The 139,000-nt window shown below is 37.6% G+C and overlaps 14 protein-coding genes, 5 long non-coding RNA genes and 1 pseudogene across 46 annotated transcripts in view; 7 read left to right on the top strand and 13 right to left on the bottom strand.

The window, feature by feature from the left end:
- The window catches only part of LOC112183460, a 3,938-nt gene extending 1,902 nt beyond the window's left edge, over positions 1-2,036 (bottom strand). Inside the window, exons 1-4 of one of the 4 annotated variants that reach the window (XR_005805889.1) lie at positions 1,677-2,001; positions 1,019-1,120; positions 637-854; positions 1-66 (exon numbers count right to left, since the gene is read on the bottom strand). The exon at positions 1-66 is cut by the window's left edge and continues 7 nt beyond it. This is a non-coding gene — a long non-coding RNA (uncharacterized LOC112183460). Of the gene's footprint in view, positions 67-636; positions 1,121-1,676 lie in introns of all 4 variants that reach the window. The other 3 variants (XR_005805891.1, XR_005805890.1, XR_005805888.1) reach the window with 3 other exon arrangements.
- Positions 2,037-6,817: 4,781 nt separating this feature from the next.
- LOC121051768 lies at positions 6,818-8,775 on the bottom strand. Its single transcript, XR_005806866.1, has 2 exons — positions 8,613-8,775; positions 6,818-8,176 (listed from the first exon to the last, which is right to left on the bottom strand). It is a non-coding gene; the product is annotated as an uncharacterized LOC121051768 (long non-coding RNA).
- A 3,283-nt stretch (positions 8,776-12,058) lies between these two features.
- Positions 12,059-17,122, bottom strand: LOC112188173 (O-fucosyltransferase 27). Its single transcript, XM_024327233.2, has 10 exons — positions 16,374-17,122; positions 15,849-15,933; positions 15,349-15,419; positions 15,171-15,259; positions 14,833-15,076; positions 14,572-14,684; positions 14,400-14,490; positions 14,176-14,304; positions 13,491-14,041; positions 12,059-12,927 (listed from the first exon to the last, which is right to left on the bottom strand). The coding sequence occupies exons 1-10, from the start codon at positions 16,569-16,571 to the stop codon at positions 12,465-12,467; spliced, it is 2,034 nt and encodes a 677-aa protein (XP_024183001.1). The 5' UTR covers positions 16,572-17,122; the 3' UTR covers positions 12,059-12,464.
- A 1,867-nt stretch (positions 17,123-18,989) lies between these two features.
- LOC112188174 (phosphatidylinositol 4-kinase gamma 5) lies at positions 18,990-22,190 on the top strand. The gene is made up of 2 exons (XM_024327234.2): positions 18,990-19,210; positions 19,740-22,190. The coding sequence occupies exon 2, from the start codon at positions 19,992-19,994 to the stop codon at positions 21,909-21,911; it is 1,920 nt and encodes a 639-aa protein (XP_024183002.1). The 5' UTR covers positions 18,990-19,210; positions 19,740-19,991; the 3' UTR covers positions 21,912-22,190.
- A 190-nt stretch (positions 22,191-22,380) lies between these two features.
- On the bottom strand, positions 22,381-26,356 carry LOC112188175 (calcium/calmodulin-regulated receptor-like kinase 2). Of its 2 annotated transcripts, none has more exons than XM_024327237.2 (8): positions 26,048-26,356; positions 24,870-25,260; positions 24,533-24,686; positions 23,995-24,121; positions 23,597-23,682; positions 23,446-23,517; positions 23,132-23,335; positions 22,381-23,043 (listed from the first exon to the last, which is right to left on the bottom strand). In XM_024327237.2, exons 2-8 carry the CDS (start codon positions 25,193-25,195, stop codon positions 22,753-22,755), a joined length of 1,260 nt encoding a protein of 419 aa, XP_024183005.1. In that variant the 5' UTR covers positions 25,196-25,260; positions 26,048-26,356; the 3' UTR covers positions 22,381-22,752. The 2 variants fall into 2 exon arrangements, with proteins under 2 accessions (XP_024183005.1, XP_040371240.1); XM_040515306.1 differs by lacking the exon at positions 26,048-26,356 and adding an exon at positions 25,692-25,934.
- Positions 26,357-28,115: 1,759 nt separating this feature from the next.
- Positions 28,116-29,814, top strand: LOC112185129 (GDSL esterase/lipase 7). Its single transcript, XM_024323342.1, has 5 exons — positions 28,116-28,365; positions 28,581-28,702; positions 28,831-29,079; positions 29,198-29,450; positions 29,600-29,814. Exons 1-5 carry the CDS (start codon positions 28,116-28,118, stop codon positions 29,812-29,814), a joined length of 1,089 nt encoding a protein of 362 aa, XP_024179110.1.
- A 2,085-nt stretch (positions 29,815-31,899) lies between these two features.
- Positions 31,900-34,374, top strand: LOC112185128 (annotated as a pseudogene).
- A 434-nt stretch (positions 34,375-34,808) lies between these two features.
- Positions 34,809-36,750, bottom strand: LOC112183357. The gene is made up of 5 exons (XM_024321711.2): positions 36,613-36,750; positions 36,441-36,496; positions 36,085-36,217; positions 35,550-35,617; positions 34,809-35,308 (listed from the first exon to the last, which is right to left on the bottom strand). Exons 1-5 carry the CDS (start codon positions 36,698-36,700, stop codon positions 35,084-35,086), a joined length of 570 nt encoding a protein of 189 aa, XP_024177479.1. The 5' UTR covers positions 36,701-36,750; the 3' UTR covers positions 34,809-35,083.
- Positions 36,751-38,975: 2,225 nt separating this feature from the next.
- Positions 38,976-43,005, bottom strand: LOC112188886 (F-box/kelch-repeat protein At5g15710). Its single transcript, XM_040514686.1, has 2 exons — positions 40,884-43,005; positions 38,976-39,818 (listed from the first exon to the last, which is right to left on the bottom strand). The coding sequence occupies exon 1, from the start codon at positions 42,506-42,508 to the stop codon at positions 41,192-41,194; it is 1,317 nt and encodes a 438-aa protein (XP_040370620.1). The 5' UTR covers positions 42,509-43,005; the 3' UTR covers positions 38,976-39,818; positions 40,884-41,191.
- A 1,396-nt stretch (positions 43,006-44,401) lies between these two features.
- LOC112189230 lies at positions 44,402-46,500 on the bottom strand. The gene is made up of 2 exons (XR_002931787.2): positions 45,725-46,500; positions 44,402-44,655 (listed from the first exon to the last, which is right to left on the bottom strand). It is a non-coding gene; the product is annotated as an uncharacterized LOC112189230 (long non-coding RNA).
- Positions 46,501-58,756: 12,256 nt separating this feature from the next.
- Positions 58,757-62,524, top strand: LOC112187417 (alpha/beta hydrolase domain-containing protein 17C). 3 transcript variants are annotated; one of them, XM_040515339.1, is made up of 6 exons: positions 58,757-59,666; positions 59,787-59,823; positions 60,119-60,355; positions 60,456-60,503; positions 61,598-62,100; positions 62,244-62,524. In XM_040515339.1, exons 1-6 carry the CDS (start codon positions 59,365-59,367, stop codon positions 62,314-62,316), a joined length of 1,200 nt encoding a protein of 399 aa, XP_040371273.1. In that variant the 5' UTR covers positions 58,757-59,364; the 3' UTR covers positions 62,317-62,524. The 3 variants fall into 3 exon arrangements, with proteins under 3 accessions (XP_040371273.1, XP_024181954.1, XP_024181953.1); XM_024326185.2 differs by having other exon boundaries at positions 58,776-59,666; positions 61,631-62,100; XM_024326186.2 differs by lacking the exon at positions 60,456-60,503 and having other exon boundaries at positions 58,758-59,666; positions 61,631-62,100.
- A 568-nt stretch (positions 62,525-63,092) lies between these two features.
- LOC112188538 (DNA-directed RNA polymerase 2B, chloroplastic/mitochondrial) lies at positions 63,093-71,707 on the top strand. 2 transcript variants are annotated; one of them, XM_024327671.2, is made up of 19 exons: positions 63,094-64,220; positions 64,511-64,720; positions 64,805-64,938; positions 65,026-65,092; positions 65,441-65,499; positions 66,093-66,210; positions 66,313-66,426; positions 66,618-66,749; positions 66,825-67,241; positions 67,908-67,958; positions 68,501-68,571; positions 68,732-68,816; positions 69,063-69,215; positions 69,336-69,410; positions 69,541-69,630; positions 69,740-69,787; positions 70,537-70,651; positions 70,744-70,847; positions 70,985-71,707. In XM_024327671.2, exons 1-19 carry the CDS (start codon positions 63,327-63,329, stop codon positions 71,093-71,095), a joined length of 3,048 nt encoding a protein of 1,015 aa, XP_024183439.1. In that variant the 5' UTR covers positions 63,094-63,326; the 3' UTR covers positions 71,096-71,707. The 2 variants fall into 2 exon arrangements, with proteins under 2 accessions (XP_040371272.1, XP_024183439.1); XM_040515338.1 differs by lacking the exons at positions 69,740-69,787; positions 70,537-70,651; positions 70,744-70,847; positions 70,985-71,707 and having other exon boundaries at positions 63,093-64,220; positions 69,063-69,237; positions 69,541-69,635.
- Positions 71,708-82,171: 10,464 nt separating this feature from the next.
- LOC112187926 (disease resistance protein RGA2) lies at positions 82,172-89,557 on the bottom strand. Of its 11 annotated transcripts, none has more exons than XM_040515670.1 (13): positions 86,407-89,557; positions 86,247-86,288; positions 85,953-86,114; positions 85,728-85,808; positions 85,390-85,587; positions 85,210-85,268; positions 84,880-84,966; positions 84,674-84,746; positions 84,516-84,596; positions 83,961-84,058; positions 83,166-83,264; positions 82,867-83,004; positions 82,172-82,609 (listed from the first exon to the last, which is right to left on the bottom strand). In XM_040515670.1, exon 1 carries the CDS (start codon positions 89,366-89,368, stop codon positions 86,456-86,458), a length of 2,913 nt encoding a protein of 970 aa, XP_040371604.1. In that variant the 5' UTR covers positions 89,369-89,557; the 3' UTR covers positions 82,172-82,609; positions 82,867-83,004; positions 83,166-83,264; positions 83,961-84,058; positions 84,516-84,596; positions 84,674-84,746; positions 84,880-84,966; positions 85,210-85,268; positions 85,390-85,587; positions 85,728-85,808; positions 85,953-86,114; positions 86,247-86,288; positions 86,407-86,455. The 11 variants fall into 11 exon arrangements, with proteins under 11 accessions (XP_040371604.1, XP_040371605.1, XP_040371607.1 ...); XM_040515671.1 differs by having other exon boundaries at positions 84,880-84,918; XM_040515673.1 differs by lacking the exon at positions 85,210-85,268 and having other exon boundaries at positions 83,935-84,058.
- Positions 89,558-93,975: 4,418 nt separating this feature from the next.
- LOC112187931 lies at positions 93,976-95,815 on the bottom strand. Of its 3 annotated transcripts, none has more exons than XR_005807628.1 (4): positions 95,745-95,815; positions 95,101-95,306; positions 94,360-94,477; positions 93,976-94,207 (listed from the first exon to the last, which is right to left on the bottom strand). It is a non-coding gene; the product is annotated as an uncharacterized LOC112187931 (long non-coding RNA). The 3 variants fall into 3 exon arrangements; XR_002931255.2 differs by having other exon boundaries at positions 95,101-95,301; XR_002931256.2 differs by having other exon boundaries at positions 95,101-95,284.
- Positions 95,816-95,985: 170 nt separating this feature from the next.
- LOC121051962 lies at positions 95,986-108,147 on the bottom strand. Of its 5 annotated transcripts, none has more exons than XR_005807627.1 (6): positions 107,767-108,147; positions 107,323-107,407; positions 107,018-107,192; positions 106,035-106,119; positions 105,846-105,894; positions 95,986-96,172 (listed from the first exon to the last, which is right to left on the bottom strand). It is a non-coding gene; the product is annotated as an uncharacterized LOC121051962 (long non-coding RNA). The 5 variants fall into 5 exon arrangements; XR_005807624.1 differs by lacking the exon at positions 95,986-96,172 and having other exon boundaries at positions 105,454-105,894; positions 107,767-107,894; positions 108,005-108,147; XR_005807626.1 differs by lacking the exon at positions 95,986-96,172 and having other exon boundaries at positions 105,454-105,894; positions 107,771-107,894; positions 108,005-108,147.
- Positions 108,148-108,495: 348 nt separating this feature from the next.
- On the bottom strand, positions 108,496-111,482 carry LOC112187928 (disease resistance protein RGA2). Its single transcript, XM_024326905.2, has one exon. The coding sequence runs from the start codon at positions 111,406-111,408 to the stop codon at positions 108,496-108,498; it is 2,913 nt and encodes a 970-aa protein (XP_024182673.1). The 5' UTR covers positions 111,409-111,482.
- Positions 111,483-111,945: 463 nt separating this feature from the next.
- LOC112185127 lies at positions 111,946-114,379 on the top strand. The gene is made up of 2 exons (XM_024323341.2): positions 111,946-112,834; positions 113,174-114,379. Exon 2 carries the CDS (start codon positions 113,175-113,177, stop codon positions 114,312-114,314), a length of 1,140 nt encoding a protein of 379 aa, XP_024179109.2. The 5' UTR covers positions 111,946-112,834; position 113,174; the 3' UTR covers positions 114,315-114,379.
- An 8,815-nt stretch (positions 114,380-123,194) lies between these two features.
- LOC112187930 (kanadaptin) lies at positions 123,195-129,383 on the bottom strand. Of its 2 annotated transcripts, none has more exons than XM_040514231.1 (12): positions 128,961-129,383; positions 128,762-128,847; positions 128,497-128,576; positions 127,734-127,789; positions 127,144-127,192; positions 126,429-126,578; positions 126,203-126,331; positions 125,397-125,510; positions 125,120-125,250; positions 124,601-124,839; positions 123,692-124,495; positions 123,195-123,567 (listed from the first exon to the last, which is right to left on the bottom strand). In XM_040514231.1, the coding sequence occupies exons 1-12, from the start codon at positions 129,311-129,313 to the stop codon at positions 123,518-123,520; spliced, it is 2,241 nt and encodes a 746-aa protein (XP_040370165.1). In that variant the 5' UTR covers positions 129,314-129,383; the 3' UTR covers positions 123,195-123,517. The 2 variants fall into 2 exon arrangements, with proteins under 2 accessions (XP_040370165.1, XP_024182674.1); XM_024326906.2 differs by having other exon boundaries at positions 126,203-126,298; positions 128,961-129,382.
- A 1,540-nt stretch (positions 129,384-130,923) lies between these two features.
- LOC112185304 (methyltransferase-like protein 17, mitochondrial) lies at positions 130,924-138,669 on the top strand. 4 transcript variants are annotated; one of them, XM_024323544.2, is made up of 16 exons: positions 130,924-131,183; positions 131,313-131,388; positions 131,537-131,596; positions 131,944-131,989; positions 134,719-135,076; positions 135,168-135,433; positions 135,606-135,679; positions 135,786-135,880; positions 136,047-136,144; positions 136,248-136,331; positions 136,652-136,732; positions 136,830-136,916; positions 137,042-137,137; positions 137,576-137,658; positions 137,937-138,025; positions 138,176-138,669. In XM_024323544.2, the coding sequence occupies exons 5-16, from the start codon at positions 134,941-134,943 to the stop codon at positions 138,523-138,525; spliced, it is 1,539 nt and encodes a 512-aa protein (XP_024179312.1). In that variant the 5' UTR covers positions 130,924-131,183; positions 131,313-131,388; positions 131,537-131,596; positions 131,944-131,989; positions 134,719-134,940; the 3' UTR covers positions 138,526-138,669. The 4 variants fall into 4 exon arrangements, with proteins under 4 accessions (XP_024179312.1, XP_040370167.1, XP_024179311.1 ...); XM_040514233.1 differs by lacking the exon at positions 131,944-131,989 and having other exon boundaries at positions 134,725-135,076; XM_024323543.2 differs by lacking the exon at positions 131,944-131,989.
- Positions 132,147-133,642, bottom strand: LOC112185306 (rsm22-cox11 tandem protein 2, mitochondrial-like). The gene is made up of 7 exons (XM_040514235.1): positions 133,557-133,642; positions 133,356-133,450; positions 133,092-133,189; positions 132,905-132,988; positions 132,502-132,582; positions 132,317-132,403; positions 132,147-132,191 (listed from the first exon to the last, which is right to left on the bottom strand). The coding sequence occupies exons 2-7, from the start codon at positions 133,384-133,386 to the stop codon at positions 132,162-132,164; spliced, it is 411 nt and encodes a 136-aa protein (XP_040370169.1). The 5' UTR covers positions 133,387-133,450; positions 133,557-133,642; the 3' UTR covers positions 132,147-132,161.
- Positions 138,670-139,000: the final 331 nt, after the last annotated feature.

Raw genomic sequence — 139,000 nt, 5'->3', positions numbered from 1 at the left:
ATTTGCTCAAAAAGATCACTTAAGCTTTTGGAACTCCAAATCTGATTCTTGAATGAGGGAGCGGTCCTGAAATTAACCAAACTCAGATTATCAAAATGAGAAATTGCTAAAGATAGATAATGGTACGGGAGTGAAAACTATAGAGTATATTCTTGTACCATATCATATTATACTAAAGATGGTCACTTTTAATAAAGCAAAATGAAAGGTGATCTGCTCCAGCAGATGTACACAATGCATCAAACCTAGCTTGCTATGAAATTATTGGTTGGAAATCAAAAGCAACCATTTAAATTTATCTCTAATATATAATTAAGATCCTTTCTTAAAGGATGACATGCTTTTCCAATTAATCAAAGCATCTATATATCTTAATCAAAGCATCTATATATCTACCAATTCATACATATATACCAATTCAACAAATGGACAGGCATATATAAATGTCAGCAAATGTACACAATGAGCTCAGTGGAATTCAAATCTCTGAAATCATAAACTGTCAGCAGATGTACACAATCTACTCCACTATTGTTGTTGAGAAAGGCATTGCATTGATCTTTGACAGACAGTGACCCATGTGTAAGATATAATCAAAGAGTAAAAAAAAAAAACTCGAGTAGTAAAAAAAAATACCCAGATGAGAATTGATGGTGTTGTTGACGCCGCAAATGAGACAGTGTTCTGTTGTTCTCAAAGTAGCAGGCAGCTAGCTAGCTCCCAATATACAACCAACGGCCATTTTAGAGATGGATCGAAAGTTCAATTACCTAGTACTCCCACCACCAAAGCTACATGTCACGCCCCGATCCCAAATTCATAGAGATCATTGAGTCTTTGACAACCATTTACAACTCAAGAGACAGTAAAAGAAGGTAAAAGAATAAGCACTTCTTAGTGGAAAAAAAAAACATGGCATTTTATATAAACGTACTACTCCAAAGAAACATATTACATATATACAATAGTACATATGTACAAGAGTTGAATTATATAGAAACATAATCAAAACACTTACAGCAAGGGATAATGCCCAGTGGCACCAAAACATCAAAACTAAAAAAGGAAGACAGAACTCTTAACACTCAGGCACTCTTTCACAACCCTGCTACCCAAATATCTGCAAAGAAAAAAAAAATAGAGGCATGAGCAACTAAAGCTCAATGAGTAGCTAAACAAAAAAAAATGAAAATGTAAAGACTAACAATCAGTACTCCAAATGAAAAGTAAACAACACCAGAATTTATCACCCAAGCCATGATCAACCCACTGGTCACAGAAAAAATCTGAACTCCAACAAAACCAGTTGCCACAGCAAACTCAGACATGAAAATAATCAGGCTTCCAAAGCCCCCGAGCTACCACAGCTCAATGACCGTGCCACTAATCATGGTCACATCATATGTAATGTGCACATTGCCAACACCACTCTCTTGTTGACTAGAGGATTCGAAAACACAATTAATTTTAAGGTAATTCTCAAATCATGATCCATAAAAATTGCAGCACAATAAAACTAACCAATTCACAATTCAAAACACAAACTGAGTTGATGACTAACAGCATATAATCAAAATCCAAAACCCAATACTCCAAAGTAAAAATTCAATAAGGAGATTAACAAAGTAAAGAAAACAGATAAAGGATACCATAAAGTAGAAACATGAAACCCTCACCCTTGACTTAGTACCCGAGCTTCTTAATACCCAAACCAGAAACAAGCTTAGTTTGTACTCTCTTTCAAAACCAAGGTCTAAATTCTTCTCTCTTCAATCCCCCGTCTCAAAGCAAAGAAATCTGGAACTATGTAGTACCCTCCCCAAATCAGTTTCTCGACGGGAACCCAAAAGCCAAAAAGAAAATGAGTCAAAGGCAAAATGGTGGAAGGGATAGAATTTAGGTTAGGTGATAGGTTTCAAACACATCATCTCAACACCCACTGATGCTGAGCAAACAAACATAAAGTTAATTTAATTAACAATCTCTATCAATAACAATGAATAAAGAGAACAAGATAAAGTTACCCAACTGACAAGATAAAAGAACTCATTCTAAAAATAACCTAAGGTAAAGAAAAAAAATGAAATAAAAGAAGATAAAAAATGAAGGAAAAAAAAATCAGTTTCAAGATTTCACACTACACACACACAATCATCATCTGCATCAACAAATTAATCATTCGTCAGTGCGTGTTATATTCACTGTTTTGTCTCAACCATGGAACTGAATTTCTCCGCCTCCTTTTTAATTCACAAATGTGGAAGATAAACACAAACAAACAAAAAACCAAAGTGGCCACGGTATTATAATGCAAATCTTGGATTTTTCTAAGATGGTACTACTCCAAACACAGACTGTCAAAACTCTTATTCTAATCCAATTAAAAAAACACCTTTCACAGTTTCACACTTTAACAGAAACAAAGATTGAAGATGCAGAAAGAGAAACGTTTTTTTTTTTTTCAACCTTGGGGTTGAGAATTCACAATTATTCAAGAAATGTTTGCTGGCCTTACAGAGTTAATGATGGCTTTATTGATTTTGGATGTTACCATCTTTCTAAATTTAGCTCTATATAACCAAATCCAGACAAGCACGACCCCACCCTATTAACCTAAAATAGACTCACTCACAATCCTAAATATCACTTCCAGTTTATCTTCACAAATCACAACAAATGCCAACATTAATATTTGACCCAAAAGCACAAAAATTATGACGAACCCAAAAAACCCAAATTAGTAAAATTTTCACAAAATCAAACCTAGAGAACTCTCACACAAAACTGAAACCAAATCACACAGAAACCTTACCGCTACATTCTACAATTGAGCGACAACAACAACAAACTCTGAACTGTGCTAAAGGGTGAAAAAGGCACCTGAACGGACCTGTTCACTAACCTCGCCGATTCGTACACCAAGCTTCCTGAAATTCCAGAAATTAGAAAGAAACTGAAAAATGGACAAATTAAAACCTAGCGAAGATTTGTAGAGGAAAACAAGAATCGAACATTTTCTTTGTTGCTTCTCTTCCAATCGGAGAATTGAATTAGATTCGATCGGTAACTCAAACGCTCAAACCCATAACAATCTGAATTAGATTCTCACCGTTTCCAGCTAAAGGAAGCTTTGATGGCGGAAGGGAGAGGGAGATGGAGCGGGTGGCGGAGAAAGACCAAGGTTTTGAGGACATGCAGTGACAGCGAGAGAGAAGAGGGTGAAGGTGAGGAAGCAGAAGGAAGAGATGGGTAGTACTGAGAGATGGGTTTGTTAATTAAGAGATGGCTTTCGTAAGGGATATGCAGTCAAGAGAGAGCTGAGTGTCGAGTGACTATTTTTTTTTAGAGAGCTGAGTGTCGAGTGCCTATTTTTTTTTTTTTTTTTGTTCTTTCTTTCTTTTGGAGACGATGTGGCAATCAAAACCTAGCTAAAAATTCTTGAAATTATTCACACAACAGAAATCTCTCTCACTGTCGTCTGAGTGCATCACTAAAAATTAAATTCTGAAATCATGGAGGGAAACATGGCGCCTTCAGCATTTTTGGTTAAAATGTTGCCGAACTTGCCTCCCACAGATCCATGCTCACACAACAGAAAATCTTAAATCTGTTGCACAATTACCATAGCTTGCACTAGGCCTATCTAGGGGAAGACATTCAAGCAAGCATCCTCCAACTTTGGTGCTTAGTTTTTCAATCACACAACGGCAAAGGTAAAACCCGTTGTCCTAGTAACCCAAATTTCAGTTTTTCAAGATCCAACCAAGACTCCAAAGTGGAGAGAAATCTGCCGCTAAATTTTTTAAGGCTCAGACGACGGACAATACTTAATTCCGTTGTGCAATGCAGTTTTGATAAAAAAAAGTTATCACTTTATTGGCATTCACACAACATAATGTAACTAGCACCGTTGTATAATAAAGCTTACTTAAACACACAACAGATGATTTGTGTTTCGTTGTGTGATTAACTTTTTGTAGTAGTGTCTCTTTGATAAGAACTACCACTATCCAAAGGATTGTTCCAGTACATGAGAAAGTAATTCCCATGGAGCCGATTTGTTGAAATAAGGACTTATATGGAGAGTTGGAGATGGTAAGAAAATTAAATTCTGGGCTGATATTTGGTTATCTTCTCTACCACTAATACATTATGCTCTTCTTGGTGCTTTATTGATATTAATATTACTCTATGCTCTTTTTGGGATGCCAATGGTTGGAACATTGATCTGCTATCCTTGCTCCTTCCCTATGATATTGTTAACCAAATTGTTCACATTCCTCCTGGGTTTGATGGTTGTGGAGAAGACATTCGAATTTGGGGTTGCAGTTCTAATGGTTTTTTCTATGTAAAGTCTGCCTAAGGTATCTTCTTTAATGATTATACTCAGAATAACTCTCCTTGGAAATTCATATGGAGACTGCAGATTCCCACCAAGCACAAGACTTTTTATGGGTGCTCTGTCATAGGAAGCTTTTGACTAATGTGCAGAGAGCTAGAAGACATCTTACTCATGATGACTCTTGTCCTATTTGTCACACTGCCAGTGAGTCATTAACTCATCTCTTTAAAGATTGTCCTGTTGTTCATCATATATGCATGAAACTCCTTCTCTTCCTTTACCTGAATTTGTTGGTAACACCTTTAACATGAATTGGGAAGGTGGTTAAATGCTCATCTCCACTGCACTACTATAACAAGCACTGGATATCAATGGTGCTCAACCTTTGTCTTTATTTGCTGGTATATCTGGAAGTGGAGAAACAAGTTTGTTTTCGATGCTCAATTTCAAATTCCTACAAATCCTGGTATGTTGATCTCCTCTGCTGTTACTGAATGGATTAATGCTCAGACTAAGGTGGATTTAAATAAAGCTTATAATCTCAACTTACTCAATTGGTTAAAACCTCCCATTGGTAGACGGCTAGACGGCTAGACCCTAGGTAGAAGTATTGTAGTCCTCGACAAAGGTTGTACTTAGGGCATCTCCAACCCTAATGTCAAGAGTCATTTTGGCTTCCCCAATTCAAATCCAGCATCTCCAACTCAATAGAAAAGGTAGTCAAAATGACCCCTGAGTCAAAAAAATTAGTCATTTTGACTAAGTTTTGTAGAACGAAAGCCAAAATGGAGAAAAAAGGAGATCGGTGGGCCCCATAGTTCATTGAGATTATGCTATGACTTTTGACTAAATGGGGTTGAAGATGTAAAATCTGAATGAATAGTAATGACACTAAGAGTGATAAATTCATAAAATGGCTATGACTTTTGACTAAAGGGTTGGAGATGCTCTTAGTATTGTAAATTAGATAAGACTTGAGACCAAAGCATACTCGAATGACCTATTTTGCTTCATGGTAAAGGAATGAAGCAAAATGTTGTCCTATACATATCCTTACAAGACTAATTACAACCCCTAATCCAAATTATCTTTTGGGGCCGTGACCACTTACCTAATTTTAGCCTAAAAATTGTCCACTTACTCCACTAAGAGTTTTTTAACCCTATTTACCCAATCCAACAGTGTTTGACAGTATTGCTCTCTCTCTCTCTCTCTCTCTCTCTCTCTCTCTCTCTCTCTCTCTCTCTCTCTCTCTCTCTCTCTCTCTCTCTCTCTCTCTCTCTCTCTCTCTCTCTCTTCCAGATCTAAAACCACCATAACCACACGCCCCCGCCCCCACGACAACCAGCTCACCTACACCGGCGGCAAGACCAAGATCCTCGCCGTCGAACACACCATCAAGTTCCCTGCCCTCTCTGACAACAACGTGTCGTTCAAGTACCAGCTCCCCGGGGAAGACCTCGACGCCTTGATCTCCATCACCAACGACAACGATATGGTAGTCTAGGCACTGGTGTTGGCCACCATGGGAGCGCTAATGGAAAGAAGAGGTTTAACACAGTCAATCTGACTCTTTGATCTTGCTTCGTTCGGTACTCATTTTTATCAAATCCACAGAGGCAGAAACTCCGAGTCTCCGAGAGAGAAGCTGAGATGTCGAATTGCTTAGTTTGTTGTTGAATCCGTTATTTATCTTTTGCTTTATATATAGCTCTTCTTTCTTGGTGTTCAAGTTTGTATTGGAAAACCAAAGATTTCAGCAGACATGATTTGAACTTTGTAGTTTTGACCATGTCAGCCTTGTTGACTGGAGTCTGCAGTCTGCTTCCCCCATTGTTTCTTCTTAATTAAGCCAAGTTTTTTTGCTGCCCTTACTAGGAAACTAAGCTTTTCTTGGCGGCAAACAAGTAAAACAACTACATTACAATCCACAATGCCCCAATCAGATTTTAGGAAAAACTTTTGGCCAAACTGTGGAATTCATGCTTGAATATGAAACTACAAAACAGAGATTCTAGATTTCCTATTTTGAAGTTTTCCAATGGAATTTCGTCCCCAGAATTCTTAATAATGATGCAAGTAAAGACAATTAAGAAAGCAACCCATCACATTGATAATTAGCAAATGTACTTAATTCGAACAAAGCAAATGTACCAGACGCTAGCTACAAACTGAATGTACCGATTTCAAATTTCAGACAAAACAAATCAAACTGTGCCAACACAGTATCGACCTGACTAGTAACAGAACCAAACCCAAAAGCTAACCACCTTTCTGTGTCATCAGCTTTCTCACAGCTGCGAGCAGACTCAACATCCTCGTCAATGGAACTACACAACACTCACCCCATTGCCTTCCATCCAACCTCCTTTTTTACCCATATTCCACACTACAATGTCAAGTTCCATACAGAGATCAGAGCTTTATTCCCACAGATTGGGCATGTGGCGGTAGTCTAGGAACTGGTGTTGGCCACCAAGTGAGCACAATTGGAAAGAGAAAAGAATTCCCATAGGGAATGTTTTCAACCAGCTTTAACCAATCTCTTGTTCGAATGTTGTACCTGACAATGTCTTTACGAATGTACATATATAAAATATCCTCGTTATTGGGGTCTAAAAATTGTAAATAAACAATATCATAACCCGGAACCATTTTTATGTCCGGTGAATAATCCTTCATCATGCCTTCCAAACATAATTTGCCAGCTCCTCCGTGCATTTCTTCTTCTTTCAACTCCCGGAAAAAAAACGTACAGGTATGATCATGATAGTCGCACATGTGCAGACACCCTCTGTATTCACCAAGATACCGAAGTAGAAAAGAGTCTGGATCATCAAATCGAATGAAACGACATTTATAGCCATCAATGATATCATCACCATTAGTACTATTACGGCTAGTACTAGATAAACTAAGAGCACTGTTACTATTGTTGATCATGAATGGATCCAACCCCAAAAGAAAATTTTGATCACCAGGTTCATCACCCACAAAATACAGCATGCCATTGTAACTGAAGCTCCTCTCTAGAGGGACGGTGTCAGAAATAAAACCTGATGGAATTGATATAGTTGACGTTTTCCATTCACCGGTATCAGAGGAGAAGATTTGCACTTTGAGTTTGCAGACAGATCTCTTACGAAGAATTAATCTCACTATCCTGCACCTATACTCAGCATTGACCTGAATGAAACTTCCTCCCTGATCATCTTTTGTACAGTTATAGTAGGGAAGATCGCATATGAATCCCACTGGTGTATACGGTAAACACGAGGAGGGGGAGGAACAGGAACCCACTGAACTGTGCACGGATTGCAGATGTAGTAATCACGTTGATAATAGCCCCACGTTGTACAGCACAAAACTAAGTCATTATACGTAGCTACCACTACCGGCTCTTGTTCCAAATGGTGGGAACTCATGAGTCTTTCAAACAACAGAGCTAGCGGCTTGGTGGACGATGACATTCTAGTAAGGAACTCCTCCCGTTTGTTGGTTATCAGAGTACGAATTATTGGTGTTTGCTCACGATCACTCTGGAGACGTAGAAAGCGGGCAAGAAAATAAGGACCGGACATGACATTGCACCAACGCTTGGACACGGACTTGCATTTTGAAACAAACTTATAGCATGGAAGCCGACAAAGAATTTTAACCAACACAACATCCGGGAGATCATCAATTTCAATATTCATCAGTTCAGAGGCCGGTACTGCTCCCAAGGTCGACTAGGATTTTCTAGAGTAGACTCTTTTGGTACTGTCACCACCTCTCATGGCAGCCGGAACCGAATAATCAAAGTTAGGTGGGCTAAGATATACTTATCCCAAACTGCAGAACATATACACAAGTTATAACATCTAGCATTATATCTATACACATTCAGATGTCTGTCACAAAATTTTGAATTGGCAAAAGTACCTGTTGCTCAATCACATTTCTTATAAACAGATAAGCAACACTAATAAAAACAGGGCAAAATATAAATGACTAAAATTGCTAAATACATAAATATGAAGATATTCCTACACATTAAGCAAGTCTTGTACAGAATACACTTTAACGAAAATGAAATGAATTTAGAAAATGAGATGCATACACACACGAAAGATCAAAACTTGAAGAGCATTTCTTTTCAGCCAATCAGAATTCAAAGGATCGTGACAATTGGGTGGACATGCAGCAAACTGAAATTGAACTATAACAAGGAAAATTGAGAGATTTGAACAGATAACTGATACTCCGAAAGAAGGGAAAAGTTGGGCACCTTTGTGGGTATATAGGGTTTATAGTTGCAGAAGGAGATTGGGGAGTTTTCTTGTGGAAATCGGACTCGTTGAAGAGATCGGAGATCGACCGAGCGAACGCCGATTTGAACTGCATTGTGAGTGAGGGTGTATTTCTGTTTCAGATGGGGAAGGGAATGGGGTTTATATGGGGGTTGGTTTGATTGAGCACCTGTCCGAGAATTGATTTCGTTTTGTTTTGGACCTTTGGTAAATCCCAAAATGTTACACGTTTTTTTTTTTTTTCAAGGAATTGAGGTAGCAATTCACTTCAGTTACATTAATAAGTGAGTAGTGGTCAGTATTCAGACCGAAGTCTACGAGAGTATCCAAACAAAGTCAGACCAATCCCCTGTCGCAGGTGCAAGAACCCCAAGGCCCCAGTCAGTATTCCAATCAAGGTCTATGAGGATATCTGAGCAAAGTCAGACTAATCCCTCGTTGCAGGCAAAAGAACCCCAAGTTTCTAGTCAATATTTCAACCAAGGTCCACGAGGGTATCATAGCAAAGTCAGATTAAGCTCCCACCCCATCCGCAAGAATTCCAAGGCCCCTCAAACGGTCAAACCTACAGGTCACAAACCGGTGAGAGTTTGGACTCGAACGCTAGACACTCAACCAACATTAGCACACCAAGTGGTAAAAATGTTACAAGTATTAAAAATATTAAACTTCAAAATGTTACAAGAATAGTTTTTTTTCTTCCCCCAAATTAGTTAATCTACAAAATTTTACGTACTGAAATCGTAAACTTATACGTACTACATAGTAAGCTTACACTTGATGGTCAACAAAGCCAAATAATCAAGTACTACGAACCAATACAATAGAATAACAATTAGAAGATAGCAGACCAAAACAAATCTTTGGTTGTCGGTTTATGAAAACTGTAAACTGAGAAATCCCAGATAAAGAGGGGCTCAGGTCGGAGATCACCCTAAAGAAACTCAAAACAAGTATATACCAGATTTCCGGTCATGTCGTGGTAGTCTAGGAACTGGCCGGTGTTGGCCACCATGGTACAAGAAATGGGCAGTTATTGTAACAAGAAAATGGTCCTCTTTGAACTATTGACCACACTTTTGTACGAATGTAGCACATCACAGTGTCGTTTTGTTGGTATCTTTTAAGAAGCAAGACATCGTTATCATTCGGGTCGAAACCTACTAGAGTAATACCCATGTCGTCGTCATCCGGAATCATTTCTTTGTCTAGTGAATAAACCTTCATCTTTTTGGGAAGACAACCCGCTAGCTCCTCGCTAGACTTCGTCATCATTCAAATCAAGAACAGATAAAGAGTACGATTAGCATCGTCGTGGTTCTCAAATATTCGTAAACCGTCTCTGCACACATCTGACCACCAAAATTTAAAATGGTCATTCCGTTCTAATTTTATGACACGACATTTATACTGATCAATGATATGATCACCATTAGTACTGCTACTGTTGATCATGAACGGATCCAATCCAATTAGAAAACCATCTTCTTCATCATCATCATCATCATGAAAATCAATATTCCAATATAGCATGTTAATTGTTGCAAGCAAGGCCAATATCTTTGAATACACTAATGTTGTTAAACGCAAATACTAATGGAGATGATACAACTGACTCTCTCCATTTACCAGTCTCAGAAGAGAAGATCTGCACTCTCAAATCGTGTGAAAGAATCGAATTCTGATTATCAGGACAAACTAATCTCACAACCCTGCACCTATAGTCGGGGTTAAGCTGGATGACATGTCCTCCCTGATTGTCTTTCTTAAATATATAGTAGGGAAGATCACAGGTGAATCCCACTATTGCATACCGGTAGACTTGAGGAGGTGGAAGAAGAGGAACACATTGGAGCGTGCATGGATTGCAGATGTAGTAGCAATCAGGTTTATCATACTTGCTTACACTGCACAAAACCAAGTCATTATATGTAGCTACCATAACTGGTACTACTTTCAAACGGGGGTGGAAACTCATGAGTCTTGTGAATATAGGAGTTAGTGGCTTGGTGGATGAGGACATTCTATGAAGGAAGTCCTCTCCTGTTCTGTTTATCAGAGTACGTGTTATTGGCGTATGCTTATCACTTTTCTGAGTAGCGGTTAATAAAATAAGGACCGGACACGAGAGTGCACCAACGCTTGGAGACGCGCTTACATCGAGGAATGAATTTATAGGAAGGAAGTCAACAAAAGATTTCAACGAACATATCGTTGGGAAGATCATCAAGATTAATATTCATCAATTTTAGTGCTGCTGATCTCACATCCACAGCAGCTCCTTCCTGTTCTGTAGCAGAAGGGAGGTTAAGATCAAAATCATGCCGTCTTCTAAACCGTTCTGGTGATGATGATGATCTTTTCGAGTGTTGACTATGATCAGAGGCCCTTGGTGCTCCAAGGACACTCTACTGTAGCTTATTGTTCTTGTGTAAAACTAAACTCATCGATATCTAATATATAAACATGTTTATTTAGGTAACACGGCTAACATAGTAATCCAACAGTATATAGGACCCTATACTAGCTAGGGTTTACAGAATAAACCCGAAATCTTGTGTTAACTTCGATTTATACTACTTTTTAAATCCGAGTGTATATAGGTAAGTTATTAGATAAGAACCTTTGTCAAACTTTTGATATTGGTGTCTGATTCATCTTGTAAGTTTATACCTGTATTTGTGATTCTTAAATTACTTTCTACTACAGGGGCTTTATTGTGCCACCTGTGATCGGTGGTGATGTGGAGGCACCAAACAATTACTCGCGTAGGAGTAGACCAGAGCTGTTGGAAAAAATTGTGCTTGAAAATCTAACACTGGCACCTCAACAGCCTCAAGAGTCCCTTCTGAAAGATGATCAATACTCATTTACTGTGTATTGGGTAACTTTGTTGCACGTAAGAAACTATATACGTGACCCTTCCGAAGCCCTTTCTTCGATTCTTTCGGTGTTGATCAACCTGACATATGCTTGATCAGTGACTCAGTGTCCACGTTTAGTTCAGGTTTGTTCCCCGGGGAGGCTTCATTCTGATCTTCCTCCATGTGCAATGGTTGGCTTCTCAGTCCAGGCTTTTGTTAATGGGGCATTTCACTGGCTGGCTCCTCCATCATGTAGATGACGAATTTAACTATTTCGTTTTGAACATTTAACTATCCATCATTTAAACATATGTTATTCAGATTCACTTGGATAAGCTTCTATGACTAGTGCTTTCCTAACCTCCAAAATCGTAGTAAAACAATGAAACAAAAGCAGTAGTCAATGTTTAGCTGGTTTTATCGGAATTCTCGTGAGCATATAGTCGACTCCAAAACAAACACAGTCCAGTGTTCTTGCCCAAATCACATTTGAGAGATAAAGATAATTGATCAACAGTGCAAGTTCTGTTTGAAAGGAGTAGTTAGTGTAGACACACTTCTGAGTAGGAGTAAAGAATTAATTCAATCAGAAACTCTAACAAAGGCATTTACCATACTGCTGTTGGCATTGTTGTGACTTGTGTCAGTTTGAAGCGAAAGTGAAAACCCTGTCTAGGAAAAGATTGGCAAAAGCTACAATTCACGAACACATTAGGTAACATCAAAATTGGATATTGGGAATATATAATGACACTATATTGCCTGAAAAGGAGTCAACCAACCCAATAGAAATGGGTAAGTGCTTCGATGGAGTAGCAAAATTGGCGGGTAGTCACTTGTGTTCTTGAACAGTTGCTGGATCTGAATATTAGTTCCCATCTAGCTGGATTAGACAAATGAAGACTATCTTTTATGTACAAAAGTGCGGTCGAGGATGTTCAGAATTACTGGGACTCAATTAGTTCACTACCTATCTCCACCCTCAACCTCGTCTTGATCCTCCAACTGAGTCTCTTCTTTGTTGCTTAAATCTTCATGATCTCCATTATTTTTCCGGAAAAATAATCCAGATGAGGTGGAGTCATCCTCGTCTAAAGCTTCCTCATTCTCCTTGTCTTTTGTCTGCAATGTCAAATCATTCTCCATCCAAGCTGGACAAAAGTGCACAATTCCAAGAGCAGCAATAACTTGGGAGTGACTAGGAGTTGACGTTGAAGCATTGATGGATTTTCCAGCATAATCACGCCTCAAGCAAGAACATTCAGGGACTGGATGAGAGATAAAAGACTTTGATTTGGGTATTGTGGAGGCTTCTAATAACCCATCAACCAATCTCTTTCTCAAATGCTTGCGCACAGACATCAGCCAAGTATGGTTTGCATGGTAAAGGTGGTCACTGATTTCTTCCAAGAGCCTGACGACTTCTTTTCTGTTCACAAAAACAATGAAAGAATTTAGCAAAAATAAAACAAATCATCATCTTCATATGTGCATATCTCTTTTAGACTTTGCTGTGAACTAATCACAAATGTTAAAGAAAAGTATATCTTCATCAAGCAAGCAACCTGAGATAATTTTCTTTTCCACCTAAATCTTATGTATCCAGAAATTTTTTTGTGTTAGTTAATGATTACAGATTCAGGTTATCCCAACTCCCAGCTATCAAAAAATAAGGAAAAAAATAGCACCAAGTATATATTGTGCCACAAGATAAGATTTGCTGTCTAGGAGCTAAAAGGCCCCCTCACCCCCAAAGGACATCAAAATAATTTGTTTCCATTAGCATATCAAGCTTTCAAAGATTAAGTAACAAGAAACTGCAATGCATTTGATTTGAAGACCTTCACCACAAATAGGCTAACAGCAGTTAACAAATCTCAAATTCTACCTGTTCAATCTGATTCAAGAAGAAAAAATTTGTATGATAATATTTACATAGTTTACTGATTGTGTGCGTGTACATGCAACCATATTCAGACATGGAAAAGTTACCTGTCTGGCCTGTATGTTTTTGATGCAGCTGACTGATAGAGTCTATGTCCCATTACTAAGCTTGCAAAATTTGGATGTCCCTTACCATCACGATCAAATCCAGGGATAAATACATCAGCTTCAACGCATATCACGTAATCAATTGCTTCCCAAAGTAGTTTATGAGCGTTTGTCCTCAATTCCATAACTGTACTATCAGGCTCATTATCACTCTCAGCTACCCAGCCCCACCAACCTTCAATGTTATATGATTTAGGCCTGGCTGGAGGTGGTGGAAGTGGGCGAGGACGTGGCCCTGCAGTTTTCCATGCTTCAAACTTCATCTCTTCCTCGACTGTAGGTGGACTCCTGGGATTACTTTCGAACAGGTTAGCCTCACGACCATAAATCCTACTGAGCTCCCAGAGAATGCTGAGGGAGGTCCTATCAACAACATTTTCAAACATCGCACGAAGAGGGATCAATGTCCTTTGGCCACCAAAGATTTCTCCACCAGACACATATATTATTGTATCCCAAAAGTATCCATATGCACGAAGAATAATACCAATCTGTAACAAAGGATAGCGGTAAATTTCTTTGCTACTTATACTAGTAAAGTATAGGATCAACTTAACAAAGTTCACTTCATCCCTAGGATGAGTGATGAACGTCTCTGTGGTTTTGTGCCTAATTAGTATCTTACCTCTTCCGGCATTAGTGGGCAAGAACCTTTAAGTCGTTGTTTTGCAGAATTCACCGAAAGATTCCCCTTGACAATCCCACGTTTTATCATCCACTGTCTTTTGTGCTGAATGAGTTCAGTGTGTACATCCTTGGAAAAAGAATCAAGACACCCAAGCAAATCAAATGCTGTGAAGCGTACCACAGATTTAAAGTAATTGTGTGGTCAAGGATTGAAGTAAATACCTGAAAGAGTTCGGCACAACCATGATATGCCAAAGCATCTCTAGTCATTCCAGGGTCAAATGCTACAAATGGCTGTCCAGGGGCCCGTAATCTAAAGCAGCAATAAATAGACGTTGAGAGAGAGAGAGAGAGAGAGAGAGAGAGAGAGAGAGAATGACAACTAGTAACTGACCTGTGTAAAATTTTGGTAGCAAGCTCCTGGACCTCCTGCCGGAACCGAAGTGCATGAAAAGCAACCCTACATCTCAGCCTCTGGTACTCTTCAAGATCTGGTGGCAGGATAGCCTGCATTGCACCAACAAAAGGTAGTAAAACATCAAAATGAAAAGAGTTATTACTAGTAGCAACTATAGTGAAGACCACAAACACAGAAGACTCAAGGTGGCAAACTCAAGTTATGGTACAGTACAAAAGAAAGAACAGTCATAGTTACCTGCAAGCATCCACCGTCAGACACAACTAGTTCAACTACTGAATGCTTCTTTAAAACTGGAAGAACGCGGTGCTTATAGTAGTATGGTGAAGCAGAGTAAGGCACTTTAAACGAGGGAATATTCTTTTTCTTCCTTTGCCCTTTGAGATTTTTAGGGAGGGTTTTCACAACTTTGATGTCTTTTGATAATGCTGCCATGAATTGGTCCTCATTGTAGAGATAGGCAAAACTCTTAAACTGAGAGCTACATAAGAACATAAGATATAATAAATCAACAGAGAACAGTCACTGAAGAAATCTGAGGTAATGAATAATTAAAGATTGTAATGAAAGGCAACCTGATGCCCTTGCTGCTTGTGGTTGACTGGAGCTCAGGAATAACTAATGTTGCATTAAGAAACCGAGAAATCACAACTACATCACATATCTGAAAAATCAATAAAACGCTGCAGCTGTAAACTCATAAAACATTTGAATATTATGGCACATAAGCTATTCAAACATTACCACCCTTACCGAATTCCTGATCTCATGAAACCCGCCTTGTATCCTCACAAAGATAAAACCATTGGTATCTGAATTGGGATCTGTAAAATACAAACTACATTAATAATTTTTGATTATGCAGGTAATCAAACTGTAGAAAATGTGTTAGGTATCTTCAATCCCTACCCAAGGTCAAAATGTTACGTTGGCTACAAAGATAAACAAACATTTTGAGCTCAAATTTTGAGGTTTCAATAACTAAATTTTAGATTTTAGGGATGTAGTTAAAAGAACTGTTAGAATATCACCGGTCAGGTTAGACCGAGGATCCCAATAATTCTAGCAAACCTACAATCCCATAACACTCTCTGAAAGTAAGATCAAAAGAAAAAGAAAACCAATGTCACCATCAACTTTCCAGTAGATAAATTTTACAAAAGAAATCCTTTTTGACCAAGCATAAACTAAATTAACCTCTACAGCATTGAACCAATACAGAAATTACAAGGAAGATGAAATTGTGGCCTAACCGGAATAATATCCTCTGGGATTTGCATCAGGATGCAATGATTCGAGAGGCCTTACCGGACCCCATAGCCTTCTATACATTGCACTCTGCACTCCATAGAAGTAGGATAAGCAGTTATAATTAGTACACAGCAAATAGATAGAGTGAAACTATACAGACCACAAGCCACATAGTATCCAAAAGCTTCCAAATTAACTGGGAAAATTAATGGATAAAAAACCACAAAAGGGATCCAAACTAATTCACAAACTCAAACTCAGCTCATTACACAAAACCAACAAAATAATTCAATGCATTCTGTCTGAGTTTTCCCCAACAACCAAAAAAGACCAACATTGCACCCAAAACCAATGATGATTGCTTCACTGTTAAACCCCGTAGCACTTGAAACCCAGAAAGAGAAAGCACTTTGGGCCAATAAAGCAAATCAATTATGGACAAAAACACAATCTTTATAAGAAAATTCAAGTACAAGACACATGAACACACAGCAAAGATGAGATCTTTATGGGAATAGAGTAATTACAGTCTTGGAAAAATTCAAGCTTTCACCAATGGTTCGCCTTGGGAAGATTGTGATTGAAGAGTGGAACTCTGAAACGCCCTCCTCAGTAAATCTAGCCAGTAAAAAGTGAACAAACAGAGAAATAGCTGAGAGAACCAGACCAAAAAGACCAACCCATTTCATTTTTGACTTCAACACCATCTTCCCTTCTGCTTTCATTGCAAATTTCTCTCCCCACCCAGATTCCTAGTTCTTCCCCAAGAACCAAACTCCCACAAGATTGCAGAAGCAGAGAAGTGAAGAGGTTTTTGAGTCCAAAGGACTACAAACACAGATTCAGGACACTTTAACGTTTGAGTGTTCGAGTTGAATCGACCAGACAAGGTCTTTTCTATTTTATTATCCCATCACAACAAGCCCCACTCTCAATGTTAGAGCGTGGGGGACACGGCCCAATGAGGAGTGAAAAAATACTTCCCTAACTTAGTAAGGTTGACTGATTGAGTACTATGGAGGAACTTGGTTGGCTGCCATGTTGGGTTGTAGTGATGAGGTTTTGGGCTGTGGGGGGTTTTGTATTAGTTGTCTCTGTGACTCTGTCTACACCAAAGGGGTTCTGGTAATATCAATATGGGAGAGAAAGGATGAGAATCTCTCATTGGGGAAGGAAAGGGTTTTGGATTCAATTTGGAGATAAAAGAAAAACTTTTGGGGGAGCAAAGATGAGGTATGGTTTAAAGAGGTGCACTGTTTTGGGGCAGGGGAGGATCCATGGAAAGTAAATGCGATTAGGTGAACACAGAGTTTTTGCTTGACTTTGAATATGAAAAGAGGAAGGGTACTGAAACTGGCTTCTGCAGAGGAGTGTAAATGTTTTTACCTAAAATAAAAGTGAAATAAATGGACCTGGAAATTATGGGCAAAAATCACATTCTTCTTTGGTTTTCTTGTTGCATAAAATAGTACCAAGATACACAAAAATTAATTATTTAGTTTTACTCTACAATGATTGAGATCATGAGAAGTATAGATCAACCAACTATCATTTTATTCGAAAGTCATATAATGTTATGGAGAAAAACAGCACTTAAACCTAATTGTTGTAGCCCTGTAGGATCATGAAAAAGAGTCTTCATGAAAAATAGTGCTAATCAATAATGCAAAACTTTCAATAGATGGAAGGTAGCTTGTTTAAAGTTGAAACTAAGAAAAAGAAAATATAGATTATTGCTAGACTACCTTTTCATTATGCCATAAAAAGGAGGTAATCTTTTAATTAGTACTAATCTTCCTTTTAAAAGGAGGTAATCTTTTAATTAGTGCTAATCTTCCTTTTGAGTTGGATGTTAGCACAAGGCTGTGAGCCAAGGCAAAAAGGCAAAGGAAACAAAGTGCCACTGGGCAAATCACAAGCATACTAGACTTTTGCCTAAATTTGACAAATTAAAAGAATTTAGCTTAGTTTTGCCATCAACAATTTCTTGGTTTGCCAAATAAATTGGATCATAAGTCCTGATATATAGATGTTCATTGTTTTTTGAAGTATAAAGAAAGAAATAATCAGCTTACCAAGATCACCGGCCATCACAGCATCACTCCTCTCTAAGCTGCTACGCATGTGATGGACAGTCATACCTCGAATATATACCTTTTCCCCATATGATTATACTTTCTACTTCTGTATATAATTGTGTTCTTCTACTCCCATCACGTGCTTTTGCAACATGATCACAAAAATATACACATGTAGCTACGAACAACAGGGGTATAAAACACCTGGCAAAACATGTATAAGTAATGAACAACATGCGTAAATTAAATCCTCAATATTGACACCTAAATTACCGTAAATTGACTAAAATGGCATTTGTAAGACTTTGTCATCGGCTTAATTGGGACTCAAAATAAGAACATGTGATCAATGCGTCGTACTTTTTTTAGTTTTTGGGTTCAATTTTAGAAAAAAAAAACGTTTGTTTCTATTTTAAATGAGTATAACCTATAATATTAAACGATTCGAACGTATCAGACTTTCCTCAAAACACAACCATTGAGTATAGTACAAGAACAACAACTCTTAACGGCATTGTCTAGAAGATGATATAAAGTCATTTTATTAACAGTAGACGACGCGATACATATAATCCTCTATGAGGATTTAGCTCTCCCCAGACTTTTCTCGTTCCCCCCAACATATAAGCTTGAACATATATTTTCTTATCTTTCGATTTCACACATTATCGTCACATATTACATCTCTCTCAACAGCACCCTCATCATCACTATGAATCCGATCAAAATCATCGACCAACTTCTCAGCCGCCACTCCTCGACGGTGCTGCTCAACGCCACACTATCGATCCTCGGGCGAATAGTTTGGGACCAGTAAGCCCCAAAGTGTCCTCGCCACCCCTCCCTAATCCATCCATTGTCCTATTCTCCGTCCGTTCTCTCTCCCGTAAAATCCCCAAAATACCCACAAAACTCCGTCATCCGTCTTCCCCACCTCCGCAAAAAGACGAAAACCTCCACACGAACCGCCTCGCGGCACGTGGCACAATCAGCGCGCGCCACTTTTTTTTTTTAATTTTTTTTTTCGAATTTAGAAAAACGAGTCCCGTACTTTGCTTTTTTGGGTATAAACCCCCCATTTTTCCAGGTGAAAAAAATTGGCGAGAGTAATTAGAGCCCGCTGGAACAACTGACTGTGTCCGACGACGACGATCGAGTCTCCGTTCCCGGCGATATAACTCCGATCCAATCTCCGCTGTCAGTCTCTGATCGCCTTTCGTCTCTACGGCGGTGGCTCCACGCAAGGCTCCGCCGTCCCGTTCCCAACCTCCTTCTCGCGCTCTCCGGTGAGTCTCGCCTCTCTTTCTGATTTGTTTGATTATGAGCGATGCCGAAAACTTTATTCAGCGAACATATTTGATTTTGTAGAGCGCGATTGAATTTGAATTTGAAATTCGTGATCAGTTCATACTGGTAGCGACGTAGTGTTGAGATTTTGGGCTTGATTTATGATTTTGTAGGTATATTGTTTAATTAGCAAGAAATTTTGTTGATTAATGTGTTTAAATTTTTTTTTTTTTTTCACCAGAAAAATTGGTGAAGAAATTTTGGAGGGTAAATTTTGAACAAAAATAAAGGAAAAAATGGATTAAGAAATTTTAATTTGGATTGCATTTTTAAGATGCAGATTGCTTTTGGTGATAGTAATATTAAGAGCGGATTTTTTTTATTTTTTTATTTTTTTAAATAACTCGTTAGGTGTGATTGAGATAGGAAAAGGAAATGTAGAAAGAAATTTATTTTAGACCTGTGTGTTGGTGTGAATTTGTGGCTATAGTGGATTAATGTAAGGAATGTGGTTGTTTGGAATACCAGTTTTTTTATCAGGTGGTCTGTCGGATGTAGCTAAATTTCAAAGCTGGTGGCATCTTCGATGTAGCGACTTTTATCAAGTGTTTCTAGCCAGCGTATTGTCCACTACTCGTATGATTATGATTGGTTTCGGTGCAAACAACTTTGTTAAATCAGTGCCGGCATTTGAGATTGGCGTCTGCTTGAGAGAGAAGCTCTCTGCTGCAGCTGCCTCTACTGCCGGCATTGGAAGCTGGCGCTTCTCCGCTTCATTTCATGTCTCCTGAGGTGGATAAACGTGTACATTACCAGATGGCAGTTGCAACCTGTAGAGGACCTCTTAGTGGTGAGTACTATGGGAATAAGAGATTGGAAAAGAAACATTGTGCAAAGAGACGTGTATTTGTGCAGACTGAAACTGGTTCTGTTTTGGGCATAGAGCTCGATAGGAGTGACAATGCGCACACACTGAAGAGGAAATTAAGGCTTGCACTTAATGTCCCAACTGATGAGAGTTCACTGGTATGTGGTGACATGGTTTTGAAGAATGATCTCAGCATTGTTAGAAATGATTCGCCGCTTCTTCTCACCAGGAACTTGATGCACAGAAGTTCATCTACCCCCTGTCTCGCACCTATTGGGAGGGATTTTCAGCAGAGGGATCAGAGTGGCCCGATTGAGGTACTGGGATACTCGGATAAATTTGCTAGAACAAAACAACTGGTTGTCGATATTGTGAAGGCAATAAGAAATGACATTGATCCAGTTCCTGTTCATGGTGGGCTTGGAGGTGCATATTATTTCAGAAATTGTCGTGGTGAAAACAGTGCCATTGTAAAACCAACAGATGAGGAACCTTATGCCCCAAATAACCCAAAAGGTTTTGTAGGGAAAGTTCTTGGACAACCAGGTCTCAAACGTTCAGTACGGGTTGGGGAGACGGGTTTTAGAGAAGTCGCAGCCTTCCTTCTTGATCACAATAATTTTGCTAATGTGCCTGATACTGCTCTTGTGAAGGTCACACATTCAGTTTTTAATGTCAATGATGGGGTGAAGGGTAATGTGCATCAAAACAAAAAGCAAGCAAGTAAGATTGCATCACTGCAGCAGTTCATTCCTCATGATTTTGATGCCAGTGATTATGGGACTTCTAGCTTCCCTGTTGCTGCCGTGCATAGAATAGGGATTCTAGATGTCCGGATTCTAAACACAGACAGGCATGGTGGCAACCTTCTGGTTCGGAAGCTTGATGATGCTGGGAGATTTGGTCAGGTGGAGCTTGTACCCATTGATCATGGCCTTTGTCTCCCAGAAAGTTTGGAGGATCCATACTTTGAGTGGATGCATTGGCCTCAGGCATCAATTCCTTTCTCTGATGATGAGCTTGCGTATATAAGTAAGCTCGACCCTTTCCGGGACTCTGATATGCTTAGAATGGAGCTGCCCATGTTTCGAGAGGCGTGCCTTCGAGTATTGGTTATTTGCACAATTTTCCTCAAGGGAGCTGCAGAATTTGGTCTCTGTCTTTCCGAGATTGGTGAGATGATGAGTAGAGAGTTTCGTGGCCATGAGGAGGAGCCAAGTGAACTTGAGCTTATGTGCCTTGAAGCGAAGAAACTGTTCCAGGAGGAAATATCATATTGTGAGCCAAACGCAGGAGGCCAGGAGGAGTTTCAATTTCACCTAGACTGTGTGGAGGAGCTGGATTTCACTCGAAGTACCGAAGAGAAAATGGAAATTTCAAGGACTCCTCGTTGCGGATCAAAGAGTGAAAACAGAAGATGCTTACTCTCTAAACTAGAGGAGACTGCGGAGGAGGACATAGAAGATATTGAGAGTAATGATTTATCTCTAAGCTCTGATGAATGCACTAACCTAGTAGAGGATTGTGTTTTAAATGTTTCACAATTGTCAACATCGATGAAAAATGTCAGCATTGGCGAGAAGAGTTGGCATCATGTAGGTTTGATGCAGAAGAGCGGCTATGTGGCTGGCGCATCATCTGGAAACAGGAGTGCGAATGAGCAGCTGCCTATGAGCAGCAGTTTTGTGAAGCTGGCAGATATGAATGAAGAGGAATGGATGCAGTTTCTGGAAAATTTCCAGAAATTGCTTCGCCCTGCTTTTGCTAATCGCAAAGCGGGGAATGTGGGTCAGAGGCAGAGACAGAGGCTAGGGGCTTCCTGCCAGTTTTGACGCAGTATTTTTATATAAATAAGACCAAGACGGCGGGACTCTGCTTTGCAGTCCGGAGTCTCACCTACCCTCGGGAATTCTACTACTATGAAACAATATAAGCTTTTTTCCATGCTAATGGAGGTGAGAACCTTTATTTCATATGTTTTCCTAGTGTTTTTCCTTCCACGTTGTGTTGACAGCGTAGAGAAGTTGAATAAATCATACAATGCTATGTATCTTAGTTTGTTTGAGTTTTTAAACTCTTTTATATGGAGTCTCCTCTTGTGCTTTCTCCGACCCGCTTTCTCCTATGTTATCATACCTAAGTTGCAAATCTTCTTATTGGTACCCAGCAATTTTCATAATTTGTTACCAGCAAACCAGCAGTAGTAAAGTGAAAGGCAATACTTGTGAGTTGTGAGTCATATTTACCTGTTTGCTACTAGCTTGAAACAAAAGTAAACGCAGAGAAGAAAAGAGACAAAAGCATAGAAAGCCACTTTTCTTCGCTGGCATGAAGTTTAACTGCTGAAACAATGTCCATACCAGATTACCAGGTGGCTTCCTCATTAGCCATTCCATTAGCACTAAGCTAGTTTGTCTTGGTTCTTCTCTAAGTTATGGCAATCGGATATGAAAAACCCATACAACCTACTTCGGCCGAAGAAAAAAAGGCAATACTTTGTTACCGACCATAAAATCAGCTAATGCTCATAGCTCATAAATTCTCTGGCCGGCATCTTCTATATTATATGCTATGAACAAGAATTTTCGAAGGCAAGCTTGAAAGGAAGAGATGCAAGCCCAAAAAGAAAAGAAAAAAAGGTTGACAAAAATTTGGTGATCCATTGTCAATTAGCTACTCTTTTGTGCTGGCCAGCCTAACCAGCTCCACCTGTTGAACCTCTATTCTGCTTACTGCCCGTGAAAATTCTTCACCTGCAAAAGACATGGTATCCCTTTTATCAAGACGCATCTGTTTAATCTTCAATATGGCCTGTGAAATCTCTCCGATGGAAGGCCGCTTTCTCGGTAATTTCAGTAAGCATCTGTGAGCAATTTTAGCCAGCCTCCTCACTTCTTCAAGGTTGCATTCCCCAACTAGCTTGTTATCAAGTATTTCGTCAACACCATCTGGAGCCATAGAAGCCTTGGAGAAAAAAGGAAGGAAGAAAAAGATAAGGGGGATTGGCAGAAGACGCAATGGAAGCATTATATTCTGAGGGCAAGAAACTCACAAGATTAACATATTCCATTAGGTTTTGGTGAGGGTGGATGGCTGTTATGAGTTCAAAGATGATGACCCCAAAACTGTAAATGTCACTCTTCATTGTGAACTTGTTTGTAGACATGTATTCCGGATCTATGTAGCCATAGGTACCCTTGAGGCCTGAATTCCGACCATCAAACACCTCTTCCTTAGACAGTCCAAAATCAGCAACCTATTATTCAAACACTAGTAAGGTGAGGACATACTGAAATGAAGACGCAAAGAACAGAACTCCATAAAGGGTTGAGCAAACATAAGTTCATAACTTTATTACCAACTTACCTTAGCTCTCATTGATTGGTCTAACAATATATTAGCGGACTTTAAATCACGATGTATGACTGGTGGGGCTGCCTGTTCAAAGAAACCTTGTATGAAAAAAGATGACCAATAGTGGTTCACTAGCAAAACAATGAAATACTAAATAACTTACCCCTTCGTGAAGGTACTCTATTCCATGCGAAATATCAAGAGCAATTTGCAGCCTTTCATCCCAGCTCAAAACCTGTTGTTCTTCACCTACATAAAATGTAAAGCGAGATGATTCTTGAATGAACCCAAAAAACCTTTCCAACAGAAATTCTAGCCTATTCTCATGTATGGGCACGAAACAAAGAAAGGAAGATGTCCAAAGAACAATTTTGAAACTAGCGAGCAACATACAAGGATCATTTATATTCTCTTTATTAAACTTAATAGGCTTTTGGCATCCCATCAAATTTGATATGTATATGTTTATAACTTTTCACCTACCATTTGAATTATATGTCACCAAGCATATAGTTACAACAATCTCAAGATGCATTATGGATACAGGGACTCTGAACTTACTGTACAGAAGGTTTGATAAGCTGCCATTACTCATGAACTCATAGATTAACATACGCTGTCCTTTATCTACACAGTAACCTACGAGGTTCACTAGATTTCGATGATGCAGTCTTCCTAACAGGGATACCTGCAGCAAGACCATACAAATTAAGCAAAACTCAACCAGCTTCTTAGGACATAAACACTAAGAGAGACGCACACAGTTCATACGATAAGCTTTACAAAAGCAGGCAGTGATAATTAATTGGCAGGTTGGCAATGTGGATTCCAGAACACGGCATTCCTCCTTTGAACTATGTTGGACTCATGTCCAGCCACATAATCATTCTGATTAGTTTTCCAAACTCTTACACAAGATTTTGAAGATTATAAATACACTTTTTTGTATTATTTAAACCAAAAGGAAAAATGAATTTCTTTATACAAATTGTGAGTTTTAGGATATATGCTAGATTACTTTTATAGTAATTTTATGGGTATGAAGGAATTTATTTTTCTTGACAGGACCTATATGAAATGTAGCTGATATAGTCTTTACCTCTGTTTGGAACTCTTTCTCTCCCTGCTTGGAATCTGAAGCAAGCACCTTCACAGCTACTACCTCTCCAGCAGGCATTGTTGCTTTATATACTGGACCAAAAGCCCCTTGTCCTAAAATTGTTGTGAAATTCTGTGTAGCTTTCTGCACATCCCTGAAAATAGTAACATGCATTAGATACACTCAAACAGCCCATATCATAGCATAAACTCCATGCTTTGTAGTGCCAAGTGTACAACCGATTGTGAAATGGTATCCAAGAAAATAAAGAAATAAGAATTACAAAAGCATTATGTGTGCTTGCTATAGGTAAAAGATACAAGTATTTAATGCATACTTGTAAGAGTATCTAAGTACGCCTGATGCAGAAGGAAATCGTTCTTTGTTGTGATTATTCCACCAGGAGAGTGGAGAACTTTTTTTAACCTTCTCGGATCCTTGAATAGGTATGTTAGTTGAAAGAGATACACTAAGGTCGATGCTTGTGCCTAAGCCATTTGTGCGTATAGGAAGAGTTGTTAAACTACGCTCATTAGCACATCGTCGAAGATTGGCATGCTTTTGGTACCACCTTATTCCGAAAAATATGAGTGCAGCTATCAAAATTCCAAGGGCTACACCAGCAGAGATGCCAATGATAACCAGATCACCTCTATTAACCATTCTTTGGCGTCTTCTGATATTCAAGCAATGAGAACATCTTGCAGGCCAAAAACACCGCAGATTATCTGTCATAAGATGGCAAAATACATTAAGGAAAACTTGTCAATCTTTCTCCGGAACTACTGAACTAACATGACAAGTTGAACTATCTGCTTCATGCTAATTGATAATGGAGTGGAGAAATTGCAGCAATCAATTAACCATAAAAAAAAACGACAATACTTCCTATCAACATGTGGTTGAAAGATTAGCTTCCGCTATAGAAATGACTTTGGAATGTATGTTCTATCAATACTAAAGCAATGTGATTGACAATGTACTTTTGTTACATTGACTGATTAGTAAAGCACTTAGTTCATTTGCTCGACTTTAAACATACAAATTTAGGAGGATTAGCATGTCCACCATTTCATATTCATAACAAATGTCACAAGCGATACAACCATAAGATACACGCAATCATTAACTTCATTACTACTTGGAAAAAAAAAAAAACCTCAAAATGCTCTGATTCTTCCTACGTACAGAGCCAACCACAAGTCAGGCATAATCTTATTTGCATCAGAAACGGCAATTCAGCACATATCTTCATATCATCATCAACATTTTCAACAATCCAAAATCCTATGCTATGCTATGCTCCATCATCAAAACCAGAACAGTGAGTCAGTAATTAGGACAACCACCAAAAATACCCACATGGGTTTCCCAAAAGCTCATAAAGATAACACCTTTATCAACATCTAAAACCTCCAAAGCCATCAAAAACCAGAACCAACCAAAAAGACTCAAACTTTAGCAGAATTCCACAAAACCAAGGTAAGACCCATGATTGATCAAGTACACGCATACCTTACAACCCAAAAAGAAAAGCTGATCGATCAGTTTGTGTGAACTCTGATTACCAGAAATGGGTCAAGTCCGACGACTGAAAGAGCAGTGACCCAGTTCAAGAAAGAAACTGTAAAACTGGAAAAGAGAAACCGCAAAGCAAACCAAGAATGAGTTGGACTTGGAATAAAGGTAACCAAATTGCTTTGTTGACGCCTTAAAAGGTAAAAATAACGCTTTCATAAATTGATATGGAAGCCTGACACATAAAAATAGAATAGAATGGAAGAGCCGGTAAACTGTGGTCTCATTCAGCCGTACGTGCCTGCCTGCCTTGGTTTTACTTAGTTGCATCCGCCATATGCAATTCTTTGCTAAATTGGTCACTTGTGTTTGAGTCCTTTTGAGACTTTTCAAAAGCCAAGAAAGACCAAAACCAACTAGAGAAAGACTTGCGTGGGGCACCCGCACCGCCATGTGGTGTGGCAGATCAATTACTGTTCAGCAATTGAGTCTTTTAGGTATTGTACATTTAAAAAGCAGGGACAATCTGGAAAAAAAGAAAAAAAATCTAGTTTTTGATTGGAGGGCCGCACCGCCACGTAGTGCGGCAGCCCCTACGCAATAATTTCTCAACCAACAAACATTTTTACAATGCTTCATGGTGTTTAATGACAATTTAATCTCTTATTGGGCAGAAAATGAAAGAAAGACATTGGGGTCCAAGCCATGCCAATCCCCTTGCTCTGAGATTAAGACACTATTTGTTAGACTTATTATCATGCCAAGAAAGAGCGATGTGACGTGTCTAATTACTGATAATCTTCTCATAAAGGAGTTGGGAGATAATATTTTGATATATCAACAAAAATTCTGAATATCTAGATAAACGCATCACGTGATACAATTGCACTATTTATAAATTCTTCTACTTTACACATTAAAATTTTAACATACTTTTTCAAATTTATTACCGAAATTTAAATTTATAGTCTCTTAGCATCCACTTGAGCTAATTTATACATTTGTTTGTTATTATTAATTTATTCCACAAAGCAATGCTGATGACAATAAATGAATTGAGTAGGTCTCTATTGAGGGAGCCTACATTGACCCGCTGCCATTAGACAGGTTTAAAGAATATTGGTTGACAACTTGGGCACCAAGGCTAGAATTAATGTCAAAAGCAGTTCATAACTTGGCATGTTGTCCCAACCATCCAATCATTCAAGATTCACATTCATGCATGCAATGTATCTTTGGCAGGGTTTGGTGGATAGAAAGAGGAGTTGTTCTAAAAGACCCCTAACCCACTTCATCATTTCACAACATTGCCAAATGTGTTGGGAGTGAGTAGACAAGTAGTTCATACTCCAATGTAATTGGTATGGTTAAAGTCTTTGGAGGTGACTGCTCGGATGTATGTTTTTTTTTTTTTTTTTTATGAAGAAATTTATACTCTTTATTTTATAATTCACATTTTATGTTTTTTTTTAGTAACTTAAGTTTCATCTTTTTTTTTTTAAGAATTTCAACCAAAAAACTTGAGTGTGGTTTACAAATTAAGAAGTGTAAATTTAATTATTCCTTTCCTTTAAATCATCTTAATCCCCAATTATAACTCTAGCAACCATTTAAGGCACTAGCCAGTTGAAAAGGACAGAATCACAAAAAGTTAAAAATAGAAATTTTATTTTTGTTTTTATTAAAAGTGACGACTTTAATTCGTCATTGGCCCAACAAGATTACTGAAACGGCAAAACCCACATGTTTTGTAGTCTGATGGTTTTGGAGCTGAATCTAAGCTGTGGTCACATGAGATGTGAGTTGAAAAACTTGGAACCCTCCGGTTCATAAGAGATGGTTCACTTTCCTGAAGAAGTTGACATAATCTGCACATCATCGGTTGCATTTCTACATGTTAATCAAAAGCTAACCCTCTCTTCTTTCATAGCTAATATATATTCAGACCTCCCTCATTGATCTTCCACGTGATATCACCTAGCATTCCTCATTTCATAATTCCTTCTTTTGAAACAACAACCGTATATAACCTCATTGTCTTTCTTTCACTCTGTGCATGAAAATCATGGGAATCAAACAATCAATTTCATCACTTATTTTTCTGTTCTTGAGTTTTGCAAATTTTGGCTCAGTTTTAATTGATGGATCGCCGATTGCACCAGCATTATACGTGTTTGGGGATTCTTTGTTTGATAGTGGTAACAATAATTTCTTGCCAACTTTAGCAAAGGCAGATTTCCTGCCCTATGGCGTCAATTTTGCGAAGGGTGTCACCGGAAGATTTACCAACGGTAAAACAGTAGCGGATTTTATAGGTAAAACAGTACTATAATATTAGCTAGATAACTAATTGTTGAAACTCTTGCAATTAGACCGGGGAGGTCTTGGGTTTAGGATGAGATTGGAGCTATGTAATTTTGTTAGCTTAATGTAAATTTTTGATATATTTGATGACGACTTAACTTGAGCATTTTGCTGTATTATAATCTAATAATTAACGTATAGATCTCTCCTTTCGTGATTTGCTTAGCTGAGTTTCTTGGGCTACCATACGCTCCACCATGCTTGAGCATACACAAATCGACAATACTTACCGGCCTGAATTATGCATCTGGGTCTTGTGGCATCCTCCCGGAAACCGGAAGCCAATTGGTAAGAATTAGTTAGTACCAGTTTATTCGATTAGATCTTTCGAGTCTCAGGATAGTTATACACAGTAGAGGGTTTGCTAGTCTATATCGATCATTTAGACATTCATATATGGTGGTTTTTCTTTGCAGGGGAAGTGCTTGAATCTGAAAGAGCAGATGGATTTGTTTGAAAAAACGGTGAGGTCAGACTTGTCACGACATTTCAAAAATCCCAATGATCTTGCGGAGTACTTGTCCAAGTCCATATTTATAGTTTCTGTAGGCAACAATGATTTTCTTAATAATTACCTTCAACCTAAACTCTATAACACAAGCAAACGCTACCCTTCTCCACAGTTTGCACAACTCTTGATGGATCATCTTTCTCACCATTTTGAGGTATATACTCTGATCATTATCTCTGTATGTAGTTAGTTCTTGAACCACCATGATACCATATAGTAATAATTTGCTGTTAATTAATTCATCTCGATGATTTTAAATTAATTATGTCCAGAGATTATATAACTTAGGAGCCAGGAAAATAGTTATGTTTGAAATTGGTCCCCTTGGTTGCACCCCATCCATTGCAAAGACACAAAGCCATAGTGGAAACTGTGCGGAAGGAACAAACAAGCTCGCCTCGATTTTTAACGACAAACTTCGTGCAACTCTCGCAAATTTAACTTTCACTTTTCAAGGATCTTTATTTGTTCTCGGTCGAGCTAACGGGATCGGCTATGATGCAATTACAAGTCCCCTCAAATATGGTAATTAAATTTCAACATATTAAGAACAAACTTTATTTTGTTGCATATATTGCGTCATACAGTCTCACAATATAACTTGTCATTGTGTCATATGTAATAAAAACAATATAACATTATCCATCGATCACTCAAATTTGTGTTTTCTACAGGCCTCGAGGACGGAAGCAATCCATGCTGCACAACTTGGAACAATGGGACATCGGCATGTATTCCATGGGCTAAACCATGCTTTCAACCAAATAGTCACTTCTTCTGGGACGCTTTTCATCTGACTGAATCTGCTAGTTCAGTCATAGCAACTGGCTGTTTCAATGATACAACTGTTTGCACTCCACTAAACATCAAGAAACTTGTACAAGTGTAATATCTAGATAATGTATCACATCGATCAGTGAAGCTTGATTGATCTGGCTAACGCTTGTTTCTTGTAAATTGATATGTACTTCTGTTGAGAACCTCATATATCAGAATATCAACATTGCATAAAACTTTAAAAGATTTTGGGGTTTTGATCTACATGCATGTTTGTCATGCAAGTGATTTTAGGTTGGATATATACTCTAATTTCTTTATTACTTTTACACTGATGCTCACAATTATCAGCCGATTTAGTACTTAAATCGATCAGTTTAGTACTAATTGAAATTGAATCAAAATTTAATTTATTTCAACGGCCCATAGGTGGGTAGATGGACGGCCAAAATCGCACGGCTTTCAATTTTCCTTTTTTCATTAATAGTTTCTATAATTTCAAAATTTTTAAAAATCATAATAAATAATTCAGAGGTCCAAAAAATTTCTCGAAAATTCTCACAGACTCTTCGAGTATGCAAGTAGAAAAAATCAGAAAATATACCTTTGGGTCCTTAATAATCACCGAGATCGTAATCTCATTCTCAAATAATTCCACCTTATTTCCTTAAATTTTTTTGGGGCTCACAACCACAACATTGATCAATAGGTCCAACTCAAGAGATCTTTAAAATTGTAAGGCTGTAAGCTATGCCGGCTTAGAGTAACTCCAACAGTTTCCCTATATTTTGATTTTTATATATTTTAGGGAAAAATGAGCCTCTTTTGCTCCAACAGATTCCTTATAACTATCCCTACTTTAGAGATAATGAGGAAAGAGAAAGCGAAATTCCCTATATTTACAACAATTTCTAAAAATTTAAGGAAGAATTATGGAGATTTTAGAGATAGCTATAAAATAGGGAACCTGTTGGAATTGGAGAAGAAAAATTGCTTAAAACTTTGACTTTTGCTTCCCTATAATACAAAAATTATAGCTAGGGAAGTTGTTGGAGTTCATCAATCAAAACTTTCCACAAGCAGCATTAGCATCAAGTTCCATGAACTTCATCAATCAAACTTAATTCATTGTGAAAACATTAATTTCTCTTGCTCTAACCAATAAAAATACAATTGATTGAGAAACCATTGTATGACTTCATTCCAATACTGCCATAATAAACATCTCTTCCTTGTTATAATAATTATTATCCTCATTTATCGGAAAATTTTCAACAAGTCACCGAAATCCAACCGTCCGGCGCGCAACTTCATCAATGCGCCCAAGAGAAGAGTTTCCCTGCACCGTGCACTCTACAATCCGTCGATCACCTCAATAACAAATCCCGAGCACCAAATTCAAGGTCTACCCACCACAGAACAAGATTTAAATCAACCTAAAAATTCACCATCTACCTTCTTCCAAATTCTTTGCTACCAAATTTTTTTTTTTTTAGAAAGAGCAGTAGCACAATCCAATTGGCCAACTGGAACACTTCAACCTTCAGAAACCTTGTACGTACCCCCTTCAACCACATATACCAACTTGAGTTATTTTCGACTTCCATCGCGTTCTCATATGCAAATCAAATTCAAAACTCAACAAAACGTAAGACCATTAAAAAAAAAAAAAAAAAACACAACAAAGAACCAAAATAATCTCTCTTTTGTAACTTGGTGCAAACGCTTGAATGTGCATAACTGCAGCAGCAATCCATGGCCGAACAGGCAAAAACCGACATTATTTGTTCTCCAGTATGTGTTAGTTTTCCCGTTTTGGAGCAGATCTAAGATGTGAGTTGGAAAACTTGGAACCCTCCAATTCATAAGAGCAGATTGTTATTGTAAAAAGAAAAAAAAGAAATAATAAAAAAAGACCTGGTTGTTAACAAATTTAACCACTTTCTGGAAGGAGTTGACAAAATCTGCATATCCCACATCCTTTTAAGTTTTCACCACTTATTCAAAGGTTTCCACCTCTCTTTTTTCATAGCTAATGTATGTTAACTATATTCAGACCTCTCCTACTGATCTTTCACGTGATACACAAGCATTCCTCATTTCACAGATCAATTCCTTCTTTAAACAAAGACATGCTGAATAGACCATTTTTCATCAATTAACTTCACCGTCTTCTCCCCCTTTGTGGATGAAAAACATGGGAATAAAACTATCAATTTCATCACTTATTTTGCTGTTCATGTGTTTTGCGAATTTCGGCCCAGTTTTAGTGGAATGCTCGCCGATTGCCCCAGCATTGTACGTGTTTTGGGGATTCTTTGTTTGACAGTGGTAACAATAATTTCCTGCCAACTATAGCAAAGGCAAATTTCCTGCCCTATGGTGTCAATTTTGTGGAGGGTGTCACCGGAAGATTCACCAACGGTAGAACAGTAGCGGATTTTATAGGTAGTACATATAACTGTGTTACTTGATATATTAGTTGCTGAAAGTCTTGATATATATAAAACTGAAGAGGTTTTGGGTTTAGGATGAGATTGGAGCTATGTAATATTTTGTTAGCTTAATGTAAATTTTTGATATATTTGATGACCGCTTAACTTGAGCTTTTGGCCATACGTACTATAGTCTAATGATTAACTGATATTTCGATCTCACTTGTCTTGATCGATTTGCTTAGCTGAGTTTCTTGGGCTACCATACGCTCCACCATACTTGAGCATACATGAATCAACAATACTTACCGGCCTGAATTATGCATCTGGGTCTTGTGGCATTCTCCCGGATACTGGAAGCCGATTGGTAAGAATTAGTTAGTGAACCAACTAGCTCTTAAGTAGATCTTTCGAGTCTCAGGAATTATATATAGTAGGGTTGATCACAGTCTATATCATTTAACAGTCATATATAATGGTTTCCTTTGCAGGGGAAGTGCTTGAATTTGAAAGAGCAGATGGATTTGTTTGAAAAAACGGTGAAGTCAGACTTCTCAGGACATTTCAAAAATCCAAATGATCTTGCAGAGTACTTGACTACTTGTCCAAGTCCATATTTTTATTTTCTGTAGGCAGCAATGATTATCTTAATAATTACCTTCAGCCTAAACTTTATAACACAAGCAAACGCTACCCTCCTCCACAGTTTGCACAACTCTTGATGGATGCTCTTTCTCACCAGTTTGAGGTATACATACTATCTGATCTTTATCTCTTTATATAATTAGCTCTTGCACCTTGTATTCGACAGTTTCATTAATCAAGGCTTGAGGGCAGCCGCACCAACCCTTTATTAAAAAAAAAAAAATTAGTTCTTGCACCTATAGTAATAATTTGCTATTAATTGATCTCAATTATTGTAATCTAATTATGTGCAGAGGTTATATAACTTAGGAGCCAGGAAAATAGTTATGTTTGAAATTGGTCCCATTGGTTGCATCTAGGCCTGGGATCGGTTCCAGTTTTGTTAGTTTTTTCAAGAACCGAGACCGAAACCGAAGAACATATTCCGGTTCGGTTTGGAGAGTTTTCAGGTAAGAAACCGTTTCTAATCCGAACCGTAAGTTTCGGATCGGTTCTTCAGTATTTTCGGTTCTTGAACACAGCAATGAAAATATTCATTTTTCCAGTTTTCCGGCTATTGCAAATGACATACTTCCTGTCCAGTAATCAAATATCACAAATGAACTGGGAGGGTATGGTTTGAATGATGATTTGAATGATTGAATGATTGATCTGAATGATTGAATGATTGAAAGTAGATGAAAGTAGATTCACAGATGAACTGAGGAGGGTATGGTTTTCTGGGTTTTGAGTTTTTGAATTGGGGAAGAACTGATTTGAGGGTTGGGGGCAGTACTCCGGTTGCATCTGATGGCTTTGATTGAAAAGGAGGAACTGAGGGCTATATAAAAGGCTTCAATATAATTAATATATGGTGATTATGTACTTGATATCGGTTTCTGCAGGTAAGCTTTTTCCAGAACCGAAACCGAACTGTTCCATTTTAATCGGTTCGGATCTTGCAAAAATGGACGTTGTCTAAACAAGACACCGAACCGAACCGTCGGTTCCGGCGCGGTTCCACCGGTTCCCGGTTCTCAAATCCCACCCCTAGTTGCATCCCATCAATTGCAAAGGGACAAAACTACAGTGGAAACTGTGTGAAAGAAACAAACCAGCTCGCCTAGATTTTTAACCACAAACTTAGTGCAACTCTCGCAAATTTATCTTCCATTTTTCAAGGATCTTTCTTTGTTCTAGGTCAAGATAATGGGATCGCCTATGATGGAATTACAAGTCCCCTCAAATATGGTAATTAAATTTCAACATGTTTAGGACAGACTTTGTACGTTTTGTCGCTTATATTACGTCCAATCTCCAATTTCACAACATATAACATGTCAAATATTTATAACAAAAGAATATTACATTATTTATCATTCAATTTTTTTTTTTTTTTTTTGTAATAGGCATTGAGGACGGAAGCAATCCATGCTGCACAGGTTGGTTACGGGGAACATCGGCCTGTACTCCATTGGCTATACCATGCTCTCAACCAAATAGTCACTTCTTTAATTTGGGACGGTTTTCATCCTGCTGAAACTATTAATTCAATCATAGCAACTAGCTGTTTCAATTATTCAAATGTGATCAAGAAACTTGTACAAATGTAATATCTATATGGTGGATCACATCGATCAGCTTTCTCTGATCAATTTATCTAGCTAGCTCAATTGTTTCATGTAAATTGATAAATACTTTTATTGAGAATTATTTGTATGGAATATAAACATTGCATAGAACTTTATAAGATTTTGGTTTCGATCTAGCTACATGCATGCATTAGTTATGTAAATGACTTTAGATTGGATATATACTGTAATTTCTCTATTATTTTTACAAGTGCTTAATTATGATTGGCCGGTTTAGTTAAATTAATCGGTTTAGTATTTGAATTTCCAATTTCATTCTGTTTCATTTGGCAATTGCTTAATTACCGTACAAATAAATTGAAAAGTAAATTAAGATTACCATGCAGGATTAAGTTGAAGAAAGATAAACCAACAGTAAAGTAAAATTACAAATGCTGGTTACAAAATTTGCTTAGAACAACTTAATTATGATTATATAACGCTTCACAGAACTACTCTAATTTCTCATCAGCAGACAGGCTAGCTCTATGAAGTGAAGGCACACTTAATGTACATGGTCACTACCTGTGATATAAAAAACAAAAGAAATTAAAGAAGCAAACCCATTCTATATAATATAAGCTATATGGTACCGGACTTGGATCAAGGGAATTCCAACCGATCAAGGGAAAAAGACCGGACCGGGGGCAAAATTGTAAGCCTAATTAAACAAGTTTAGGTTTTGATCATCTCAATGCTGTGGCTCTTGGTTGTGTATGGGTGGCTTGCGGCGACCCATACTCCCTCCGGAGGATCCCTTATAATCTTTATGCATCAGATTTACTATCTCTCTTTCTGCTTCAAGAAGCCGTCTAGTTTCTTCATCTGCTTGAGAGTGTTTTGTTGGCTCATCACTAGGAATTCCAATGTTGCTGCTCGTACTGCTGGCAGCAGTTTTCAATATTTTGATCCCACCCTGCAGGTGTTAACCCATCAACTAGCTGAGTTAGATTAATGCATGTGAATATGTGACCTACTGTAACCAGTTCCATTGAGGCAAATTTGTTGACTGGGAAAAGGTAATCTATTTAACTAGCTAGAAACATCAGCCTAAAAAGCCAAAATGGAGGGGGGTTTGTTTTCTGATAACAATATTACCTCATGAAAAATCAAGTACATGCAACATAAAATTCTGTTTCTGGAAACCGAGTTATTACCTTTTGGTTCAATTTGATTTGTGGTCTTCCGTTGAAGTTGTACTTTGAAGCCTTATTACTGTCCTTTCCTGCAATCATGACAAACAAAGATCTAATATGACCCATCGATCATTAACCTTATCCCACATCACAAAATTTTGGTAATTCCAAAACAATGCAATCTCAATAGTAGATCGATGTGCATTCATATATTAAACATTGAGAGATCGAGTTGTAATAAAACATATCAAACTAATCAAAGATTGAAAATTCCTTCCAATGCATATTATATATTGAAAGATGAATTCATACAATACACACGATATATATCACACATATATTTTCACTAGAGCTGTCATCTAAGAATAACAAAGCTGGGTTTTGCCTCAATTGTGTTTAGGAGGATGGCGTGCAGGTCCATGATAATCAGCACCAAAAGCTACAAAGTGATCATGATGAGCAACTTTCAACTTCTTCTTAGCACTACTACTTTTATGATCAAGTTTACATGCTACATTTAGATCTCCTTTTCTAGCTTCAGAGTCACATGTTGCACCTGAATTCTTTGATGAAGTAGTAGTAGGAGTAAGCTCTCCATTTCTCAGCACTACTTTCTGTGCCGCCATCTTCCTTCCTCCGATCCCTATAATCCTTGACCCAGCGATTTTTGAGATTTCATCAATTAGTTCCTGCGTACTTATTTGGTTTAGCTTGTATTCTATATTTTATGCATAGAAAGTAAAGTAGATAACAAGCGGAGCCCCGCAATCCCCAGAAGGCTTCTTTAAGATGCTCTGGAGTGCAAATAGCAATACCGGCCATTGTGACCGTACTGTAACTTGGAAGCTTAAGAAGGTATGCAAATAAAAAGACTACTTAATTGGCAAAACCAATCATGAATAGAAAAATTACCTTTTCATCAGGCAATACAGAATGTTTTCCAGTCATTAATAACCCTTCTTCTTTACCTACAAAATTAATCGTACTAGAGCTTAAGAAAATCGATCCTCAAATCAGTCAAATGTTTCTGAAACTAGGAGAAATGGATTAATAGGAGAAAACTGAGCTATCTATATTTGCATACCTTTATGATCAGCATGTGCAGTGAAGTCTCCTACGGCATGCCTCACAAAAAGAAACCCTAGTACGAAGCTTGCAATAATCTTCAGCATCTCTGTGTTTTTTTTCTTGCTTGATTATCTTGGATATTCTAGCTTTTCAGAAAGAGAGGAAACTTGGAGAGGCTGATGTGGGTTTTATAGAGAGAGTTGAAGACCCAAGTCAAAGCTAGGGTTCAGACACGTCTCTGTCCCTGCATAAAATATTTACCTGCTAGTCCAGACAGAGCTTGGGAGAACACAAAACTTAAACAACGAAATCAATAAAATAAGGAAAGAAAACAGCGTTTTCAGTTTTCAAAACTTTGAATGTGGTGGGTTTGATAAAGCTGCATATATAGAACTTAGCCCTAATACGATCATATATATATAAAAGAAAATTAGCGTTTTAATTTCTTGCGCATGTCTTCTCTGCCATGCATGAAACCAGAGGTGATTAAATAAGCTGCTCAAAGAGATTAGTCACATTTGTCAAATAAAAGAGAAGGATGAATCACTAATATTGAAAACACCAGGGTACTTATCTGAATCACATGCAGGAATTATGGTATTAAAATGTTTATCATACACTTATTTTACATCTAATTAAACAAAAATTACAATTTAATTAAACTAAATTTACGACATTGACAACAAAATTATCACATTCATTTAAACTATTTACGTATAATTGAATCGAGTTATCACATTGACAAAATTTGTTCATAAACTTGTAAAAATGTCATAGGTGCCGTAACTATCTCTAATAAAACTAAAATCACACAAACAATGACTCTACTTACCAAAATGACAACAAATATATTCTCTTAATTACTCGTAAATATATGTATGACATACATGTATGTATCATAGATTTTTCATGAGGGCAAGGTATGTATTACTCAATTGCTAATTGCAAATTGCAATTTTCTTTTCGTTAAGTTCTAGCCGAATTGTAAGAGCATAATTAAATTCTACTAATCTAGATTTTGCAAGATTATGTTGGTATCAGTGTCTAATATTTTTTTTTTTTAAAGAAGATTAGGCTCATGAAAATCATACTTTCAAACTTTGAAGCCTAACTAAGTTGAAAAGTCAAAAAACTAAAGTTCGTATAGTCAGATATTCGCTGTGATTTTTTTTATTTACGTACTAAACAAAACTGAAACACACAGTAAATAAATTAAGATGGTTGGATAATTAGTAAGGGTCAATATTTAGGCAGCAACGGTGTGAGTCAGAGATTCGGTCCTCAAATTCAATATTTATTACAAACAATTAAGCAGAAGAATGGTGTTCATTAAACAAAGGTATGCACCTTCTCTCGGATACTTTTTTAGGGGTTCAGACAAAAAATATTTCTTTGTTTTTGGGCAGTGGAATATTCATTTTGTAACTTAGGTACATCAGGTACTTTCAATACGAGACAAGATTTGGAATCATCAATTTGTGCGTGATCCTATCATTTTCTCTTGTATATATATAAGGATCATGTATTGCAGAGTTTATGCCGGGGTGATCAGTACATAGATTCATTGATATTAATTTTGATGTAATTAAAGTGAATAATTCACTTATTGTACTAGCTAATACTACGTACTACAGCTTGACGAGCATAATGTAGCACCAAGGAAAACCATTCAAAAAGCTATAACATTGCAAGAGGTATAATAAGCGCATGAGGTGAAAATGGCGGAAGGAAAACCGTTAATTCTGGATGTTGCGTAATCTTCTATTACCCAATTGATTAGGTAATTGTTCAGCGTCTAAAGCAATGATCGAGAAATTGTTTTGCATGGGAGAAATTTTGTTATATTGGAGAAGATTGAATCTTTAATCTAGTTAAATAACTCAACTTATCACCCTTCCTCACCGGTAAAGGAGGGAAAATGATGCAAATGGATTGTTATTCTGTTCTATACAATTTATTTTTGTTTTATATTCCTTAATCACTTAAACCAGCTGATCATTTAATAACTCAATCTATGATCAATTGTACATACCATATTAAGACAAAAATGATTAAATCATGCATTATCTCAAAAACTAAACTAATGTATATTGAGCTAAATTCAATAATAAGTAGTTGATTTTTTTTTTCTGGTCTAAACTAAATTGATTGTTAAAAAAGAAAAAGGAACTTATACATAGCTATATAGGCAATCAACTAGCTAGTATAAGATCTTATGGGTGAAGAGGGAGAGGCGGTGCTATTGGCAAGCTAGCTATTTGCATAGTTCCCAAAGAGGAAAGCATGAGAGGAGCATCAAGCAGCAGGCATCAAATTAAGAGCCTGCAGAAACATTGACAAGTGATTTCGCATAGAATTACTCAAAAATATTTCACCTTTAACAATGCAAATATATATATAAACAAGTTGGGGTTTAGCATGTCAAAATTTTAGAACACGAGGGCGTGGCCTCCAACTTATGCTAGTGGCTTCTCCTTGAGAACAGCGAGTGACTACGTGATTTCTAACCAAGTCGGTTCGACATGGCCGGCATTGCAAACCAGATATTGGCTCGACCACTAACCAATCAGTACCCTTCTAGCTAGGTTAAGTTCTAGGACCTAAAACTATGAAGTCATTGCTCAACTTTTTTATCAATAAAACTTCATCTAAGAATCTTTTGTTTTCAGGAGTTGGATTCTTCTGATGAATTATTTATTTTTATTTCTATTTCTGAACAAAAAAGTTATCCAAGCACCTAACAGAAAATCACAGAACCTATCAAACAAGACTGTTATAGATGCTGTACGTTTTCTTGGCTTAGCTTCACTCTTCACGGATTCTCCACTAGTAGTCTAGAAACTAGGTTGAAGATGAGCTATTAGTTTATGGTGCTAATAGACACCCACAGAAAAACTGGAAGTGAAATAATAACTAAAAGCTATAGAGAAACCGACACGTGGAAGCGGTGAAAATCGGCTCCGAGTACCAATATTATCTCCATCTGATAGTTGGTTTAGAAGTGATTACTAGCGATACCTATCCGAATTAATACTAATTAATCTACTAATCTGAGCACAAACCAGAATGAACTTGTTTGCTGGTTCCGACCTCCCACATGGACAGAGTAAACAATGGAAGGGGTATCCTCTTCCTCATGTATTATTAGTCTTTTATTTGTACCCCTGCACGGTGTGAAGCTTTTTAGGGTTGAGGAAAGCTGTATCTCTCAACACACTTGGCCTGAGAACCAGGAAAAGAAAAAGTGTTATCTCTCAGTAAAGGGCTTCTGCTGTGGGACTTTGGTAGTGATTGAATATCTGTAAAGGTTTTAAGAGTTACATGCTTCATGCTTGTATTTGTGGCACGGACTTCATATAGTTATGTAATACTGTGATTAAAAGCATCCTTGAGTTAGATGATACTATAATAGTGTTCTACGATCCCAGATATCTGAATCGAAATGATGTGAAGTGTTATATTTGTTCATTCAAATTAAGGCATATAAACAACAACACATACAGTCCGCATACAGTTCCACATCCTCACACTGTCGTAAAGCAAGAGCCCTTGATGCTAAATTGCAAGCAGTAAAGAAGGGTCATTCTGTTTTACTGTTTTATTCATTTCGCTTGTGGTATAAAATCACGCCTCTCGTTACACTGTGATGACCTGCAGGCTGTGTTTGTGTGCAACTGGTGTAAAAACTATACAAAGGTGGGGAAAGTTTACTCTGCAAAGGACCATATTGTTAAGTTAATGGACCAACAGGGTGCTAGTTGGAGCCCATGCCTCACAAGTACATGACCAACATGAACACCTACAACTATGATTCAATGATTTTGTTAAGTACCCATCTCAACGATTCTCATTGGTCTCTTCTACAAAAGATCGGCAGTAAAGATATGACACCCTTTTGGGGTCAATCAGCTAGCACAGCCATATTATACAAGACACTGGAACTTGAACAAGCTCATAGTTCCATTGCAACTTGGTCAATCTGATGCAGTACTGACTAGGCCAGGTAAGGTTCTACCACTTTAGTTCAAGATAACTACAAGACTGGTAAGTCTAACTAGTTCAAATCACTAGGCAAAAATAAAACAGAACAAGAACAAAAACAAAAACCAGCATACATTTACAGATATCTACAATGAATTGCTGATGTGAACTTGGATCAATACCACATAAAACATGAAATAAGTTATCAGAGAGTAAACGAAATGAGCAAGGCACAGTAAAGCTTTAAGATATACAAGTTGGATATGATAGAGGTTTCAAAAAGTGTACAAGAGTTGGAAAAATCACCTTCTCACGACTCCTCCTGACCCATGTTCAGTCTCTAAAGCCTCAGTCTCCAACTACAACCTTGTTCAATCATTTGACATTACAGATCCCTTGAATGAGGATATAATCTCACAAATTGCAGTCTATGAAATGTCATCGACAAAAATGGTATTCGGCAATGCACCCACATTGTCATTGTCAATAAAGCCAGGGTACTTACATGATTAGCCAAGAATGAATCAAGAGAAAGATGCTGGCTGGAGATGATGTTCCCTCGTCATTTTCTGACTAGTAATTGAAATAAGAACTGAAAAGCAGTACTTTCTGCTTTAGTAGATGGAAGCATCGAATCTTGGCTCATAAAAACAAACCTGGCTGTTGTATGACTGAAGAGCACAGCCTGCAATCCAAGACCACATCTTCTTATCCACGTCATAAAGAAGGCCCTTCCCTTGGTTCCAAGATGTGAAGCAAATCAAGTTATCCTGTCCAGAGCACTCAAATCTCTCAGCTGATAACCTTAACAAAGAACGAAAGTACTTTGGCGGCATCCTGCTGATCTCCACCCATATAAATTTAGCATGATCCAGTTCCCAAATTCTCATACTCTGAAGAGTACTATAAAGACCGATTCTTCCAACTAGAAACAGACGCTTCTGGGTGCCAGCAACCAAATAACCATCCAATAACGACCGGGGGAACTTAGCTGGAATGTGTTCCCAGTAACCTGTGTCCAGCCGATACATCATCAAACCAAGCGGAGAAAGAGTTTCCAAATACAATCTTGAGTCACAATATGCCATCTTTGAGGAGCATAAATTAACTGCGGGCATTATCTGGTGAATTGACCAACTATTGAGTTTTGAATCATATACTTCAGTGGGCAAGGATTTGTCACCATAGATATCACTAGTGGCTATAACTTTAAATGAGCGATCCTTCCTATCAACAACCATTATCAGCTGCCTTTGCTGATTATAATGCATACTAGGCAAAGTCCTCCAAGTTTGTGTGAGAGGGTTACACACTAGGGTTTTAAAAACTAAGCCATCAAGCCCCGAGAAGCAAACTAGACCGGCAGATGAGCCAACCAACCAGAACGCCCACTGTGGTAAAAATGTGAATGGTATTCTGTACCATGTTTTCAGAGGCAAGCTGAACACCGAGCATTGCGGGGTCTGAGAATTCTTCCAAAATGTGAGAAGACAAGGCCCATGAGATGGCACTTGAGAGTGGAACTTAATAAAGCTTTTATCTTGTAGAATCGCATTCCACCTCTTACAAACACATCGGAGCCTGAATATCATAAATGGCGGAACCCTAGCTAATATCTCATTCAACAAGTCCTCAGGCAGCATTGCCCATATATTATCCTCCATTTGAACATCAGGGTGAACCGCTTTACCAAATGTGGCAGCCGTTTCCTCATCTAATCCTCTCGGCTTTGTCTTAACCACCTTTTGCCTAGAAGGGCTAGTGTTTCTTGACCTTACACAACCCAAAGGGCTTGTATTCCTCGACCCACTGCCTCTAATAGGCGACACTTGCTTGGGGCACCTATCATCTTCACCAGAAAATCCATTTCCTATAGGTTTCACACTAGACACTGCAGACCCAGAATCAGAAGACTCCCCAGCACCATCCATGGTTGTCAAAACCCTAAACAACCCAATATCACTTCAATGGTTTTACCCTAATCCCCAATTCCAAACTCTCAATCCATGCTGCCCAACCCAAAAGATGAAACCTTTCCAGCATCAGATTAAAAACCCATAATTCAGATACTGATAACTCTAAGAATCATAGCATAACACCAGCATTACAGTGTAGATATTCAACAAAACAAAAGGCCCTAATCTTTCAGTCAGATCCAAAAATTCATAACCTTTTGTAGATTCTAAGACTGGCACAAGGTAAAAGAAAGAATTTTTTTTGTTGAGCACAGATCAATTACCAGAAGAAATTGAAGCCTTTCACTGCCCTGTGCCCCACTTTGGATTCAAGAACCTCCCATGGCTTTGCTTTAAGCTTTGTTGAAGCACAGATGATGAAGATTTCAGATTTGACATAGATATGAGAGAAAACCTATGCCCAGCTTCAAAGACTGGTTCTTTAACATTTTGGGGTTTTGATTTACTTTGTCACTATTTGACAAAATGGACAAAACCATCCATGGAAATGTATCTGCTGTTTCTATCTGGTGTGAAATTAGATTTGCACAGTGTTGGTGCATGTTCAATTACAGGAGGCCACGTCAGAGAATAGAATGTGTCAAATAGTTGGATTTCTGTATTATGCGCATTCAACGGTAGAGATTTGATGGTGTAGAGTGTGATTGTATAACGGTGGAGGGTAGTGAATTGTGCCCCACTTGGTAAATTACCTATAGTTTTCTGTATCTGTAGATTGTTGGGCTCCACTAAATTTCTGGTCTTTTGTTTACTTTGAGTTCTGGTGGTTGTTGAAGCTTTCATCTACCAAATGTACCAAACGAATAATTTGTGTTCGTTACGGAAATGTTACCTGAATTTTGATATATGGAATTTTAAAAGTTTGACCAAAAAATTTTTTGACAATAATTACTTCAATATATATACACACACACATATTCAAAGAAAAAAAAAGTTATATATATATATACACACTATTTATTAGGAGAAGAGACACTAATCGATTTTTTTTATTACAAAAAACTCTACTGTCTCCTTCACATAGGCGTCACGAAAGGCTCAACTCAACCTACTGATGAATATCATCACACATGCTTTTTGGTAGTAGATAACAATTCATTCCATACAGTGGCATTGTCTGAGCAACGGCCTTGATGAGAATTTCCTTGCCTACACAACTTAAAATCTTGGCTTTCCAGTTGATCAACTTTTTAGGCTATGTTTGGTATGGCTGTTCCTTGAGAAAAAGCTGGCTTCTGCTTATTTCTGAGAATAAGTGGCTGAAAAGCAAAGCTGCTGAGTGTTTGGTAAACTGGCTTTTTATAAGGGCTGTCAGTGGCAGAAGCAGTGGCAAAGTGTTTGGTAAATCAAACTGGCTTGTGCTTTTTATTTGTGGAATGACCGAATTGGACATGAGAGATTATTTTGCTTAATTAATTGTATATAAAACAATATTGTTCAAATGATCTTGTTATTATTTTTAATCTTTATTATCTCCGTATTAATTTTTGTTAACTTTGAATTTTTATAAAGCATGGTGACTATTTGATTAATATTGGACAATATGATTATAAATCATGGTGACTATATTATTATAAATCATAGTTTCTAGTCCACATCAAATGTTCACGTTATTACGCGCATTCATCAAGAGCAGACCCTTCCCATCCCGCACATACTAGATAAATTTCTAGTTTAGGATTGTAGCTCTTTTAAGAGGCTGCCTATTATGTGGTCCATTTTGTCCAAAGTCAACTAATTGAATTGCTAGTTGCTGGTTGCTACATCAGAAGTCAGGTGCTAAAATTTTGTCATCCAACCAAATTCAGTTTGGATTACAATCCCACAGAAAAGCTAATTGACATCCAATGCTAGCAAATATCAAACTGTTAAAATATAGATTTGATGATAATCCATCGAGTTACTTGAATAAAAGTGTACTACAAACTGGCTCTATGCCCACCACAAAATTTAGTTGATATCATTTAAACTCTAGAATCACATATATCATTTAAACTCTAGAATCACATGATCCAGACTAGCTATAATATGAGACCTGCACCACTTTTCTGATCTGATCTCTTTTTCTGCTACCTGCTAGCTAGCTTCCTGTGCTGGGAAACCTACATGCATATCAACAATTTACTATTAATACTTGCACCAAATAGAAGAAAAATTGTCTAGCTTGGATTATGTATTCAGAAGAAAAATGCAAACACTAAGCTCATTATTATTACCCAACCATAGAACCAAATAAAAAAAGGGGTATAATCAATGATATGAAGATAAGCTTTAGATGCAATAACAAGAAACTAAAGCAGTGATAAGAAAACATAAACATCAACAACAGACAAAGAAAAAAAGGCAGCTATAAGAAAAAGAATAAAGCAGCTTGAACAGCCCCAACCATTTGTACAGCTGAAACAAACAACAAAGTTATAAGAAAAAGAAAACTTAAAGGAGTACTTCTGCATCCTTCAAAAAAAAAAAAAAAAGAGTACTTCTGCACATTGGAATTAAAGGGTTGGTGACCGACAGGAAAGAAACTGAGAAGCATCTTCTCATCCTTCATGTTCTTAGTTTTCTTTTTTATTATCATTACTCAATTCATCCCCATTTTCTTGTTCCTTCAGTGATTGAAAACCTTTGTAGAATTCGTTCCCATATATGATAATGATACAGTAAACTATAACTTAATTACTCAAAACCCCAAACAAAAAGTGACTGCAACTCTGGAAGAACAACTCCAGTTTATAGCAAAAATTCAATTCCCATTTAGTTTCCTGATAGATATAAAAAAACCAACCAAATCGAAAACACCTCATCTTGCAGGAGCTATTCTTAGTACAGATCCATAATTGTGAAGCCTATACACTTCATCTGACAAACAAATTCTGAAACACCTAAATGGATCGATAAACAAGAAAAGCAAACATAATTGAACTATCCAACTAACATTCACTCAAACCTTGCTCATCAGTAGTACACTTCTAGATCACTAGCACTCACCACACCAAAATGTTTTAACTTTCCCAATCCACTCTTACCCACTACCAAACCCCAGCGTGTTTTTTGATTTAGAAGAGGTTGCGAAAGTCACAATGCAAAAGCTTTAACAAGAACTACGAAAATCAAAACAAATATAACAACAATTAGATTAAAGATAAGAACGAAGCAGGGAGAGAGACTGACTTGCTTGATTGAGGCTTCAATTTCACTTCCGAAATCCTGATGAGATGCAAGTGAGGCCAAGATCGAGATGCGGCGACTGATGGGTTCTGTGATTAGAGGGAGATCGAGATGCGGCGGCGACTGGATGGGTTCTGTGATTAGAGGGAGATCGAATGGGATGCGCGAGATGTGGCGGCGACTGGATGGGTTCTGTGAGAGGGAGATCGAGCAGAGGGAGATCGAGGCTTGCTTGATGGGATGGGATGCGTTCTGTGATCGAGCAGAGGGAGATGGGATGGGAGAGCGAGAGACTGATATCGATATCGAGGGTTTGATGGCAGTTCATTGTAATTGCTTCAGCCAACGGAGGGTAGAAACCGGGATTTAAAAAAATTCATTAATGAACAGTAATCACCGCTACAGTACTCAGCGGGCTTCTGGCTTCTAAAAGCTGGGGGGAGTCAGCTTCTAAAAGCTGGGGAAAGCTGGGGCAGCTTTTTCCAAAAGCTGACCATAAGCTCACTCACCAAACACTTGTTGCTCTGGTGCTTATAAGCAGGGGAGCAAAAAAGCCCCCCCCAACATAGCCTTAGACAGCTTCTCCTTGATGTAAGCAAATTTTGCTGTCTTGGATTTTCCCACTCTCAATGGTAAGCCGAGGTAATTGTCATGCTCTTCCTTTCTTGCCACTTCGAGGATGGATGCCATGTTGGTTTGAAGAGCAAGATTAACATTCCTACTAAAGACAATACTACTTTTTTGGAAGTTCACTCTTTGACCAGAAGCCTGTTCATAAACTCTGAGAATATGTTTAAATGCTTGACATTCCTCCATATGAGCGGTTCCAAATAATAGAGAGTCATCTGCAAAAAATAAATGGTGAAAAGTGGAGCAAAAAATAAATGGTTAGACTCAACTCAACCTATTTGGTGAAATGATTTTGCTTTCATTATATATATATATATATATATATATATTTATATATATTTTAAAGGGGTTTGGAATCCAGCCTAACTGAGAGGCTCAGCCCCACACCCCATTTATTATATTAATTTCATAATTTTGCAACAGGGGGACATAAAACCTGAACCCCGTGCTACAGCAGAACTAAGAGAATAATCCTCGTAAAGTACATCCTGAATAATAGCAGGAGTCTCATCTATCCAAACATCATCAATGGAAAATAAGCTAGCAAGGTGGGCAAGTCTGTGCCACACCATTTGCTTCACGGTAAGTATGTTGAATCCTTACAAATTGAAAAGTAGACATATAATCTCTACAATCATCAAGAATCCGACTTATCTCCGAAAGGCTTTCCTTCTTTCTATTGAGTGCAGCAATCAGAAGGGCAGAGTCGCTCTCAATGTCAATGTTCGTCCACCCTTGGTGTATACCAAGAAGAAGACCAGCCTTGCACTCCTCAGCCTTAATATTAATAGCAGAGTGTGCATGCAGAACAGGCCTCGCAATAGCTGCCAACCCTATGCCCAAATCATCCATGACCATTACCCCAATACCTCCAGCTCCACTCTCAAATCGGAATGCACCATCAATGTTAATTTTCAGCCTACCCCGTGGAGGGCATTCCTGTGGAGGGCTTTCATTATATTTAGTTGCCTACAATATCTCATATGTTCATCAGTCACACATATATATACACACACACTTTTTTGGATAAAGAACACGCACATGAGTAGTTTGAGACAAGCATAATGTGGATATATATGGATTGGTATCACAAGAATTTGAGGACAATCATCACCAGCTCAATTCTATTCACGCATTAAGGCATACAATATAAGTTCAATTAAAGATTAGATTTCATGCGATTTTCATATACTGCCTCACTGTGCTTTACTCATTTTAAGTTGATTACGTTCGTGCTTAATCCCAAATTCAATTTTTTTTGTTAATGTGATTCAACTAAGGGTCTTCAACTAAATCGTGTGCTGCACCATACCACAACGCATTGCTAGACATAAATATAAATGCCATAAAGGAGCAGACTGTAAGACTAAAATGGACTTTATCATTAGTTTACATCGAGTCATCAACAACTTACCAATTTATGCAGAATAAGTAATTGGAGAATCTTGAGACTTTAATCCGATATTTTATTTATGGTGTATCCACGTAAATTATGGAGAAATCTAATATGACATGGTTATTAAGTTAACCTAAAATAATATGCAATTACAATACTTGAATTGTTTCCTTTATGGGAGGTTACAGAATATCCAATTCTCTATATAAAGCTTGGGTCCCTGCACTCTCTCATATGCTCTCGGTAATACAGTCTCTTGCCCCATACAAAGAATACCAAATATTGAGATGCAGTGCAGAAGACTTAGGCTTGGATTGAGTGACCATTCAGTTTAAAGGTTCATGATCCATTTCTAATTTATTTCTTGTTCTTGTTCTTATTTTTATACAATTGTATCTGTATTCCTTGTGAAGAGATTTAATAGTTTTTTTGTTTAAGTTTACATGTGGTATCAGAGCCACCTTCACAAAATATAGATCATTGTCGATCTTCATTTTTACTGTAACAAGAAAATGGTTTTTACATGAACCCTAGCCTGGAAACTAACTACAGATCGAGTTTGTCATTATTTATATATTCTTTTTAATTTTAATGCTTATTTCTTCTTTTGATGCGAGGAAACCAAAAACTGGTTCGACTCTATTTCTGCACAACGAACCAAAGAAGTACATGATCTAGCCTATAATTGGATATAGAGTTGAACCAGACGAAACCCAATGCTATCCCCGTGGACTATGACGGAAACAAACTAAAGTCAAGGGGACGGTGTGATCGAAATCTTATGCGGGATCTAACAACGATGATGAGTCGAAACGTCAGGCAATCCCAAATTCAGAAAGATGGAACGAACAGATAAGCAAATTTATATTGCTTTTGTTTTGAAGTCTTATACTCTTTAAAATGCTGATATTGAGATATTCTGCACAGTTTATTATTGTCATGCTTGGTTTTGGATTGTGGTTCCTCAATGAAGGAAAACATGTGTCTGTGCATATAGATTTATTGAATTAACTGATGATCAGGGGTATGAGTCTATCTTTGAGATCAGCAAATGACTATTAGCAATTGGAAAACCATTTGTCCTTGATCAAGAACACAATTGAGAACATGTGTTCTTACGGTTGTTTCTTTGTTTCTTGCATTTGCACATACTAAATGATTTTTTTAGCATGGAAAGAATGAAATGTGTTTTTAAAAATATGCTACTGATTACTTCACATTATGAATATATATCAGTGAAAGCCTAGTTTTTTTTTTTTTTTATTCTCCTTATCAAATAATTATTAAGGCTAAGTATCCTAATTTGGTTTCTAACCGATTGAAAATATTTACATGCTGTGTATTTGATTGTTATTGATGCAATCGTATCTTGCGATTAAAGCAGCTTGTTTAATATAAACATTAGTTTTGTATCAATATTGATATATGGATTGTTGATGCTTTTGATTATTACTGAGAACAGTAGTAATTAATTGGTTGATTGAGATTTTGGCCTAAGTTCAATCCTACATTATTTTGAAGAACGCATGAGTTATATATGTATCAATCGTACATAAGGCCATGTCCTTGTTTTGGCAAGGCTTATGACTATGGATCTTTTAATATAGTATATTCATGCATGCCAATACTCGCATATTTGCATTTTACACTTTCTGACAAACAATACGAATTGATCATCTTAATATGGGCAAACAGCCATTGTGTATTTGCAATTGCATAGGGATTGCTTCTTTTACACATGAATATTATGTTCATGTATTATATGTTGTTTATAAGCATGATTGCAAATGTGTATGACTGAATAGATGGACTAATTGATAGCTTGGTAACTGAGGAAGTAATGCCTTATCAAGAACGCATTATAAGAAAGACCAAATCTAGGTCCTGTTTTCTTGAAACTGTGGCTGCTGAAATTACTAATTTTTGGGACTTCATTGAATTTTGTCTTGTACATGATTATATCCGGGTTTGGGACATAAATAAATTGTCAATCAAAATTATAAGATCATTGACATGTTCTTACCCACTACAAATTTGAATTCTTCATGTATTTACCGAGGATCATTGTGGAACTTGCAATCCAACGTACATTTGAATATGCATGAGTAAAATATATATCTTCTAGTTATTTATTCTACTGTTAGAGGTAATTACATGATAAAGTTTGCATGTCAGGCTTCCTTTCTATGATGTAGTTGTAAGGAAACTTGGATCTCTCTTGGTTTCCTTCATAATGTCTTGAAAAATTGATTGTGGAGGTTCTCCTTGTTGATTAATTGTTATATTACAAAACGAAGAAACCACATTTCCTCAAGACTATGTTTTTAGACATTTAAAAGGATTTCTGAAAATTCTTTTGTGCAATGTTGAGTTCTGCTATACGTGAAACTGCAAATGGCAGTGGATGTACTTTTATAGAGGATGACTAGCATAACAGGCACTTGGACTATTTATGATAAATAGTATTACTGTTTGTAGAAACTTGGCCGAACTAATCTATTTTGTTGTTGGTAAAAATATTTGTTATTTTATACAGTGAGCCTGATTGTAAGTTACATGCATGATTACTAGAAACTAGTATAGTTATTTTTGCTTGCTTCAAAATTGTCGGCTATTTGAGTGAAGTGTATGTCACCCAAGTGCTAGTTAATAGGGTAATGGTAGCTTAATTCCACTGGAAATACAGAACATGAAGGAATGATCCCAAATGAAGATCATGATATTTTGAGAACCAATGTGAAGGGTTTGCTACCATAAAATGAACATGCCGAATATGTTTCCATGGCAAGCTGTGATGCATATGTATGCATATTCCCCTTATATGTATTGTATTGTTTTGTTTTTGGTCAGGCTATGTACGTACGTATTCATATACATACATTCAGGGGTTATATTGCATATGTGTTTTTTTCTCTTTACATGCTCTCAGCTGAAAATAAAACCAAAGTCTGGTTGACGCTTGTCTCTATCTTATACTTAAAAGTTTATAATTTATGACATATTTGGCCAACAAATGGGTACAAATGCTAGACTCATGAAGTTTATAATATGTCATATGAATGTATCTGTTATTGGATACACATCTATTATTGTGCGATGCACAAGTTGGGCTCACGAAGTTCAGATGATTATGCATCAATTTCCTTCAATGCATATCCTCTGGTTTTTCCTTCTAAGAATTGTTATCAGCTGAAGGATTCATATGACTAATCATATGAATGAGTTTATTGTCGTGGAATTATATTTTAAGGCTATTTTTGATGTATGATATGAAGCCCTTTTAATGAATTTATATCATGAACTTGGATAAAGATATGTTCTATTCATTTTCCGCTGTGTAATAAATCAAGTTTAGCATAAAAGTGTTAATGTCTGATTTTGAATTATCTTGCAAAGGAGAACTTGACTACTCTACATTGTTAGTCAATATTTTCTTAGACTAAGTGATATATTTTGAAAGAAAAGTGTTTTGATAAGTTTTCCTTGAAATTAGACTGTAAAGATTTCTGGATGCTATGAGGGTTATATCTATGCATCTGCTGAACATGATTTGAGACAATTAAGGTATGTTTTCAAGAACTCTTGAAATTTTTTATCATTGATTATCAAGTTATGCTTAAAGTGTATCAGGGATGCACCCTGAATATTTTAAAACTAGGATATATATATTATGTGATGATCATATAATAACTACAGTGAATATGTTATCTTAGTGCTCTTGTATGATCTGGAATATCTTGCATATGTTGATAATCATTGTGTACAATTTGCTGGTGTAAAATTAAATAACAAGAAAATATCTCCCAAAGTAAGTCTTGTTAAATTTTACCGTAAGCACAGTTGGTGTCTTTCATCAAGCCTTGTGCTCGACGAAACTTCAGGAACCAACTTTGATCTTAGATCTCTGGGGTGTCTTAGTGGTACATGTTGCACACAGCAAACCGCCACTAGGATCTCTCATTGATTTTAAAGGTTATAAGATCAAGAAACTTGTGTTGTGCATTTCAATTTCATGACTGTATCTCCCAAAGGAGGTTCAAACTTTACATGGCTTTAACTTGCACATACAGCACATCACAAAATTGATGCAAATGCATTTGGTTTGCCTAGATCTTTTCCTCTTGCCATTAAAGGTGTTGACTGATCTTAGCAAAATAGCATTTTTATCCATTTTGGTTTTGTGAATAAGAAACTTCAGAATGTCATGTCTTCTTGCCACACATGTGTTGCTTGACATTATCTAAAGGGGCTTACTACGGTACATCTTGTTTGATGTGATCACTATATTTAAATTGTTTGCTAAGCTGTCTGTTATTTTTCCATTGCCTGTGAGGCTAGCAAACTGCAGAAACGTTAAAGTTGGCATGGATGTTGAAATTATCAGTATGGTTTAAGTTGAGCATGGCAATTTACAATAGCAAATTTTCCAAGTACTTGGAGTGTAAACCTATTTGTTTGAATCATTCACATGTTTAATGTGATGCTTAGTGGTATTCAATATATCTGGTCTATGTTGATATTTTTTTTTGTCAAGAAAATTGCTGTCATGTTTTGACAAGGTTGTTATGGTATATTTTTCAAGGTATAAACACGGTTTAAGTTCCTTAGTTACTTGATCTAAACGCAAATTGCAATAAGGAGCATGTTTATATTATGATACTTGATTTGCCTATTGACATGAAAATTTCAAAAAGCATCAGCACCTTTTATCCTAACGAGCATTTGGCTACAGAGTTCCCTTGTTTATGTGTCTTATTGTCTGTACGAAAGTTTTGTTTTTAGACAACAATTTTTTATTTATTTTTTTTTTTTCACAGGGGAAAGTATTTGACATATGTGTGTCGTTTACTGTAAAAGAATTGTGTGGCTTATCACTTGATTGCTTAAAATCTACTACTTGGTAATTTATGGTTTCATAATTTCACCATTTTTCATGGTCATATGGATGCCCGGATTTGATAAGGGACAGTGGGAGTAAGGATTTACTTTCACAAGTTAAGTTTTCATGAGAAAAGATATTCCTGATTCTTTTATCAAAAAAAAAAAAAAAAATTCCATTTAAGTTTTGACATTATTTAATAGCCTATGAAGTTTTCCCAATCTTATAGATTTTGGACAAGTTAAATTTTCTTATTTAGATATTGCTATTAAGTAAGGATAAATCAAGAAATTGGTGATCTGTTTTATGATCCATTTTCACTAAATAAAGATTGTTTTCATGTTCTTTAGTGGAAGTTCTAAATTTCCTTGGTTTAGTGGGAGTACTTTCTTTCTTACTGACCTACAGTTCTTCCTTTAGCAACTGTTTTTGTTAAGTTGCCGATTATCTTGAAAGTGCATTCCCAGATTTATTGGATTAAGTTTTTCCATGGACTCGAGTTCTTATGCCAGAAGGTTTTGGTTATTATCCACAGATTATGAATATTCAAAGTCTTTTCTTTGTTCATGTTGTCTTTGAATTTTTAAGGCAACGTTAAGGTTAGAACTCTCTGATGAGATAATTCATAATCTCAGCTGGAGCTATTAACTTCTTCTGATTGATGATTTTCTTGTTGAGATTTGGTTTGGGATATCTGCTCTATGATGAAGTTTTCTACCAAGGATTTCATGATTAAAATTCCATGGTATTATGTTTATTTCTTGCTGCAGCAGTGTTGTTTTCGGCTAAAGCATTATGTGCTTTGAAATATAAATAGCTATTTGATTTTAGTTGTTCTCGTATTGCAGAGGCAACATATGGAATCTATCAAGATGGTAAGGAACACATACAGCTGAGTTTCATTGGAAACTTGTGTTTCCTTGAGGTTTTATCATTCAAAACCATTAAGAGGACCAAGTACAAGGCATAAAGTTTTGATACATGGAGGAGCCTTTGTACATTATGGATATATCTTTTGTTTGGTAACTCATGTAGATTACAGTTGCAACATTAGTAGTTATGAAGGTCTTGTGTTCTGTTGAACATAAAGCTCCTCCTTGGCTCAATGTTGTGGTTGTTCTTTGACAGAGTTTTGAATTAGATTTTAAAAGATCATGATTCTCTTGTGCACACTAAAGAATTGATTACTATATCTGATCACAATGGTATTCTTGTTGAGTAAACTTATGATAGTCCAAGTGGGAGAATGTAAGACTAAAATGGACTTTATCATTAGTTTACATCGAGTCATCAACAACTTACCAATTTATGCAGAATAAGTAATTGGAGAATCTTGAGACTTTAATCCGATATTTTATTTATGGTGTATCCACGTAAATTATGGAGAAATCTAATATGACATGGTTATTAAGTTAACCTAAAATAATATGCAATTACAATAGAGATTTGGACTTGAATTGTTTCCTTTATGGGAGGTTACAGAATATCCAATTCTCTATATAAAGCTTGGGTCCCTGCACTCTCTCATATGCTCTCGGTAATACAGTCTCTTGCCCCATACAAAGAATACCAAATATTGAGATGCAGTGCAGAAGACTTAGGCTTGGATTGAGTGACCATTCAGTTTAAAGGTTCATGATCCATTTCTAATTTATTTCTTGTTCTTGTTCTTATTTTTATACAATTGTATCTGTATTCCTTGTGAAGAGATTTAATAGTTTTTTTGTTTAAGTTTACACAGACTTCATGCAAAATTCATTTGGTGTCACTCACTGCTCTACTCATTCAAATTACAATGTTTTCGTTTTTTTTATTAGCCCATAATGTGTATGATTTCAAATCTAACTTGTGTGTTGTACCATACCACAAGTAAATGACAAATACACTGTTTTGACAGCTTGTGATGGGAGAACAAGCGAAGTGACCAAAATGACAAAATAGTCATAATTGTAATACCTTTTCTAAAACAGGTATATAATATATACATATAATTATTATTTATAGACCGTAAAAATCAATACACATAACACATGTGCTTTTCATTTTTATTATTTTACATTATTGATGGGAAATATCATATATTTTACAATGACAATAAGTCAATGAATAAAATTACATACAACAAAGCCTAAAACCTCCCACAACAACAGATTGTCATGTCATAAATTTTTTCTTCTAATTGTATTAGGCAGAAATATCACTTTGGTCATCGAATTATGTTTCGTTCGACATTTTGGTCATCCAACTTTTAAAAACTTCACTTTGGTTACTCAACTATATCACCGTATATCACTTTGGTCATTTCCGTATGTTTTCTCCATTTTCTCTATTAACTTCAAGGCTATTTAGGAGATGAAAAGTTTTGCCCGCTATTTTTGTAACTTAATCCAATTTTTCCCGTCTAAACATAAAACTTCATCACCAGTTCGATAATCATTTGCCTGTTAATTGCATATGAGGATGAGAATGCACATCTTGGTGATGACATTGAAAAGGATAAGATGTTACTCACAAATAGGATAAGAAGTTGGTGTTGTGAGGACTTGCTAATTTCACTTTCAGTTGAGTCTCAACTTGAAATCAAATGATTTGTTTTTGCTGGAAGAAGTAAAGATGGTACTCTTACATAGGAATTCAATTAGATGAGATTCTTCATCACATGATTGAGATCTGCAAAGTCCCCAAGTTTAGTTACTCTTCTCTTTGTCTCCCTTCCAATTTTTTGCTTCCATAGAGTGGTCTTCCCGAATCCAAGTCCAAATTGAGCCTTAAAAAATTTAAATAGATTCAAAAGGTGAAGAACCCAGATTATAGGTAAAAAATTCAACAAACTCAAAATCACACTACCACCAAACCCATATCCATCATCAATATTCAATCCCCATCACCCACCACCAAATAAGTAACCCAAAATTCCAATAAAACTCCCCAAATTTCAATTTCCAAATGTTCCAGACCTTTTAATCATGAATAAAGAACCCATAAACCATGAAGGAAACCAGAAACCATGGACCTTCTCTCTACTAGTTCTTCCTCCTCTCTGCTTCTTTTTCTTTGTGGCTTGAAATCTGATAAACATAGATATCGAGATCGAGAGAGAGAGAGAGAGTAAAGTATACGTTTGACCTACAATCTCCAACACTCAACTCTTTTTTAACTGGATCGACAAATATAGCCTTGTTTATTAGGCGTGTGAGGTTCAATTGCCATATTCAAACGGAGAAAATAAACAGAGAGACCAAAGTGATATACGATGATATAGTTGAGTGACCAAAGTGAAATTTTTAAAAGTTAGATGACCAAAGTGATATTTCTGCCATTGTATTATATCAAAGAAAATCAATGAATTTTTAGATTAATTTCCATTCATAATTGGAAAATACCTCTTAAAAAATCTCATTTTTACCCTAATGCATTATCTGATCTCTTATGATCTTATTCTGACTTTGAATTTTTTTTCACACAAAAAATTCTAACTTTTATCAAAATGATTATGTATAATTTTTGTTACTTTCCATATGTTTGTTACCTTCCATATGTCTTCTTATTTACTAAATTTTCCAAGATCTCCTTAACATCAACATTTTTTTATTACCACTCAACTCATTGTATGTGGTCTCAAAAGTAATGCATCGATAACACCTACCTAAGCATTGAAGACGATCGATTGAATCTTCACCTCTCTTGTACTTCAAGTTAGTTAAATAAAGTTAGCAACTACATTTCTTTTGATATTGAACCGAACACCAAAAAAACACCGGAGATTGTTTTGTTTCCGAAATATTTAATTACTTTCAATATCACACATATTAAAAATCACATACATTTGAAAGATAATGTACTTACGATTAGTTCAATTACATAAACAACCACTCACGTGTATATATAGATTGTTATCACAGAGACACTATAGCCAATGTCATTGTAATTGTATCTCAATAATCTCACATTGGTAGACATGCGTACAGATCTGTAAATGGACCGGATTTGGATCGGATCGATCTAAATCTAAATCCGTTTACTTAAAAAAAAATTCGATCCAAATCCTCTCCGTTAACCCGGCGGATCGTTGATAGCTCGATCCAAATCCGTATCCGCCCGGTTAACGGATACCTGATCCGCTAATCCGACCCGTTATAATTTCAAATATTTTAAAATTTTAAATAGTAATATTAAATTTATATCATGATACCTCATAAGATATTAATAAAATATTAAAACAACATGAAACGTATCACCAAAAGTAGAATTACATTATCAACGTTCTTAATACTTCTTGAAATTTTGGGTGATAGACTGTTCCTTAGATTTCTGCAAAAAATTTGTATTAGAAATTCTTCATATTTTATATTTTATGTTTTTAAAAAATAATAATATATTAATAAAAAAATTATATTTTATTATTACAAAAACGGGCCGGATCATTAATGGATCGGACCGATCTGGATCCGTATTTGATCAGTTAAATAAACGGGTTAACGGATTTGGATCATTAACAGATCAATGGATCAAAATTTTCGATCCAAACTTGTCCAATAGTCACAGATCTGGAGCGGGTCCGGATCAAAATCCGGTCTATTTATAGGTCTACATGCATATTAATGTCATCGAGGATTGAACTGCATGCAATTTTCATTTGGTGTCACTTGGTGCTTAGCTCGTGTTAGTGTACTGATGTTTTCTTTTATTCTTTGCCAATAACGTGTGATTCCAACCCAACTTATGTGTTACAGAATACCAAAATGAAATGACAAATGGGAATTCTTAAATTAGTTATGTATATAACTATATATTATTATTTTTCTTCTGGTCAATATCTATATGATGCTCAATCATATAATTAATTTTATCGTTGAGGTGGTCAGATCAAACCATCGCCCCATGCCGCGCCATTGTTGTCGTTTTATATCTTCAAGCTCTTGCAGAAGCTATATCTCATCATTATTCAAATCCATCTCTTTAAATTTTCAAATTGTGATACCAATTAAACTAACAATATGGCCAATAATAGGATAAGTTGGCCTCAAAGTAGGAGGGAATTTGATCACTAACAGCCCAACTAGCAGTCAAAGAATTGGACACCACAACTACAGGAGAAGTGAAAAAAATTAGGGTCTGTATCATTATCGTCAACATATAGGCGATCTGAGATTGTTGTTGATGCCAAAAATTGGTGAATCCCTTTGTTCAAACTTCAAAGATAAAAGATTTTGTCGTAATTTGCCGGATTCAAATCGGTCGAGTTGCATCAACGTTGTGTATTGATTGGCAATGGAGTGAAGAGGATCACCGTCCAAGGAAAACGAGAAAGATGTTTAGAATGCTACTATCTCGGTGTCGGTGTGATCATAGATGAGTTGGGGATCATTGATCGAGGTTCCACTCGGCTTGAATGAACCTTGATGTTAGTCAACATTTGCATTGTTTGATTCTGAGTAAAGTTTGATTTGAAATAAATGGCTTTTGTGTTTGATACTACGTCTCCATCACAATCATTCGAAGCATGGGCAGCGCTAATGGCTACCAAAATATTGTTATTAACTTCTTTTAATTCTATATAACCCGTTGAAATAGAAGTTTGGATGAATTATAACTACACAAAGTTAAATATTCATTTCTAACTAAAATGATTTTAATTACGAGAGCAATCATAGCTTGTAATTTTGTATATCTAGTTTGAACTTTACTTGTGAGTTTGAGAAGAGTTTGTGTTAGATGTCCACTTATAATTTGGCAAGTTGCTTGACAATTCCAACGATACAACTATTCAATAACAACTTTTTTTTTCTTTTTTTTTCTTTTTTTTTCTTTTTTTTTCTTTTTTTTTCTTCTGAGAATGTATTCAATAACAACTTATCAACTGTACAAGCGTTAAAAAAGCAAGGCATTTCAGTTGTATAAAAAATGGATTATTTCTGATACTATATATTACTAACTCGCCTACATGTCAAACTCTTATTAGTTAACCAAGCTTACCCTACTAAAGATATTACTCAAAACAACATTAGTTGCATCGAGAACTTTCTTCTTATCCTTTTTTGGCTAAGATCAAGTGCAACATCTATTATTTCTAGAAAACAAAATGACGCAAAACCACACAACTGAATCTCTCCAACACAAACTCTATCGAATATCTTCCCCTCATCCCCAACAAAACGTCACATTGTGGATGACTTCATCTAAAGTGTTCGGCATCACTCAAAACAAACACCAACAGCAACCCAAATTTCCTCCTAAAATTTGACCAATACCATAAACACTAGCATCTGTCCAAACACACCACCACAAAACACCCAAACACAACAGCTCCTGTCCTCTACGACGGACCTGCCCACACACTGTAGCCATTTCCAGCCGTTACCAACCCCAAAACAAAAAAACCCCAATTATCCTAATCACCCACCCTTAAACTATTACCCACCCAGATCAAATGGTCCACAGCCGCCCTGGTCCGCCACGTGTCGCACCCTCCTAATCATTTCCCACGTGGTGCCGGAAAACCAGAGAGAAGAGAAGAGAAGAAAAAAGCTCAAAAAGACTCCTCCTTTATTCTTTTTCCCCCAAATCAGAAAGCCCTAAATTCGCTCTCTGTAAATTTCCAAATCAAAAACCCTAAGATTTCGAACCCCATTCGGTTAATTGAGCTCGAATCGAGCTCGCCCACGATCCGATTCGCTTAATTTATTTCCGTAATTTCTGTAAATTTCCGAGCTTTATTTCAGTCAAAACAAGTCTTCGATGGGGGCGGTGACGTCATCCATGGCGGCGAAGTTCGCGTTCTTCCCGCCGCACCCGCCGTCGTACGGGGTGGAGGAGGAGGAGGAGAGCGGGAAGCTGAGGATGACGGGAGTGCCGGCGAGGGCGAACGTCGACGTTTTGAAGCTGCAGACGAAGAGGGGAAACGACGTCGTCGCGGTTTACTTTAAGAACCCGGCGGCGAAGCTCACCGTTCTGCACTCCCACGGTAACGCAGCTGATCTGGGCCAGATGTATGAGCTCTTCAGCGAGCTCAGTCTTCACCTCAGAGTCAACTTAATAGGGTAAGTAGTGGAAATTGCATCGGATGATTTGGGACTTCATTACATCTAGTTCATTATTATCTGTGGTTTCTATAATTGAAGAAAGTTTCGAACTTTATATGATTTGTGGATTTCTTGCAGGTATGATTATTCTGGGTACGGACAATCTACTGGGAAGGTGAGAGATTTGGAATCATATTGATTTGTTTGGTTTGGTTACCTAAAATAATACTGACAATTTTTCGAGAATTTAATTATGTAAAAAAAGTTTCCATCAGAAGAAAATGAAACTTCAATTTGATTTGGTTGGGATTGGTCATTTCTTCACAGCTTTCTATCTTGGGAAGACTCTGTGGTCTTCCTTTTTTAGGAACCGGATTGAATTGGATAAAAATAGAGAAGTCTTATCTATAATTGGTTAGGAGAACTATGGGAGTGATATTAATAATTTTGTTCTTTCCCTTTTCGAACAGCCAAGTGAGCAAAACACTTATGCAGACATAGAAGCCGTGTATAGATGTCTCGTGGAGAAGTACGGTGCAAAGGAGGAGGATGTAATTTTATACGGGCAATCAGTTGGCAGTGGGCCTACTCTAGATCTGGCAACTCGCTTACCGAAATTGAGGGCAGTGGTTCTTCACAGTCCGATCATGTCTGGCCTTCGAGTCATGTATCCGGTGAAGCGATCGTACTGGTTTGACATTTACAAGGTATTTAGTCTTTATTAGTTGCTCAGTTTTATACTCTTTCATGTTTGGGTGTTCATATTTGAAAGGTTTTTCATGATGGTTTTATCTGCTCATGATGCAGAACATTGACAAAATACCATTGGTCAAATGTCCTGTTTTGGTTATCCATGTGAGTAACTCCTTTCCTTTAAATTTTATTCATTCCTTTCTGAGATTTTTGTGAATCTAAATATGGTAAAGCTGTTAATGTAGATTAATGGCATGAGAGATTGGTTCTATATATTCTTCAACACATGAACTGGTGCACTAGCATACTTCATTCGACTTGCAGAGATCTAACTGATAATTATCAAAAGAAAGGAATATTTTGTGACCATGTTGTGATTCTTTGCTTTTGCTCTCCCTCATTTCATGAACAAATGGAGACACTCTTGAGTATTCATCTGAAGAAACTTTGTGAATCATATACAAAATAGGCACAAAAGGGGCTTCAATTTCTCGTTTTCATCTTATCATGATACTTTCACATAGAAGGGAAATTCCTCTTTTACCAGGAAAAAAAACCTATCCGTGTTAAAGTACTAAACTTAATACAGATTAAAGGTAGTAGCTACCTGCAATATATTTAAAACCTCTAGCCGAAGGCCACAGCATTTACAAATTTTATTATTTTGTGCAGCTATTATTTAGGTCTGTTTAGCTTCTGAACAGTTGGGCTTTTGCAGGGATATTATGTCATAACGTTTTTGAAATGTGAATTGGTCAAGGGGGAAATCACAGTTTGGCCTTTTAGGTTTACATGTTCTCTATTTGCCCAGAAAATTGTGGGTACCAATATACAAATTTAAGTATCTTTCATGGCTCTTTCCCCTTGAATTAGCCATTTTAATAATTTATTCTATCTAGCTGGATTGGACATGTATTTTTTTTTTCCAAGCTTTATTGTGCCATTTTGGTGCTAAGTTTTCCAATATTTAGGTAAATATGGGTTGAACCTACCACAAGGGATGGCCATCATGTGTTTAGGTAAACTTCATTGTGCCATCATGTGTTTTCTGGTTGAAGGTGTAGAAGGGATGCCCTTTTGGTATAAATGCGCGTACGTGTGCTTTTTCTCTTTTTTCCAGTTGTGAGCATATGTTATCAATTCTTAATTTTGTTAGAAGGCATTCTTCCTAAGGCTGTATAGCATAATAAAGTATAGTCCTTGAATTGGTATCCTTCCGTATCGGGGTTTCTTTGTAGAAGCAGACTTAATTTCAGGTTGTTTGGTCCTGTGTTCCTTCTTGCCTGCAGGGGACAGCTGATGATGTTGTGGATTGGTCACATGGCAAGCAACTGTGGGAACACTGTAAGGAGAAGTACGAGCCTTTGTGGATAAAAGGAGGGAACCATTGTGACTTGGAGCTCTACCCACAGTACATCAAGCATCTGAAGAAGTTTGTATCGGCCATTGAGAAGTTTCCACGTCTTAAAAATGGATCTGCACCAGTTCTTAAAAATGGATCTGCACTAGTTACGGATCAACTAGAAAAGCCCCGAGGCAGCACCGACATCAGGGAGAAACCTTGGTCCAACACAGATCATAAAGAGGTTTCCAGAACAAGTACTGACCATAGAGAAAACCCTAGGGTAAGCACAGACTGCAGAGAGAAGTCAAGGGCCAGCACTGATAAGAGAGATAGATCAAAAAAGATTATGGATCAACCTGAAAAGCCAAGTAATAGCGTGGAGCAGCCGGAGAAAGCGAGGAATAGCATTGACCGGTAATCTTTGAATCAGTGTCTTTTTTTTTTTTGGGTGCATACATGCTTCCTGTTTGTGAATACAATCATATGCAATTAGTTTGCATGGACACACACACACAACTCTGGTTTTTACTGATTTTGAAATTGACTTTTGTTGGCAGCTTTGGGGAGATGTTCAGATCAGTTGGCTTCTGCAATATTGATTGTTTTAGGCCCACGGCGACCAGTGTATGAGGGAGGAGATTTGTTCACAGTTTGAATCTGTATTCTACCTGGCTTCTATTTATTTGATTGGTTAAAAGGGTTTGTTTGAGTGATAGGAGAAATGGTCATTGTTTCTCATACTTAGAGAGAAAATAGGAAAGCTAGTAGACCAAACAAGTATGTATCTCACTTAATTTTCACTTCCAACTTAATAAATCTAACCCTCTCTCAATCTGTATCTCACTTAATTTTTCATTTCCAACTTAATAAATCTAACCCTCTCTCAATCTCTCTCGTTCTCTTGTTTCTTTATGTCAACTCTTTTTCTTTGGTATATTGCAAGTAGCATTTTCTCAAGTCTGTAGTCTTGCAAGCTAAACCAGAAATGATTACCAGGGTACTTTAGAAACAGTTCATTCATACTACTCTATGGTAAAAAAGGTCTAGCTAGCTAGATGAGCGGTAATCTGTTGATCTCAACTTTTGTCGTAATTTAATCTAAAATAATCTTTCTAGTCCTAGGAATTTGCTTTTGGCGGAGTTGGATTATTAGTACATTGGACACATGAAGCGATTAAGTTTTTCTTTCTCCAATCATTAAATCCGTGAATCAAACAAGACTTTAAGATAGTTCTAATATCCAAAGGAAATTAAAACAGATTCTAATTTTTAGTCAAAAGATTTAGACTGAAGAGTTTAATCCCTAAATAGGTTTAAGCCCATGATTTAGGATTTATGGCCAAATTACTGATATGGCCTTCAAAGATTATAAAATTTGCAGAAACACCCCGGGGCCTCTTGTCTGGCAAGCCAGGGCAAACCGAAAAACAATCCAAACAGAAGCGCAAGGCAGAGATAATAAACCAAAACACCACAACAGGGTTTAACAAGGTTTAAGGGTTTAAGGCGGCTACACTGCACTAGTTCTTCTTCTCTATGAATTCCACTGCTTCTGCAAACCCTTTGCTCGACCCATTTCCCCCAATTCAACCTTCATCACTTTCCCCAATCCATTCCCTTAAAAATCCAATCTTTATTTGATGTCCATCACCCAAACCCCACCACCACCACTCTCCCCTGCAAATCTCACCACCAAGGCTTTTGCTTTTCGAAGCCCTATTATTCCCCCCCAAAACCCATCAATGATATCAACCGCTGTGTGGAGAAGCGTCGCTAAACAAGCCATTTCCAGAGCCCAGAGGCCACCCCTTAAACCCCAATCTCTTTCACGAGCTCATACCCTTCTGGGTTTTTGCCAAAGATCGAGTTTTCATGAAAATCTCAAGCCCATTTTGCTAAGTTCTTGCTCAAATTTTGTGGGTTTTCGCCGAAATGATCATATGCACAAGCCCAGTTTTGGGTCTCTGAATCGAGTTGGGGTCAGTGATTTTTGCCCCAAAGGGTATGCTAGTGTAGCTGAGGCGGTTTCGTCCACTGATGCTGAGGAAGAGGTGTCTGTTGTTGATGGGCTTCAAGAAATATTGCAGGAGATGAGAAAAGAGGATAGGAGGCAGGCACAGTATAGGCGGCGGAGCCGGCAGGCTAGGCAGAGAGGAATGGGGCAAGGGAAGTACCTAATGCTTAAGAGGAGGCAGATAAAGATTGAGACCGAAGCCTGGGAGAAGGCCGCCAAAGAGTACAGGGAGCTTTTGATGGATATGTGTGAGCAGAAGCTGGCACCCAATTTGCCATATATGAAGTCTTTGTTCCTTGGTTGGTTTGAGCCTTTGTGTAATGCCATTACCAAGGAGCAAGACTTGTGCCGCCAAGGGAAGAATAAGGCGGCTTATGGTCCATATATGGATAAGTTACCGGCTGATATGATGTCGGTTATTACAATGCATAAGTTGATGGGGTTGCTGATGACCGGCGAGCATGGTAGTTGCAGGGTTGTATCGGCTGCTTGCACCATTGGTGAAGCCATAGAGCAGGAGGTGTGTGAACTGTTACATGGTTAATGTTTGTGGCCATTCTTGTTGTTAGTTTCATGCATCGTTGATGTTTTAATTCCAGTTAGATTACCCGTAGTAAGTTAGGTGTGGTTATAGACTTTAGACGAATGTTGGTCACGATGTTAGTGCGTCGGTGTTTACTTTACTGTTGTTCTCTAGCTGCACTAACTAAAGCAGTGCTCCTAAGTTTTGGTTCTCTTACCTTTACACAGTGTCATCTCACACATCTCTCCTAGGATGAGCACTGATGTAACACTACTTCAATGCATCAGGTTAGAATACACAACTTCTTGGAAAGGACAAAAAAGAAAAAGGTTGGTAAAGATCAGGAAACTGGAGAATCTGATGCTATGATGAAGGAAAATGAGAAGCTGAATAAAAAGGTCACAAATTTGATGAAAAAACAAAAAATGCAAGCAGTGAGGCACATAGTGAGGGGACATGATGATTCAAAAGGCTGGAGCCAGGAAGCAAAGGCTAAGGTTTGCATGGTCTTATTTGTTTACTGGTGTAACATGATCATTCTACTTTTATCTGCATTTAAAATGGTGCTCTTTACTTCTCAGGTTGGCAGTCGTTTGATTGAATTGCTGACCCAAACAGCTTTTATACAACCTCCGGCTAATCAGTTAGGGGACGGTCCGCTGGACATACGACCTGCATTTGTGCACACATTTAGGACTGTGAGCAAAGATGCAAAGTATTGTTTGTCTATCTTATTAATAAGTCTATATGATTCTCTCGTCTCCCAAATCAGGTTTAGTGATGCACACTTTTCTCTCCACAGGAACAGTAGCAGAAGATATGGTGTTATTGAATGTGATCCTCTCGTTCTCAAAGGGCTTGAGAGAACAGTAAGTAATTTCTGTACCTATTATTTTCTGTTAATCTAAAAACAGTTGAAGTTGCTGTTGGCACTCTGCACTCAGAAACTATTATACGTATTTATTCTGTTCAAGGTTTAGAAGATGGTAGAAAAAGTAGAATTCATGGTAATGAAATTGATTAGTAGCTATTAAAATAAGCTGTGAGCATTGTACATTTGCCCCTGGCAGGTGATTTGGTGCTAACTAAGTGCTTGTATAAGATTTTGCATTTCTACCTGCCAAAAGGACACAACACATCTATAGAAGTCTTTGCAGGAATTTTATTTTTTTATCTCCTTTTTCATGATATATTAACAGTTGTTACTGTTTATGCAGGCAAGGCACATGGTGATTCCTTATATGCCCATGTTGGTACCCCCACTCAATTGGACAGGGTATGCTAATTTCAGATCTGTGTCACTTTTCTTGCTGCCGTCTCTACTTTGTTTTTGTGTTTTTGATGCTCATATCGTAGGGTCTGTAATTCTAAAACTCAGTAATGGATTGGATGGTATTTTAGAGTTGGTAATTCCACTCCCTCCGCTTGGTAGGATCATCAGATACAAGTTAAAAGTAAAACAAAAAACTACTGGATCAACTGCAGTTTTATTGTACCCAATTTTTGAAATAGCATTGGCAGAGGCCTGATAGGGTGTTTCTGTTTCACCCACTAAACTATTCAATACCCATCCCTAGAGAATTTCCATTCCCATTCATGTACAAAGTTTCTTAATCTTAAAAATGACAGAAAATTGAACTTGAAACCTTTTCCGATTCCCTTCCTATTCTTTTTTACCCTTAACCTTAGAATGAAACTTGTACAGTACAATTCCATGTTTAGTTTTCCTAACCGATCAAAATCAACAATAAAAATGGCATTTGGGATTTTTCTTTCCCACTGTTTGCTTGATAAATTTATCTGTTTTTATACTTCTTCTTGTGGCTAGTAAAACTGTCTTTATCTCTTTATTTGGGTTCTTTTTTGCAGTTATGACAAAGGAGGGCACTTTTTCCTACCGTCATATGTCATGCGCATTCATGGAGCTAAACAGCAGCGTGAAGCAGTTAAGAGGACCCCCAGGGAACAACTAGAACCAGTTTTCAAGGTTTGTATTTTTACAAACCTATAATACCTTTATGGAACTAAACCAAAATGAAGAGTCTGTTGATTCCAGATTTTGAGGAAATTTTGTGCGCTTACTTGCCAGGCCCTGGACACTCTTGGGAATACCAGATGGAGGGTTAATAAGAGGGTACTTAATGTTGTAGATAGGATATGGGCTAGTGGAGGCCGTCTTGCTGATTTGGTGGACCGCAGTGATGTGAGTTTGTTTGTCAGTCATAATATTTCTCCTTAAATAGTTGTAGTTATAACTTTTTAAATTTTTTGCTCGCTCTGACATCATAGTTAATATGACTTTCGATCTATGGACTTAAGACATGTGCTATCTCAGGCTAGTATGATTTACTGAAATTGATCTAAACTATATATCTTCAACTTTCCTCATTTTAGGTTCCTTTACCAGAGAAACCAGATACTGAAGATGAAACATTGCTTAAAAAATGGAAGTGGAAAGTGACCTCTGTGAAGAAAGAGAACAGGGAGAGACATGCACAGCGTTGTGACATAGAACTTAAACTTGCTGTAAGATTGATTACACTTCCTCTAAAGTCAATAACGATATCACTCTTGAAATCAACTGATTTTCCTGGCAAACAGGTAGCACGGAAAATGAAGGATGAAGAAGGATTTTACTTTCCACACAATCTTGACTTCCGGGGCCGTGCATATCCTATGCACCCATACTTGAATCATCTCGGTTCAGATCTTTGCCGGGGTATTTTAGCGTTTGCAGAGGGACGCCCTCTTGGAAAGTCAGGCTTACGTTGGCTGAAGATACACTTGGCAAATCTATATGCTGGTGGTGTGGACAAATTATCTCTTGAGGGTCGACTAGCATTTACTGAGAATCATTTGGATGATATATTTGATTCTGTGGACAGACCACTAGAAGGAAGGCGCTGGTGGTTGAAGGCAGAAGATCCATTTCAGTGCTTGGCTGTGTGCATTAACCTCTCTGAAGCTCTAAGAAGCTCTTCTCCAGAGACATTTATCTCACATATTCCTGTACATCAGGTAATTACAAATTGATACGGCAGGAGATCTTGGTGTCATCAAAATTCTGTTAGAGTTATGTCTTTACGTCCAGGCTAAGTTGACACGCTTCTGCAAGTAATCACTCATTAAATTATGTGATCATGACTTTTGTTGAAGGAGATCTAGGGTTCTACCCCTTTTAGTAAGTTAGAGTTGAAAAAAATTAATCTGGAAAAGAAGAAAAGGATAATTGTGGTCAGAGCCTTGTGTAAAGAGAGCTAGCATAGGTCTTGCATACATTTCTAATTTGTTTTATGGATAAATCTTCTCTGCGCTTAACCAATTCATACATGCATATACACTTCTACGCCTGTTTTGGGTAGCGGAATTCTTATGGGATTTCTTATATCAAAAAATCACAACCTTGTCCTCCATGCCTATTTGGAAACAACCCTAGAAATAATCTTAGGTTGCTTTGTTTCTTTTAGTTGAGTGCTGGATTCTGGACTCACCTCCTATGGTAGCCTATAGGCTATAGGGCTTTTGTTAGGTGACTGCTATGATTCAAAAATGGGGAACTGTTCTCTTTATCACATCGGTAGCTCTTTTGAAATATGAAATTTGCTTCTACCATGCAATCACATGTAATATGTAATCTGGAAATTTGGATGTTTGCATTTCTTTCATTTATCTGATGTTCTCTAGGATGGCTCTTGCAATGGCTTACAACACTATGCTGCCCTTGGAAGGGACAAGGTAATCTTTTTTTAATTTTAATTTTTTTTCAGTTTTATTTTACAGTAGGTTATACAGTAGTCACTTATGTTTGTATGGATTTCTGCTTCCTATAACAATAATTAAAAAGAATATGTTTGAGGAATCATATAAACCTTTAAATCTGAGGGGGTTTTAAAGATAATCTAGTTTTGTTAACTTCTAAAAGAAATCTCTAGTCCATTCACTAGTGGGTATCAACGTAGGTTTTGGGATTCCCCGTGGCTGTTATTTGTCTGATATGTTTATGCTATATTTTGCGAGGTGTTGGTAATACTTGATAGACAATGGGTAGAGAATAGGAAGATATGTTGCCCATCAATTGAGCAAGTTTGACATCCTGCTCATGAAATGGGGATCATCAACTTGATCTTATTTCAAGTATATCCATTTACTTCCATTATTTTTGTCAATCTAACAGCATCCTGGTGACAGTGCCATATCAATTTTCTAGGAAGCTCCTTCTCTGTTTCTCTCTATTTATTTCAGATTTCTGTACACTTCTCATGACATTTTTCATTCAGTTAGGAGCAGGTGCTGTCAATCTGGTTGCAGGAGAGAAACCTGCTGATGTTTACTCAGGAATAGCTGCTAGGTAAGTGGTTTATGTTAAGGCAAAGGTATCTATCACATAATGGTTATTGAAACTCTTCAGTAACACCAATGAGTATTACCTGTCTCAGTTTCTGTAGTAGCTGCCACAATGTCATGATAAGTAGCTTAATAATAAAACCAATTGTCATATCGCGGTGCAGGGTTCTGGCTATCATGCAGAGTGATGCACAGAAGGATCCTGAAGTTTTTCCTGATGCATTGCGTGCAAGAGTGTTAGTTAATCAGGTTGATTCGACTACCATTGAGTACTGTCATTTCATATATGACTGAAAAGAAAAAATGGATAAGTCTAACATAGGAGGTCAACACGTAAAAACTAATTTCTGTCTAATCAGCCATAACATGTATTTTACTTGCATATAAAATAATATGAAGGTCTGATCTGGTTTGTGTATAAATTTTCATTTTCTTGTGGATACCTGCTCATATCGTATACCTGATAGTCTGACCTGATGGCTGGATATCCTTTAGGTGGATAGGAAGTTGGTAAAGCAGACTGTGATGACGTCAGTATATGGTGTCACTTATATTGGTGCTCGGGATCAAATCAAGAGGAGGTTGAAGGAACGTGGTGCCATTTCAGATGATGCAGAGGTCTTTGGTTGTGCTTGTTATGCTGCAAAGGTAACAGAAATTTCTTCATACTGTAATGACCCAACTTGTATCGATTTATTATTAGGAATGCTCCTACATGCATTTATCTGGAATATCATCTGTAATATAAAATTTATGTACTACTGGCAGGTCACCTTAACTGCTTTGGGGGAGATGTTTGAAGCTGCCCGAAGTATCATGAGCTGGCTTGGAGATTGCGCAAAAGTAATTTGGACCATTTCTTTGTCTTTTTCCTTCTTCCTTTCCCTCCATTGTTTTTCGTGGCATTTTGTTTTTCTACCTTGATCCATTGTTTACCATATGAATGGACAACTATAACTTGATATGCGAACAGATAATTGCATCTGAAAATGAGCCAGTACGGTGGACAACTCCACTTGGACTTCCAGTTGTGCAACCTTACCGCAAATTTGGAAGGCATCTTGTGAGTTTGCAAACTTAGCTGAGTCAACAAGGATCATCAGTATTCTTATGATATTACGAATTCAAAATGTTAAATCAAGTTATTGAAGCAGTTGCTAAATTTGTTGCAGATTAAAACTTCCCTTCAAATTTTGACATTACAACGAGAAACAGAAAAGGTACTTCACTTGTCTCTTTGGTGATTCAGGGCTTAGTCTTAAGTGCCACCTAGTGTTACTTTCTAGCTCACATTCATTCCCTCATTATCACAAATAAGTTGAATATGTAGGTTTTTATTTTTTATATGTATGGCTTGAAAAGAATTTGCCATGAATATATGGCTCTATTTTGCTTTATATCAGTTATACTTACTATGAGCTTTACCCTATTTTCTTTTTCTTTTTATAAAATTTGATATGGAAATGTGAAATTTTTCTGCATGTCGTTATTCAATGCTTCATCTGAGGACATTGCTGTATACATCTTTTTGTTCTCTACCTGAATTTTGAATTCATCGTAGTAGATTTGCATGCCAACTTCTTCTTACTTTACATTCTTTAGTTAAAAAACTTGCTCAATACTGGCTAGATATCGTATATGTAACAACTTTCTTGCTGATCCTGAATGCTGATTACTGAAGACACCTTCAATTTTAAATTGCAGAATTGTGTCATTAAATATAGACTGGGAGTTTATGTTCACATTGTCCTTGAAAGCATGGAACTTGATTTGAGCCAGTCTTTGTTTTTGGCTAGGAAAAAGAACAGGCAATCTTTGGCATATGCCTTATTGTTGAATTTTTACATGTTTAGTTGTCCACATGGTCATGGAGAGATAGTATGAACGAACATGGAAAAACAGTTATGAACACAGGAATTGTTTGACGTTTCTGGGCTCAAATCTCAAACTGAATTCTTTTGTATCACAGATCATGGTCAAGAGGCAGAGGACAGCTTTCCCACCAAATTTTGTTCATTCCCTCGATGGTTCTCATATGATGATGACTGCAGTTGCCTGTAAAAAGGCAGGCTTAAACTTTGCAGGTTTTCTTTTTTCTGTGCTCCATTTTGATTGGCTGCCTCTCTCAAAAAAGCACACTTACCGTGGCCGTTTAATGACATTTGATTGATTACAGGAGTTCATGACTCGTATTGGACACATGCTTGTGATGTGGATGTAATGAACAGGATACTCAGGGAAAAGTTTGTCGAGCTATATGAGACTCCAATACTAGAGAGAGTATGTTATCTTGTACACTATACTGCACACAATTCAGATTGGAATTTAGGAATGGTTATGCCATTATGGAGTATCATAACTGCATTAATCTTATCATCTAGTGTTTGATCTAACTCATTCTTCTCTTCTGTGACCAGTTGTCGGAGAGCTTTCAGCAGTCTTTTCCTGAATTAACTTTTCCGCCCTTACCTGAGCGGGGCGACTTTGATTTAAGGGACGTTTTAGAGTCACCTTATTTCTTTAACTGATAGGCGCAGAGTTATCTTCATTTTAGACAACCTATGCCTCGATTAGCATTCTGCTTCCGATGTTCACTCAGCTTCTATAAAAAGGTCAAGAAACATGAAGCAGATTGAATGAGAACCCTGGCATTGACTCCCTGCATCATGCCCATAAAGTCTGCTTGAAGCTTTGAGGGAGTCCATTTACGGTACGATGCCAGCGCCACTTCGTTCTTCTTGTACAGCCAGCATTTAAATGGTTCCTGAATACATATATGCATGTGCAGTGGAAGTGAGCAAAGCTTGATACATCAAGCAAGCTTCTATGAGGAAGCTGAGAAACAAAGATGCTACCATACATTAATACAGCTAGTCGACAATCTATATCTTAGATACTTGTGAAGTATGGAAAGCCTTGCGGCTGATTGAAGGAATAAGTAGATTTAGACTAGTAGATACATGTTAGAGGTTGCCTAACCTGAGTGCGCATGCAGCTTTCACTGCGACCATGCCGCTTTTATGTTTATAATGTATCTTCTTCCCCTGTAAATTTGAGTGACACGTTTGGTTGGCTAAAGCTGTAATTATTAGTTCAACTTTTCGTTTAGAGTTATCAATATACAAGTTTAGCATTTTTCATTCAGAAAATATGAAATAAAATGAAGGTTTCTGGTGTTTATACGGGCGGGGGCATGCGATTGGTTCAATTGGTAACACAACGTTCATCAGTTTATCGATAGGTTTATTGCAAACAAATAAAAAAGATACTTCTCCAACGTACAAAAAAGCTATTATTGACAGTTATTGTCATTTGTCAGAAAAATCACTGCCATCTCTCAAAAAGCTGTTGTCGACCAACTGATATTAGATTTTCAGTTCGCTTACAGTAGCTTTTGTATTCGTTCATAGTAGCTTTTCAATTAATAACATAGGCATTAGTTTAATGGGCTACTTAGTTTGTTAAGCAAGCAATTAGTTAACAAAGCAAAACTCGGCCTATTTTTTAATAGGGGCCGTGATCACTTACCCCATTTTAGTCTAAAAATTGCCCACTTAGTCAACTAAGAGTTTTTTAACCCCATTTACCCAATCTAACACCTAGAGACAGTTTTGCCCCCTATTATTTAACTCTATCCTCTCAGACTCTCTCTCTCTGTGTCGCGCCCCATCTTCGGCTTCGCTCTATCTCTCTCCCAACACTGCCCAAATACCTTTCTCTCTGCAACTGAAATCCGACGTTCAACCCAGGCCTTCGGCGACTCAAACCATGACATCAGCCCACCAGATCTCTACTCGTCCATGTCTCCAAGCCCGAGGTCCTCCAATTCATAAATCACAGGCGACTGAATTCGATCCGACCCGGCGGTGATTAGACGAGAAGTTCGTTTGCCTCTGATTTCGATCAGCTATTCCGGCGTCGGTTGACCGAGTTCGTTTCCGTCTCAGAGACAGACGTCGTCTTCTGCGCCATGACCGCCCTCGAGCTCGTCTCCCAACACCAGGTCTCTCGTAGATGATGCCGGAGGTCTGTTAGTGTTTGCCCTCCTCGGGGTCAGCGCCAAGATCCGCGACCTCGCCCGCCATGTCAGCGCCAAGGTCTGCGAGCTCGACCTCGCCCAGTCTCGTGGTCCTGTTTTTTTTTTTGAGAAGGTTTGTTGCAGAAGGCTTCTAAGAAAAGATGAAAGAGGAATGAAAAAAAAAAGGGTTAATGCTCATACACCCCAAATCCGGGAAAATACTTCTCATACACCCCAGTGTATTATTTTTGTTCCCTCTTACACAACCTTCTTTCATTTTCTTTCCTACCTACCCATCTTTTCAAAATCCCTACCATTAGTACCCTTTATTTCTTTCTCTAGTTTTTTCATTCCGTCAGAGTCTGCATATGCATTTGTCTCTTTCATAATTTTTTTTCATAATTTTACTATCTATGTTGTTTTAGAAACATGGTGGGCCTATCAGAGTTTGTTTTATTTGAATATATATATGAAAGTTGACAGTCATCCTCTAATTCGAAAGGTAAACAGTACAATTTACTATTCATAATTTCGATTGTAGACAGACTTGAACTGATTGCTATCTGCAAACACACTAGCAAAGAATTGCAAAAGGAAAGAGAAAAATTGAGAAAACTGAAAGCCTATAGAGATAATCTTAATAGAGAATCTCCTAACTATTGGGATATTATTTATAGACTTCAGACTAGAATCTATAAAATAGAAGAAGAGATTGAAAATCTCTTATGTTCTGGAAGAGGAACAAAAATCTCTTGATTATTTGAGCATTGGTTAGATCCGCACTCCACTGGTATCAGAGCTTGTAAAATAGCTCAAGGAGAACCCCTCCTTAATGGGGACAATGTCAGAATTGTTATTAGAGAAAATAAATTCTCTACTGAAATCTTCTGATGAGAAATATCAGAAGCTGTTACTAGAATTATCTAGATGTCAAAATCATCTAGAACAATTACCTACTATAATCCACCAATTGGAAAGATTGGAAAACAAACTGGATTATATCAAAAATCTTCCAAAAACGGAAGAAGAAAAACTGACGAGTGTCGGTAGAAAAATCAAAGAACAGCAAAAAACGCTGGATTATATACTGAAGGACAAGAAAGTGCCTACAGTAAAAAAGAAGACTAATGGATTCAAACCATTAGAGAAACCAGACACAAATCGTGTTCCAAACATGATTTTTCTGGATCCATCTACTAGTCAGACTAGTATCCGGTATGAAAACCCAGAAAAAAGAGAAATGAAGATGTTAAGCGTCTTTGGAAAAAAGAAAGGAGTTCAACTCCTAAATTCTGAAGAATTTGAATACAATGAAATCGAGCATGAGGTAAAAAACGTCTCAATTCCAAAGCTAGATTTCAAACAGATCTACAGAAGGGGAACATTTGACTTGATGGATAGCCATCACTTCAAAGTACTTGAATTCACAACCCCCTCAACAATAGGAGAGACAGATCTCTTGATGATCACCCCTGCTGAAGTTGCCAGAGCACAAGCAAAGAAGTATCAATTTATGCACATTGGAGCAGTCCAAATCGGCATAAAGCTTTTGGCAAGAGAAGGCATCAACTGTTCAGTCCTATGTGTCCTGCAAGACAACAGATTGACAGACTTCCAAGCTAGTCTATTGGGAACTCTAGAAGCATCACTATGCAATCAAGTGGCTTATTTCAACTGCTTCCCCAACTTCTCAACCAGCTTGAAGGATGCAGCCCACTGTCTCCGACTGAGAGTCAAGATAGATGGCATATCAATGAAAAATGATATGCAAGAATTGGCAATAGTATACAGAATATACTACAAACTGATGAGCACCACAGTAGAGCCGAAGACACGGATTTCCAACATCCCTGGACTCACTACTGGATTCCTCACCAGCCAGAAGAACCATTCACAACAGATTCACAAGGTTGCTTGGAATGAAGTAACTTTTCCTCTTGAATGGAAATTATCCGGTCCAAAAAAGCTGCCGGAAAGAGCAAAAGCAAAGATCTACGAGAGTAGAAGAACTGGAGAAATCAGCCTCAACTTTGAAGATCACAGAAAAAGTGATGTCTGTCCTGAGAACCTCAGGATAAACAGAAGTCTTCTGAGAAGAAGCTACAGCACTAGAGAAGCTAGTGTTAGTGGAACAAAACCCACTATTGAAGAGCCAATATCAGAAGAAGATCTGGAAGCTGATCTATGCAGACCAGTCCATATGCTCAGAGCTGAGAGGCTCTATGATCTTTATGAAGAAGCTGAGAATTGTGAAAGTCTTGAACGATTAGAAAAACTAATCGAAGAGATGAAAGAATTCAAATTCAGAAAGACGAGAAAAGTCTTTCCTTATCAAGATATTGAAATGGAAGATGGAGAGAGCTCCAGAACTTTCATAAAAAGAGAAAAAAGGGAAATAAAACTCCCAGTTCAGAAAGCCCCCACGGGTAAAAAAGGGGAAAGAAATTCCCAAAGATTTGTCCCAGAGGACAATCTGCCAAGAGTTCTTATCACGAACTACGACATCTGGTTGAATCTAGACAAGAGTCTAGACAAAAGAAAAACCATTGACCAATGGGTAGATAGCCTGATGATGGCTTCTGCACTTACCCTTGGCAAATTTGAAGCACCAGATTTGCAGGTGTACTATGAGACTACTCTTACTGGAGTGGCAAAAAAGTACTACCTATCCTTCAAAGAAACTGCCAGAGGAAGAGACTGGCTTGAAGAAATCAAAAATTCAAAATCTCCGTATGATTTTGCAGTACCCCTGTACGATCAGTTCTGTGGAGATCTTTCAAATCTGAGTGAAAAAGCCAAAGAAACTGCAAAATCGAATATCTATGCTCTCAAAATCTGTGACATGAGATATTTCGAAGAATACCTGAACGAGTTTCAGGAATATTACTGTACAATTGGTGAACTAGAGAATACTGATCTAGTTAATCTGTTGCACAGAAAGCTCCCTGAACCATGGAGAACAGCTGTACGAGAAAGCATAGCTGAGAAACCAATTGAAAGATTTTCAGTTGGAGGAATTGCCGACAGAATCCGGCAACTACTGAAAGAGCAATGCAAAGCCAATCTTAGAGCTAATATGGCCAAGAAACAACTCAAAGGAGTTGAAAATTTCTGTTACGGAATACTGGATATGCCCACAAACTGGGGATGTCATGAATCCAAATTCCACAGAAAGAAGAAAAAAGAAAGATATTACTCTAAAAAATTCAAAAAGAGTAGTAACCAGAAGAAGAATTGGAAATTCAAGAGAAGTTCCAATTACAAGAAGCAACAGGATGAAGATCCAAAAAAGAAATTCTTCAAGAAAAAGAAGAATCATCAGCATAAACAACCTAGCAAGAAAGCTTGCAGATGTTGGTTGTGTAAAGCTGAAGGGCACTATGCCAATGAATGCCCGGAAAAAGGTAAAAGATCTACTAAAGCTCTCTTGGAAGAATATGAGCAAATAGTAGAAGTAGCAAACATGAAAGGCTACGAAATAGCCTATTCTGATGATGAAGACGATGACCGGTCAGTTTACTCTGCCTGGACAGAAGAAGAAAAAACTTCATCAGAAGAGTCTGAGACTGATTCTGAAGTAGAGTACTTCGAATCCAGACAGATGAATGTTTTGAGAATCAAAAACTGGGAAGAAAACAAGATAGAATCCTTCATGTCTTCTTATCAGGTGAACCCTGGTACATTCGTTTGTGACTACTGCTTCTGTCACGAAAAGAATGGTCTCCCTATGTTTTGTGACGAGTCTAAGAAGACCTATCACAAAGAATGCTTCATAGCTGAAGCAAGAAGAAAAACCAAGAATGGTCTTGTCAGCCAATTGATTGAGCAAGAATATAAAGAGTATTTCGCTGAGAAAAAAGCGAAAGAAGCTGAAACTCTATTCCAGGAAACCATGGAACAAACAAAAGGAGTTGAAACAACTGTGTTCCAGGAAACCATGGAACCATCTTCCTCAGAAATAAAGAAAGAAATCATCGGTGAAGAAACAATCGATGAAGATATTGAACTGGTTGAAATACCAGAAAATGTAGAACTGGTGAAACCACCAGAACCTATTCATCTCTTAGAACGACAGGAGGTTACTGATACATGGGATCTACTTGGCCAACCATCTGGCAAGTTTGATTATAAAGTCAGATATGACCCTCCGTCATGGTTCAATGATCCAGAGATCAACGAGATAATTCCTACAGACTGGGATGATACAAAACCTTCTAGTTTTGATAAATCACCCACTCAGGAAAATGTTCCAGAAGAATGTAAACCATTCATTTCAAAGGAACAAGCTCAAGAAAATGAGCTTAATGAGCTTCAACAGTCGAAAGTCGTCTCTACGAGTAGATACAGCAACTACATAGAGATTAGACTAAAATTCCCTGATCACAGGAAATATCATCTACATGCCTTTGTAGACAATGGATCGAGATTTACTGTTGCAAAGAGATTTGCAATTCCAAACGAACTCTGGAACGAAGATAAGAAAAGATCAGCTACTGGTGTTACATTTGATGGAAGCCATCTCACCATGAAGAAAGTAGCAAAAAATGTTCATATCACCATTGGTGGAGGAACATTTATCATCCAGAATGTTTGGCAATCTAAAGGCCAAGGATCTGATTTCTTGTTGGGAAATGATTTTATTCTCCAACAGAGATTCATTCAGGATGAAGAAGCGATAGGCTTCAGAAAAGGAGAACGGGTGTTCTGGGCAGACCGTCTCACACATGCAAAAAGTGTGGTTGGTCCCGGTTTTACTACTCAGTATCAGAGATCGCAACAGAATAGTGGTGATCTTACCCCCTACAAACCCAAATTTGAGCCCATACTCCAAATCAAACAACAAGCAGAATTACTTGTTGAAGAATCTTCAAAAGAAGAAGAAGAAGAGACTAGTGAAGAAGAAGAAGCTAGTTTCATCCATGAACACAACCTCAAGCACTTTCAGAACAAGCTTGAGTCTCAGCAAATTCCCACTCTTGAAAAAATCAAGAAACTACTAGAGCAAAATGTGGATACAAATCCTCAGAAGTATTGGGAAAAAGACCCAGTGGTTTGTGAATTGAGATTACATGACATGAACGCTATCTGCCATGTCAAAGCCATTCCTCAGTACAAAGAGGAAGATCAGAAAGAATTCAGAAATGATATTGAAGATCTCCTGAAGAAGAGATTAATTCAACCATCCACTAGCCCTCACCATGCTCCAACATTCTATGTAAGAAACCATGCAGAGAATCTACGAGGAAAAGCTAGAATGGTTATTGACTACAGAGATGTCAATAAGAAGACTGTCAAAGACGGCTATCAGATCGCTCAAGTCAGAGTGCTGATTAACCAGCTCAGAGGAGCTAAAGTATTTTCGAAATTCGATGCAAAGTCGGGTTTCTGGCAGGTCAAGATGCATCCTGAGAGTGTGCCTCTCACTGCATTGGGAACACCACAAGGTCATTACGAGTGGCTGGTAATGCCTTTTGGTCTCAAGCAAGCTCCCTCAATCTTTCAAAGAAAGATGGACAACATCTTTAAGCATGTAGCGGAGTTCTGCGTCGTCTACATAGATGACATCCTGGTCTTCTCCAAAAACAGAGAAGAACACATGAAACACCTCCATGAGGTAGCAAAGCTGATAGTTCAGCATGGAATTATCCTAGGCGAGAAGAAAATCTTCTTTATCCTTGATGAAGTTGATTTCCTAGGAATAAACATCAAGAATGGAGTCATAAAGCTCCAACCTCATATTCTTGAAAAGATCTGGAAGTTCCCAGACAGAATTCCTGATGCTAAGAGTCTAGAGAGATTCCTTGGTGTCATAAATTATGGGAGAGATTTCATCCCTAAAATCTCAAGGTTAACAACAATGTTATCTCCCAAGACAAGTTCCAAAAGAAAATGGAACTTCACAGAAGATGATGAAAAGATCGTGAAGCAGATAAAAAATCTCTGCAAAAACCTCCCTCCTCTTCAACAACCAGAAGAGAATGATGAAATTATCCTCCAGACAGATGCGAGTGATAATTACTGGTCCGGTGTTGTTCTAGCGAAAGCGCCTGGAACTAACATTGGAAAGATCTGCAAATTTTGTAGTGGCAAGTTCAGCCCTGCAGAACTGAATTATCCCACAGGGGAAAAAGAAATTTTAGCTGTCAAGAAAACAATTTTAAATTCTCCAGCTTATCTTGGAAAACCCTTTACTGTTCGCACCGATTGTGCCAGAGTAAAGAATTTTAAAAATTTTAAACTTGACAAAGCTGCTGATAGAGGAAGATTAGCCAACTGGCAATTGTTTCTTAACCAATATGATTATACTGTTGAATTAATTGCAGGAAACAAGAACTATCTTCCAGACGCATTGACCAGAGAACTGGCAATGTTCAGCCAAAGAGAAAACGACGAAGGTCGTAACCCCAGAAGCAGAAGGACTGGGAAAGAACAAGAACCTGAAGAGGATCCTAAAGAAACCAAAGAAAAAATTCTTAAAAGGTTTCTGCTAAGTCCAAAAGGCTTGGCTTCAACTGATCAATCCCAGGGTAAAGGATTGGCTAGCCCGTCTCAAACGGCAGACGGTAAAGGCACATCAAGACCGTTGATGGCTGCTGCTTTGCCAAAAAGCAGACCAACTCCGAGTGGAGTAATAAATGTTTTTAATTATGAATTAAGAACTTTTGAAACTCCTGTGTTCAGAACTGGCAGGAGACTAGCTTATCACCAGAAGGCAATCTTGGATAATTTCTTATTTGCCTTTCAAGAAAGAAGCACTGGTTTGATGTTCCCAGCTCTTTTCGCATTAGTTGAAGAACTCTACGAAAATGGTAAACCACAAGGTGAAGAGCTTCATACACAGCAGAGTGCTGTAAGAAAAGAAAAAATTTCCTTCCTTGAAAGTCCAGAAAGTGCTAGGGTCCCTATCATGGCACTCAATGAATCAGACTGGCATGAATTCCATAATCTGATAGGAAGACATAATCCAGAAGACCTGGTTCCTCCAACTCTCTTTATTGTTTCAGGTCCTTATGTTGGAAGATACCTGGTAAATGTTCAGAGTGAACATCCCCAAGAACACAAGCTTTGGCTTGTTGAAAATGGTTTTGTCCATAATCTGTGGACCAAAACAAATGATGATCTGAAAGGTTTGCCACCCATTATTGTCAACACAGTCAAGAATATCAGAAGAAATGACTGCATGCTTCGTCTGAAGTTCAGATCCACTCCTCCAGAATGGAGTCAGAAGGCAAACGGTGAGGTTGAATATATTCCTCTATATCATTATGTGAGAATTATTCAAAGAAGATATCTTCAACCAGCCTGTGTAGCATACAATGGCCAACCAAATTCTAGTATCTCTTGGATGAAGGCCATGGCTCTTGACTACATCAAAAAGATCATCTCAGAAGATGTCAACAATACCTTCCTGGCAGCAGGAGAGAAGACAATGATCACTGCTTACGATCATCCTGACGTAGTCAGCAGTGACCTATTCCTATCTCTAACCAGAAAAGAGATAGACTCGACAATGGCATGCATGCGCTGGGTGGAAAAGCTTGAAAATGACAACCACTACAAGATATATGTTGATACAGACGTCGAGGACAATGCAACAACAACTCGCATGGCCCAGGCAGACAACAACTCCTTTGTCTTTGGCCACCATTCTGAAACAGACGAGAACATGTGAAGCTATAGGTGAAGAATCAGCACCAAAATTGCAACTGTAGATCTTTAGACTTTTCTAAAGCTACTTTTGCTTTTTCCTTTTCAAAAAAAAAGGACAAGTAAAAAACATTTCACTTATCACCTTTTGTTTTTCCCTGACCGACCTCCACCAGCAGGAGCACTCAGAAAAGCAAGGGTTCAAGGAGTTTTTCTGTACATTTTTGTGTTTTGAATTCCAGTTTGAGTTCTGCTCCCTATATAAGGAGCTTTAGCTTCTCTTAGAAGGCATTCGAATTTTAATAGAAAAACCTCAGATAGAAGAAATATTAGAATAGCAGTGTGCTTCCCTTCCTGTCTAGGTGTGAAGTAGTAATCTTCTATTACAAGTAAGTATCTGGTCACATTCTTATGGATAGCTAAACAGCTTTTGCTGTTTACCTGAGAATGAGGCTCTGAATGTTCAAATTCTGTATGTATATTTAAATAAATAAATTCAGATGGATGTTCACCCACTTCTTTAACTTTATAATCAACATCATATTTCTATAAGCATAAATGTCATTATCTTTGCATTTCTTAATCATCTTAGTCAGTCATGTTTTATTATTCAATGCATGCATCCCATGGAAATCCAAGGTTCTAAAACTTTACTGTTCACCTGAAAAGATTAGTTTTAAAAACAGAAAAAATTAGGACAAGCAGCAGTGATTCCGCCATGTGAGTAGCCGCTTAGACAAGGAGTCGTTAGGCAAAATGTGGCATGTTGAAGGCTAGTCTTGTTTTTGTTTTGAAGTTTTAATTACTGTTCCTTTTTGTTGGATAAAACTGTAGAAGAATCCAAAGGTCAACATAGGATACATAAGGCATTCGTCTAGAAAAACTACCCCTGTTAGTTCTTTTCTATCAACAACAGTGTAATACCAAAGTTTTGGGCAGTTGGGAAAAATACCAAGGCTTTTTGGGTATACGGGAAAAGACAAAAAAAAAAAAGTTTTATTGAGTAGTTATACATGTCTATTGTAGGGCAATAATATGATTATTGAGAGGCAATAATATGAGTATTGGGAGGCAATAATATGCATATAAATTGATAATTTGTGCCTGTAGTGTATTCATTTTGGTTTCGGGAGTTTATACAATTCACTGGAGGGTAATAATATGATTAGTGGAGGCAATAATATGATTACTGGGAGGCAATAATATAATTACTGGGGGCAATAATATGGTTACTGAGGAGCAATAATATGATTACTGGGGGGCAATAATATGATTACTGGGTATTATTAGGGGGCAATAAATTCAGAAGCCGGAATCCGGTTAACAGTCCAGTGGCCGGATTCCTGATTCCAGTCACCGGTCGCCGGATTCCGATCAGCGGTTGCCGGAGCCCGGGGCCGGCCGTTGGTCACCGAAGCACAGCAAGGTGGAGGATGACTTTTCTCTCTAAGTGAGAAAGAAGGAGAGGGCAAAAAAGTCCCAAAAATTAATAAAAAAGAATTAATTGGGTAAAGGGGAAATAATCCCTTAGAGTGTTTTGGGTAAACGGGGTTAAAAAACAGTTGGTGGAGCAAGTGGACAATTTTTAGGTAGAAATTGGGTAAATGATCATTTCCCCTTTTTAATAAGCAACTTTTCATTGGTTTTGCAACCTTCACAGAATGCATCAAACTCCATCTTCAGATGACTGATATCTATCGAAAAAGCTTCTTTAGGAAAATGCGTGAGAATTTGAGACTCCCGACTCAAAACTCTTGTATTTTCTAGTTTTCTTCCACTAAAAAACCAACTAAATCATTTTAATAACTTTCTTTGACGAACACGCTCACTAGTCATGTTTGTTTAGATAAATAGAGCACATGTTGACGAATAAAATAAACTAAGCAAAAACCTCTCATTTCTGGGTTTAATTTTCAAAAAGTCAAGAAATACCCTTTACTTAGATGATAGAATACTCTATTGACATGTAATAAGGTTATAGTAAAATAGGAAGAAGTTAATATAGAAAATATACAAATGGCACTTCTCTTCTTTGGTTGGGTTGGGGAAGTGGCACCCCTCTATATATATATTTTCAATTTTTTTTCCTAAAGTGAAATAACCATTTGTCACATTAGTATGACTGTATGCATTCTTGATATGAAACACATCTCGCATCGATGGACGCGGGCTTCAACTCGCAAATAGCGTATGAAGTAAAAACTAGTATGAAAGTAGAGTAAAAAGAAGCATATGTCTTGGACGAGCAGTGGTCGGCAAAATCCTCGCATACGAAGGATTTCTTCATCTCTCTTATCAAAAAGAGTATTAGAGGTTTCAATTGATTGGTTTTCACTGGCCATTTTGCTTGAAGGCTTCTTTAGGTTCATCATCATCACTGAAAAACAAATAACTAGAATCATTAACATTGAATTTCACAACCCATATGGCATTGACAGATGATGTATGGCGTTTATATAGATAGCTAAATTAACAGTTAACCATGAGAATTAGGAATTCACCGCTATAGTTTCATAGTTAGACATTTCTGTCTAGTTTATATAGTTCAATCCTTGGAAATATGAGTACTTGAGTGTCTCTTCCAAACCTAAACGTGCAGAACTTTGACATATGTAATTTTCATTAATTAAATACCTCAAAAGTTCTTCTTCTTCAATTGCTCCTTTCTTCTTACCATGAGATTGCTTCCCTACACGTGCACCTAAACTTTCTCGGCTACTCTCATTCCATGTTTTTCAGTGTCTCTTCCAAATTTTCAAGCTCTTCCAGAATCTGTAAGAAAATTAAATAAAAACATGTTATAACCAGAAGGGTCACTATCAACCTGCCTCCTTATATTGGGACTTAAGGATGCAACAGATCTTCGTCATTTGTCAACTACCAGTATAAAGAAGTAAAAGGGCTGGCATATAGGTTCTGGTGAATTTTTTTACCTGTTCTGTTCTTTGTTCATTTCGAGCGATCTGAGTTTGTTGCCCTTGAGAGATGTCTTTACCACGACTAGCATCTATCTCTGTCTTCATATGAGCAATCTACAAGCCAAACAGTGAAGACATGAGCAAAAAAGAAAAAAAAAAAAAACTCATGAGAGCATATAAACAAGTTTCTATAATCAACGTTTGAATTCTTTGAATCTTTGCTTTCCTCAATGAAAAAATTAAAAAATATACATAGAAAAAAAAAACTGGATGCAATTAGGAGAAGGTGAATGTAAACAAGTGAGGCTGAGAAACGTGAACCACAATATCATGAGAACAGGTAAAGACGGAAGAGAAGTTCCAGAATATGAGAAGACAGAATTGTAATGCCGGGATAGAGGATTTAATTATGATGAACGTGTTGGGAACTTAGCATCGCATACTTTTTCCTTTGTTGATGCCGGTATGCTCAACCTAATAGTGGATGGTAAAAACTAATGGATTAGAATCATAAGGACCCGTTTCAACCATTTTAAGAGATCTCTATTTAAGTATTGCAAGTACACCAACTGTTGTATTCCTACACTACACAAAGATGTACTGTTGACTATGTTCATAGCTATTATAAGATTGTTTAGTTTTTAGCTATCGAAGTTATGGAAAGTTGATCATACATGAACAAAGGCAATAGTTCTTTTATACCTATTGAAGAAAGACCATAACACAGTTATCTGTAAACATACAAAGGAATTGACCAGAATATACCGATGTACTTTTTACTCACTGACTAGTTTACAGGTAATTCCATACCAGAGTCGCGAAGCAAAAAACCATCGCATTTGTTGGTCATTATCAATGCATCAGTAGCGTTCCGGAATTGCACTTTCTTGGATATCCTCGTAATGACCCTTTAATATAAAACCAACTTCACTTGTCATCAAAAGGAACAAATAAAAGGTTTAAGATAATCCAGTATCGATAGACAGAGTATATTACATAACACCGAACATGCTTGAATGCGATTAAAAATAAAAGGACAGAGAACAAATAGTTAAGATAACTCCATTCTTGCATAATAAAGCTACTTATTTTTTCTGTTAATGAAGCACTGTATAAAATGATCAAGGGATTCTACACTCAATTAGGCCAAATAAAGGAGGATCCAGCTTTCTTCCAATGTAAAACTGTTATACAATAACTTTTTGTAGTATTGTTTTTCCTTTAATGTCTATTTGTAAAGCAGTTGAAGCTTATCGAATTATACCCCCTCAGTCAAGAAACATCACTGGACACAAACCCTAGACATAATTTCTCCTTTGTAATTGAACATCCTAATGACCAACAAACTAAAGAAGGATAGACTACCTCAGCTTCTTTGGGTATATGTTGCACAGCACGAACAACAGCTGATCTTCCTCAAATAATAGAACAGAATACAGCAGGCAGCTAGAGCACCAAAACAGTTTTAGTAAACCTAACAAGAGGGTAAAACTAAGAACACAGTTATCCATTAAAATAGTTACCTGTGGTTAATGATTGATATGACCAGATAGAGTCCTGTACCCAATCAGTTTCAGTTCCACAAGAGACTTCAGCCTGTATGACAAGAAAATCCATGTAATGGTAACTACATGTCAAACCTTGATATATAATATAGGATTGTGCAAAGAAAAAGAACACAATGAACTTATTATGTAGGACTGCTTAGGCTGTTATAATATCAAGTTACCTAGCTTAGTTAACAGCCTCTTTAATCAGTCAAAAGCTCCTGCATACAATGTGTTCACCAAAATGTCCACGAAGAGATACTGATCATCTAGTTATTCAGTAAGCGACAGTACAGTTCAGTAAAACAGAACAAAGACTACATAATGGTAGTCTTGTGATGCACAAAGTATATATGTGAAACCCAACCATGATATCCCGAATGCTTATAGATCCTTGTATCCATGAGTAGTAAAATTTTGTACATGGCCAGTAAGAAAGACAATATATATAACATACAAAATCTTTATGATTTGATCTGATGAAGAGAGAAAGCAGGATAAGGATCACTAACCATCAACACCCTAGGTCCCCAGCAATCAGTGACAGCTTCAAACGCATGTTAATATAGAACTTCAAGCAGCAGGACCAATGGGTATGTTTGCAATATTAGGGACACCGTTCTCAAAAAAAAGGGGCCAGACTATATGCAGGTGTAGCTTAACACAATGGATCTAGACTATTATGGTATTACCTTTGACGATGGTGAGGTGGAACGGCTTGGTGGAGAGGATGTCAACTCAATTTTTCAGTCTGAGTACAGCTACTGAAACACCATATCTCCGAGCTCCATGTCTATTGTTAGGATGCAGATTGTACATAAAGCTTGCAAATCCCATGTACCTATTATATTCCATTCAGCATCCGCATCCATTCCTCACAAACCCTCGGCCTAAGACAAGAAAACCCATGCCATGAAAATTAGTTATCAAACGTAGTAATATATGATAATTTAACAACTAGAAAGTGCTTAAATTCGAGCCTTTAAAGTATGACATTGGAATATTTAAGAGGCTGAGCGATAACATGTACCTAGTTTAGCTAAGGGCCAATTCATTCAGTTAAATGCATTCCAAATTTCCTTTATGGTGGAAGACCATTTGATACACAGTCCTGCATAAAATATGTTCATCAAAATTAGATTCATTTCTCCAGCTGGAGGTACATAGATTCATTCCAAACTTTTGTAGTACTGTTTTTCGGACCATACTACATTAAAGATAAATAGAGTCCTTTGGATTCGGACCATATATTTACCTTCAAAGCATCCTTCAACCATTGAGGTGGCCAGATTTGAACCGGTCAGTCGCACAAATACCAATTGTTAAACCACTGTTAAGATACAGATTGCAGAAAAAGCTTTCAAACCCCAATGACTAGTCAAATCGCTGTCAGCATCCATTCCACAAAAGCTTCAGCCTAGGACAGGAAAACCCATGCCATGGAAATTATACATCAACCTAGTAAAATTAGATTATTTGACAACTAGAAACTGTGTGAATGAAGCCTTTAAAGTATACATAGGAGTACTTAATATGCTGATAAATTTACCTAGTTTAGGTGAGAGGCACTTCAATCAATTGTTGGGATTCTCTGTACCAAAAAAAAAATGGAATTAGAGTTGTAATGTATAAACTAGATGGATTAAAAGAAAATAAATTTCATAGTAAATGTAAAGATTCATTCAGAATTTGCATTTGATGATTGATACCTTTGTATTTGGGCAGCGAGTCATCAAACTTCATTCAGATTCAGGTTCATTAATACCATTCAGATTGAATTGTGATGTTTGGGATGTGAGAAATGTTGTGCCACTCCTTCCCCACGCCTTGTTGGTAGTCTTGTTTGAGAATCGGACAAGCCGTGATCTCCAAAGTACGCAGTGTTGTTATCTTGTGCAGGAAGTCTGGCAGTGCTTTGAGCTTTCGGCACCTCAGAATTTGCAAGGAAGAAAGGCGAGGCATTATTGTAATTTCAGAAGAAGAAGAAGAAGAAGAATCCTCCTCCTCTGTTATTCCTTCCCACTCTTCCCACTCGGCCATGCCACGGAAAATAAGTCGTTTCAATTTGGGGAATAGAATTCCTGAGAAAGTCGTTTCGGTTTCTTCTTCTTCTTCTATTCCCAGAAATTCAACTCCCACCTTTTTCACTTTCCCCATCCCACCAATTTCCAGAATTTCAAGCGATGGCAGTTTTCCAAGAGGAGGCAAAAACTCACAAAATGTCCAAAAACCGAGATCAACTTTTCTCAAATTGTGTAAAGACTTGATCCAATAGAGAGACTCGGTGGTGCCACAGCAATGCCAAATGGATAAAGATTCCAAATTTTGATGTGGTTGCAATGCTTTCACTATTTCTGAATCACCTTTTCTCTGCGAGCCCTCTTCAAAATGAAACGCGAAATATACTCGCAAATGAGAGAGGTGCTCCTTATTCCCCAACTGTGCTTTCTCAATCTCACTCGCATCATCCTTATTCCCAAATCCACCTATCACAAGGCTCCCCTGAAGCTGGTCCATGATTCCGAGATCTCCTAATTTCAATGCTGCTGCTTCACCCTCACATACACGATAGCAGTCTAGTGCTTGCAGACTTTTCAAACTCCCAATCCCTTTTGGTAAGTACCTCAGCACCAGACACTCGGCAACATATAGATGCTTTAAGTTGATCAACTTTCCCATTGCCTTGGGTAGTTTCTCAAGACTCATGCACTGTATAAGAACCAGAGTCTGTAGATTGTATAAATCACACACAGCATCCGGTAACTCTTTCAAATACACATTATGAGACAAATCCATATATCTCAAATGAATCAATTCACCCACCTCTTTTGGAAGTTCAGTGAGGCCATAATTACCACTCAAATTCAATGTCCTAAGGCTTTTCATTTGCAAAACTGAACCAGGCTTTATGGTTGTAATGCTTGAATCAACGAGTGTGAGGCTACGCACATTTACGCATCTGTCACTATTTGAACTAGGAAATGAAAGTGGACCTTTGGGTACATTTGCTAGGGTCAAATGACGCACATTTTCACCCCGTAGCTCCACTATTTGATTGTCACCTTTAACTACTTCTATAATAATGCATTCTTTTTTTGTAAGAAATTGCACAAAGTCATGCACAATATCATGCATTTTGCACCTTTCAATATTTCCCATCTCATCTACCACAAAATCTTGGAAGAAATATCGCATTGCTAGACTCTCAAAATAATATTGACCTTCTCTTCTCTTTTCTTTATTTTCCTTTGAATTAAGATAATCTTGAGACATCCAAAGCTCAATCAAATTATCTTTTTTGAGATTATAATTTTTGGGAAATATAGCACAATACAAAAGACACCTTTTGACTGCTGGGGCCAAATCATAATAACTTAGTAATAGTGGTCGGAAAACTTGTTCCTTAACTTCCTCTAATTCCCATATCTTACTATTCAGAACATATCGCCATTCCTTTCTTGTTTTCTTATACCGCACTAGACTGCCTAAAGTTTTTGCAGTAAGAGGCAAACCTTTACACTTTTTCACAATTTCCTCACCAATAGCTCCAAATCCAGCAGCCTCATCTTCTTTCCTATCCAAAAATGCGATGCTATTGAACAATGCTAGACAATCCCTATCGCTCAACTTGTCTAAATAGATCATGCTACTGTTTGCTCCCATCATTTTAGCAACCTCTTGTTTTCGCGTGGTCACTAGTATTGTACTACCTTCAGCACAACTTTGCATTATTACTGGTAGTTTCAAACTTTCCCACTCTTTTGGGTTTTCCGTCCACACATCATCTAGGATAAGAAGGAACTTCTTATCCTTAACGTGTGACATTATACATTGTAATAGAGTTTCCAACTCATTTGAACTCTTTTGGGTTTCATTTTTATCTAGATTCTCAATGATCGCTTTGGCAATCTTAATCTCGTCAAAAGGGCTCGAGACACAAACCCATACTTTCTTATGAAAATGATTTGTAACCTTTCCATCATTATAAGCTAATTGGGCAAGAGTTGTTTTCCCCATCCCTCCCATCCCTACAATAGGAATGAGAAGGAACCGTCCCCCTTCTAGGCTACTCTCTCTCAACAACTTGCTCAACAACATCTCTTTTTCTTCTTTTCGGCCAAATATCGTAGATATATCGACCAAAGATGAAGTCTTCTGTAGTTGAATAAGCTGCTGATCATCAGGGCCACCTTTTGTGGACTGATGAAAGCCATACATTTCTCTTTCATTAGCAATCGAAGTTAACTTCTCATTCAGTTCCCCTATCCTTCTAGCTATGTTATGACGATGAATGACCTCATTGGCTTGGCCAAAACAAAAGCAAACAGAGGACATGGGGAAACATACCTTCCTTGTAACATTAGCATTTTCTCCTTCCTTCTCTTGCTTCTCCTCCACTTGCCGTCTGAGAATTTCAGTGTTCCACTCATCTAGCACGTCGTCCATTTCGTACGACACATCTTTCAGCTTCTCCAACCAGTCTTCCACCCTAGGGTCTGTCACTTGTTTCTTCTCTGCATCCTCAAGCACAGCCTGGATTGCTTTGAGCTTGCTGCTGAAACTTTCAACGTCTTTCTCAGCATTCAAAACCAGTTTCACCGCTTGATTTGTGTGTTGATAAACTACTGAAGCCAATTGCTCCAGAAGCACGGAGATGAGTGCATCAGCCATTTTTGTCGTCAGATTTTGGTTATAATTCAAAGAGAAATAGAACAGAGATGAATATGACCTAAGATAAAATGGATGATAGTGTTGTCAGCTCTCTTCTACTCGGTTTGTATATAGTGCGGAAATTTCATGGATTACTCCAATTAATTTAATATTGGCTAGATTCTGGTTTGCATAAAGATTGGAAATGGATTTAGGGGTGTCGCTGCGTCTTTGGCGCGGCACTGTGCTGGACTTCGGGTAAAAAAGGCCATTGCGTGCCTCCTTGTGGTCCTTCCCAGTACCTCCTTTTTAAAAAAAAAAAAAAAAAAAAAAGAAAAAGAAATGGAAATAATTGAAGTGACGAAAATATGCACCACATATCAATTGATAAGGTAAATTTAGAAGTACAGGGCCCAGGAGATACTTGCCTCCATTATTACTCCAACAACTTTAGCTAAAGAGAGCACCAGAGTTGAAAAGTAGCGCTCTGAATAATATGCACCACATATCAATCTTGTTCTTTTCTGCACTCTTTAGTCTTACAGCTGCTATATCACTCTTCATTCATTGAATTAGAATCATTAAGGACCAGTAGGTCCCTGTTGAATCATTATAGTGCAGGTGCCTCAACTGTTGCATTCCTCCATCCAGGCCTCATCAAAAAGCCCGCGGATCAAGTGGGCCGATGGAGGCCCGCCGGCCCTGAGGGATAAAAGCCCGGCCGGCCCATTAAAAAACCCGCAAAAGCCCACCTCGGTATGTAGTGGGCCGGCCCGCCAAAAGCCAACAAAAACCCGGCCCAGCTCGCCAAAGGCCCGCTAAGCCTGGCTCGTAAAAGCCAGCTAGGCCCGGCCCGTAAAAGCCACTTAAATATTATATATATATATATATATATGTAGATATTTGTGTGTGTGTGTTTATATATATACGTGTGTGTGTGTGTTTAAATATATATATATACAGATCTTATCCAGAGAGAGGCATCGCTTTGAAATTTCAGAGCGAGGTTAGGGTTTATGGTCACTTTTCGGTCGCATATCCACATCTCAACCGTTCAATTTTTAGGTACTAATGTATAGATCATCTCTGCAAAATTTCAACGAAATTGATGGTTTTTAAGGTATCTAACTCGCTGAAACCAATGGACGAACTGAATCTGTCCAACCTGAACCGTACTAGCTTTAAGGCAGTTATCAATGCCTTTACGATCATCAATTTGGTTGAAATTTTGCAGAGGTGATCTATACATTAGTACCTAGAAACTGAACGGTTGAGATGTGGATATGCGATCGAAAAGTGACCCTAAACCCTAACCTCGCTCTGAAATTTCAAAGCGATACCTCACTCTGGATAGGATCTGTATATATATATATATATATATATATATATATATATATATATATATATACATATATATGTGTGTGTGTGTGTGTGTGTGTGTGGAAGTTCTTATACTTCTATATAGAATATGTGCATTAGTGCATATATGTATTTTACATATCTGTTGACCAATTCGATCGGATTCTAAAATATGGTGAAATTGGCTAAATTTTTTACCACACTCATAATTTATTGTAATAAACTCATCCAACGGTCGGTTTTTCCATTTTCTTTGAATTGATAGGGGTTGCTCTTTAGAGTGTATGATATATAAATATAAGTTTATAAGAGTAACTAAGTTTGACCTAGTGGATCGAATTCGAAACGAGAACCAAATTGGCTGAATTTTCTACAACCACCATAAAACATTACAATCTCTCCATCGAGCGGTTGGTTTCTCCGAATTCATTTTCCACTTCATGGTTGCTTTAGAATGAACCTCAACAATTTAAATGTAATGTATAAGTCAGACAACTTTAGGAAAAAAATTGATATAGGCCAATGTGTTTATAATTAATTTTTTTTTTTTTATCTCATGTCCATACACATCCATCGATGGAATATTTACAAACGTGATGTGAAAAAATAAACACGTTTCGCGGTCGTCATGTCATCGGTCAACCAAGAAAACATACAAGTGACGACGGTTGACCAATTCGATCGGATTCGAAAATATGGTGAAATTGGCTAAATTTTTTACCACACTCATAATTTATTGTAATAATGTACGGTCCATTTTTCCATTTTCTTTGAATTGATAGGGGTTGCTCTTTGGAGTGTATGATATATAGATATAGATTTATAAGAGTAACTAAATTTGACATAGTTGATCGAATTCGAAACGAGAATCAAATTAGCTGAATTTTTTCCAATCACCATAAAACATTACAATCTCTCAATCGAGCGGTTGATTTCTCTAAATTCATTTTCCACTTCATGGTTGCTTTAAAATGTACCTCAACAATTTAAATGCAATATACAAGTCATACAACTTTAGGAGGCAAATTAATATAGGCCAACATCTTTGTAATTAAAATTGAAATTTTTATCTTATGTCCACGCACATCCATCGATGAAATATTTACAGACGTGATGTGAAAAAATAAGCACGTTTCGCGGTCGTCAAGCCATCGGTCAACCAAGAAAACATACAAGTGACAACGGTTGACCAATTCAATCTGATTCGAAAATATGGTGAAATTGACTAAATTTTTTTACCACACTCATAACTTATTGTAATAATCTCATCCAACGGTCCATTTTTCCATTTTCTTTGAATTGATAGGGGTTGCTCTTTGGAGTGTATGATATATAGATATAGGTTTATAAGAGTAACTAAATTTGACCTAATTGATCGAATTCCAAACGAGAATCAAATTAGCTGAATTTTTTACAATCACCATAAAACGTTACAATTTTTCAATCGAGCGGTTGATTTCTCTAAATTCATTTTCCACTTCATGGTTGCTTTAGAATGAATTTAAATGCAATATACAAGTCATACGACTTTAGGAGGCAAATTGATATAGGCCAACATCTTTGCAATTAAAATTGAAATTTTTATCTTATGTCCACGCACATCCATCGATGGAATATTTACAGACATGATATGAAAAAATAAGCACGTTTCGCGGTTGTCATGCCATCGGTCAACCAAGAAAACATACAAGTAACGACGGTTGACCAATTCGATCGGATTCTAAAATATGGTGAAATTGTCTAAATTTTTTACCACACTCATAATTTATTATAATTATCTCATCTAACGGTCGGTTTTTCCATTTTATTTAAGTTGATAGAGGTTTCTCTTTGGAGTGTATGATATATATAAATATAAGTTTATAAAAAATATTATCTTTAAAGATTTATTTGTAAATAAAGTCCGCAAGGCCAGCCCCAAAAAAGCCCGCAAGGTTTAGCCCGGCCCGAAAAAGCCCGCGAGGCCCGCATTAAATGGATGGGCTTGGATCCTTCAATTTTCAATAAAGTTCGGCCCGGCCTGCTACTATTTAAAATGGAGTAAGGCCCGGCCCGGCCCGTTGATGAGGCCTACCTCCATCGTACAGAGATCTAAAATTCATTTTTTTTTTGCTGCAAATAAAATGTCATCAAGTAAAATATTATATTTGAATTTTTGGAAGATCAATTTAAGTTATTTTATTGGAAATTTTGACTCATATGCTATGATCCCAGTAAATAGAATAATTAAAATGAGAAGATGTGAAAGTTTATCGTTTTTTAGCCTGCTAATCCACAATTATTGCTATGATCCCAGTAAAAAGAATAATTAAAATGAGAAGAGGTGAGAGATTCATCATTCTTCAGTCTGCTAATCCACAAATAGAGAGTAGCCTAGATGAGATCATATTGTCTGCTAGCTTTATTAATTGTTGATTCTATGTCATCTTGTCTTATCTCTTCAATTGTAATTTGTTGGGTAGATACTGATTTTCTTTCAAGTTTTGGGCTTTGAATGTCCCGTCCCGTATCCAAATTTACTGATTTACTAGTCATTTGACGGTAAACGATAATTTATTTCACTTTTTACTTTGTTTTGATACTTTTAGCGACCCTAAAGGTTGACTTTTTGTTCGGAAAAGTTTTTGAGAAAATTTCCTTCATGAAAGTCGTAGAGGATGTTCAACCGAGTTCGTACATATGTGGTACACAAAAATCGGAGTTCGTATGCGAAATTTATAAGCAAAAAAGTTAAGTTACTGTTCATGGTAACTTAACTGCGTGTATGAATGTTATGCAATGCATTAGTAATAAGTTGAAGTACCAAAGTGATATATTTAAAAGATGAGGTAATGAGATATCAAAGTGTAGAATATCTTTTAAGTTGGGGTACTGTTTATGACATTCTCCCAAGATATAAATGTAACCAACTAATTGAAAGTTTGAAACAATGTAAAGCTTCAATTTGACATGAGGTAGGTTGCGAAAATATTGGCACAAAAAGGCTGGGCCCTTCCAATTACTTATTGTGTTTGTTTTGTTTATTGAGAAAAATCACTGGGCCACCGATATTCGATGCTTTGGAAGCCCAACAGGGCCGAAGTAGAATGGGTTAGACACCGATGATTCAAACCGTATTAGGGTCTTTACCCAACAACCATTCGTCGGTTAAATTGATCCTACTATATTTTATTTTATTTTGGGGGGAGACAATGAAGCGATAATATCATAATATGCAGGTTTTTGGTGCTTAAAAACGAGCATGCGATTAGTTTCATTGGGACTATCTTGGTATCTATGGTAAAAGTTCAATCCTTGGAAAAATGAGTACCTGAGCGTCTCTTCCAAACCCAAAAGTGCAAAACTTTCACACGGGTAATTTTCATTAATTAAATACCTCAAAAGTTCTTCTTCTTCAATTGCTCCTTTCTTCTAGAGATTGCTTCCCTACACGTGCACCTAAACATTCTCGAATTCTCTCATTCAGGGTCACTTCCAAAATGTCAAGCTCTCTTCCAGGATCTGTAAGAAATAATAAAAATAAAAAACATATAAACCAGAAGGGTCACTATCATCCTACCTCCTTATATTGGGACTTACGGATGCAACAGATCTTCTTCATTTGTCAACATGAAAGGGCAGGCATGCATATAGGTTCAGGTGAAATTTTTTACCAGTTCTGTTCTTTGTTCAGTTCGAGCGATCTGAGTTTCTTGCCATTGAGTCAATCCACCTTGAGGGATGTCTTTAGCACGAATAGCATCTATCTCGCTCTTTCTTCATATCAGCAATCTACAAGCGAAACAGTGAAGACATGAGAAGAAAAAAAAAAACTCATGAGAGCGTATAAACAAGTTTCTATAGTCAACGTTGGAATTCTTTCAATCTTTGCTTTCCTCATTTAAAGAAAAAAAAAAAAACATAGAAAAAAACTGGTGCAATTAGGAGAAGGTGAATTGTAAACAAATGAGGCTGAGAAACTACGTGAACCACAATATCATGAGAACAGGTAAATGAGGGAGAGAATTTCCAGAATATGAGAAGACAGAATTGTAATGTCGGGATAGTGGATTTAATTATGATGAATGTGTTGGGAACTTTAGATCGCATACTTTTTCCTTTGTTGATGCTGGTATGCTCAACCTAATAGTTGATGGTAAAAACTAATTGATTAGAACTTTAGAAGTTTCAACCATTTTAAGAGGGTCTTTATTTAATTAATGCAAGTATACCAACTGTTGTATTCCTACATTACACAAAGATATACTGTTGATTATGTTCATAGCTATTATAAGATTGTATAGTTTTTAGCTGTCGAAGTTATGGAAAGTTGATCATACATGAACAAAGACCATAGTTCTTTTATACCTATTAATTAAACAAAGACAATAACACAGAGTTATCTGTGAACATACAAAGGAATTGAGTGCATGCTGCAGACCAGGATATACCAATGTACTTTCTCCTCACTGACTAGTCCACAGGTAATTCCATACCAGAGACGCGAAGCAAAAAACCATCGCATTTGTTGGTCATTATATAATCCTTGCATCCGTAACCTTCCAGAATTGCACTTTCTTGGATATCCTCGTAATGATCCTTTAATATGAAACCAACTTCGCTTGTCAACAATAGGAACAAATAAAAGGTTAAGATAATCCAATATAGATAGACTGAGTATATTACATAACTCCCAAACATGCTTGAATATGATTAAAATTAAAAGGACAGAGGACAAATAGTTAAGATAACTCCATTCTTGCATAATAAAGCTACTCATTTTTTCTGTTAATGAAGCACTGTATAAAATGACCAAGGGATTCTACACTCAATTAGGCCAAATAAAGGAGGTTCCAGCTTTCCTCCTACGTAAAACCCTTATACAATAACTTTTTGTAGTATTGTTTTTCCTTTAATGTCTATTTGTAAAGCAGTTGAAGCTTATCAAATTATACCCCCCTATCAGTCAAGAAACATCTCTAGACACAAACCGTAAACATAATTTCTCTTTTGTAATTGAACATCCTAATGAGCAACAAATTAAAGAAGGATAGACTACCTCAGCTCCTTTGGGTATATGTTGCACAGCACGAACAACAGCTGACATTCCCTCAAATAATAGAACAGAATTCGGCAAGCAGCTAGAGCACGAAAATGGTTTAGTAAAAACCTAACAAGAGGGTAAAACTAAGAACACAGTTATCCATTAAAATAGTTACCTGTGGTTAATGATTGATATGACAGGATTGGGTACAGCCTATATGACAAGAAAATCCATGTAATGGAAACGACATGTCAAACCCTGTAAAATTTTTAGAATTGGACAACCGGAAAGTGCAGTTGCAAGCACTTGTACAATAGGTATATAATATAGGATTGTCCAAATAAAAAGAAAAAAAATAAACTTATTATGTAGGACTACTTAGGCTGTTATACTATCAGATTACCTAGCTTAGGTGACAGCCTCTTTTATCAGTCAAAATGCTCCTGCATACAATGTGTTCACCAAAATGTCCAAGAAGAGATGCTGATCACTTGGTTATTCAGTAAGCAACGCATTCCAGTAAATCATGACAAAGACTACATAATGGTAGTCTTGTGTTAGTATAGTGTTGGCATTCCTTCTTCACAAAACTCTACTCATTAAGAAGCCCAAGGTTGCAGCCCAAGCCCATAATTGTTTAATTACAATTGTTGTAGTTGCCTTGCTGTCAGCTTCCCCATCTTAGCATGATTGCAACTTGCCTCTTCTTATCTTGCTGTCAAAGACCCACGTGAAGATTGGAAGATAAGATTAATTTGCTGTCAGCTTCCCCATCTCAGCATAATTGTTTAATTGCAATTGTCTCTCTTTGGGGCTGCCTTGCCGTCAAACATCAAGACCAAGTTTGAAGAAAAGTTCAATTGCAACTTGCAAGCTCATCTCAGTTTGCTGCCTTGTTGTCGTGGTTCCCAATCCCATCTCATCTTGCTATCTTGTCCAAGGTCAAGCTTCAAACTTGAAGATCAAAAGAAGACCCCTCTTCATCATGGCTCAAGTAAGCTCATACATGACATCTCTTTCAAAAATTCAATGGTTTTTCATGGGTTCCCTTCGTATGTCAGTTTTGATTATGGAGCTTGAGTGTTTTGGGTTCTTGAATTGGTTTCCCAATTGAAATTAGGAGCATGGGTTTACATGGGCAATCTGAAATTATGGGTATGGGTTTTCGTTCTCAAATTGAGTTCAAGGGTTCTTTGAGTGAACTGTTCTTTCTCTTCCTCCTCTATATATATTGGTTCTCTATTCCTATTCGGGCATTGAAAATACTTTTGTGTTTCAGTCCCTTTGTCTATCAAGAGTTTATCTCTTTGGTTTTCTATTTTTCAAAATGTCTTGTTCCATGTTGAAAACAATTTGAAAAACACAAAACCATTCATGCATATTCATCTCTTGCATCCCATGAGTTCAGTTGGGAATTGTAAGCTTCAAAGGTGAAATCTCCAAGTCGAACTTGCTGCGTTCATAGCTTGTGTCATACTTGAGATTTCTGAGTTGTTCACTTGTGTAAACAATTAGCAAGGAGTGATTACAACAATCTAGTGAGTGAGTCTAGAAGGATTGCCGCGTCAGTGCAATCCAAGTGTTGTAAACTTGTAATCTGTTTTATTAGTGACTTGGTTTTGGTCTTTCAAGAGTAAGGGCCACGCAGATGTTTTCCCTTGATAGGGTTTTACTGCGTCAACAAAACATGTGTTCTTTATTGCTTTAGTTGGTTTGTTGAATTTACAATACAATCTGTTCATTACCAGTTCTCAGGATTGATCACCTTGTTGCAATCCCTGAGAAAGGTTTTTGAACGAAAAAAAAAAATTGGCTGTGAGCCTATTCACCCCCCCTCTAGGCTCCTTCTAGGATCTTCAATTGGTATCAGAGCGGGTCACTAACCTGTGTTAGTGTGTTCCTCTGGGCTCCTAGAATGGACCGTGATAGAGTCTCTAGTTCCATTAACTCTCCTCCATATTTTGATGGGAAAGATTACTCTAAATGGAAAGTAATGATGATGGCTTTCCTGCAATCTCAAGAGGATAAGTTATGGAACATTATAGAGAAGGGTTGGATAGAACCAACTAAAAGGGAAACTGAAACTTCTAGTCCTATTCCTAAACCGAGAGGTGAGTGGACTGTTGCTGAGCAATCTGATCACAAATGTGATACTAAAGCTCGCTATAGCCTTTTCGCTGCCTTGTCGGATAAGGAAAGAAAAAGAATTACAAATTGTCCAACTGCTAAAGCTTCTTGGGAATTACTTCAAACCACTCATGAGGGTAACAAAAAGGTGAAGGCACAAAAACTTCAAAGCCTTGTGCTTGAATTTGAAGAAATGACTATGAGAGAGGATGAATCTGTTGATGACTTCCATAGTCGCCTCATCAATGTTACAAATCAATGTCATGGGTTGGGTGATTCTATTTTAGAGCATAGAATTGTGAAAAAGTTTCTTCGAGCTCTTCCTCCTAGTTTTGAGGCTAAGCAAATTGCCATTGAGGAAGCTCAAGATCTTGATACATACTCATTAGATGAGCTTGTGGGAAATTTGAAAACTTTTGAGTCAAAAAGGAAAAAGGGTCGGAAAGAAAAAACAATTGCTCTAAGCACTTTGAAAAAAGAGGAAGACCCTTCTGATTTTAATCTAGAAGAATTTGCTCTTCTCACAAAACAGTTCAAAAAATTTCTTAAATCTGGAAGGTCATTCTCTTCTAACTCTAAAAATTTTTCTGGTTCCACTTCTTCCAAAAGAAATCAAATCGATGATGCTTCTAATGACAAATACTCAAAGTCTTCCAAGCCCTTTCAAAAGAAGTTTTTCGGTGATAAACCAAAATGTTTTGAGTGTCAAGGATATGGTCATCTTGCTGCTGATTGTGCAAACAAAAATTATAAGTCTCAATCAAATAGAGCTTTTAAAACCTCTTGGAGTGATAGTGAATCTGAAACTCAGTCCGACCATGAAGAGGAAAATGTTGCTCTTGTTGCTACCACCCAAAATGAGTCCTCAGATGAATCTGATGATGATGAGCACTCCGAGGAGCTAGCCTCTAACAAGTTCCAGCAACTATACAAAGCCTCAAAAATAATGATTGGAAAGACTGAGGAATTGAAGGATCAACTTGCTTTTTGTGAAAAAGAAAAATCTGGAATCTCTGAGAAGTTGCAATCCTGCAAGAAGAAGTGGGAAATTGAAAGAAATGCATTGGTAAGTCAAGTGGAGACTCTGCAAGAGAACTTGAATGTTCAAATCAGGTTAGTCAATTCTCTAACTTCTGAAAAAAACTCTCTTGAAAAATCCTTACATGATTCTCAAGAAAAGTTTTCAAAATTTTCAATTGGATCTGATAAAGTTTCCAAAATGATTGGAATGGGCAAAGTTGATACGGACAAAAAGGGTCTTGGTTTTGTTTCTGGAGAAAGCTCCTCTAAAAAACCAACTATTTTTGTAAAAAGTAAGTTGTTGCCTAAAGAAAGTGTCCCTAAGTCATCCAAAAGATTCATTCCCATTTGTCACCATTGTGGTATTTCTGGACACATTAGACCAAGATGTCATAAACTCAGAAATGGTCCTCAAAAGTCTACAAAGTCTCATGAAAACTCTTTGCTTCTTTCTTTACAATCAAGTCTGGAAAAATCTTTGAAAGAATTTGGAAGGATTGCTAAACTTGTTGCAATCCCGAGAAAAGAAAAATTTGTTTGGGCAAAGAAAAATAAGTCAATTCATCCACCTGTCTCCACTGATTTTAAACCCTTTGACATTTGTGGAACTGATTCTGAACCTTCTGAAATGTGTCTTCTATCCTCTTGTCGTTTCTCACATGTTGAAGAATATGACTCCATTGCTACATGTTTGGTTGCTTTTACTGCTCTTTCATCTAGAAGAGGTGATACTTGGTATTTGGATAGTGGGTGTTCTAGGCACATGACAGGTGATAAAAACTGGTTCTCATCCTTCTATGATGAGGTTATCAGCGGTTCTGTCACTTTTGGTGACGGAAAGAAAGCAAAGGTTGTGGGAAAAGGGATTGTAACTGCTCATGGTATCCCAAATTTAAAAAATGTGTTGTATGTTGAAGGACTCCAAGCTAATCTTATTAGTGTGAGTCAATTGAGTGATGACTTTGAAGAGGTTAGATTCAATAAGCTGAGATGTCTTGTTCTTGATGGTAAGGGTAAGAGTGTCATGGGTGGACTACGATCCAAAGATCATTGTTATTGTGTTAATGCTAATGATTCTATCTCTTCTCAGATTTGTCTTAGTTCCTCCTCGACTGAAGATACTCTCAATCTTTGGCATAGACGCCTCTGCCATGTGAACTTCCAAGACCTGGTGAAGCTCTCCACCAAAGAAGGGGTAAGAGGTTTGCCCAAATTGAGTGGGAAACCAACCGGTATGTGTGAGGGTTGCAAGCTTGGTAAGCAAACTCATTCTTCACATAGGGTCACTAATTATGTGTCTACTTCACAACCCTTAGATTTAATGCATATGGATCTGGTTGGACCTGTTCAAACTAAAAGCTTAGGTGGTAAGAAGTACATGCTTGTTCTAGTCGATGATTTTTCTAGGTTCACTTGGGTGAAATTCTTGTGTGAAAAATCTGATGCTTTTGACAACTTTCAAAACTTGTGCAAAATGATTTCAAATGAGCAATACTCTTCAAATAAATGCATTGTAAGACTTAGAACTGATCATGGAACTGAATTTGAAAATGCTTCATTTGATGAGTTTTGTAATGATATGGGAATTAAGCATGAGTTCTCGGCTCCCATAACTCCGCAACAAAATGGTGTTGTGGAAAGGAAAAACAGGGTTTTAATTGAAATGGGAAGAGTTATGTTAAACTCTGCTGGTCTTGCTCATACTTTTTGGGCAGAAGCGATTAGCAATGCTTGCTATACCATCAATAGAGTCATCTTTAGACCCGGAACTGAAAAAACTCCTTATGAGGTTTTGAAAGGAAAGAAACCAAATGTGAGCCATTTAAGAGTGTTTGGTAGCCCTTGTTACATCTATAGGGATAGAGAATATCTTGCCAAATTTGATGCTAAAAGCGACAAAGGAGTCTTTCTTGGTTATTCATTGAATAGTAGAGCTTATAGGGTTTATAACAAGAGAACTTGTTCTGTGATGGAAACCATTAATGTCTCTATTGATGACTCAATTGTGCTATCACATACTCCTTGTATAAGTTTTGATCAGGTACTTTTCGAGAGAGAAAAGGATGATGATGTTGCTGCTGAAGGCCAAGAAGATGAGGAAGCTTCAGAGGGGATTGATGATACCTCTGCAATCCAGCCAGTTTACAGAACTGGACAGCAGCAAGTACATAAGGATCATTCCTCTTCTGACATCATTGGTGATGTGAATGATGGTTTGAAAACAAGGAGACAAGCAAAAAGGGTTGTAAGCAATCTCTCTATTCTTTCATGTTTCATTGCAAAGCATCAAGAAGATATTAGCATCATTACATTTTATGGTTTTGTTTCTGTTATAGAACCTAAAAATGCTAAAGAGGCTTTGTGTGATGTTAATTGGATAAATGCCATGCAAGATGAATTGAGTCAATTTGCTAGAAATGATGTGTGGTTTTTGGTTCCTAGACCGGACTCTTCAAATGTCATTGGAACAAAATGGATTTTCAAAAACAAATCTGATGAAAAGGGTCAGATTACCCGCAACAAAGCAAGGCTTGTTGCTCAAGGGTATTCTCAAGTTGAAGGTCTTGATTTTGATGAAACCTTTGCCCCCGTTGCAAGGCTTGAATCTGTTCGTCTTCTCTTTGCCATTGCATGTCATTTGAGGTTTATTCTTTATCAAATGGATGTGAAAAGTGCGTTTTTAAATGGTGTTCTTCAAGAAGAAGTGTATGTTGAACAACCTGCAGGATTCATAGATCCTATCCATCCCGACCATGTGTATAGACTTAAGAAAGCTCTCTATGGGCTGAAACAAGCCCCTAGAGCTTGGTATGAGAGACTTTCCTCTCATCTTTTGGATAAAGGCTATGTTAGAGGTTCAATTGACAAAACTTTGTTTGTAAAAAGAACTTCTCATCATTTAATTCTTGCTCAAGTCTATGTGGATGACATTGTTTTTGGTTCAACTTCAGATTCATTGATTGAAGAATTCACTAATATCATGAAAAATGAGTTTGAAATGAGTTTGTGTGGCAAATTAAATTATTTTCTTGGTCTGCAAGTCCAACAAAGGAGTGATGGTCTCTACATCTCTCAAACCAAATATGCCAATGACCTTGTGAAAAAGTTTGGTTTGGATGCTGCTACTGCTGTCCGAAATCCCATGGGAACTAGTTCAAAACTTGATGTGGATTTGACTGGAATTAGTGTTGATCAAACCTTGTATAGAAGCATGATAGGAAGCTTATTGTACCTTACTGCTAGCAGACCCGATATTTCTTTTAGTGTTGGTGTTTGTGCTAGATATCAAGCTAATCCTAAGGAATCACATCTAAAGGCTGTTAAACGCATCATTAGATATGTTTCTGGAACTTCTAACTATGGGGTGGTGTACACCTTTGATTCCAATGTTGAGATTGCAGGTTATACTGACTCGGATTGGGCAGGAAATGTGGATGATCGAAGAAGCACCTCGGGTGGATGTTTCTTTGTGGGAAACAATCTTGTTTCATGGCATAGCAAGAAGCAAAACTGTGTGTCTCTCTCAACTGCCGAAGCCGAGTACATTGCAGCTGGTAGTTGTTGCACCCAAATGTTATGGATGAAACAAATGTTGAACGACTATGGTTTCCCTCAAGGTAAGTTGTCAATCTTTTGTGACAACACTAGTGCCATTAACATTTCTAAGAATCCTGTTCAGCACTCACGCACAAAGCATATTGATATTCGATATCATTTCATTCGTGATCTTGTTGATGCAAATATCCTTGAGCTGGAATTTATTCCCACTGAAAATCAATTGGCTGATTTGTTTACAAAACCTTTAGACAACCTTCGTTTTGAGTCTCTTAGGAAGTCTATTGGAGTGTGCTCAACTGTTTGAATATTCTCACTCATATATGCAGGTTGTTTGTTATATATTATGTGTGATGCATTTAGTGTAGGTTGTGAAAAATAAGTTGTTTATTTCCTTTGGGGATTGCATGCATTGTTTCAATCCTGGAAAATACTGATCATGTCTTGATCTAAGATCAGAGGGTAGTGTGTTCATAATTTCTTCTTCCTTGGTCACTCAAGGTTCTCAAGACTCTTTGCATCAGCTTTCTATTGTTCACTACTCTTTTTTTTTTTTTGTTTAAAAACTCTATTATCTTAAACTCTTGCTTCTAAATCTCTTGTGGGGTTTTATATTGTGCTAAGTTTTTATGATGGTTTGAGATGAGTAGTTTATGCTTCTTCGTGAAAATTTTTAGAGAAGCTTGGCCAGGCTATTCCCAAAGTAAACGGGCCTCGGTCGTGGTGAACGATATGAGGATTGGGAAGAAAAGGGAATGGTTTGGTCACCCCGGTGGTATTTTCTTGTTTGATATCCTCTTTTTGACTCGAGTTGATATGTCCTTAGGAGTGTCCTTGTTACACTTAATGCCTTAAAACCAACTGGTTTGAGAGCCATTGACATAAGACTTGTTACATGGGTCAAAGATATGGTTTACTTCGGAAAGCTCAAGCTTAACAAAGCCAATGATTATGAGCTATATATAAAAAAATAAAAAAAATTAAAAAAAAAAAATCTGGAGAGATAAGGAACAATGAAAAAAGAGGACTTCATCTCATTCCTTTGTAATCTCTTATGTATCAATTCTTATCCCTTGGATGGTTTAGCTCAAGTTTCTCAAAAAATTCAAGAATCATGAAATGTTACAAGTCATCTTTGAGTTGTGTTTACAAAAAGGAACTGTCAAATTGTCTTGAGTTTCTTTGTGGGATCTGGAGGGATTCAAATGTGCTCTGCAATCCTCTGTGGCTCTTTGCCTGGCTTGTCAAGATAAATCGAGGATTGACTATGTCCTTCATCCTTGCTTGCTTGCATTTTTAAATTCTCAATAATCCGCTGCATATATTGAGGGGGAGTATTCATTGATACATGTGGTCTTCCTTGTGTTCTTCAAAATTGAAGGTTGTTATTTCAAAAATGTTATCCACATTGGCCATTTGCATTTTTCTGCAGATTTTGTACTCTTGAATGGATGTTTTCTGTTTTTGTTGATAGAATTTTCCCTTTGTCATTCCTAGACAAAAAGGGGGAGAAGTATTAGGTGCCTTTGTGGCTGTTCCTTATTGCTAATGCTTCATGTGATCTTAAAATGCTTTGCTTGGCTACATTGTTTTTCTTGTGCCTTTATTGCCCATGCTTCACTTGGTATGTCTTGTGCAATTGTTTCAGGTTTGTTTTGCAGCTGCTGTCTAAGTATTAGGCTAGTATTGTGTTGCAAAGTAGTGTTTTGTTTAGGAATTCCAAAGGGGGAGAATGTTAGTATAGTGTTGGCATTCCTTCTTCACAAAACTCTACTCATTAAGAAGCCCAAGGTTGCAGCCCAAGCCCATAATTGTTTAATTACAATTGTTGTAGTTGCCTTGCTGTCAGCTTCCCCATCTTAGCATGATTGCAACTTGCCTCTTCTTATCTTGCTGTCAAAGACCCACGTGAAGATTGGAAGATAAGATTAATTTGCTGTCAGCTTCCCCATCTCAGCATAATTGTTTAATTGCAATTGTCTCTCTTTGGGGCTGCCTTGCCGTCAAACATCAAGACCAAGTTTGAAGAAAAGTTCAATTGCAACTTGCAAGCTCATCTCAGTTTGCTGCCTTGTTGTCGTGGTTCCCAATCCCATCTCATCTTGCTATCTTGTCCAAGGTCAAGCTTCAAACTTGAAGATCAAAAGAAGACCCCTCTTCATCATGGCTCAAGTAAGCTCATACATGACATCTCTTTCAAAAATTCAATGGTTTTTCATGGGTTCCCTTCGTATGTCAGTTTTGATTATGGAGCTTGAGTGTTTTGGGTTCTTGAATTGGTTTCCCAATTGAAATTAGGAGCATGGGTTTACATGGGCAATATGAAATTATGGGTATGGGTTTTCGTTCTCAGATTGAGTTCAAGGGTTCTTTGAGTGAACTGTTCTTTCTCTTCCTCCTCTATATATATTGGTTCTCTATTCCTATTCGGGCATTGAAAATACTTTTGTGTTTCAGTCCCTTTGTCTATCAAGAGTTTATCTCTTTGGTTTTCTATTTTTCAAAATGTCTTGTTCCATGTTGAAAACAATTTGAAAAACACAAAACCATTCATGCATATTCATCTCTTGCATCCCATGAGTTCAGTTGGGAATTGTAAGCTTCAAAGGTGAAATCTCCAAGTCGAACTTGCTGCGTTCATAGCTTGTGTCATACTTGAGATTTCTGAGTTGTTCACTTGTGTAAACAATTAGCAAGGAGTGATTACAACAATCTAGTGAGTGAGTCTAGAAGGATTGCCGCGTCAGTGCAATCCAAGTGTTGTAAACTTGTAATCTGTTTTATTAGTGACTTGGTTTTGGTCTTTCAAGAGTAAGGGCCACGCAGATGTTTTCCCTTGATAGGGTTTTACTGCGTCAACAAAACATGTGTTCTTTATTGCTTTAGTTGGTTTGTTGAATTTACAATACAATCTGTTCATTACCAGTTCTCAGGATTGATCACCCTGTTGCAATCCCTGAGAAAGGTTTTTGAACGAAAAAAAAAAATTGGCTGTGAGCCTATTCACCCCCCCTCTAGGCTCCTTCTAGGATCTTCATCTTGTAATGCACAAAGTATATAAGTGAAACCCAACCATGATATCTTGATCGAATGCTTATAAATCCTTGAATCCATGAGTAGTAAAATTTTGTAAATGACCAGTAAGAAAGGCAATATATATATAACATACAAAACCTTTATGATTTGATCTGATGAAGAGAAAAAGCAGGATAAGGATCACTAACCATTAACACCCTAGGTCCTTACCAATCAGTGACAGCTTCAAACACATGTTAACATAGAACTTAAAGCAGCAGGACCAATGGGTATATTTGCAATATTAGGGACAAAGTTCTCAAAAAAGGGCCAGACTATATGCAGGTGGATCTATTGTTAGCGTACAGATTGTACATAAAGCTTGCAAAACCCATGTACCTATTATATTCCATTCGGCATCCGCATCCATTCCACACCAACCCTCAGCCTAAGACAAGAAAACCCATGCCATGAAAATTAGTTATCAAATGTAGAAAAATAAGATAATTTGACAACTAGAAAGTGCTTAAATTCGAGCCTTTAAAGTATGACGTTGGAATATTTAAGATGCTGAGCGATAACATGTACCTAGTTTAGCTAAGGGCCACTTCATTCAGTTAAATGCATTCCAAATTTCCTTTATGGTGAAAGACCATGTGATACGTACACAATCCTGCATAGAACATGTTCATCAAAATCAGATTCATTTCTCCAGCTGGAGGTAAATAGATCATTTAATAATTCAACAAATTGAGAACCAGGGACTATAAGCATTGGATTGCAGTGAGAAGACATAACGACTAAATAACAGTATTCTTATTGCAGATAATGCAAAGTAATATGAATACCTAGCCTGAATGTAAATACATCCTTTTACTGAGTAGAAAGAGATTAGAATGATAGGAAATATACATGATTTGGGGACTATGGTTTAAACTGAAACTAAGAGATAAATCGAAAGTAAGAGACATCAATCCAAACCAAGTACGCAGCGGCATTAAAATTCTTAACAATCCTTTCCAGAAGTGCTGTTATTCTTTTCAAGTAAAGATTACAACAAAGGAATGGGGCAGGAGTGGCCTAAAAACAACATTACAGAACATAATTAGGCTATGTTTTTTTTTTTTTTTTTTCCTTTTGAAAGACACCGGATCTTATGAGTACTCACAAATTACCAGAGGATTACAATAGATATGCATGATATCTTATGAATACCTACACAACAAGATACAAAAGTTTGTAAACCGGCAACCAGTGCACCAAATAAAGATGATTTCCTTTATTTCATAGTTAATAGGCAGATAGATAGGCCTAGCTAGAGGAATGAGAAGCAATTGCTTTTGAGGTTTTACTAGGAAACAACTCCCTAGTCAAACAGATCATCCTGCAGCTCCTACTAAAATACATTTGTCAAGCTTCATATACTAAACTTTTTACATGAATTGTTAACTAAAATATATATGCACCGATATGTTTCCAATTCTAGGCAATATAATTTGATCAAAGCACCAGACTATGTTTGGGTGTAGCTTAACAGAACAGAGTCCTTTGGATCTGGACCATATATTTACCTTCAAGCAGTCTTCAACGATTGACGTGGCAGGATTTGAACGGTCCATTTGCACAAACACCAATTACCAGGCTCCCGGCCTGCTGCTTATTGTAGGATACAGTTTGCAGAAAAAGCTTCCAAGCCCCAATTACTAGTTAAACCACTGTCAGCATCCATTTCACAAAAGCTTCAGCCTAAGACAGGAAAACCCATGCCATGGAAATTAGACATCAACCTAGTAAAATTAGATTCTTTGACAATAGAGCTGCATAAATGAAGCTGTTAAAGTATACAAAGGAGTACTTAATATGCTGACTAAATTACCTAGTTTTGGTGAGAGGCACTTGAATCAATCAATGAAATGGATACCAAAATTCTTCTGTGGTGTACAACAGCCTGATAGGCCCTCCTGCATAGAATGTGTTCATCAAATCACATTCATTTCTCCACAGGTATTTTAGTTAACCAAAGTCTCTCACATTCAAATCACATTCATCAAATTACCAACCAATGTCTGTAAGCACTCTATATTGCAGTAAGCGGACATTAAACGATGGTATTCTTATTGTAAATATATCCCAATCTTATGAATACACAAATGCAAATATATCCTTTTAGAGAGTAGAAACTAGAAAGAGATCAGAATAGTAGGAAATAGACATGAATATAAAGAAGAAAACTTTGAGATTTGATAATGGAGAGAAAAAGCAGAGAAGATAAGGAATCAGTAACAGTTAAAGAAACAAATTGAGGTATCTGCATAGGTACCTACATAGCGAGCGTCATCAGGTTGACAACTCCAATGACTTTCTTAGTCTTAGAAGCTTCAATGCTGCCCTCAAGTGTAACTTAACTAGTGTGATTTTTTGTTGGGAATTGGGATAACTTCATTTCCGCTTGAAGGTATGATACAAGGAAGGAAAATTTTGTAAGAAAAAGGTTATGAAAGCCTAAAATAAGCAGAACAAAATCAGATAAAACAATTACAAGGAAGGAAACAACTCACCACACCAACAGAATAATGCAGCTCCAACACATTCATGGGGACAAAAAGATATTCAAGGAGATCGATGCTAAGCCTACAGAATCGTGCAGCTCCAACTTCTGAACCACCATTAGCTTGAACTGATGTTGCATCTTCAAATCCCTTCTCCTAGTAAATTAAATACAGTTACCAAGATTCAGACACCAAACTTTAAATGGAATCTGTAACTTGAATTAATATATACTCATTGAAAACCAGAGTAAGAAGATACAATGACTAAATAACTAATAATATTCTAATTGCGAAATGTGCACGCAATGGAAATGGTTACAGAGTAGTTGAATGGAAACTTATAGCTTGGTGGGATTTTCTGTAGCAAAAAAGTACGAAATTAGAGTAGTAATGTATAAAACTAGATCGATTAAAAGAAAATAAAATTCCATACTAAATGTAAAGATTCATTCAGAATTTGCATTTGGTAATTGATACCTTTGTATTTGGGCAGCTAGTCATCAAACTTCTTCAGATTCAGATTCAGATTCAGGTCGAATTGTGAGGTTTGGGATGTGAGAAATGTTGTGCCACTCCTTCCCCACGCCTTTTTCGTAGTCTTGTTCGAGAATTGGACAACTCTCGATCGTCAAAGTATGCAGTGTTGTTATCTTGTAGAGGAAGTCTGGCAGTGCTATGAGATTTGGGCACTCGGATATTTGCAAGATATAAAGGAGAGGCATTATTGTAACTTCAGAAGAAGAATCCTCCTTTGTTATTCCTTCCCACTCTTCCCAGTTGTCCATGCTCTGAAAATAAAGTCGTTCCAATCTGGGGAATAGAATTCCTGAGAGTGTTTCAGTTTCTTGTTCTATTCCCAGAAACTCAACTCCCACCTTTTCCACTTTCTCCATGCACTCAATTTCCAGAATTTCAAGCGATGGCAATTTTCCAAGAGGAGGCAAAAACTCACAAACTGGCCAACCATCCAGATAAATTTTTCTCAAATTGTGTAGAGACTTGATCCAATAGAGAGACTCGGTGGTGCCAATGTGGCAATACCGAATGTCTAAAGATTCCAAATTTTGATGTGGTTGCAATGCTTTCACTATTTCTTCATCACCTTTTCTCTGCTCTTCATATTCATCCTGGAAAACTACTCCCAAATGAGAGAGGTGCTCCTTATTCCCCAACTGTGCTTTCTCAATCTCACTCGCATCATCCTTATTCCCCAATCCATCTATCTCAAGGCTCCCCTGAAGCTGGTCCATGATTCCGAGATCTCCTAATTTCAATGCTGCTGCTTCATTATCAGTATCACCACCCTCACATACATAAAAGCAGTCTAGTGCTTGCAGACTTTTCAAACTCCCAATCCCTTTTGGTAAGTACCTCAGCGCACGACAACCCAGAACATATAGATGCTTTAAGTTGATCAACTTTCCCATTGCCTTGGGTAGTTTCTCAAGTTTCTCGCACCAAACAAGGACCAGAGTTTGTAGATTGAATAAATCACACACAGCATCCGGTAACTCTTTCAAATACATATTATGAGACAAATCCATATATCTCAAATGAATCAGTTCACCTAGCTCTTTTGGAAGTTCACTAACGACACTATCACTCAAATTCAATGTTCTAAGGCATTTCATTTGCAAAATTGAACCGGGGCTTATGGTTGTAATTCTTGAATTAAAGATTGAGAGCGTACGTATATTTCTGCACATGCAACATGAAGTAGGAAATGAAAGTGGACCTTCGGGTACACTTGTTAAGGTCAAATGACGAACCTTATCACCCGGTAGCTCCACTATTTGATTATCACCTTTAGCTGCTTTTATAATAATGCATTCTTTTTTGGTAAGAAACTGCACAAAGTCATGCACAATATCATGCATTTTGCACCCTAAAATATCTCCCATCTCATTCCCGTCAAAATCTTGAAAGAAAGACCGCATTACTAGACTCTCAAAATAATTTTCACCTTTTCTTCTTTTCTCTTTATTTTCCTTTGAATTAAGATAATCTTGTGACATCCAAAGCTCAATCAAATTATTTTTTTTGAAATGATAATCTTTGGGAAATATAGCACAACACAAAAGACATCTTTTGACTGCTGGGGTCAAATCATAATAACTTAGTAATAGTGGTCGGAAAACTTGTTCCTCAACTTCTTCTAATTCCCATATCTTACTATTCAGAACATCGCGCCATTTCTCTCTTGTTTTTTTAAACCACACTAGACTGCCTAAAGTTTTTGCAGCAAGAGGCAAACCTTTACACTTTTTCACAATTTCCTCACCAATAGCTCCAAATCCAGCAGCCTCATCTTTTTTCCTATCAAAAAATGCGATGCTATTGAACAATGCCAGACAATCTCTATCACTCAACTTGTCTAAATAGATCATGCTACTTGCTCTCATCATTTTAGCAACCCCTTGTTTTCGCGTGGTCACTAGTATTCTACTACCTTCAGCACAACTTTGCATTATTACTGGTAGTTTCAAATTTTCCCACTCTTTTTGGTTTTCCGTCCACACATCATCTAGGACAAGAAGTAACTTCTTATCCTTAACGTGTGACCTTATACATAGTAATAGAGTTTCCAATTCATTTGAACTCTTTTGGGTTTCATTTTTATATAGACTCTCAATGATCGCTCTGGCAATCTTAATCTCGTCAAAAGGGCTCGAGACACAAACCCATACTTTCTTATGAAAATGGTTTGTAACCTTTTCATCATTATAAGCTAATTGGGCAAGAGTTGTTTTGCCCATCCCTCCCATCCCTACAATAGGAATGATAAGGAACCGCCCCTCTTCTGGGCTACTCTCTCTCAACAATTTGCTCAACAACATATCTTTTTCTTCTTCTCGGCCAAATATTGTAGATATATCGACCAAAGATGTAGTCTTTTTTCGTTGAATAAGCTGCTGATCATCAGGGCCACCTTTTGTGGACTGATGAAAGCCATACATTTCTCTTTCAGCAGCAATCGAAGTTAATTTCTCATTCAGTTCCCCTATCCTTTTAGCTATGTTACGACGATGAATGACCTTATTGGCTTGTCCAAAACAAAAGCAAACAGAGGACATGGGGAAACATACCTTCTTCTTTGTATCAGGAGCATTTTCTCCTTCCTTCTCTTGCTTCTCCTCCACTTGTCGTCTGAGAATTTCAGTGTTCCACTCATCTAGCAGGTCGTCCATCTCGTACGAGACATCTTTCAGCTTCTCCAACCAGTCTTCCACCCTAGCATCTGTCAATTGTTTCTTCTCTGCGTCCTCAAGCACAGCCTGGATAGCTTTGAGCTTGCTGCTGAAACTTTTAACGTCTTTCTCAGCATTCAAAACCAGTTTCACCGCTTGATTTGTGTGTTGATATACTACTGAAGCCAATTGCTCCAGAAGCACGGAGATGAGTGCATCAGCCATTTTTGGCGTCAGAACTTGGTTATAATTCAAAGAGAAATAGAACAGAGATGAATATGAGCTAAGATAAAATGGATGATTGTGTTGTCACTTCTCTTCTACTTGGTTTATATATAGTACGGAAATTTCATGTATTAATCCAATTAATTCTGGTCTAGATAAAGATTGGAAATAATTGAAGTAACGAATATACGCACCATCATATCAATTGATAAGGTATAATTTCCAAATAGATAGAAGGAGATACTTGCCTCGATTATTACTTAAATAACTTTAGCTAAAGAGAGCGCGCATTCCCTCTTTAATTATACTTGAACCACCAGAGTTGAAAAGCAGCACTCTTGCATAGAAAAAGAATAGTTATGCGAGAGAGGGACGGAAAGCATATATTGTTCTTTTCTTCACTCTATACAACTGCTTCATCACTCTTCATCAACATTGAACAACCATGTGAAACTTCTGCAACTATCCTCCTAGTCGTATTAACCCATATATATTTTTGAAAAACAAGCATATTGTTGTAGTATATATGAAACATGTTGTATTGTTCATAGTATAAAATGTCTATGTCATGTATAAGATAGGTATTTTAGGTATAGTGACTTGTGAGTCAAGCTTTATGCCAATGGGGAACAAGTGTGGCAATCATCATCATCACAACCACAATGTGAAGCTGCAAATGAAGAAGCCACAAGATGAGGCTACAATTGAAGATGCCATCAAGTTGTATCATTAATTACTTCAAAATGTATCCCTATAAATACCTCCTTTGAATGAAATGAAAGACACACTTGAATCTCTGTTCTCTCTCTCTCTCTCTCTCTGTTAAATTTACATTGTCCTTAAACACGTTATCAGCACGAGCTCCTAGCCCTTGCTAGCCATACCGTGCGGTGCCCCTGCGCTCGTTCCTGTGCAGATCAGTCCGTTTGCACACCCCGAAACATCTTGATCGGGACCTCAGATCAAAATCCTTCCTTCATCAAAGTTGTTCGTCTCTGTCTTTTCTATTGGACCTCCAAATTTCAGCCTTATTGGAGTGGTTTTGAGACCTGTACATCATTTGAAGTGGGAGTTGTTCAGCATGCTGGTTCCTGTGCAGATCAGCCTGCTTGCACGCCCCGAAACATCTTGATAGGGATCTCAGATCAAAATCCTTCCTTCATCAAAGTTGTTCATCTCTGTCTCTTCTATCTGACCTCCAAATTTCAGCCTCATCGGAGTTGTTTTGGGACCTGAACTATTCCGTCAAAAAGCAAGCAGCACCTCCTGCCGAGTCCCTACGCAGCAGCTGCCGAGACCCTGCACAGCAGCTGCCGAGACCCTGCACAGCAGCTGCCGAGCCACCTGCCATTCCGGCAACTTTCCGACACTTTTCCGGCGACTTTTGGGCCACTTTTTCGGTCGTTTCCGACAACACTATTTCAAGGTATTATTTACTAAAAGTTCCCGCTTTTGAGATTTTATTTATTTTTCTCCTCCTTTTTCTTTTTGGGAACTTACAATTAAAAGGCGGAATTATAGAAATTCACGCTAAACGAACTAAGAGCGTTCGTAGTCAATGAACTAAGAGTGTTCATAATATTCGGACTAAGAGCGTCCGCAAGCATCGATTTATGACCCTATTAAACATCATTGTTTCGGTCTAATCCAAATATTCTTGGAAATTGATTTCTTAGTAGCATAGCTCAGAAATCTTATTATTTTAGTTTTTCGTGGAAGTTTTAAACTCCGAAACTAATACATCTTTTTCTTCTTATATTTCAAGGATGTCGAATGAACCTAGACTCGATTTTCAAATCCTTGACTCAACTGGTTCGGATTACCATAGTTGGAAAACCGACGTTGAAAACCATCTCACATCAAAAGGGATATTGCCCATAATCCAGGCACCAAATGCAGGCCTTGTGTTCCAACGAACACCCATAAAACATGCACAAGCAATTATCTTGATGCGACGCCATATGGACAAAGCACTCAGATTGGAGTATATGTCCATCAAAGATGCAAGGGACCTATGGGTAGCGCTAGAAGAGCGCTTTGATAATATCCAAGATTCCCTCCTCCCTGACTTGAAGGTTCAATGGAACAATTTACGCTTCTCCGACTTCAAGTCTGTTGCTGAATACAATTCAGAAGCTCTTCGGCTAAGTGCCATGCTGAAGTTCTGTGAAAAACCTCTCACAGAAGAAGAGCTAATTGAGAAGACTCTCTCCACCTTCCCCGTCGCAGCAATTGTACTATCAAAGCAATATCGCACTGAATATAATGCTGGACGACTTACGAAGTTCAATGAGCTTATCAATATTTTGTCGGTAGATGAGAAGCACGACAATATCCTTGTAAAGAATTATAATTCAAGGCCCGTAGGAACCAAAAGCGTTCGTGAGGCGAATTATAATGCACCCAAGAAAGGGCGCAAGGAGCGGTACCCTACTAATAAGGGGCATGTATACCCTAACAAGGGACATGAAAGACGCATGGGTCCATACAACCGCCCCAATAAGGAAGGAAACCGCAACTTTGGAGCGGGCACACGTGGTTGCAAATCCACACGTGGGAGAGGAGAATATAACAACACCATGGGCCGTAACACTGTGGGCCGTGAAGGTCGCATAATACGCCGTGGAAGTAGCAGCAACAACCCGCCTAGGGAATATCCACAACGTGCACCTCAAATAAAGAAAGTCAACCACAATGACGTGTGTCATAGGTGTGGATCAATCGAGCATTGGTTTAAGCAATGCCAAGCAAGTACACAACTAGCTGCACGCTACAAGGAGTACAGGGAAATGAGGGAGCAAGAAGCTCACCTTGCTGAAGAAGATGATGGTGAAGATGTTATTCTCACCATAAAAGACTTCAAAGCTGAAAATGAAGAGCACGAGGATGCCGCAGACTTTGATTAAAATAGTCTTTTCTATTTTCCAATAAAACGGCAAATGTGCCTTAGTCAAATAACAATTGTATTGACTCTTTCTTATGTGGCGTACTCAATGAAGTATGATGTCTAGGCAAGTATTTGAGATCATGGTACTTAAGCGAGCCTCGCTCCACCAACATCTCTATACTTACCTGGTCATATTTTATTGAAATTACCAAACGGATTGAGCAATTACAATTTGTATAAAGTTTGATTTTATATTGGAATAAACTTTGGAAACTTTGATGTAATCATTGACTATTTTCCCTATTAATAAAGTATCGCATTATCAATGTCATTGACATATGTTAATATTCCGAACTTTATTTTTTCAGTATGTCTTCGGGAGAATTGGAATGCCTTCTAGATAGTGGCACCACACATACTATATTATGACATAGGCAATTATTCTTATGGATGACGCCTGGTCAATCTTCAGTGACCACGATGGCAGGACCATCTCAATTGATTCATGGTCGTGGACCAGCTCAATTTCTATTGCCGAATGACACAAATATTAATGTCGCCGAAGCTTTATATGCTCCAAGGGCTGGAAGAACCCTATTAAGTTTTAAAGATATAAGAGCCAATGATTTTCATGTGAAAACACATTGTGAGAATGGACAAAAGTTCCTTTACATCACCTCTAATAACTACGGAAATACACGAGTATTAGAGAAACTCATGTGTCGCTCTAGTGGATTGTACGCAACCACTATTAGAGTCATTGAATCCAACCATGTCATGAATGAAAATTTATGGGATTCCGACACATACAGGCTTTGGCACGACCGTTTGGGACACCCAGGTCGTGATATGATGATCCGTATATTAAAAACTTCACACGGACATCCATTCTTTAAAACAAAAAGGAATACGAACCAAAAAGAGGTTCAAAGAATTACTTCTAAAGCATATCATTCGTTTTGCAAAGCTTGCTCTTTAGCAAAAGTAGGATCGAGACCATCCTATGCAAAAGAGATTAAAGAAAATATACCATTCTTGCAAAGAATACAAGGTGATATCTGTGGACCTATCCATCCAACTTGCGGACCATTTAGATATTTTATGGTGTTGGTTGATGCATCGACACGTTGGTCACATGTCGTGCTCTTATCCACAAGAAATGCTGCATTTGCTAAACTCCTAGCACAAATCATTAAGTTAAGGGCTCACCACCCTGATCATCCTATTAAGTCAATTCGTTTTGACAATGCTGGGGAGTTTACATCAAAAACTTTTGATGATTATTGCATGTCCATTGGGATCGAGGTTGAACACCCTGTCCCTCATGTACATACCCAAAATGGTCTCGCAGAAGCTGCCATTAAAAGACTTCAAATGGTTGTTAGGGCATTGGTTATGCGCACCAATCTCCCTATTTCTGCTTGGGGCTATGCAATATTACATGCAGCTGTGCTTATTCGTCTAAGGCCCACTGCCACCCAACCTTTTTCTGCATCCCAGATGGTGACTGGGTATGAGCCTAATGTCTCACATTTACGCATATTTGGGTGTGCAGTCTATGTGCCAATTGCGCCACCACAGCGCACTAAAATGGGTCCTCAAAGACGATTAGGCCTTTATGTTGGCTATGATTCTCCAACCATAATCCGCTACATAGAACCCTTGACAGGTGATCTATTTACCGCTAGATTTGCGGATTGTCACTTTGATGAGACAGTCTTCCCGTCTTTAGGGGGAGACATGAACATAACTAATGTTCAACAAAAAGGACAGGAATTGTCGTGGTTTGTCCCCACTTTGTCTCATCTTGATCCCCGAACCGCACAATCTGAAAAAGAAGTGCAGAGAATTCTCGATCTTCAGAACGTAGCAGAATCGATGCCTGATGCGTTTTCTGATATCGCTAAAGTGACGAGATCACACATACCTGCTGCAAATGTACCTGCAAGGATTGATGTCCCTAAAAGACAAAATGACATCTCAAAAATACACGAGAATGGCGCCAACGTTCCCTCTATGGGTGACACATTGGCTAGGCCCACGGCTCCTGCCAGGAAGCGCGGGAGACCTATAGGTTCGATGGATTCTCGCCCAAGAAAGAAGGCGAGTTTGGCACAAAATAATCCATTAATCATAGATATGAATAATCCATCCCACGAGAATATTCCGGATTATGGTTATGTCCAAGAGACACCATTGGGGGACGCTCCAATGTCAGAACCAACTCCAGAGAATAGAGAAATCTCCATAAATTACAATAGTGTACATGAGATGATGGATAGAAATTCTATGGCAATTGATGATGCGTTTGCATATCATGTTGCAAAAGGAATCATAGAATATGATGATATCGAACCTCGCTCTGTTGAAGAATGTCAACGAAGAGCGGATTGGCCTAAATGGAAAAATGCGATCCAGGCTGAATTGGATTCACTAACAAAGAGACAGGTATTTGGATCTATAATGCTGACACCACCAAATATAAAGCCTGTTGGCCATAAATGGGTCTTTGTTAGAAAACGTAATGAGAAAAATGAGGTGATGAGATATAAAGCCCGCCTTGTGGCACAAGGTTTCTCACAACGCCCTGGAATCGACTACGAGGAGACATACTCTCCCGTAATGGACATTATAACGTTCCGCTACCTTGTCAGTTTGGTAGTTTCCAAAAAACTTGACATGCAGCTTATGGATGTGATTACAGCATATCTCTATGGGGATCTAGATTCAGAGATATATATGAAGGTTCCTGATGGACTTCAATTACCAAAATCAAGTGGCTCTAAACCACGGAGCGCGTTTTCAATAAAATTAAGACGCTCACTATATGGATTGAAACAATCCGGACGGATGTGGTATAACCGTCTAAGTGACTACTTGATTGGAAAGGGATATATTAACAATGAAATATGCCCTTGCGTGTTCATTAAAAGAACAAGTTCCGGATTTGCAATTATAGCAGTTTATGTCGATGACATGAACCTAATTGGAACTCTAGATGAGTTAAAGGAAACTGCTAAATATTTGGAATCCGAGTTTGAGATGAAAGATCTTGGGAAAACACGGTTTTGCCTCGGAATAGAACTCGAGCACCGTAGTGATGGGATTATGATCCATCAGTCAGCATATACTCAAAAATTACTAAGGCGCTTTAATGAAGATAAAGCAAAGCCTGTAAGTACTCCCATGATCGGCCGAAGTCTTGAGCCCACAAAAGATCCGTTTCGTCCAAGGGATGAGGACGAAGAATTATTAGAGGCTGAAGTACCCTATCTAAGTGCGATAGGCGCATTATTGTATTTAGCACAATGCACAAGACCAGATATCTCATTCGCAGTGAACTTGTTAGCTCGACATAGTTCTGCGCCAACACGCCGCCATTGGATTGGCATAAAGACAATCTTTCGATACTTAAAAGGTACGATTGATATGGGCTTGTTTTATCCATACAGAGAGAAAATAAAAGATGGAAGATTGGGATCAGACCCTATGAGGCAAAAAGCCACCTTCCGTAATACAGACGCCGGCAACACCATCCATGGTGACCGACGTTCTCCTCCTCCCCACCATCAAAATAAAAATAATGTTTTGATGGGCTTTGCTGATGCAGGGTATCTCTCTGACCCTCATAAAGGTCGCTCCCAAACAGGTTATGTCTTTACCATGGGAAGCACGGCGATATCTTGGAGATCTACAAAACAGACACTTGTCGCTCCTTCCTCAAATCATGCAGAGATTATTGCTCTACATGAAGCTGTGCGTGAATGCATATGGCTAAGGTCTATAAATAGACACATTCGAGGAACTTGTGGTTTGAAGTTTACCACAGATAAACCTACATGCATTTACGAAGATAATGCAGCTTGTATTGAGCAAATGAAATTAGGTTTTATCAAGGGTGTCACGCCCCTGATTTTTACAACAATAAAAATCGATATATATATATAATCCCATAATTATACATGCGTGAAATATTCAGTCATCAATACAAATACCTGGAACATCTTTCCCTTAAAACAAGTACTTACTGATACACTGAATCATCCAAGATAACATACACTCGTTCCACAGAGTTATATATTATACAAATTTACGAATTTAATTGTCATCACAATAAAACGTAAATGCTCCTCAGAGCTTACTGCATAGCGGAAGTCATATATTGGCAAGGCCAACAAAAATTGCTTCCTACCCGTTCTGCTGCCAACAAGCTCCTTCAGCTTCAGCCACGATTTTCCTGACCTGCAGGATTAGCCCCTACACCATTTACAATGGTGCACCGGGGTTGCCAAACAACAAACCCGGTAAGCTTCTTCAAGCTCGTATGAGTAACTCATGAACATCAATCAACAACTCACATCAATCTACTTAAGGAAACATGCAGCCATGAATCCTTCTAACGTTTCATATCCTTTCCATAGAAAGGACAACATGAGTCACCACTATGACCCTGCTTTATTTGCTAACTTAACCATCAAGTAGCAATTCAAGTCTCATCTAGACAATTAAAGAAGAATGCCATCTGAACTCTCCTTTAAGCCGCGAACCTATGAGTCTCAAGCAACCTCGACTGTTACTCCCATAAGCTATCATGGCAGATAAACTAGAACCCTATTGAAATTGTAATCACTCGTCCTAACTAGAACGTGATTACCTATTTCCTGCCTTGATCACCATCTGTGATCTATCACCATCTGTGATCTGTCACCATCTGAGACATATGATTTCAGACTCCGTCTAGTCAGGAAATCAACATCAAGGTCGCCATCTGCAACCTGTCACCATCTGTGACCTATAATCATTAGACCCCATCTGGTCTCAGCTCAACCATTGATCACCATCTGTGACTCATGATCTTCAGACTCCGTCTAGTCATGAAGTCAAATATCAAGGTTACCATCTGCAACCTGTTACTATCTGTGATCTATCACCATCTGTGACGTAAGATCTTCTTAGACCCTATCTGGTCTTAAGGTCAACGTTAAGTAAGTCGCATCTGACCTAAAAACATTACAAGCACCTAGCTTCGGCTTTCCTAATTCTTGCTCACCATCTGTGACCCTTGGTACAAAGACCAATACATCTAAAATGAGTCATGCTTGACTCAAAATGTAACATCAATGCTCAATACTTTTCAAACAATAGAAACATCTTTTCTATAATATCGTTTCCTGAAAAGTTGCATTTAACAATAATATGAACACCATCATGCATATTATTATTCATCACAATCATTCACAAGGATATATATATTTCATCTAAATATATATATGTAGTCATTCGCTCAGGAATGCCTACTAATACCAACTATAGTTTGCAGTTAAATAATTAACGCCAAAACAATAATGGTACTTATGTTCATAAAGGTCCTTGTGAGATTTACTCACCTCGGGTTCCTGCTGCGTCTTCAATACAGAACCGAACCAAAACTATCACCAACCACTCGTCTGAATACTTCGTCAAGTACCTAATCACATATGGTTTCCAACTTAGTAATGATTCATATTTGTTTTAAGTTCGAAACCCCTGTTTTTGAACTAAAAACCCCAAAGTGGTGCCAATCGAGGCAAAACCACATCCGAGACCTCCCAAAGTCTTCGGAATACGTCCACGATCGATGTGACCAAACCACAAGTCGATCGGACGCTCGTATCTTCACGGATTGAATAAATTCACCGATATGAAACGGCAAAAATCATAACAAATCCATACGAACTCCAAAATCTGCATATTATATATCGAAACGCTCGTATCGACGAGTAGAGGACATATAATACCAGAAACAGTTCCTTAAGTGGCCGGAACGCCACCACAGACGGTGGTGCACCGCCGCCGGCCAAAACTCAAAATCTCACAAAACTCCCAACATCAAAAAGCTTCATCTAAGCATGCTTGTGAACTTTCATAACTGGATCGAAGTCATATAACAAGCTTAAGGGATCGAAAACTACCTCACAAGCCGTGAATAGTAATCCAATCTGAGTTGATCGAATTTTCACGTAAACCGGTCGAAACAAACACCAAGGATCGACCAGGGAGCTTGTTCTGAACTCAACCCAAGAAAATCGAAGCCGCGCCGACGTCAGAACTGTGTTTTCCGGTCGGGTCCGAATTCCTCGATCTGCACCGCCTTGAACTGCCACCGAGACGGAGAATCGCCGTAAGAGAACACCAGAGGGACGACCAGACGGCGGAGGCGATCCTGTCTGGCCAAGTTTCACGGCCGGAGACCGCCGCAGTCGGCCGGAAAAGTCGGGTCGGAACGCCGGGTTCGGGTCGGGTCAGTCGAAAATCTTCGATACTGAGGGAGCGGACGAGAGAGAAGAGAGAGAGGGTATGAGGTTTCCGGAAAAGGAAAATGAGGAAAATGAAATATTTTCTGATTTTTCCTTTAAATACCAAAATGGAAACTTCTTTCCATAGCCATAACTTCCTCATACGAACTCCGATTTACGCGTTCCGCATGTCCACGAACTCGTATCGACGCGCTCTACAACTTTCGTGAAGGAAATTTTCCGAGAATCCCAACATATAAAAAGTCAAACTTCACACGACCCCCTAAACTGTGAAATTCAATTATTTATACGTACGAAAATCATTCCACTCCACATAAAACCTACGAATAAAGCATAATAACAATTATTCGTACAACTAGTCCATTATTAATTACCAAAATTACATAATGAAAATCCAAGTCATCACAAAGGGTGACAATACTAAACATATATCACCGAAATTCTTCTACAATCAGCAACAGCAAACACTTCTAAACATTGAAGTAAATCAAATCCGATCAGAGGATAATGTAGCGGACTTATTTACTAAGTCGTTACCAAAAACCCCTTTCGAGAAACATGTGAAGAGTATCGGATTAAGAAGATTATCCGAACTCTCATGATCTTCAGGGGGAGTCTAAATCAGGGGGAGTATCTAGAATCATACTCCACACTCAATGCGCGTTGCACTCTTTTTCTCCTTCGACCAAGGTTGTTTTTTCCCACAGGGTTTTATTACTTGGCAAGGTTTTTAACGAGGCAATTTCGAAGCGCACGGCTTAGACAAATACTATCAACATGAAATATCCAAGGGGGAGTGTTGTAGTATATATGAAACATGTTGTATTGTTCATAGTATAAAATGTCTATGTCATGTATAAGATAGGTATTTTAGGTATAGTGACTTGTGAGTCAAGCTTTATGCCAATGGGGAACAAGTGTGGCAATCATCATCATCACAACCACAATGTGAAGCTGCAAATGAAAAGCCACAAGATGAGGCTACAATTGAAGATGCCATCAAGTTGTATCATTAATTACTTCAAAATGTATCCCTATAAATACCTCCTTTGAATGAAATGAAAGACACACTTGAATCTCTGTTCTCTCTCTCTCTCTCTCTCTGTTAAATTTACATTGTCCTTAAACACATATTGTTTAGATTCGATTTGAATGAATTGATTCAAAACAGCTTAACTTTGACAATAGTGGTAAGTTAACTAAATATATGAAATATTAGGTAGAACATTGCAACTGAAATAACTAACTAAATACAATGTGAAATTTTTCTGCATGTCTTTATGCAATGCTTCATCTGAGGACATTGCTCTTGACATCTTTTTGTTCTGTTCCTGGATTTTGAATTTGTTTCTTACGTACCTACTTTACATTCTTTAGGTAAAAACTTGCTCAATACTGGCTATCTATCATATATGTGACAACTTTCTTGCTGATCCTGAATGCTGATTACTGAAAGAAACCCTCAATTTTAAATTGCAGAATTGTATCATAAAATGTAGACTAAGAGTTTATGTTCACATTGTCCTTGAAAGCATGGAATAACTTGATTTGAGGAATTCTTTGTTTTTGGCTAGGAAAAAGAACAGGCGATCTTTGGCTTGCCTTGTTGTTGTATTTTTACATGTTTAGTTGTCCACATGATCGTGGAAAAGTAGTATGAAAGAACATGGAAAAACAGTTACAAACATAGGCATTGTTTGATGTTTGTAGGCTCAGATCTCAAACTGAACTCTTTTGTGTCACAGGGTGTCACAGGCCATGGTCAAGAGGCAGAGGACAGATCTCCCACCAAATTTTGTTCATTCCCTCGATGGTTCTCATGTATATATGATGACGACTGCAGTTGCCATTTCGTTCTTCTTGTACAGCCAGCATTTAATGATTTAAATGGTTCCTGAATACATGTATGCATATGTGCAGTAGAAGTGAGCAAAGCTTGATACATCAAGCAAAGCTTCTATTAGGAAGCTGAGAAACAAAGATGCTAGTATAATTTATTAGAGCTCATCAACGATCTATACCTTAGAATCTTGTTAAGTATGGAAAGCCTTGAGGCTGATTGAGGAATAAGTAGATTCATGTTAGAGGTTGCTTAACCAGAGTGGGTTTACAGCTTTCACTGCAAGTCTGCAACCATGCCGCTTTTATGTTTATAATGTATCTTCTTCCCCTGTAAATTTGAGTGACTAAAGCTGCAATTATTCGTTCAACTATTCGTTTACAGTTGTCACTATACAAGTTTAGCGTTGAAAATTGTTTTGGCCGAGAGAATACGAAATAAAATGAAGATTTCTGGTGCTTATAAGTTATGCGATTGGTTCCAGTTGGTACTACAACGTTCATCACAGTATCCATGAGCACAGCTACGGAAGATCTCAGTCATGCCCACTGGCCATACTTGCTGACAGCAACTCATCGGCAAAATCCTCTTATAATAAAATAAAATAAACTCATCGGCAAGTGCTTTTTGGTGATTTTAAAAGAAGCACTTCCCAGTATTACAGCGAACACTTGAAATTTTTACAAAGACCTCAATGTACTTCTAACAGAAACACTTCCGATAAAAACAACTCATGAGCATTCCTAGAGACATTTTCACTAAGTTGGCAAAAAGTTGGAACCAATTTTTATATACACCTTACTGGATCATGTTTACATGTGAGTTTAAACCAATAATTCAGAGCATCTCTCTGCCTTCATCTTTCTACACTAGGTTGTACATCCCAACCAAAACCAAAAACAATAAAGAAAAACATCAGTGCCTACCAAGAGGGTTTCTCCAGGTATTATCGAACTATACCTCTATATTCTCATTTGATAATCGAGTCTAACAATTTAAAACTGGGTTACGGGATAGTAAAAATAAAAGTCATTTGATATGCAAGCAGCCTAACAGCACTTCCAACTTGATCAATTGCATTTATATTTAGTAGCCATATCGATCGTTCAAGGATGTTCGCCCATCACCAGATTGCCCTGCATGAGCCATGAAGATATATACCAGTTATTAAAAAAGATCTCTTATCTAAGGGAGGAAGACAAAGAAAAAGAAAAAGAAAACAAAGTTACAACCCAGAACATGGAATCAAGTTAGCTTTACCTTCAGGAGGCACCCATGTTTCAGTAGAATCACTATCAAGAAATGAAGGTCTCTCGGGACCAAGTACTCTTTTTTTGGGCTTTTTACCCTTGTTCTGTTGTTTCCCTTGTGACGTATCTTGGCATTCAGAGGATTTATCATCATCTGATGCATAATAGCCTCTGTTATGCTTCAACAACAGTGCTACAGCATCCTCTGCCACGAGTCCAGCTCCTGTGGAGGAAGATGTCGAAAGTTGATGAGAATCATCACTAGCTTCAGATTCATGAACTTGTTTTCGTTTCCTTATAATCAAACCAGGCGCAGCATTTTCAATCCCAGATTCCATGTTAACTTCATTCTCCAAAATCTTCTTTCTGTCTTTATAGTCCACAAATACTTCAGGCTCGTGCTCATTCGTAGATGCTGCCTCTTGATGACCCTCCACCATCTTCTTGTCCACTATAGCTCCAAGCCACTGGGGCTTTGCAACAGTATACACAACACTTTTTCCTTCAGTTGCATTAGTGAGAACCTCACCTGACTCCAGCCTCTTGCTAGATGCAACAGTCACATCTGTACTTTCCTCTTTCTTTATAGAACCACTTTCTGGATTTTCAGGCGGACAGGTTTCCTTTGGTTTAAGTGGATGTTGCTTCTTGATGGCAGCAGCAGAAGTTTCAGTATTTTCAGGAAGCACCTTTGAATCCCTTTTCTTGGCTGCTTCACCTGTTGGATCAGCAATCTTCAAACGGAAGACTACCCTGTCATATTCGGACTGGAGATCTGAGAGTTCCTTTTGCAATTGCTCAGTTTCATCAAGCACTAGCAAGAAGAAAATCAGCACAGCAAGTGTTAGCAGAAAGCACTAAAGCAATTATCAATTCAGATGTATTAAAGATCAAGGTTCATTAGAGCAGAATTCCACACCTAGCTTAGATGAAAGCCCAGACATGTATGCATCCAGTGCGTCTCCAGCATCGGTGTCTTCTGTAGTTTCTGATGCCAGTCTGTTTTTCTCAATTGAAAGCAGCTCTTTCTTGTTCTCCATTTCTTTTGTGATTGCATCTCTCTTATCAAGAAGAGTATCAGCGGTTTCAATTGAGGGGTTTTCACTAGCCTTTTTGCTAGAAGGCTTCTTTGTCCGATCATAAAATTCATCATCATCACTGAAAAACAAATCATTAACAATTAACCTCAATAGGAAGTTACTGATTCTTTTTTCACAAACTATATGGCATTGACAAATGATGTATGGCATTTACATGGCTAAATTAAGAGTAACCATGATGATTAGGAAATTAAGACTACAGTTTCAGAGTTTAATATGAATAGCTGATCAATTGTAGAATTTAGATACTCCAATCTTGGAAAAGTGAGTACTTGGGTGTCTCTTCCAAACCTAAAAGTGCAAAACTTTTACATAGGTAATTTTCATTAATTAAGTACCTCAAAAGTTCTTCTTCTTCTTCAATTGCTCCTTTCTTCTTACCATGAGATAGCTTCCCAACACGTGCACCTAAACTTTCTCGAATACTCTCATTCAGTGTCTCTTCCAAATTTTCAAGCTCTTCCAGAATCTGTAAGAAAATTAAAAATAACGTGTTAACCAGAAAGGTCACTATCATCCTGCCTCCATATATTGGGACTTAAGATGCAACAGATATTCCTCATTTCTCAACTACCAGTACAGGTTGGCAAATAGGTTCTGGGGAAATTTTTTTACCTGTTCTGTTCTTTGTTCATTTCGCGCGATCTGAGTTTGTTGCCCTTGAGTCAATCCACCTTGAGAGATGTCTTTAGCACGAATAGCATCTATCTCTTTCTTCATATGAGCAATCTATAAGCGAAACAGTGAAGACATGAGAAAAATTATAATAATAAGTAAAAAAACTCATCAGTGTCTGTATAAACAAGTTTTTATCATCAACATTGGAGTTATTTAAATCTTTGTTTTGCTCATTAAAAAAAAAAAAAACACAAAAGAACTGGATGCAATTAGAAGAAGACACAATACGAGAAGGCTGAAGTGTAATATCTGGATACTGGATTTAATTATGATGCATTGTTGTTAGGTTCACGTACTTTTTCCTTTGTTGATGCTGGTATGGTCAACCTAATAATGGATGGTAGCAACTAATTAATTAGAATCATTAAGGACCAGTTTCAAACATTTAAGAGGTCCCTGTTGAATCATTATATTGCAAGTGCATCAACTGTTGTATTCCTTCATTACACAAAGATACACTGTTTTGCTAGAATTATAAAAGGTGTGTTACTCCAGTGAGTGGCTTTTCTAAAAATCAATTCAGGAACTGCTTTCTCAAATATTCAAACAATGGTACACTACACTACACTGCTGCGTGACTTTTTTAGAAATCAATTCAGGAACTTGCTTTTCTCAAATACCAAGCAATATACACATGTTAATATAAATATATGAACTATACCTAAAGAGTTTATCCAATTGGCGAAAAAGGATCCAACGTACAAGAAAGATAATAAAAAACCAGAATAGTTAAGACCACTTACCTTTTCCATTCTTTTAGTTATTTTATCACGGGTTTTTATCTGCTTTTCCGTAAGCTGTCCTTTGTATGTTTGCCAAGTTACTTCCTCACCATCATCCTTAGGTCCAAAACCATATGTCAGTAGAATTATCTTTCAATTCATCAAAAGAAAAGAAAGAAAAGGTCATACTTAAAGAAAAATAGGAGAATATAAAAGGCAGTTTGAGAAGAATTCTATTGAGACATACCTCGGCTTCTTCTATAATGGCATCCTCTCCCATACCCCAAGAGATGCCATCAGCAAGAGAAGCTTCAAGTCTTGCTCGTTGAAGTGATGCCTGCTGATCTAAAATATCTTCACGCATCTTGTACTCTCTTAAAACTTTCAAGTCTTTTTCCTACATAGATATAAGTCATATAACCAAACGATAAGCAATCATCCCTTTGACACATCGGTACAGAAAGCAAGTGAGGCGGGCTAAGACTCCATTCGAAGAAATGGAGTGCCATCATTGATAACCATAATTCAGCTCATTTCTTCAATGTCACTTTCATTACATCTTTTAAAATCAAGAATTTAATGCATATGTACATATATTTATGCGTCTATGCTATGCTTTGAACCTTCGTGTAGATACTATTTCCGTGATGGGTGATTTGAAGACTTTGATAAGTGCAAAATCCTGAATTTATCTCACTAACATATTGTTGAAAAAGTAACCATAGTGTCGTCACTTAGATAAGAAAGCAGTAGAGGTTCTTGGGAAACTCAACTCATGAATGCAAATATATCCTGTCCGTCAATATTCGAAGTGCTTAAGTTATTTTTATTGAAAAAAATATTCGCCTCTCATTATTCTTCACAAACTCAATATAAAAATCAAATGAACAGATGCGTTCTTATTTGATTTTCACTAAGAACACACACAAACTCAAACAATAAATAGTAAATTGAAATCTTACTGGTGGCATCAACTCAGACGGTCCTTGGAAAATGTATAGACGAGATGAACTGCACGAGAAAATGCAAGAATAATCAGAAGGTTAATAATCTTATGATGTGCTTTCGACTAAAGTCATTAAGAGAAAAACTTCATGAACGCCTATGACAATTATCGTTATCTTCAATGTTCCTGAACTACTTCTATTTTGGCTGTCACTATTCCAAATACTAATAGTATTCTAGTTGTCCTATCCAGTAAAGTGTTTCTTTCTCTCATATACATATAAACAATAAATAAATATGTATCCAAGTAACTAGCAGTTTAGGCCCATAAAATATATTTGGCATTTAAATATGAGCACTATGTCTTGTTAATCAAAAAGCGTAAAGGATAAAATAGCTATCTGAATCATAAGAGGTCACATATATAAATTAGTCCTCTATGAGTTCCTTAACAGTTCCTATTGAAAATAGCAGTGCATATATCTCATTATATAATGTACGTCACAGGATGGTATTCTGAATTCAAAAGTTACACAACACATGGAAATGTGAGGATCACTATAAGAAGTAAATGAAAGCCAAGGCAATGAAATAACGAGGTACTCACTGCCCAAAACGAATGACATCACCAACATGCAAGTCCACATACACCTTTTTACTGACCTGATAGGCATGATAAAAAGGTTAGTATGATAAAACTAGGGTATAAAACTATATACTCACCAATTTATTGTAACAAGAGTAGTCACTAGGTTTTTAGAAGCAGCATATAAGTGAAACTTGCCCACAAACAGAGACATAGACAAACACAAACATGAATGGCATTATGCAAAAGACACTGAGACAGTTCAGTAAAAGCTAAATCTTACTGATGAGAGTAAGTGTTGACTTGTTTAGTACTCTTTCATGAGTCAGATAAAAGATCTTAAATATCCAAATAGATTCATTGGAAACAGTAATCACATAAAACCTAATTTTCTATGTGGAGCTGGTCATCAAGAAAGGAACACCGTAAATTGAAACTTCTAGAGACCAGCAACCTCCAAGCATTTATCATTTACTACTACTAGAACATGACGCTTGTCTACCAGATCTGAGCTAACACAGTAGAATACTTAACAACTTCAAATAAGGCATGATTGTCTTTTTATATTCTGACAACAAAAGGGATTTGCCTTGAAAAGCAGAGGTCAATTCCTTTGTAGAGAGGGAGTATACAAATACCATTTAAGATAAAATTGATCCCTGGTCCAGATAAATTTGAGACCATATCTACTATAGCATTAGAAAATGTATTAAAAGAAAGTTAATGAACTAAATTTCAAGTTTTACGGTCTGGTTGTGAAAAGCAATTAGCTCCATAGACATACCTGGTTCTTGTTAACAAAAGTACCATGAGTACTGCCAAGGTCATAGATGTACGCATCTCCACTTCTCTTGAACTGGAGCACTGCCAAAAGAGTGAATAAGAAAATTAACAGGTATCCACTGTCGACTTAGCTCAAATTCCTAGTACATTTATCTATCTGAACCTTGAACAATGTATCAAGTCTATTGAAAAAGCCAATGATGATACTAACAACAAGTCAAGAAATAATAACAGCAAGTTAGAATGTAAGAGATAAATGTGCTTACCTGCATGGAACCGAGAAATAGTAGGGTGCTCCAGAACAAAATCGCAGAGGTCGACCCGGCCGAACATGTAAGCCCCTTTTTCATACCTGAAATTTATTTCAGTAGGAAAGAAATTCAACGATTTTCGGAGTATATAATGAAATGTAGTACTTAAAATCAGCTACAGAGGAGGAAGATGAGAAAGAAGAAGAAGGCTTACACATTGAATTGGTCGACAATGGCGCCGTCCTTGAGGACCTCGAGCTGGAACTGGTGGCATGGAGCTCCGCTCCATTCAGGAATCGAATAAGGGACGGCAAAGCCTTGGGATTGGTGCTTGGAGGTCTCCGGCGGCGCGGTTTCGGAGTCCGTGGTGGATGTAGAGGGTGGAGTGGGGTTAGGGTTTTGGGGAGGAGGAGGAGGAGGTGGACTAGGGTTTTTGGGAGGTGGAGGGCCCATCGGGGGCTTCATTTGGGTTGAAGAATGGGAGGTGGTCTCCATCGGCACATTGTCTAGGGTTTCGGAGCCGGCGGGGTTTGCGGAGAGTGGAGGCGGAGGCGGCGGAGGACCCATGGCGGTCGTTATTGTATCGGAGAGAGCGAGAGAGAGTTGCAGAGCAGCTTATGGCGTTTTGGGTCCGAAAGAGACGCAGAGACTATTTATAGGTGTCCACCGCCAAATTTATTGGGCTGGAACTTTGGGCCGGACTAAGTATATGGCGTTTGTATTGGACTATTGGGCTGCCCGGTAAAGACTATTGGAACGAGGAAACGCCGTCGTTTCGGGATGTCATTCAACAGGGCGGTCCCTCTCAACAGACGAAGATATTTGCTTCCTGTCTCGTTGTAGTAGAAGAACAAGCATCCATTTTGTTCGTAGAAATTTGAGGAAAGGTCTGTGCTTCCTTTGCTTCATCTTCTTCAAATTGGGTCATGCTGTTAAAGGTTAGTTCTGTCATCATCAGCACACTTTCCATGGTTGAACAACAAGTACAAATTTCATAGCTCTGTGTGTATCTCTGTGTTCTGGGTTCATTAATGGGTGAGGTTCTGAAACCTTCACTCTCCCTTATGTTAATCTCAACTAGTTCTGGGTTTCGGTATCGCCATTCTAACCAGCCTTTATATTATGATGTGCCTAAAACATGTTCAAGTACACATAACCTTAGCTTAGTTTCCATGTGGGTACCCAGTGTGATTAGAATGAAGGCGAAATCCATGTCTGTGCCAAACGTGGTGCTTGGTGTGCAATCTGGGTTGGTTTGTGAAAAAGAAGAAGATTCTTTGGTTGAGCAGATATTGCCTCCATGGGGAGATTTAGCAATTGATAAGGACCCGGTCCAGCCGGAGATTGAACCGGGGGTTGCCGTCCGGCCAGAGGTGACTTTAAATTGGAAGGATGTGTTGAATGTAGATAGGGTAAGTTTTTTAGAGGAGGTGGATGAAGAGACATTGTCAAAGCGGATTTTGGTGCTGAGTAGAACTAATAAAATTAGGAGTGCGTTGGAGCTGTTTACTTCCATGGAGTTATCAGGTCTTGTTCCTAGTTTACATGCGTGTAATTCACTGTTATCTTGTCTGTTGAGAAATGGGTTTTTTGATAATGGCTTGAGAGTGTTTGAGTTTATGAAGAGAAAGAAGTTAACTACGGGGCATAGTTATAGCCTGATACTTAAAGCAGTTTCAGATGCTCGTGGCTGCAACTCTGCCATTGAAATGTTTAGGGCAATGGAAGGGGAGAGTGGTGTGAGGGATGGTTTTGATACTGTTGTCTATAACACAATGATATCGGTTTGTGGTAAGGTGAACAATTGGCGTGAAACTGAGAGATTGTGGAGAGATATCAAGGAGAATGGCCATACTGGAACACAAGTTACTTATTGCCTCTTAGTTAGCATTTTTGTTCGGTGTGGTGAGCATGAGCTAGCTCTTGATGCTTACAACGAGATGATTGAAAACAAGTTTCAACCAGGGAATGATACAATGCAAGCTATAATTGGTGCTTGCTCGAAGGATGGAAAGTGGGATCTGGCACTAAACATCTTTCAGAATATGTTGGACAGTGGGCTCAAGCCAAATAGAATTGAGATAGTACGGTATTGATATTTATTTTTAGAAAAATACGGTATACTGTATCGAACCGTATATAATATATATTATTTATTTATTTATATATATTTTATATCTATTGATCTGAACCGTTGATTATTAATAGTTTTATTACATATTAAATTATAACCGTTGGATTAAATTAAAACCTGAGCTAACCCTAAGGGTGGATTCAGAAAGGATCATTCAGTCCCCTCACAGCCTCACTCTCGAGTCTCTCTCAGACTCAACCCCTCTCGAGTCTCGATGACTCGATCTCTCCTTCGAAGCCCAAACTATCGAAAAATCAAACACAGAAAGTGTTAATCTGTTCATTCAAATCGTATCTACGGCCGGTGAGCCTTCTCTTTTCGTTAATTTTTGTTAGAAGCTCTTGGATCATTCAGTCCCTCACAGCCTCACTCTCGAGTGATTTCTAATGTTTTTGCTGTTTTGCATCTTGCATGCTGATGTTGAATCTGAAGTGGATTCGATCTCTGTTGCCACTAATCTCAAGTGAAATCGAATCGGTCTCTTTCAAGTGGATCGATCTCTGTTGCTGTGAGTTCTGATCTCTGTTACTTTTTTTTTTTGTCTGAATCGATCTCTGCAGGGTTCTCAATTATGTGATGTTCTAGGTTTTCACGTTTTGGTGATTAACTAATTCTGGGCTTTGTTTTTTGTTTGGGTCTTTGCTTTTGGATATCAGGTCCCGATTGGCATTGCTTTTAGAGATTTGGAAAGCTAAAAGCTCATAATTATTATAGAGGTGAGGTTCAGTCTGTGACTTTGTAACTTTGTTCGATAATTGATTGTTTCTGTCATTATAGAGATTGAATGTTGATATACTGATAGTCTATGACTTTGTTTATGGAGATCTTGAGATACAAGATGGCTAGGTTCAGTCTGTGACTTTGTAACATATTTGATAATTGATTGTTTCTGTTTCACCTCAAAGCAGTTCATTCTTGCTAGTCTATGGAGATGTTATTTTTGTTTGAATGTTTGATTAGGTTGCATTTTTGTGGTCCAGTTTTAATGTAATGTTTGATTAGGTTGTAATGTAATGATTATGTGGTCTAGTTTTAATTTGTAATGTTTCGTACTATTAATCAGGCATTTTCAAATTAACAGTTCATGCTTCCATCATCATTGATCGAAGGTTAGTCAAACTAAGGATGCTTCCTTAGTTTTGGTTCTTTTTATCTTTGCATCTTGTGAATTGACTAAATTGAGGGAATTCTGACATTCTGTAATCAGAAATCAGTCAATGACAAGTCTTTTGTGTTATTGTTTGTTCCAATATGTTTTTTTTTTTTAATGTGTCTCTTACTCTATTTTTTTTTAACCCCATCATGAGAGCACTGCATCAAGAGAACTAAAAAATAAAAATGAGAGAATACAAATTAAAACGAACAAGAATATGTAAAATGTTGCGGAACATATTAATTTGAGAAGAGAAAAATGTAGGGTGCAGAACTATACTCACAGGAGCAACTATATAGGCACCACTTTTTTGAGCCACTACCAAGTCCTTGGAAGTTTCATCAATTGCAGCCTTGGATTTACGGCATTTCTAAGAAGATATAAATGTCAGAAATAAAGCAGAGTAGGGAAATGAGTGATTGTTAGCAGAACCCAAAAAAAAAAAAAAAACTAACAACAATAACTTACCCTTTTCTCCATCCATAATATATGTGATCGCATCTGAGATATGATATTTGATCCTTGTGGTGTTCCCGGTTCTATCAAAATCTACAAACATTCAAGTGTTTAAGGAAATCAATACGTAAAAATATAAGGCTGAAAATTTGAAGATCCAAACAGAAAACAAATATAACTTGGCCGACAATATGATTACAAGTATTTCCTTGTTTTCGCTCCTACATTCCAAATTTGTTTTCAGGACAGCGCAAAATATAGGATCATCACAAATCATTCTTTAAGATGGTGTAAAATTGTTATAGGAATTAAATGGTGTAAACTCAAGCAAATGGCCATAACAATTTTTTTTTGTTGTTTTTTTTTCATGAAATCATAATGAAACATGAAACTTTTCCAGGAGTTTGAGGTATACCAGGACATCCCGCGTAAGATCCCAAAGTTGGCGTACTACAGTAATCCGATCCTTCAGCGATGGTATCTCTCCAAGCACATAGGACTTCAACCCATAGCAACAAACAACAGATATTATTTAGGACCAAACATGACAAGACAAAAATTAAGTATGTAATTGATAGAAGTTCTAGATAAACAAAACTTACAGCAATTACAAGGTCATGTTCTCTCTCTGATTTCTTGATGTTTTTAGTCAAGGATTGGAGGGTACCATAACTGTGAATAAGTGGCAAGTTCTTTTGACCTAAAATAAGAACATAAAAACAATGAAGAATTTGCTTTAGCCAGTTACACCATGATAATGCATGAGCCATCACAATAGGAGTGTACTCCGACTTACAAACAATTTAGTACAGTGATAATCTAGATGAGAACTAAGTAACTAGTTTAAACAGAAAACCATTACTAACCTTGTATAAGGCTCTGGCCTGCACGCTGCATTGATTGTGATGGCTCTACTAAGTTAACTTTCTCCAAGGAATTCGGCCAGACTTCTCGTAGTGCCCTACAGCATTCCATTTACATTATATCAAAATCACATTACATAACAAACAACAATCCGGAATACTCACGTCATTAACAATCAAAAGAGAACCAGATGAACTTTTGACCAGAAAGCCGAACCCGTGCCAGCACCAAAATCCAACACTTTAGCAGGAGAAAAACCCGGCAGCCTTCTTTTTGGTTAAGAAAGTTATGGGCTCTAGTTGCTGCGGGATTGAGGCAGAAATAGCAATTAGCTTATACTTCTTTTTTTAATCAATTTTTTTGGTTTGTTTTTTTTTTTTCACTTTGAGAATAAATAAATAGTTTTTATTTAAAATTATAAGTTACTAGTTAAATGGGTACTTAATGTCCCGTGACATTCGGAAGAGATTAGTTCGGCTCTGCTGGGATACCCCCCCCCCCCCCGAAGGGTGTGTGTGTTGCTAACTACCTAACGCTAACCTCCCCCAATAAAAAAAATCAAAAAAATATAAGTTACTAGTTAGAGCCTATGTGACAAGGTGAAAAATCAGAGATTTTAATCTAAAATAGCTAAGCTGATGCTATGTAACCTGGAGCATCAATACATTGAGTTGATTGTTGGTATATGGTGCATGCAAATCTGCAAATACATTTTCTACATTTAGTCGTTGTATTGTTGATGGACTACATCTATTATGATTGTCAAAAACGTGTTTAAGACATTCAACATCGTGGAATATGCTAACTTATCTACATCTTTATATACAAGAGTTTATGGATCTGGTCAACATCCTAATCGACTAGGGTTGCCTAGCAGGCTAGTACAGAATGTTGTTGATGAAAGCCATGCCCAAGAAAATGGACTTTAAAAGGAAAAAAACCATGGTCATCAGGTTGATCAACAAGTTATTTCTCGTTCAAGTCCAATGTACCATCATGATTCATGCATGGTCACACGGAATGGTAATTATAAAGCCTTTACCTTGTTTTTCAAAAAGCAATGTAAATGTCACGTCTGTAAAAAGCATTGGCAACTGTTGTGTAATGTTAAAGATGTCTCACTTTGTGTGTAGCCAAATCTTTTGACTACTGTGTGATTTCATTGATTTGATCTTGGTCTCCTTTCGATTTCCATTATAATTCACACTTTCAAACTAAAGAGTTTGACACTAGGTTATAACTTATAAGCTCATGCTTGACCGGCCACTTAGCATGCATGGTTAATTTTCATGTTTAATTATCTCAATTAGAGTTAGTAGGAAGTTTAATTTATAACTAATCAGAGCAATAATGATGTGATGACAGAGGCAGATAGACAGGAGCAACCTTGAAAATTGGAATAAGGCCTGTTCGAACAAATTTCACTTGTGAGCCCAAATTCAAGCCCAAGAGGCTAAAACCCTGAAAGTCGCATAAACCCCAGAACAAAAACCAAACCCAACTCTATAGTCTATACTGTACCACCAGCTCAGAGACTCTCTCTCTGTGTGTCTCTCCCAGAGTGTGAGAGACCTAACGAGCCCGAAAATGGCGACCACCCTTCTCCCGGAGACAGCTCAGAAGGTCCTAACCCAAGAAGCCATCCGCTCCGCCGCCAAACAGTCCCAGCGCTGCCTCACCGTCCCCGTCAAACTCCGCCGCGCCATTAAAAATTACCTCCGAGGTCGTCTTCTCCACTCACTCAGCACCCTCTAGTTTTCTGTATCTACATATGCTTCAGTTTATGATATTCAATTAATGGTTTGGGTTTTTAGACCAAGAGGAGCCTCACATGAAGCGGAAGGTGCTGAGGCTATCAGAATCCTTCACCCAAATCAAGGATGTCAACTCTCAGCTTATTGCTTCCACCTCGAAGCAGCTGGTTGAGGACCCTTTGCAGTGTGTGGACCAATCCCAGAGGTGGAAGATCAAGGGCTCCTATGGAGATATTAGCCTTACTTATACAGACGACGAGACCATTGCTTATGTTGTTTCCAGAATGCCAGCTGTCTTCTCTGCTTGTCACAGAGTACTCAAGGAGGTAATTGGTGATGTTTCAGTTTGATAAAGCTGTGTTCTTGTATGCTAGAAATGAAGTGCTAGATTGATTTTGGTATCAGGCTTTCAAATTTATTGTTCTTTGTTCTTTTCGGGTGTGTAGCAATGAGAGTGTGATGAAGTTTTGATCTTTAATGTTCAGTGTTGTTTGACAGGTTCGTAGAAGGCTGCCGGGTTTTTCTCCTGCTAAAGTGTTGGATTTTGGTGCTGGCACGGGTTCGGCTTTCTGGTCAGAAGTTCATCTGGTTCTCTTTTGATTGTTAATGACGTGAGTATTCAGGATTGTTGTTTGTTATGTAATGTGATTTTGATATAATGTAAATGGAATGCTGTAGGGCACTACGAGAAGTCTGGCCGAATTCCTTGGAGAAAGTTAACTTAGTAGAGCCATCACAATCAATGCAGCGTGCAGGCCAGAGCCTTATACAAGGTTAGTAATGGTTTTCTGTTTAAACTAGTTACTTAGTTCTCATCTAGATTATCACTGTACTAAATTGTTTGTAAGTCGGAGTACAGTCCTATTGTGATGGCTCATGCATTCTCATGGCGTAACTGGCTAAAGCAAATTCTTCATTGTTTTTATGTTCTTATTTTAGGTCAAAAGAACTTGCCACTTATTCACAGTTATGATACCCTCCAATCCTTGACTAAAAACATCAAGAAATCAGAGAGAGAACATGACCTTGTAATTGCTGTAAGTTTTGTTTATCTAGAACTTCTATCAATTACATACTTAATTTTTGTCTTGTCATTTTTGGTCCTAAATAATATCTGTTGTTTGTTGCTATGGGTTGAAGTCCTATGTGCTTGGAGAGATACCATCGCTGAAGGATCGGATTACTGTAGTACGCCAACTTTGGGATCTTACGCGGGATGTCCTGGTATACCTCAAACTCCTGGAAAAGTTTCATGTTTCATTATGATTTCATGAAAAAAAAAACAACAACAAATTGTTATGGCCATTTGCTTGAGTTTACACCATTTAATCCCTATAACAATTTTACACCATCTTAAAGAACGATTTGTGATGATCCTATATTTTGCGCTGTCCTGAAAACAAATTTGGAAAGTAGGAGCGAAAACAAGGAAATACTTGTAATCATATTGCCGGCCAAGTTATATTTGTTTTCTGTTTGGATCTTCAAATTTTCAGCCTTATATTTTTACGTATTGATTTCCTTAAACACTTGAATGTTTGTAGATTTTGATAGAACCGGGAACACCACAAGGATCAAATATCATATCTCAGATGCGATCACATATATTATGGATGGAGAAAAGGGTAAGTTATTGTTGTTAGTTTTTTTTTTTTTTTGGGTTCTGCTAACAATCACTCATTTCCCTACTCTGCTTTATTTCTGACATTTATATCTTCTTAGAAATGCCGTAAATCCAAGGCTGCAATTGATGAAACTTCCAAGGACTTGGTAGTGGCTCGAAAAAGTGGTGCCTATATAGTTGCTCCTGTGAGTATAGTTCTGCACCCTACATTTTTCTCTTCTCAAATTAATATGTTCCGCAACATTTTACATATTCTTGTTCGTTTTAATTTGTATTCTCTCATTTTTATTTTTTAGTTCTCTTGATGCAGTGCTCTCATGATGGGGCATGTCCTTTGGAGAAAGCTGGTAAATATTGTCATTTTGTTCAACGTTTGGAGAGAACTTCTACTCAGCGTGCATACAAGGTTCTTTCTTAATTCATACGTAGTATTCTCTTTTGAAAGATTTATCTGGTTACCATATTATTTGAACCTAAGCGGTTAGTATTGGCATTAGAGGCAGGAGTCAAATTTTTGGATTTTACCAGTTGCTCGATACTTGTAGAAGGGAACCTCTATATTTTCTTAGTCCACTCTTGGCATTGCTAGTATTTTAGTTTTCTAGCAGGGTCTGTCGTTTTACTTATCGTGATTCAAATTTTTCTATTTTCACCTATCCATCTAAAAGTACCTACTCTTTTGCTTAATTTTAATTTCTACATCTCTTGCAAATGGCACAGAATCTATGAATCTATTTGTTGTTGGAAGCAAGACTTTTTTTTTCTTTATCTTATTCTGTTACATTGTCATTGTAAAACGCGATTATTATTTGATCATACCTTCTCGTATATGATCATTTTGTAGCGCTCCAAGGGTGGTCAGCCGTTACGTGGATTTGAAGATGAGAAATTTAGCTTCATTGCTGTCAGGCGAGGACAAAGACCAAGGTTGGTACTTTTTGTGCTCATATTCAAAGTTGTGGAAGGGGTTCATAAAGCTACAATGACATATTTGAAAACCATCACTTCATTTTGTTTTGGCTAACTCAGGGTTTCTCTTTAAACACGTCCATTTATGTTTTTATACTTGTAGGAGTTGATTGCTGTTTTTAATCAAATGAGTGTGCTACAATTATTTACTAATTTACAGTCTTCAGATCCTTTTATTCATATACTTTTATCTTTGATGTTCTCTCTGGTGGCTTCATTATTGTCATTATGACCAGGGAACCTTGGCCTCTTGATGGTGTGAAATTTGAGACTTTGAAGGAGCAACATGCTAAAAGAACTCTGGAAGATCTTGAAATTGACTATGGTAAAATTTTTCACTAGGATCATTTTCATCTTTCAAGGGCTCCGTAGTGACTGGTCTTTGGTTTATGATAAGATTCTTTGGTTATAACATTAAGAGAAATTGTAAACTGTGATTTATTTCATTCTAAAGATTAGTCATTGACCTTGTCAGAGGACCCAGAGGACCAAGTCAGCTCGCAACAAGCTAGCCTCATTCCATTTGAAAAACCAGATCCGATTACCTATGATTCTGATGTCGTGGAAGTTGATGATCATGAGGATAATGAAGAAGAGGAGGAAGATGACACATGTCATGCCGATCTTGGGGGTGGTTGGGGTAGGATTATCTACATGCCTGTTCGGAGGGGCAAGCAGGTTACTATGGATGTGTGTCGATCAACCAACCAGGATGCTTCAGAAGGAACACTTCAACGAATTGTTGTCACAAAGAATAAGAACCCTACATTACATAAGCAGGCCCGAAAGTCTCTCTGGGGAGACTTGTGGCCCTTTCAAAAATAACTGTGTAAAATCTATGGCTGTAGTCCATATAACCACTACGTATAAGATGCTCTTCGTTTATAGCAGTTCTCAGTTTGTATGCACTGTTCAGTCATTAATGGCTATTCCTGTGATCTAGGTGGAAATTCACTTTTGTCCTTGCTCTGTCAATACTTGCAAACCTCAATCTTTTGAAAGCTTTTCAATGTTGGCCATTTGTGGATGGTTAGGTTGACACTTGAGAGTTGGTTGATGTAAAGAACAAGAAGCATGGACCCGAATTGTGCCATACCGGGGCTTAACAAACTGGAAACTAAATTTCCTTATTCCAATACAATCTAAACGACCGGAAAGATGATGTGCTCGAACAGTATCTTGGACGTTTCGATTCATGGACTCTGAAGTCTCTTCTACTTCAAGGGTTTTGCTCAATTGTTGAACATTATACCTTTCATAAAGATTCTCCGTTATATATAATTTTGGTCTGAGCTGTAAG

This window comes from Rosa chinensis, chromosome 2 (genome assembly GCF_002994745.2).
Source record: "Rosa chinensis cultivar Old Blush chromosome 2, RchiOBHm-V2, whole genome shotgun sequence".
Lineage (NCBI taxonomy): Eukaryota > Viridiplantae > Streptophyta > Magnoliopsida > Rosales > Rosaceae > Rosa > Rosa chinensis.
This window is presented reverse-complemented; position numbering and strand designations above follow the sequence as displayed.

Bases quoted from the DNA above. Each gene is read 5' to 3' on its own strand.
- LOC112188173 (XM_024327233.2), bottom strand. From the start codon at position 16,571: ATGAAAGCAGAAGGGAAGATGGTGTTGAAGTCAAAAATGAAATGGGTT. The intron at 15,934-16,373 runs GTAATTACTCTA...TATGGAGTGCAG, and splicing joins GCTTGAATTTTTCCAAGACT to AGTGCAATGTATAGAAGGCT. The intron at 14,042-14,175 runs GTAAGATACTAA...CCTTTGTTACAG, and splicing joins GCCCACTAATGCCGGAAGAG to ATTGGTATTATTCTTCGTGC.
- LOC112188174 (XM_024327234.2), top strand. From the start codon at position 19,992: ATGTCTCCTGAGGTGGATAAACGTGTACATTACCAGATGGCAGTTGCA.
- LOC112188175 (XM_024327237.2), bottom strand. From the start codon at position 25,195: ATGGTTAATAGAGGTGATCTGGTTATCATTGGCATCTCTGCTGGTGTA. The intron at 24,687-24,869 runs GTATGCATTAAA...TACTATTTTCAG, and splicing joins GTACTTAGATACTCTTACAA to GGATGTGCAGAAAGCTACAC. The intron at 23,683-23,994 runs GTAAGTTCAGAG...CATTTTATGTAG, and splicing joins CTTATCAAACCTTCTGTACA to GTGAAGAACAACAGGTTTTG.
- LOC112185129 (XM_024323342.1), top strand. From the start codon at position 28,116: ATGGGAATCAAACAATCAATTTCATCACTTATTTTTCTGTTCTTGAGT. The intron at 28,703-28,830 runs GTAAGAATTAGT...TTTTCTTTGCAG, and splicing joins CGGAAACCGGAAGCCAATTG to GGGAAGTGCTTGAATCTGAA. The intron at 29,451-29,599 runs GTAATTAAATTT...TGTTTTCTACAG, and splicing joins TACAAGTCCCCTCAAATATG to GCCTCGAGGACGGAAGCAAT.
- LOC112183357 (XM_024321711.2), bottom strand. From the start codon at position 36,700: ATGCTGAAGATTATTGCAAGCTTCGTACTAGGGTTTCTTTTTGTGAGG. The intron at 35,618-36,084 runs GTGCAACATGTG...TCATGATTGCAG, and splicing joins TACTTCATCAAAGAATTCAG to GAAAGGACAGTAATAAGGCT. The intron at 35,309-35,549 runs GTAATAACTCGG...TAACACCTGCAG, and splicing joins AAATCAAATTGAACCAAAAG to GGTGGGATCAAAATATTGAA.
- LOC112188886 (XM_040514686.1), bottom strand. From the start codon at position 42,508: ATGGATGGTGCTGGGGAGTCTTCTGATTCTGGGTCTGCAGTGTCTAGT.
- LOC112187417 (XM_040515339.1), top strand. From the start codon at position 59,365: ATGGGGGCGGTGACGTCATCCATGGCGGCGAAGTTCGCGTTCTTCCCG. The intron at 59,824-60,118 runs GTGAGAGATTTG...CTTTTCGAACAG, and splicing joins ACGGACAATCTACTGGGAAG to CCAAGTGAGCAAAACACTTA. The intron at 60,504-61,597 runs GTGAGTAACTCC...ACTTAATTTCAG, and splicing joins GTCCTGTTTTGGTTATCCAT to GTTGTTTGGTCCTGTGTTCC.
- LOC112188538 (XM_024327671.2), top strand. From the start codon at position 63,327: ATGTCCATCACCCAAACCCCACCACCACCACTCTCCCCTGCAAATCTC. The intron at 66,211-66,312 runs GTTTGTATTTTT...CTTACTTGCCAG, and splicing joins AACTAGAACCAGTTTTCAAG to GCCCTGGACACTCTTGGGAA. The intron at 70,652-70,743 runs GTTTTCTTTTTT...GATTGATTACAG, and splicing joins GGCAGGCTTAAACTTTGCAG to GAGTTCATGACTCGTATTGG.
- LOC112187926 (XM_040515670.1), bottom strand. From the start codon at position 89,368: ATGGCTGATGCACTCATCTCCGTGCTTCTGGAGCAATTGGCTTCAGTA.
- LOC112187928 (XM_024326905.2), bottom strand. From the start codon at position 111,408: ATGGCTGATGCACTCATCTCCGTGCTTCTGGAGCAATTGGCTTCAGTA.
- LOC112185127 (XM_024323341.2), top strand. From the start codon at position 113,175: ATGTCGAATGAACCTAGACTCGATTTTCAAATCCTTGACTCAACTGGT.
- LOC112187930 (XM_040514231.1), bottom strand. From the start codon at position 129,313: ATGGGTCCTCCGCCGCCTCCGCCTCCACTCTCCGCAAACCCCGCCGGC. The intron at 128,848-128,960 runs GTAAGCCTTCTT...AATAAATTTCAG, and splicing joins ATTGTCGACCAATTCAATGT to GTATGAAAAAGGGGCTTACA. The intron at 128,577-128,761 runs GTAAGCACATTT...CTCTTTTGGCAG, and splicing joins TATTTCTCGGTTCCATGCAG to TGCTCCAGTTCAAGAGAAGT.
- LOC112185306 (XM_040514235.1), bottom strand. From the start codon at position 133,386: ATGCAGCGTGCAGGCCAGAGCCTTATACAAG. The intron at 133,190-133,355 runs GTTAGTAATGGT...TTCTTATTTTAG, and splicing joins AGGCCAGAGCCTTATACAAG to GTCAAAAGAACTTGCCACTT. The intron at 132,989-133,091 runs GTAAGTTTTGTT...TATGGGTTGAAG, and splicing joins AACATGACCTTGTAATTGCT to TCCTATGTGCTTGGAGAGAT.
- LOC112185304 (XM_040514233.1), top strand. From the start codon at position 134,941: ATGGCGACCACCCTTCTCCCGGAGACAGCTCAGAAGGTCCTAACCCAA. The intron at 135,881-136,046 runs GTTAGTAATGGT...TTCTTATTTTAG, and splicing joins AGGCCAGAGCCTTATACAAG to GTCAAAAGAACTTGCCACTT. The intron at 138,026-138,175 runs GTAAAATTTTTC...TGACCTTGTCAG, and splicing joins AGATCTTGAAATTGACTATG to AGGACCCAGAGGACCAAGTC.